The following is a 111,780-nucleotide window of genomic DNA, read 5'->3' as shown; positions in this document are numbered from 1 at the left end:
GGTTCAGTATTGGCTTCCGAAACTGGGCAGTCTGTACTAAACCAGTACTGGTATTTTCATTGTATCAGTACTGTTGCAGTACCACCCTCCCAGTACTGGCAAACCACAACTGAGCCGATATTGAGCCAGTACTGGCTCAAATAGATTTTCTTTTTCATTAATACTAGTTTAAAAAAAGTTGATTTTATTTTTCAAAATTAAAATGTGTTTTATTTTGCTTTTCTGTGGGTTAAAATTATTTAAACAAAAAGTTTCCTAAGACCAAGCCTAATAATAAAGAATAAAAATTCTTGGTGTTTTCGATTTTATATAATAAAATATTAATTAGTTAGTTGATTAATTTAATTAATATTTAATTTGTGTTGGGTTGCTAAAAATTTAAGACACTTTTTCCTAAGTATATACCAAAAAAGTATTACCTGAAGTGAAACTTATCTCTGTTACAGTTAAAGTTTTCTTTTCGTATACAAGAAATTACAAAACTGCCAGTGCTCGGCCAGTACTGAACCAGCAGTGGTTACCAGTACTGGTGCCAACTCTGGTAGCCAATACTGGTAAAATGTTATCATTCCAAAGTTACGCCAACTCTGGCGCCAATACTGGGTGCCAGTACTGCGCCATTACTTGTCAGTACTGCGCCAGTACTGCGCCAGTAGTAAATTATTGATTGGGAAGCCTCAGATTTAAATATTGAACCAATTTTGGCAGAATGTTTAAGTCAACGAAGGATCAGCTGTGCACTGAAAGAAATTTCATAGGAAAAAATAACAAAATGCGTATTACATTTTAATATATTCTTTTAGAATTTAGGGAAAAGTGTACTTTTTATTAAAATTCAATATACTTTATATTAAAGTTCCAACTTAAAATCTTTTTTCAAATATTAATAATTATTGTAGAAAGAACGTAAAAAGATTACCAATATTTGAAAATATTATATTAAATTCTCATAGAGTTGTTGCATTATATGGAATGTAGCGTTCTAATATTTGTAAAACTTTATACGAAAAATTGAGAATGTCGGAAGAAAAAAGGGAAAAAAAGCGGAAACTGTCGGACGTTTCCGTAAATTCTCGGGAGGAAGAGGAGTGAGACTAGGAACAACACATTCACACTTACGATACAGGTTAATACACATACTAATGAACACGCACGTTCATTTCGCTTATACATAGACATTACACGATCGCAACGAAACCTACACTTACAATTCTATACGCATAACGATAAATTTCGCTGGGGGTCGGCATATATCGTTTTCTTATATACTAACTACTGAATATTTTTACCACTTGCGAGAAAGAAGTTTACTTATAATAACTTAATAATAAAAAATAGTTTACTAGTGCCAATGGTGTAATTTTATAGAGGTTACGCTGGGTTCATTTTTATTATTAATTGTTTATATAGATTTTTCTTTTTTTTCAGATTAAAAATTATGATTGTTATAAAAATTAAATAATTGTAAAGATGACATCAAAAAATAAAAATTAATAAAAATAATAATAAAATTAATAATAAATTTATTATTATTAAATAACTTTAATAAAACATTTTTTATAAATTGAAAATAAATTTAAATTAAAAAGAATTTAAAACACTATAAACATTTGAAACACGTGTGTTGACAGTTGATAGGTACGTTCTGCTGGTTAACAACACTTTCGAAAATCGGATCAAGTCGTAGAAGTTCGAGTAGGACACGAAGCCGCAAACAGACAGAACTTCGGTTAAATTCGTAGTCTCTCGGGAAAATCCGTGACTTTTAATATAAAGTTTTACAAAATGTGAAATAAGTATACGGATATATGTTATTTTTCTTACTATTTTGTGAAATTATTTATTATAATATTTCGTATTCTGTGAATTCATAAAGAAAATACTAATTTTTAAAATAAATATACTAATTCTTATTTCTTAAAATAATAGTTACTCTTAAATTCATTATATATTTTCATAAAAACTGTAATAGTAATCAACATAGGTGCACTTTTTCCCTAAATTGTAACATTTATATTAAACTCTAATATGAGTTTAATACTTAGTAGTATGAATTTTCTTTCAGTGTGTAAGCCATAAGTTTAAAAACAATAAAATTAAAATTTTTCTAAATTTTCCCAAAGCTCTGAGTTTAGATATTATCCGTAATAATGAATAATGAAAAAAATTTGGTAATACAGAGAAACTTGGTAATAACAGAGAGAGTTAGGGTGCTCTCACACCTTTTTAGCTGCCTGCAGGTTACCATGGCAACGCATGAGAGCGAGTGCGACGGAAAATTTAAAAATTTGAATATTCAAATTTTCTGTCTCACTCACACTTGTGCGTTGCCATGGTAACCTGCAGGCAGGAAGCAGCCAAAAAGGTGTGAGTGCACCATTATTAAATTGATGACAGGAACTCTGGCGGATTGTATGATGCGAATGCTCCACGAAATTGGCAGAGCATTCGTGGAACACGAGGTTGAGATTGAAATTTTGTCGCAAATATATAAAAAATGATAAAATATATAGTTAAATGATTGAAACAATAAGATTTTGTTTTTTATGATGATTATTGTAAAATAATTATAAAAATTTAATGTTTTTATTAATTTCAATCTATTATTACAGTTTATTATTAACATTTGTCGATAAAATCAATAGAGCCGCGCTTTTTAGAAGGTAGGTGGCAGCACTTTTTTTTCCTTTCCTTAAATAATTCCACTACACGGAGGAATAGTAAGGAGACCGATCTCTGCGTTTGAAAATGTCAGAAAAACATGTACGATAAGTGCCAGGTTCAGTGCATTGTACTCAACTGGCCAAAGTAGTTGAACATGCGCATTGGACATCAATTTTTTTTTTTTGCGAGAGAAAGAGACAGCACATGGCTAATGCGCATGCTCAGCTACTTTAGTGGTTGAGTAGAATGCAGTGAAACTGGCATTTATCGTGCATATTTTTCTGACATTTTCAGAAGCGCTACAACAGCAAGATCGGTCTCCTTACTATTCCTCCGTTCCACTAATTTTTTTATCAAAAGCAAATCTTGTATTTGTTAAACTGAAGTATTGGTCAAAAAAATCTATTATTTTATAAGTCTAAATAAATTTTGTGATTTTTTGAATTCTTTGACATCCCGGCAAGAAGTCTGGAATAGAAAAAAATTAAAGTTATCTCATAATCGTATACAAAATTGAAAAATTTTAATTCCATTTAATACCTGATTTTTCCACTTTTTCAAAGTCATCGAAATAAGATAGATGGACAACGAAATGAATTCCACTTAATTCTAAAATTCGTTTTGCATTATGTAAAAATCGGTAAGTGTGCTTTCTATTATAATGACAATTGTACATATTTTTGTGCTTCGAAAATAACATGCTCATGATTTTATTTAGAAGTAATAGTGAATAAACTTGCTGTGTTTTTTCTGTTCAATGTGAAAATAATAAATATAATTTACAGTGAATATGATGGTGGTAAAAAGTTAAATAAATTTAAACGTGAGGCATCAAAAATTTAACATAATAATATATTGTCTCAACATTTTTTTAGGTTATGCGTTGAATATAAAATGTCGCCTTCACTTTTTTTATACGAATAATGTTGATTACAAATAAAAAATAACTCATATTTTTATCGATAAATAAATTATTAATAAAACGTATTTAATTCATTTAAATATATTCTATTTCATATTGCACGCTTTACGAAAACGGAATTAAAAGGGATTCAAGTTTGATGCTGTCTATTCTTTACAAAGACTTACGAAATAACAAAAAAATCAGGTATTAAATGGAATTGATTTCTTTAGTTCTTTTTAATTCCAGCCTTCTTGACAGAATAATCATTCAGGCATAGCACCCCAAGCAGCACTGTATATTCCCTGAATATCTGTTGAATACCACAGTGGAATATTCTCATGATCTTCTTTGAAAATCAAAATGTCATGGGAATATTCCGTAGTGACATTCAGGGTGTAAATATAACTGTATTTATGATTGTCTATTAATTTCTGTTTTATTTACGCTTTTCTATGTCATAGAAAATGCAATTTTCAATAGTTTTTTAAATTCATTTGCTTTCTTTTTATTTTTCCGTATTTATGCTCCTAATTTTTCAGAAATTCAAATCCAATATTCAACCAACCTCTGTTACCTTTAGCATACCTTTAGTATGCGCGGACATTTAAACATCAACTCAACCTCGTTTGGACCTCGCGACTCAAGTTCCCGAACCCCGTCAAGCGAGGTTCAGTCAAGGTTCAGGGAAGTTTCGGTGCTGTCCGGGTATATATTTAAGACAAAATTTCAATCTCAACCTCGTGTTCCACGAATGCTCTGCCAATTTCGTGGAGCATTCGCATTATACAATCCGCCAGGGAATAAAGAAAATTTACTTAAAATTTACGTTTATGGACTATATTTTTCACTGGCTGTATTTTACGAATCCATTTTACAATAGAAATTGTTTAAATAATGACTGTTGTAATAAGAATGAAAATATACGTACATTTCTTATATTAAATATTGATTTAGCGTTTAAAAACAAATATGCAAATTTTAAAATTTAATACAATAATTAGTTTTGTCTCGTACTATTACATAAGTAATTAAAACCTGATCATAAAAACAAAATTTAAAATTTATTTTCTAATTTATTTTTTAAATTCATCATTTATAATTTTAAATAATTTTTATTTTTTCTTTTAGTACTAATTGAGACTAGCTTCCATGAATTTTTTCAAATTTTTTTAGCAAGCCGCTTTCGAGTTATGGAATTTTGAAAATTGGAGAATTTTCTTAAATTTTAATTTTTGAATGCTCATAACTTCCTTAAAAATGCATCAATTTTAAAAGTCTTTTTTTTAAATGTGTGTTTTAAAACGTACTTTTCAAAAAAAAAATCGAAAATTTTTTTTAAACGATATTACTATCAAATTTTTGAGTTTTAATGATAAAAAGTCATTTTTCGCATTTGACGTACTGATCGATTATTTTCTAAATTTTTTCAAAAAACTACTTCTTTTTACGAAACTTTTAAGCCTACCCCGATAATGGGCAAACGATTTTTACAATATTTTCAGAATTTTTCAAAAATTTTTGAAACTATAAATTTTGGGACTTTTTTATGGTTATCACCATAAAAATAAAATTTTTAGGTATTGTCACTATGATTTTCGTAATCAGCATCATAATACATTACACTTTGCGTGGAATACATCATATATATATATATATATATATATATATATGTGTGAATATAGACTTCGCACAACTCTATATTTTATGTACACATTCATTGAAATATTTTGTTCATCATTATAAATAATGAGACTACAAACAAGAATAATTAGTTTGTAATTAAATTCAAACAAAAATAACAATAATTGTTGTACATATACAATGACATATTGCTTATAGCTAAGTAGGTTTATTTTTTTATTGTTTTCAAACATTTTTATCACCTGCTTTAAAAAATGTAATTCATACAAATTTTGCTCCGATCTAGTACTCTTATAAAAGAGTCGATTCTTTATATTAAATATGTGTAAAAATTGAATTCTTTCAATCCATCAACTGCAAACACGCATCAACTGTTAAAATTTGATTTACTTCAAAATTGAATGAATTTTTTCGATCGGATATTCGTGCGCATCCATTGCATATTGTCAGCAATTCGATATTTGACGGCACAGCTGGTGGACTCAATTTGGTGTCTCCGCACAATAGATTCAAGTCTGGACCCACACACAGAAAATTAAAAGGCATTAAAATAAGCTGCAACGCTTATTATTTTAATCCAATTTTTCTTATTTTAATACCAAAATGGATTAAAATAAGTAAAATTGGATAAAAATAATAAGCGTTGCAGCTTATTTTAATGCCTTTTAATTTTCTGTGCATAGCACGGCTTCTTGCTGTGAGGTTACTGTAAGGATATCTGTAGGGTTTGTAAGATTACCATGTAAGCCTGCAGTAATCTTGAGGTTAATTTAAAACTTCCGCCTTACAGTAAGCTTACACAGTAAAGCTAAGCTTACACAGTAAGGTCGTGGTAAGTTTACGTGGTAAGGTTGTGGTAAGGTTGTTGTAAGCTTCCTTTAAGGTTACTGTAAGGTTGATGTAAGGTTACTGTAAACATAGAATGTTATTAATAAATAAACTTTATTAATATTTATGCGCAGTAGTTTTCTATGGCACATACGGCTGCGAACAAACCCTATATTGGGGTTCATGAAGTACTTTACCAAATATATAATTTTCTATAAAAAAAATTTATAATATAATTATTTTTTACATATTTTCATATTACTTCATGTTTACAGTAACCTTTAAGCGAGGGGGAATTTACTATAGTTAAAAACGTGTACACTTGACTACCAGTAATACACTTCATATTACCCTTATTACTAAGTATTACACGTTATTACAGAGTATTACACATTATTACAAAGATATTACAGACTTATTACAGTACCGTAATAACGCATTATTACACGGTATTACACAAGTATTACAGGAAGAGTGTACACTTGACTACCTGAGTAAATTCCCCCTCGCCTTTAAGTAACCATACGGGAAGCTTAGAACAACCTTACCGTGTAAGCTTACCACAATCATACCACGTAAACTTACCACGACCTTACTTTGTAAGCTTACTGTAAGGCGGAAGTTTTAAGATGACCTCAAGTTTACTGTAGGCTTACACGGTAACCTTACAAACCCTACAGATATCCTTATAGTAACCTTACAGCAAGAAGTTGTGCTATGTGGGGAGCTGATTTTTGTCATCAAAACAGTTTTGCTAATCTTTTATGGTTTAATTAATTAATTAATTGGGTGTTTTCATATAGATTCATATCTACACCCAGAGAAAAAATTTATTAGTTTTAAATAAAACCGTATATTTAAATCATTTTTATTTATTTCAAATAAATATTTTATTTAAATTAAATAAATAAATGTTTGTTTGAAATTGTCGTATATGTTTCTTACAAATAAACAATTTTATTAGTACTTTTTAAAAAGGTACATTTGTGGCAAATAAATAATATATTTAATTCAAATAAAAGTTTATTCGAGTTGAACGCAAGCATGCGCAGAATACTGTATACGATATAACTTTAAAGATGTCGGACGTAGTGAAAACGAGGTGACAGATTAACGCGACCAAGCAGTTGTTTGTACAAGGATTGATTATTATTTGATTAAAACAAATACTAATTTCAGGATAATTAAAGAAATGTTTTTATTCGCGAGTGTTTATTAATTAAATCACACTTTCCTTTTATTTTGAGTGCCTTTCTCCCTGTTGTGTCTCCAATGTGAAGCAGAATTCAAATCAACTTATCATTGACACAGAGAAATGGAAATTGTTATGTTTCAACAATATGCACGGAACATACAAAAAAATAACCACGAAATGTAAAAATTTAATATTTTTAATTAGAATCATAAATTTTAATTATATCAATTCCAGAATATTTGGCTGAATACCAGGCAATTTTGCAATTTGTCCTAAATATAAAATATATTTGTAGCAAATAAAAATTTATTTGTCTCAAATTTAAATATAAAAATTTATTTGAGACAAAGAAAACTTTAGTAGGCTCTGAGACAAATATCCATTTTTATTTAAGTCAAATATATTTTATTTAATTCAAATAAAACATTTCTCTGGGTGTAAATTAGCTATTTCATATACTGTCATTATATATTGTATATGTACACTGAGAGAAGAAAAGCACAGAATCCGGCCGTCCGTGTAAAATGGGTGTCAGTATCCGTTCTTTAGTTTTGTTCAGTTGGTGTCGTTCATAGTTCAGATACTAAGCTCTAGCAGCGCGGCAGCGGTGTGATCTAAGTTATACGGAATCTGTCTCATAACGACAGACAGATAGTCAAGCCAAGCACAACATCCATTTCACATTTTAGTACGGCATCTATCACACAGTGACGCTGCTGCTGCGCTCAACTTGGTGAACGGATGCTGAACATCTCCATTTCAGATTCCGTGCTTTTCTTCTCTCAGTGTAGGTATACAGTCGATACTCGATAAATTGAATCTCAAGGAGATTCAAAGAAAGTTCAAATTATTGATAGTTTTATTTATCGAAAGTTTTAATTATCGACAGAAAAGAGGGAAATAGTACATTGTGTGGCAAGGGCGGAAAGTAGTCAATTCCTGACCATGTGTGAATTTTGCCGCACGAGGTAAGGAATTGACTTTTCCGTCCGTGTTGCACACAATGTTTTTTGTCCAATTGCACAATAAACAAGACGCCTAAGGAAGTAAACTGGAGTAAAACCAAAGACCAAATATTGAATGTTAAGGATACTGGATATATTTTTATTACGTTTGAGGGAAATTTATATTATTATATTTTATAACATTATTTAAAAAAATTTTTTTAAATTTGGTGAACTAATTATTTAAAAATACTCAATTTGAAAAATGTGTCTTAAATAACCCAGAAAATTACTTTTCCGCCTGCTATTGGTGGTTGGGCGGCAAAAGGCTACTTTCCACCGGCTGTACCTGCACGGAAAGTCGCGTTATCGTGCATGTAGGATAAAAAGTTCATATATTATTTCAAAAGTTTTACACCTAAAGAAAATATATTGTATAACTATTCAATTTCAATAAGTACAGTAGAAATTTTCGTAATTATTTTTCAATTTTCCTTCTTGACAATTTTTCTCAAAATTGAAAAATATTTACTAAAATTTCGACTATACTTATTGAAATTTAATATATATATATTTCCTTACATAATATGTACATACAGTGTAAATAAAAAAAGTCAGTTAATAAAAGATTGATTATTTATAAGTTTATTTTAAATTTGATGCAAAATTCCAAATTGTTTGGCTACATCTTTTTCTATTTCACCACTTTCCACAATATCGATCGTTGTTTTTTTTCAAAAATCGTTAAACATTTTTGCTATTTCGGAGACGTCATTTTAAACTTGTACAAGAAACGTGACAAGTCTTAAACTGAATTTAATAATAAATTAATGGTTACATTAACAAGAATGTGTAAAAATGAATGACAGTATATTTAATTTAAGGGTGTGCTATATGTACATAATACAATGCTTAAAATAATAACGCCTCCTAGGAAAGTGCAACTTTCTTGGTTAGAGAAGTATTAACCCTATTGAAAAAAACACGTATAATTATACGTATAATTGTACGTATAATTATACGTATAATTGTACGTATAATTATACGTATAATTACACGTATTATTATACGTCCACTTATACGTATAATAAGACATACGAATTTGAAACAAGAATTATACGTATAATTATACGTAAAATTGTACGTGTTTTTTTCAATAGGGATATATTTTTGTTTATTAATATATACTTAAATATTATAAAATATAGACACGTATAATAATACGTATAATTATACGTATTATTATAAGTATAATTATAATTCTATTAAAAATAGAATAATAGAATAGAATAATAATAGAATAATTAATTAGTAGCAAAATTGCGCTGAAAATTTTTAGAAATTTTAAAATGCAAATTAAATTTCACGAAAAAAAATATCGTCGAATGTCAATTCAAGCAGTCACCCATCCAAGTACTAACCGCGTCCAACGTTGCTTAACTTCCGTGATCTGATGAGAACTTGTTCTTTCGCCATGGTGTTTTCGCTGTCTTGTCTTGATTAATAACTTTGTCGTATAAGTATTGTATCGAACCTAACCTCACTTTTAGTGACACGAAGTAACACAAATATACTTCAACTTTACAAAAAAAAAGAGAAAACAAAAATAGTGTTCATTTGAAACCGATTCTCAATAATTAAAAGAATTATATGCTTGGATAAGAGATGTACATGACATGATATATTTTTTTGGGGGGGTCTCATAGACAAGCTGACATGTGCTCAGGAGAGTACTGTATGTTTTAAGCGCCCCTAAAATAATAAAGTGTATTTGTGTTACTTCGTGTCACTAAAAGTGAGGTTAGGTGCGATACAATACTTATACGACAAAGTTATTAATCAAGACAAGACAGCGGAAACACCAAGGCGAAGGAACAAGTTCTCATCAGATCACGGAAGTTAAGCAACGTTGGACGCGGTTAGTACTTGGATTGGTGACTGCTTGAATTGACATTCGACGATATTTTTTTTCGTAAAATTTAATTTGCATTTTAAAATTTCTAAAAATTTTCAGCGCACTTTTGCTACTAATTATTCTATTATTATTCTATTCTATTATTCTATTTTTAATAGAATTATAATTGTACGTATAATAATACGTATAATTATACGTACAATTATACGTGTTTTTTTTCAATAGGGAAGGGAAGTTGAATATTTATTAACTCCTCGGCCGAGCGTGGAGAAAGTAAATTTAGATATGATATGATTAGGTTAATGAAATACTTAATAGGAGACACCTATTTACCATCTTTATTACATATATCATATATCATAACTATATATATAAAGCATATATACATTATTAATTCTTCCTAATTAATAAAAATGCATTTCCTCGCAAGGCGTTGGAGAAAACATCGTGTGCGACACGTGGAAGTGATTGCTACTCTCGCTGCGTTCGAGCAGCAAACTTCGCTCTCGAAAAATCACTCACTTTCCCCACTAGTTGCACAATGTACTAATATTTGCAAGAGGAATAAAAGTATTCATTTTTATCTATGGAGAAAAATTCAAATTATACAGATTCGGCTGGATGGATTCAATTTATAGAGGGAAAAGGGAAAAATGCCAAAAAAAACATTTAATTATCAAGAGACCCAAGCAATCAGTTTTTTTTTCAATTTATCAAAAGTTTCTGAAAGGACTCGAAGAACGCTTCAATTTATCGAGTGTTTAGGGATAAAGTTCCGCTTAACCCAAACCTCCAATCTTTTTAAACTGTGAATATCCACGTATTTTGGTGCACTGATTACGAAATAGTATATTTCGATACAAGGGGCCAAACGAGCGTTTTGCTCATTACAAGTGTAACGGCGTGGCAAGAATTCAATGCGAGGCAAAGCCGAGCTTTGAGTTCGAGCCACGTCGTTACACGAGTAATGAGCATACGCTCGTTTGGCCCCTTGTATCGAACCATATTTTTCTTTATAAGTGCAGGCATAACCTCGTTTGACAGCTACTTGCAGCTATTCAAAATGGCCGACTCCCTCATTGTGCGCGCGGACGATGAGCAAAATGTTTTGGCCACCGCTTAACGGTGAGCAAAATACTTTGCTCATCGTCCGCGCGTACAGTGAGGGATTCGACTATTTTGGATAGCTGAAAGTGGTTGCCAAACGAGGTTTTTGCATGCACGTATAAAGAAAAGTGATTATTTTTCGAGAAAAATAAAAAAAAAATCAAAAATGATTGAAAACCAGTGCACATCGTAACTGGAGTGAAATTTGGTACTTATAGATATACTAACGTATTTTTATGCGCGGATTACGAAAATGATAGTGAAAATTGGCCCAAAATTGATTATTATGGTGAAAACCATTAAAAAATACCATAAAATTATGGTTTTTTGCGATTAACTCGTAAAAAACGCAAAAATTTAAAAAAAATCTAGACAAAAGTTGTAGGTCTCAAAAAAACACGTTTTATGTCCTATACATTTTTCACCTAAACTGATTAGTGTTTGAGAAAAGTTTTTACTCGCGTAAAGCTTTGCTCGCTTGCATTTTAAAGAAACCATTGGCGAGAGTGGTCGGATACGGCCGAAAGTATTCTGGAGTCAAAGTCGAGTGGCATGAAAATTTTTCACTAGTTATAATGTGCACTGTTTCTCCATCATTTTTGATGTTTTTTATTGGTTTTTTTATTTTTCTCAAAAAATAATAAGACCTACAACTTTTGTCTAAAACATTTTTCGAAATTTTGCGTTTTTTACGAGTTATTTGCAAAAAACCATAATTTTATGGTGTTTTTTATGGTTTACCATGATAATCAAATTTGCGCCAATTTTCACTATCATTATCGTAATCTGTGTACCAAAATACGTGGATATTCACAGTTTAAAAATATTGCCCAAGCAGCACGGTATATCCCCTGAATATCCCTTGAATACCACCGTGGAATATTCCCATCATGTTCCAGGAAAATCAAAATGTCCGCATCATGGGAATATTCCACGGTAACATTCAGGGAATATTCCACTGACATTGAGGGTAATATTAAAGGAATATTCCAGTGATATTGTGGTAATATTACACGGTTATATTGAATTTTTTTTAAGTGTTGAAATAATATAAATATGTTATAAATTGTTATTTGAATAAGCAGGAAGATTAAAAACACATTTAAAAAAAAAAATTCAATGTAACCATGGAATATTCCCTCAATATCACTGGAATATTTCCACAATATCAACTGAATATCCCTTTAATGTCACTGGAATATTCCATGAATGTCACCGAGGAATATTCCTTCAATGTCACTGGAATATACCCTGAATGTCACTATGGAATATTCCCATGATGCGGACATTTTGATTTTCCTAGAAGATCATGAGAATATTCCACTGTGGTATTCAATGGATATTTAGGGAATATACCGTGCTGCTTGGGTGGAGGTTTGGGCTAATCGGAACTACACCCAAAAATAAATTTCAATTAGTTCAAAAATACCTGCAGAATCCATGAGTATTTTGTACTTTAATTTATTTCGTCTGTTTTTAAAATTCCACGCGGAATTCATAAGGATTTTATAATTTATTTATTTCGTCTGTTATTAAAAATCCTCACAGAATCTACGAAGATTTTATACTTTATTTTGTTATCTTTATTTCAAAAGTCCGCAGGGAATCTACGACGATTTTGTACTTTAATTTTATCGTTTGTTTTTAAAAATTCCCACGGAATCCACGAGGAATTTGTACATATAATTTTTGTGTCTGTATTTCAAAAATCCACAGGGAGTTCACGAGGATTTCGTGCTATAATTTTTTCGTCTGTTTTTCAAAAATAAGGGAAAAAAATTTCTAAACATGTAAATGTTACAGGTGTTTAGAAATAAAAAAAATTTTTTTTTTTTTATTTTAATCCTTGCCCAAATTTACTCGCGGAATCCCCATGAATTACACGCGGAATTCCCTGGAGATTTTTTTGATAGGGAAAATAAAATCCTTAACATTAGTTTACCTAAAATGTCAAATTTTAAGATTGTTTATGATATTTTGTTGCTGATTTAACTCACGGTTCTTAGTGTAAAAAATATCAAGAATATCTTCTTCTAACATTATTTTTTTAAATTACTCTTATTCTGAAAATTATTGTAGAAAATTCTTTTTTCTGTCTAACAACATTGTACGATAGGTGGCTCAGTTGTTCCAGAAAATCGATAAGTTTCGTATGTACAATTTTGTCTGCAGTTCGCGCCCCGTGTGCATGGAGTAAACGCGGCTCTTCGTGATATTTGAAATGGAATAATTGTTTTCTTTGTTATTGTTTACGTGTAGATTCGCCGTATAGTTTAACTCAAACCATGGTACGTGGTGATACTCACTCTCTCTTAATCTGAATTAGTAGAATTTCACTGATTTAAATAAGTGATATACTTATAACTGGTTACTGGTTAAATTCTAACATTCTTCAATTATATAATGTTTTGTAAAGAAATATCACAAAACATGACAAGAGAATCTGTATAAGTAAAAGGTTTTTAGAACTGTAGTATTATTATTAAGAAATGTTTGAAATCTTTAGTCATTTAAACTGACATTGTTTTGTTACGAATTTGGAGGACGTTACTGAAATTATTAACAATATTGTAATATTAGATGATCATTTAATCAATTCCTTCTTGTTCTTAAAGTACAAAAATGCAATAATGATTATGTTATAATTTCAAACACATATGTTTGTTTTATTACATGTTAATATCTTTTGAGATTATATTATAAATTCGTAAAATTGAGTAAGTGAATTTAAGTTGTGTTTTATGATATTTTATAAAATTCTATTAAATGTAGATTGTGCTACATATTTTTTGGTATTTCTAAATATCTAGGTATACTTAGAATAATTTAACCTTTTCACCTCCAAATCACGTCCCATTTAGATTCGCAGAAATATCTTGGATATACAATGGATATATGTACGTATTCCATGAAAAATCTCAAACGAGGAAACTTTTTATATCCTGAGGTTGTTTCATAATATAATATCTATGAATATTTATGGGATGTTAAGTAACGCACGGAGAGAAATAGATGGTACGGGGTACTATCTTTGATAGTACCGGATAACATCTACTTTTTACCATCTTAAGATCATATGTTGTTACCATCTATTTCTCTCCGTGCGATTAATGATAAAATTTAAATTGGAAATATGTAAGTATTTGTATCTCAGATAACACCGAATTTTGCAGGAAGTTAACGACCATAAGTTTGGAAGTATTAACATTGTTAACTTTCCGTTAACTTCCCAGATGTTTTAAATGTCCTCAGAATTTAAGTTAACACTGTTAACTTGCTGGAATTTATAAAGCTAAATTTGCAGAAAGTTTTTTTTAGTAAGTTTGCATAAATGTTGCAAAAATTTTTTTCTCATAAATTCAAAATTAAAAAAAATACTTTTTTTTAAAGATGTATGTATTTTAGTACATTTATAGCTTGTCTATAGGGAAAAATAATTAAAAAGTATTGCGCAGCCCTAGCTGCTATAGAAAACATCTGCGCATGAAAATACATTTTTAAGTTTACGATAAAAATTTTGTGTAAAATTACAAAGGAAAACTTTCAGCAAATTTACTTTTCTAAGTTTCAACAAGTTAACAGTGTTAACTTAAACTCTGAGGACAAATAAAACTTCTGCGAAGTTAACGAGAAATTAACAACGTTAACTTCCAAACTTATCGCCGTTAACTTTCCATTAACTTCCTGTAAAGTGCGGTGCTATCTGGGATACTACAACTTTGACAATGTCAATAATCTAACCTCAAGCAAGTCAAAACACGATAAAGTTAACAGGATTAAGAATGACTATATAATCAATAAATGTTGAAAAGTGGAGTATTTTTCAAAAATTTTAAGGCAAATAAATTGCTATAATTACAATATTATAAAGATTTTCCCATCTGAATCATTGCGTCTTCACAACACAGAAAAAACCTAGTCTCATTTTTGTTGCACATCAAAATGAGCCGCCTACACGGCTCATTCTGAGTTCAGTTTTTTTCTGTGAATACTGTCATAGTATTGAAATAATACTGGCTTGCCTTTATTGACTTGCAGTATTGGCACAATATAGAATTTAAATCATATCAGTACTACACCGATACTGGCGGGCCAACTGTTTGCCAGCCAATATTGGTGCATGACTGCATCTAGGTATTGTCAATATATCTGCATTTGACAGAAATTTTTGTTTTGGAGTGCTTAAAAGAAGGAGAAATCGTGATTGTCATGTAATATTGTCAAACTCACTCACAAATTTTCCTCTATATACAAACATGTTATATGAGATCCTGATCAATTGCACAGCCACACAAAAAAAAAGTACCCGGGCCGGGAATGAGACCACCATTTCTTGATGTATTTTGATGCGCTGAACACGAATCTGAAATCCGTTTAGCTCCATCACGTCAGGATTTTGACATAACCTCAAAAAACATAGCTGATTTTAAATGACAGGAGAAATTTTTTAAATAATGGCAGATTTGTTTGAATCTTGTTACTCGGGGGTTTTTGTGGGCGCTGATTACGAATTTAACATCAGATTTATAAAATTCAAAATGGCGGATTCAATATGGCGGACGAATTTTTAAAAAGTAGTTGGATTTTTACGAAAATTGGCATCTAGGGGTTTTGAGAGTCGCTGATTACAAATTTATCGTCAGATTATTCAAATTCAAAATGGCGGATCCAATATGGCGGACGAGTTTTTAAAAAATAGTTGAATTTTTATGTAACTTGGCCGATACTGGGGTTCCGAGTCCCTGCATCGTAATACGTTTCCTACGTGTGTCTGCCATGACGGCATCAAAGCCATTATCCAGGGACTTAGCCGGATAGCGGATAAACTCCGTTGCCCTCCGTCACCGAGTGGAGGTACCCTGGATGCAGACACATGTAGAAACATAAAGATATTTGACCACCGTACTATATCTGCCATTTTACATTTGAATAATCTGACGTTAGATTCGTAATCAGCGACTCCAAAAAACCCCATGATACCAATTTTTGTAAAAATCCAACTACTTTTTAAAAATTTGTCCGCCATATTGGATCCGCCATTTTGAATTTGAATAATCTGACGATAAATTTGTAATCAGCGACTCCCAAAACCCCATGATACCAATTTTTGTAAAAATCCAACTACTTTTTAAAAATTCGTCCGCCATATTGGATCCGCTATTTTGAATTTGAATAATCTGACGATAAATTTGTAATCAGCGACTCCCAAAACCCCTAGATACCAATTTTCGTAAAAATCCAACTACTTTTTAAAAATTCGTCCGCCATATTGGATCCGCCATTTTGAATTTATTAAATCTGACGTTAAATTCGTAATCAGCGACCCCAAAAACTCCCGAGTAACAAGATTCAAGCAAATCTGCCATTATTTAAAAAATTTCTCCTGTCATTTAAAATCAGCTATGTTTTTTGAGGTTATGTCAAAATCCTGACGTGATGGAGCTAAACGGACTTCAGATTCGTGTTCAGCGCATCAAAATACACCAAGAAATGATGGTCTCATTTCCCGGCCCGGGTACTTTTTTTTGTGTGGCTGTGTTGTCTTGATGTATGTGGGTGATTCTCCGTGTAGCGCACGATTTGGTGTCTGAAACTATAAAAATATTTTTTTTATCGAAATGATAAATATCAATACATATTTTTGAAGATAAAGTGTCAAGAAATAAATATCCATGGTGGGCTGGAAAAATTTTTTATAATTTTTTAATTTTTTTAAACGAATTAAAAAAAATTCTTTGCTTTTTGAATTCTATAAAATAGTTGAAATTTGATTTAAAATGTTTTTGGAAATTTTTGGGATAATTAACAAAAATATATATAGCGCGAACGACAATTAAAAATTTTTATTTCGGTAATTTACAGAAATTTTCGAGGTAATTTATGAAAATTTATGCGGTAAGTTATAGAAATTTTGTCTAAAATTCATAAAAATATGTAAAGCATAAATCACAATTAAAAATTTTAATTTTGGTAATTTACGGAAATTTCCGCGGTAATTTATGGAAATTTAGACGGTAATTTATAGAAATTTTGGCTATAATTCATAAAAATATGTAAAGCATAAATCGCAATTAAAAATTTTAATTTCGGTAATTTATGAAAATTTTCGCAGTAATTTACAAAAATATATATAGCGCGAACGACAATGAAAACTTTTATTTTGTTATGGAAATTTATGCGGTAATTTATGAAAATTTATGCGGTAATTTATAGAAATTTATTTGGTAAGTTTTAGTAAACTTACCGGAGCTATGATAGTTTATAATAAATATTTTTAATTTCGTTTGTTTCATTGTGTATTAAACTTGCACTATAGTGACGGTCGAAATTCTGTGGCGGGTGGAGACGCTGGGGTCGGTGGAACTGGCGTTAATAATTTTTTTTTTTTTTGAGAAAATCATCATTTATTTTTAATCGGTTTCATATGTTTCACATATATATAGACTAAAATAATATAACTACACTTTATTCAACCTTTATTATTTAATTATATTCTATTTTTTTAAAAAATATTGAAGGGTCGTTGAATGCCGGAGGAGACGATTTTGTGATGCCCTGTACAAATTTGAATCTTGAAATGTGTAAAAAAAGGATAAATCAATTAGAAAATTGCTTATTTTCTTCATGGATCAACTTAAGGAATATAACTTTTGCTGTTACTGAAGTAGAACTATATTAACATTTGACTTTTATTTAAATAATTCAATGTTTAATAATAAAACGCAGAATAACACACAAAAGTGCAGTCAAGTATAAATAGCAAAAAAAAAGAAAATAATTTTTTTTTGATCAAACGTTTTTTTTATTCAATATATATAGCGCGAAAGACAATTAAAAATTTTGATTTCGGTAATTTACGGAAATTTTCGAGGTAATTTATGGAAATTTATGCGGTAATTTATAGAAATTTTGTCTAACATTCATAAAAATATGTAAAACATAAATCACAATTAAAAATTTTAATTTTCGTAATTTACGGAAATTTCCGCGGTAATTTATGGAAATTTTCGCGGTAACTTACAAAAATATATACAGCGCGAACGACAATTAAAAATTTTTATTTCGGTAATTTATGGAAATTTTCGCGGTAATTTACAAAAAAATAAATAGCGCGAACGACAATATAAAATTTTAAATTTGGTAATTTATGGAAATTTATGCCGTAATTTATGGAAATTTATGTGGTAATTTATGGACATTTATGTAATTATTTATTACTTATCTAAAGTTCAATGTTTAAAACAAATTTTTTTGCTTCACATTTTATGTGCACTTATAGACACTCAAGTAATATACGCCGTTCAATGGAGAGAAAGCCTTACCATGGTGATGAGGCCAGACCATGACGCACAAGAAAAACTGATTTTTTCAACAATTTATTAACAATTTTCAATCTGTTTCATATACATGTTATTTATATTCACTGAACTAATACTACTACACTTCAGTTGACATAAAATATAAATATGTAATTATTAATTTTATTGAGAAATATTTGAAGGCCAGACCATGACGATTCTGTGACGCAAAAACGAGGGACAAGAATTAACACCTAAAAAATATTAAAAAAAAATTTTTTTTTTCACAAATGGTTTTTTTTCACAATTCTACTAACATAAACAATGCGAAACTATCAATACTTTTTATATTGATTACTGTATTTTACTAAAAATAACATTTTTTAGTATAAAAGTTGTACTGGGGACAGGTCATACATGACGTTTTGGCACCTTAAAACAGCTTTTTAAGTAAAATTATAAACTTTTAATTAAAAACGACTGTGGGCTTTTGTTTGTAAACATAGAAATTAGTTTTTCCCATTGGATTTATTGCAATATATGCAAATAATTTTTTAAAAAATACGAGGGACATTAAGTTGTGCGCTACGCGGAGAATCACCCAGAAACGAATAAAAAACTTATAGGAAAAGTCCACTTTTTTCAAAAAAAAAATTTTTTTCAGAAAAACTTAATTAAAACAATTTCTTATCTTAATCAGAGATCCTAAATACACCCCTGAATTAAGTTCACTGAGAAAAATATGCTATTGAATCAATAACATTTCTGACAAAGGTATGAAAATTATTGATTCAAAAGCATATGCTATACAATCTATGAAATATTTTACAAATTTTATAGCATATGCTTTTGAATCAATAATTTTTATACCTTTGGCAGAAATGTTATGGATGCAATAGCATATTTTTCTCAGTGTTTAAAAGCAATCAATTACAATAATAGTTATTTCTATTTTTTAACCTCAAAAATAGTTTTATAGCTATATATCTCAGTTCTAGCTTGTAATTTTTGTAAAATTATGGTGAAATGTGACTTAATAAAAGCATATCTTCCATACAAATTAGTATTTTTTAATCGGGTAAGATTTTAAGTTAAGCTAATACCTGAAAGAGACTGGCAAGTTACACTTCAATCGGTCAAACCATTCTTACGTAATGCTGGACCAAAATATTGCTGACATACATACATGCATTTTTGGTCTCTTTGTTGTTGAAAACGACAAACTATGTAAAAAAATTTGGGTTCAGAGTAAACTACAGACAAAAGTCTGATTTTATTAAGGGGACTTTCTGGTTTAGAATTGACAAAAAAGTATACGTTTTAAAACTTTTGTTGTAAGAAAAGTATTGAATAAATTGCAAAAATTCTTTTTGAACATTATTGCACATTACATAGAGAAAATTAAAAAATATATTTTTGAGCGTATTTAGTTCAATTTCTTAGCTGTAGGTGGCGTCTTCTAAAAGGTGCCTTTTTTGGTACAAGTGATTGCGAACAACCTGTAATATATAATTTCAAATTTCAAACGCGAATCTCTTCATAAGGGTCCCCAAGTAGAAATATCCGTAGCTCGTCGTAATTAAACACCGGTATGGTACTGATCCAATACTGGCCGTCGATACTGACTTTCAGTACTAGCAGTGTACTGACTAATACACCGAATCAGTACTATTTCGAAGGGAAACAAATATTAAAACCATTACTGGCAGAACAATGTCATTCCTACCGAATCAGTACTATGTCGGTGGTAAAAAAAAACTGTAAATGAAAAAGTCTTTAAATTATGCCAATAGGTAGAAAACTCTCAATTCCTCTCTGTTCCTATTCATATAATCAATTAATTTCTAATTTAAATTTAAATGATATAACAAAAATAACAATAAATGAATAAATCTATTTTTATTGATTGATTTATTTATTATATTGTGTTTTATTATTTTACTTAAATTGTTTAAAACATTTTTCCAATGTTAAGTATTGGGTTAGTACTTTCTGCTAGATGTTGTCTGAGCACTGGGGGAACAAAAATTCTGTACAGCGCCAGTCTTGACAGACGAGGCTTGTCTGGCCATCGGCTGAGTATGCGTCTGAGTACTGCGCCGTGGTGCTAGCCGTCAGTAGACTGGCATTTCCCATTGGGACATTAACTTTTCGTGGTAAAAATGGGAGTAATAAGCTTATAAGGATGAAATTTGCAATGGAAAGAGTATTATATAGTATTTTGTAAAAAAATGAGATTTTAACTCCGGATGAGTACTTTACCAGTATTATGTCAGTATTATTCCAGTACTACGTTAGTACTGGTGAGCGGGACAAAATCAGTACTGGACAGCGTTACCAGCCAGGGCTGGCCCACTACTGACCCAGTGCGGCAGTCAATACTGTTGTACTGACTGGCAGTGTTGGGTCAGTACTATGCCAGTGGCACATTTCTACTTGGGGGTTTATTCTTGACAATAAACCTAAAAACAATTTTTTTTTTATTTTTTATCAACTTTTTCTTTAAAATTCGAAAAAACACTGTGTTTTTTGGGCTTATAAAAAAATAGGGGGTAGAAAAAAGAAGTTTCAAAGATTTATTCTCTAGTTTTTTAACTAAGGAATCGAATGGTTTTTAGTTTTTTAAAATCGTTTCATTAGATTTCGAGAAAAGCCGTGCACCAGTTTGAAAAATATGTTTTCGAGAAAAACGCGTTTAAAATTTTTATAACTTAATACATTGAGCCAGGACTATCGAATAATTTTTTATTACAACTTTTGTTTTTTGACATATTTTTTAAAAAACGTTTTGGGACAGTAATTTTAAAATTCTAAGGAACATTTTCAAGCAAAAAAAAAAATTTATTTTTTTGGAATTCTAAACCAGAAAGTCCCCTTAATATTGATTAAATGTTAATAATTAATTACTGTCTGTCGTAAGTTTCTATTTTTTCTTGATTAATACCTAATACAGTGCCAAATTTCATACAAATCGGTTGAGCCGTTTTTGCGTGATTGACCCCAGCGAGAAATGAAAAGTCTAATTGACGTCTATTTAACGTCTAGACCAAGATCTACATAAGGTCTAAATCACTTACGTCGACATAATACGCCATAATTCGTCTAGGTTTGTAGACGCGTAGAATTTCCCAGGCGGAAAAGTCGGACGAATGTCGGAGTTTACAACCGGCTGGGAATCGCACTCGTACAGACCGCCAGTACCGATTCGGATCCCAAAATACAAACGACGCGGTACAAATTCAGCTCCGACTTTCGGATCCGCCTTCGTACAATCGTCAGTACTGGCGGGGTACTGGATTTGTTCCGCCTGCGGATCTCATTTTTTTACGGGGCGTCGGAAGAATACCGGATATTAAGTCTGTTCATACTAAAATTATTTAATAAAATAAATATTAAAAAAATAGAATGATAAAAATATAACAAACTTTTTTTAGGCAAAATATTTAATTATTCATAAATATACATTGAATAAAATATTTAAAATATATCTGTAACATCTGTTCGTATTTAAAAAATGTTCATTACCACGTAAGAATTTTTTAATTTTTATTTAAGCTAGTAACACTTCAAGAATGCATTTACAATCCGAAAGTTCCATGCGAGTTTAGCATAGTGGTTAGCGTGCGTGATTTCGGTGCGTAAATATTCGATTATAAGCGTAGGTTCGAACCCCCAAGAGATAGGATTTTTCAAATGTGTACATAATAAAAAATATCAATAAGTGTATTTAATAATGTGTAAAGTGAACTATTGATAAATTCTCATTAAGGGGACTTTCTGGTTTAGAATTGACAAAAACGGAAGGTTTTAAAACTTTTATTGTAAGAATAGTATTAAAGAAATTGTAAAAACTATTTTTGAACATTGTAGCACATTGAGTAAAAAAAATTTAAAAAATATGTTTGAGTGTATTTAGTTCAATTTCATAGCTGTAGGTGGCGTCTTCCAAAAGATACCTTTTTTTGGTACGTTAGATTCCGGGCAACTTGTAATACATAAATTCAAGTTCCAAACGGGAATCTCTTCATAAGGATTTATTCTTGTGCCTAAACCTCAAAAACGATTTTTTTTAAAGATTTTTTTATTTTTTATGTACATTTTTCTCAAAAAACTCGCAAAAACGCCGTGTTTTTGGATCCATTTACCTCCATATAAAAACACAAGGGTAGAAATATGAGTTTTTAGAGGATTAGGCACCAGTTTTTTAAAAAAAGAATCGAAAAATTTTTGGGATTTGAAAATCGGTTCGGTAGATTTCGAGAAAAGCTCTGTACTAGTTTGAAAAATGAGTTTTCGAGAAAAACGCGTTCAAAGTTTTAATAACATAATTCATTGAGTCATGAATATCAAACAACTTTTTATTACAACAGAACTTCGTATCCCGCTGTTTTTAGGGTCGCTGATTACGAATTTGATGTCCGTTTTGGAAAATCCAAAATGGCGGATCCAATATGGCGGACGAAAAAATAAAAATTCAACCGGATTTGCTTAAAACTTGCTACTCGAGGGTTTTTGGGGTCGCTGATTACGAATTTGATGTCAGTTTTTGTATATGTATTTAAAAGGTTCCTAGAACGTTATTGTTTTATGCCTATATTTATAACTAGCATTCTCAAAAGGCTACAAGTAACCATTTTCAACTAAATTTAATTAATTTCTTAATCTTTGTCCGCCATATTAGATCCGCCATTTTGTATTTTCAAAAACTGACATCAAATTCGTAATCAGCGACCCCAAAAACCCCCGAGTAGCAAGTTTTAAGCAAATCCAGTTGAATTTTTATTTTTTCGTCTGCCATATTGGATCTGCCATTTTGTATTTTCAAAAACTGACATCAAATTCGTAATCAGCGACCCCAAAAACCCTCGAGTAACATGTTTCAAGCTAATATCAATAAAAGAGGAACACCAAATATGTAAATAAGATAACTGTAGATTGTTATTATAACTTTTGTTTTTGTACATATTTTTTAAAAAACGTTTTGGGACAGTAATTCTATGATACTATGAAACATTTTTAAGCAAATAAAAAAATCGATTTTTTTGAAATTCTAAACCAGAAAGTCCCCTTAAAATGTGTCTTTTGCAATTAATTAATATTTTTTTATTCATATTTATTGAAAATATCATTTAAATAATTTTTGATCCAAGGCGGTTGTCAGGCAGTAGAATGCCAGCACCCAGCCGGTTGAATTATAGTACCCAGCCCGTTTCAAATCTATAGAACGAAAATCCGCAGTCGGAGCAATGCCAGTTCCCAGCCGGTTGAATTCTTAATACATCGACTCCTTACTGCCGGTTCCCGGGCGGTAGGAATGGCTGTACCGAGCCGGTTGCCAGCGTGCTCCTGGCCAAGTCACTTTTCGGTATAATGCCTGTACCGAGCCGGTTGAAAGGCGGATCCCAGCCAGTACAGTCATGTTGACGTCGGTACTGGCTGGGATCCGCGCCAGTTTGAAATTTCCGCATGGGTTGGAGTCTATTGGACGTCTAACTCGTAGACAAAATTGAACTCTATCAAAAATTCCTTTTAGAATTCCTTATAAAGGTTACCTGCATAGAGAACTCTATAAGACGTCTACAATCATGATTTCGGTAGTACCATCCCCCTACCCACGGTGAGAAATTAGTATACTAATTGATGTCTTAGTCCAGCTATTTGATTTCTAATCCGACAAAAAGTGTCGATTAGATAACACTTATTTTATTTTAATTTTAGTTTTTGTAAAGAAAAAATCACTTATTTCTTTTGAGTTGTTGACAAAATTCTTAGATTAAAATTGTTAAATTTTTTTTAAAAATTAACTTAATTAATTTTTTTTTAATCTTTTAAAAAATTAATAATTTTAATAACTAAATTATTTTAATTAATTAATTGTTATTTAAATAATTTAAAATTCATAAATATTATTATTAAATAATTATTACTTGATAAAATATTTTGCATGGAAATTTAATTTTATTATAGTTTTATTTGGTGTTAAAAATTACTTTTTATTTTGAGGTTATGTCATAAAACCATGGCAAGACCGAGTTGCTCTAAGGAATGCCATACTTGTGGACAAACTGGCAAGGACCTTTCCACTGCCTTGATATGTAGTTTTCTAGGTTATATTGCAAACGTGGCATAACCAAGTAACTGTCGTTTAATCTGGGAAATGCCGGACTTGTGGAAAAACTGGCAAGGGACATGAGAGAGCCTTACTTAAAGTAGAACTAAGTAGGGAAATTTCTGCACTGGATACCCATGAATTAATGATTGTCTTAGTCCCTCACAGCACCAGATATTTCAGGATTCTTAAATGCTTGAAAAAAGTTTTAAAAGATTTAAAATAATTGTGTTTGGACAAGAGGTCGGTTTTATATGTTTAAGGTTCTGATTAAACAATTTTATACTTTCTAGATCAAATTTAGACCTAGACCTGTTGTCAACGTCTTAGACGTCGGATAGACGTCGATTAAACCTTTTATTTCTCGCTGGGATATACAAAGCTTTGTGACAAACATAAAGATATATACATATGTGACGTTCCATGAGGAAAGGGACCTTAGCTGCAAAAAAATGAAAATTGAGTTTTTGATATCAGTCGATAGATCTTGAGTTGCTCTTTCAGATACAAAAGTTAAAAATTGTACTTTTCTATTTAGTTTTTTTGTTATAAAGCATTAATTATGACCATGTTAATCGCGTTCCAGCACGGACTACAGAAACCATCCCCACCACTTCTACACTAGTATACTTGTCGTAAGCGTGAGCTGTAGGAACGATGTAGTAGTAAGGTGGTGGGGCTGATTTTCGATGGAGGGTCTCAACCAATCAGGGACGCTCTACTTTAAATACCTTTTCTGGAAAATGCGTCTATTGCAGCTAAGGTCCCTTTCCTCATGGAACGTCACATATATGAAATTTTTTATGGTCATTTTTGGAAACATTGACGTTCAAAAAGACAAATTATATGTAAAAAATTTTGAAGTTTAAATCAATGTACAGACATTTTACTAAGTATTTAAAGTTTAAAAGTAAATAAAATTTATTTTCTCTGTGTATCAACTAATCATTCATTTTTTTTCAATATATGTGCAGTATGGTTTTGTAAATTATGCCTTGGAACTGCTTGTGGTGAAGACCTTTGGCAACGACACATGGGAGGCAATCAAGTAAGTAATGCTGGGTTGTAGTTTTGACTGTTTTACAATAAACGGCAAAATTAAGGCTTTAGATATTATATTTTTTGTAAAAATTAAAAAAAAGCTAAGAGAGAAACCATTTTCATCTAGAACATTGTCTAAGTAATATGTCTACACGGAAAAAAAGAAAAAGTAATTTTTACTACTTTCAGAGTAAAACGGTAACTGTCCGAAGTTTCGCGCATCTCTGGTAATTTTTACTGCAAAATAGTAAAATTGACTATTTTTGTAGTAAATTTTTCTGTTTCTATAGTTATTTTTACTATTTCTGGAGTAAATTTTACTATTTTTGGAGTAAAAGTTTCCAGATATGCGCAGAAACTTCGGACAGTTCCCGTTTTACTCCGAAAGTAGTAAAAATTACTTTTTCTTTTTTTGCGTGTAACAAATAAAGCACTACTCGAGTGGTAATTTAAATCCTCTTTAGCTTCTCCTAGAACCTGAATGAACCCTCTTTTGGATCTTTCAGACTCCCGTAGGCCCTCCTTTGAATCCAATGATGGAGAAAAGGGAAATTTGTAGGTTGTAGAAACTAAAAAGGGCCTAGTTCGATTTAAAAAAAACAAAAAAATATTTTTTTAAATTATTTTAATTAAAGTAAAATAAAATTTATTTTCACACTTATTCACATCTCAGAGCGTTGTCGAGTTAATCATTAGATTAACTCCCAAAGCATTTTAACTTCCTATACATAACTTAACTCACTATAAGCATCAACTTCCTTCGCTTTAACTCCGAAAGGGTGTGATTTTTATAGTAACCCCTATATAGGGTGATGAAATTCAACTCCTCTTTTTACAGTGTATTAATATTAAGTTAATAAAAAGAAGTTTAATAAAAAAATGAAATTAAAAAAAAATAATTCTTTTTTTTTAAATCCGAGCAAGTCAAATCTGTCATTCCACATTAACAGTATAAGTATAGTATCCTTTCATTGAAAGCTTTCAGCAACGTTTAATTGAAAACTTTCAGCTAGCTTCCATTGTACACGGATAAAAATTTCTTGTGTTATCAACAATATCTCTAGCGCCATTTAAAAACCGCAGTTGAAGTTATCACAAAATGCTGAATTTTGGGAAACAATCCAATCTCATACAAACATAACCAACTAAACAAACCAATCTCATAGAGTGTGTCACACTTTATTTTTTGCCCATGCGTTATGCCTCTGTATTAATGCAAATGGAATTGTGCTATTCCCAATTTATGTGTCGTTAACTCAATTTTCTCATAGTCTACATGAAAATTGCAGTGTTTTCGCTATGAAATTTTTTTCCGTGTATAAGCTTGTAGCAACCTTGTGGAGATGGAACTGTTTGCTACTTGAGACCTGCTTGATAATCTGTCTTGGCAATTTTGCCGTAAACTTTTATTCTATTTGGGGTAGAGCACAAACATATATGTGACGCCGCAAGAGAAAAAAAAAAACTAAAACTAAAAACTTGTAAGCCTAATGTTATTTCTGGGATAAGTCCCTTTTCTCGTGCGGCGTTACATATTTTAAAAACTATAATTCGGATGATAATTAAATTCTAATGCAAATGTAACCCAACCTACCAACTTCACACTTAGAACTAACTGCACTAACCACCCAGTAAATAAAAATAATTGTAAGTAAGCGAAAAGAATTGGTAGTAACTTAAGCTGAATTCGGTTTGGCGAAAAAACCGAATTGAAACATTACAGTGAATTATTTTTTTCTTACCGTGAATTCTTTTCACTTGAACATTTGAATTGACGTTTGTTTATTCGAGATTACCTTATAAATAAATAGAATAAATATTTCGAAGTGTAAAAAAGCCGATTTAGAATAAGAAATATATAATTTTTTTAAAAGAAATAAAGGCGAAGTGTGACAGATTATTCACCGACAATTTTACCATGTGAGTAGTGTTCATATGATAAATTTACCATACGAGTACTACTCACATGATAAAATTGTCGATAAATCAGTCATATTTCACATTTTGTCTTTTTCATAAAATTTTACATTTCTTATTCCAAATCGGCATTTTGATACTTCGGAACATGCATTCTATTCATTTGTAATGCAAACGTTGATCAACAAACATCAATTCAAACAGTCCAGGTGAAAAGAATTCAGGGTAAGAAAAAATAATTGGCCGTAACGTCCCTACACAGTTTAGACGCCAAACCGAATACAAAGTAAGCTAACTCCCAATTATTTTTCCTTACTCTCAATTATTTTTTTTTACTGGGACCTATAAGTATATCTTATAGTGTGTATTCTGTTAATTAAAGAGTAATTTTTTTAGGAGAGATGCTGCTATAAATATGGACGGACAATTTCTGGTTCGTCAGATTTATGACGATGAAATTACATATAACCTTATTTCTGCAGCTGTTAATCGACTTAGTACGTATGCTAAATGTTTATTTATGTATATCAGTACTTTAATATGTGAGAAACAATAATAAATACTAGTCTTAATTTTTAGTGTTGAAAAAGTAATTTTCATTAACAGAAATCATTGAATGGTTATCCGAAAATTATATTGAAAAAGAAAACATTTCGATCACGGATTCTTTCAAATGAACTCCAACCGATATTCAAACAGTTAAAAGGGACCTAACGTCCGAAAAAAAATATTTTTTTTTTTTTGACTGGTGATTCTGATAGAAAAAAATTTTCTCTATCAGAATCAACAATCAATAAAAAATCGATTTTTTCGAAGAGAAAACATTTCGATCACGGATTCTTTCAAATGAACTCCAACCGATATTCAAACAGTTAAAAGGGACCTAACGTCCGAAAAAAAATATTTTTTTTTTTTTGACTGGTGATTCTGATAGAAAAAAATTTTCTCTATCAGAATCAACAATCAATAAAAAATCGATTTTTTCGAACGTAAGGTCTCTTTTAATTATCCAGATCACATATGAGAGATTCTTTTTCAATCGCCCCAGCCCAAAAAGTCAATGTTCTGGAATTGGCTTCATACTTTGGTAAATTGTTGTCCTATATGATAGTAATAAATCCCTAAAATATAAACACATTAAAAAAATATTTGTTGAAAGTAGAGGGGGTTGAAGTTTTGACGTTAAGGGTAACATTGTCATTTTCAAATCCGTATAACTATGACAAAAGTTAATGGATTTTAATTTATCTATAATGAATTTTAATGAATTTTTCACGTACCCCAATGGGAAAAATACCATTGGCGTATTAATGGCCCAATAATGGTAGCCAGGGATGCCAATATAATTCCAATAATGGCACCCAATAATGGACCATTATTGGTAAAGTCATGGGCTGTCCACGCCGATGCCAATGATTGGCAACCATCATTGGCAAATTATTGGCAACCAATAATTAGCCAATATTAAAAATTTTAATAATAATTTAAAAAATCAATAATTTAAAAAAAAATTTATATTTTTATTATTTTTTAATAGTTATTATTATTATTATTTTATTTTTAATAATTAAATTAAAATAAAAAAATGGTCATCAAAGTATTAGTGAAACTATTTCTTCCAAAAAAGAGTTTGTCTCAAATCCAATTAATAGAAGAGACATCGGGCAGAAAAAAATTTCGACGAGAAAAAAATTTTAAATCACTGCTTATATACCAATCAAGTGGCATCTCAACTGCGAGAAACAGTGATGTTCGCCCTCCCTTTGCGGCGTTGAGTGAACTAAAGTCCAGAGCTGAGCCATCAGCGAAGCGCGGGAACATTTGAAAAATTTGATTTTATTAGATATTTTATTTTATTTTAAATATGACAAATAATTAACTTAATAAATAATTAATGTCATTAATAATTATTAATAACATAATGTCATACTTAATAATTCGTTAATTATTATAAAATAAAATATCTAATAAAATCAAATTTTTTAAATGTTCCCGCGCTGCGCTGATGGCTCAGCTCTGGACTTTAGTTCACTCAACGCCGCAAAGGGAGGGCGAACATCACTGTTTCTCGCAGTTGAGATGCCACTTGATTGGTATATAAGCAGTGATCTAAAATTTTTTTCTCGTCGAAATTTTTTTCTGCCCGATGTCTCTTCTATTAATTGGATTTGAGACAAACTCTTTTTTGGAAGAAATAGTTTCACTAATACTTTGATGACCATTTTTTTATTTTAATTTAATTATTAAAAATAAAATAATAATAATAATAACTATTAAAAAATAATAAAAATATAAATTTGTTTTAAATTATTGATTTTTTAAATTATTATTAAAATTTTTAATATTGGCTAATTATTGGTTGCCAATAATTTGCCAATGATGGTTGCCAATCATTGGCATCGGCGTGGACAGCCCATGACTTTACCAATAATGGTCCATTATTGGGTGCCAATGGTTTTTTCATTGGCTCCCATCATTGGGCCATTAATACGCCAATGGTTACTCGTGGCAGTTTCCCATTGGGACTTTTCAAAAATGTATACAAAATTTAGAAAAAAAAATTTTTGACCTCTTTTTTTTCAAAATCAACCCTTATTTTTCGTTTTTAACCCTTTCGGGTATTTTTTTTTTATTTTTATTGGAAAGCTGAGGTTTTTTCCCATGAGCTATATAAATATGAAAGTGAGACAACAATAATTTTGTGAGAAACAGAATATTAAAGTAGGCGGTGCCGATAAAGGGTACACCTGAAGATCATCTTCGAGGATTTAGGTAGGCACCGCCTAATTTAATATTATGTTTCTCACAAAATTATTGTTGTCCCACTTTCATATTTACATAGCTCATGGGAAAAAACCTCAGCTTTCCAATGAAAAAAAAAAAAAAAAAAAATACCCGAAGGGGTGAAAATCGAGAAATAAGGGTTGATTTTGGAAAAAAGGGGTGAAAAAATTTTTTTTTTAAATTTTATATACATTTTTGAAAAGTACGTGAAAAATGCATTAAAAAAATTCATTATAGATAAATTAAAATCCATTAACTTTTGTTATAGTTATACCGATTTGAAAATGACCGTGTTTCCTTAACTGCACCCTTATCGGCACCGCCTACATTAATATTCTGTTTCTCACAAAATTATTGTTGTCCCATTTTCATATTTACATAGCTCATGGGAAAAAACCTCAGCTTTCCAATGAAAATAAAAAAAAAAAAATACCCGAAGGGGTGAAAATCGAAAAATAAGGGTTGATTTTGAAAAAAAGAGGTCAAAAATTTTTTTTTCTAAATTTTGTATACATTTTTGAAAAGTACGTGAAAAATGCATTAAAATTCATTATAGATAAATTAAAATCCATTAACTTTTGTCATAGTTATACGGATTTGAAAATGACAATGTTACCCTTAACGTCAAAACTTCAACCCCCTCTACTTTCAACAAATATTTTTTTAATGTGTTTATATTTTAGGGATTTATTACTATCATATAGGACAACAATTTACCAAAGTATGAAGCCAATTCCAGAACATTGACTTTTTGGGCTGGGGCGATTGAAAAAGAATCTCTCATATGTATATATTTTACATTGACTCGTTTAATTATTTTAAAAAATTTCCCTGTTTGAAAATAATTAAGACTTAGATTTTTGTATAAGTACTAATAACAGAGTAAATGTTGAAAAATTTAATTAAAATATTGTAAAGTTTTCATACAACATTTTTTTGTTTTTCAGATATTCCAGCAAATGACATTCTCGAATTATTTGGACGTATGTTTTTTGAATTTTGTCAAGATTCGGGTTATGATAAAATACTTCAAGTGTTAGGAGCTACACCGAGAGATTTCTTGCAGGTATAGATTAAAGCTTTTTACACGGTTTTTTTCAGAATGTTGACAAGTTTACGATTCAAATTTACAGGAAACTTAAGTGTAAAGTTAAAATTAAAACAACTCTCTAAATTTAAATTAGTTAGATTGAATTCGTTCCCTAATTTAATGTAGTGGAAATTTATTGTAATTTTTAATTATTTTTCACTAAAACTTTAGTATTTTTTCTCATAAAAAATTTTGTCACAGTTTTAAAATTGTTTTACAGAATTTGGATGCACTTCATGATCACCTTGGAACGTTATATCCAGGAATGAGAGCACCGTCTTTTAGATGTACAGAGCGCCCAGAGGATGGCGCTCTTGTTTTACATTATTACTCTGACCGTCCAGGTTTAGAGTATATTGTTATTGGAATAGTGAAAGTAAGTAGTATTATTTCATATTTAGTATTACTCCTTTTTTTCAATAGCGAGAGACTCACACAATTCTTTATGGTGATTTATCATGGGTTTGAACTAATCGGCGACGCCCTTACCATTTTGTTCGCAATTATTTTAAAGTAATTAACACCTTGATATAGTAAAAAAAACTTTTGCCATACGTCTCGGTTTAGATTTAAGGTATATGTATTCCACTTGTCTCTGCTGTTTTAATTAAAACATCCCATTATATTCAAATTCTCTTTTTTTTTTGGTGGTAATTTTGTTATAAACTGCAAATTTAATTTTTCATTTAAAGCTAGAAAATAAAAGAGATTAATGATTCATATATCTCAAATCAGCTGCGTTTATGACTATATAACTCCAATCTCCTAAATCGCATAATAATTTATTGTTAATTAGTCAAAAATAATAATAAATTATTATTATTAATAAACATAGTATTTTAATAAAGAAAATTAGTTTCTTAATGTAATCAAGTATTCTTAATGGTTCTTTAAAATGTTCATCTTTTTAAAATTATTAGAGTGGATTTCTTACAATTATATTGCTTTTTCGGTGTATCTTTGTTCATTTTAATATATACTTATATTTGACGCAGACAGTGGCAAAGAAGCTTCACAACACTGATGTAGATATGGATATTTTGAAGACAAAAGACGAATGTGATCATGTTCAATTTCTCATTACTGACTCTTCGGGTCCGGGGGTATTACCAAAACCAATTTCTGCTGATCTCGAAACTCTATCTTTAGGTGAGTATTGATAAAGTGCATGCATACAAAAAAAGATAAAAGATAAAGAAAAAGATAAAAAGATAAAGATAAAACAGATAAATAAAAGAAAAAAGCGGATTTTTTCGACATGCTTTTCGAGACTAATAAATTTTCGAAAATCGATGTACATAAATGCTGATTCAAAATCTTATCAAATTTTCTTTGCACACGTTTAGTTATTAAAAATCGTAAACATTTAAATTTATGCTCTAAATCAGCATAATATATATGGCCACATTATTGCATTAATATTACATGATTTTTAAGGCCTGTGGCTTTCACAAAACCCTTCCGAAATTTATTTTTGGCTACGCCCCTGATTGCTGAGCAATATTATTGCAACATATATTATGTCCTCTCAGAGGTAATATTGATAAGTAAATTTATATCAATATTTAAACTCAAGGTGGATACAATGAACGTTGACGTAACCCATGTAATCCCAATCAGCACGAAAACTTGCAGTAAACTTGATGGAAGCTTGCCGTGCATGTCATGCAAGGTTGCTGTGCAATAACATGTAGCAAGTTTGGTGCAAGTAACAAAATGTCCTCTCACGGCAAGGTAGTTAGCAAACTTCCGAAAAGCCCTGTTGTAAGCTTGTATGATATTAAAAAGAAAATTTTCTAAAAACAATTTATCAGGTATAAATAAACATGAATGTCGCCCTGCTTTGGAAGTTAAAAAAGTAGGGGCTTCTGTTTACAATTGCGTATCGTATGAAGCTTTGCAAACTTGCAGCAAGATTGTGCCAAGTTTTCCCTCGAGGGGGAATTTACTAGTTAAAAACGTGTACACTTGACTACCAGTAATACACCTCATATTACCCTTATTACTAAGTATTACACGTTATTACAGAGTATTACACATTATTACAGAGATATTACAGACTTTTTTGCGTTATTACAGTACCGTAATAACGCATTATTACACGGTATTACACGATATTACACAAGTATTACAGGAAGAGTGTACACTTGACTACCTGAGTAAATTCCCCCTCGTTTTCCCTGCAATCTTGCCGTAAGAAGATACTTTGATATTTGCACCAAATTTGCTACATACGTTTGAACTATAATCTTGCACTATATTTTAAAAAAATTTTCAATAACAACTTAAAAATATTTGACTGCACGGAGAAAAAAATCGAGCCATAATAAACAGTAACTAATAATCCTATACCTTCTTACAAGGACATAAAATGAATAGTGAAATAAAGGAATAAAATATTTTAGAAAATAATAATAATATCATGATTACAGAACCAAAAGTCAGTCCAGTTACATTCTGCAGAGTGTTTCCTTTTCATCTGATGTTTAATCGTAATCTGACAATAGTACAAACAGGCTGCACAGTCACGCGTGTTATACCGCAGGTTGCCAGTGGTATATGTAAGCTGAACGATATCCTTTCAACCGTAAGTTATGTAGAGAAAATGTCTTGTTGATAAATTGGTTCAAATTTTGATCATGAACATTTTGCTTCCTCATGGAGGAAACAATAAATTTCTTTTACTCATTTGATTGAGCCCGGTAACTTTGATGAATTTTACGTATATTTGAGAATATATTTTTAAACTGTCAGAAAGTGTTATTATATTATTCCTACAAATATCCCTGTAACATCCTAATATCCTGTAACCATAGATATCCATCATAATATAAAGCGTCCCCTCCCTTGTGATATTTTATGGAATATCCATTGTATACCCAAGATTATATTTCTGCATTAAAAGGGGACGTGATTTGAATATATCTATAGACAATATCCTGTATTGTAAGGGACGTAGAATTTGTGCTCTAAACAGACAAATTTAATATTTCTTCAAAGTAATTATAAATTTCAATTACTTTCTTCCATTCCTTCCCAATTGGCGATTCAAACAGCTACACTAGCGCCACAGTTGAACTGACTTAAGCGTGACTCGCTCTGTAGCACTCCATGTGTTTTAAATTATTTTTTTTTATTTAACGCTTAAAAATTATTTTACAAACGCAATAAAAATATCAGAATAATTAAATAATTTGAAATAAACTGTCAAAACAGAGACTGCTTTAGAGCGAGTCAAGGTTACGTTAGTTCAACTGTGGCGCTAGTGTAGCTGTTTGAATCACCAATTAGCACAACATTTTGGCACAATATTGCCGTGCAATCACAGAAAAAATTTAGTCTCATTTTGATATGCAGCAAAAATGAGTCAATGCTAAACGACATAGACAGTGGCGCCACCAACCTGACTCATTTTTGCTGCATATCAAAATGAGTAGCATACGCTATCATTTTGAGTTCAGGTTTTTTCTGTGATATTCTCACATGGCGGACAAAATTAATGTTACTGCAATTGAAATATTATGGAACTATTTTGTGCTATTTAGCTTGATGTGCATCATATTATTTTTATTTGCAAATCTGATTATTTTTAATTTTTTAAATTTTCTGCTGATGTACTAAATATGAAATTGCTAAATAAAATAATTTGAATTCAATAAAGATGTTCATCTCAGATCAAAACGGGAACATATATCTTTAAATATAGCACATAGATATTGCAGGTTTAAAATATTTCTGGCATGTAACAAGACGAACAAAAAACCATGTTCGTACCAAAAACGTTCTTAAAACGTTTTGAGTTTTCTTAAAACATCAGCAAAAAAATGTTCTAGAACATTATTTGAACATCCATGTTCTTAAAATGTTTTAGAACCTTATTTGGCGGACATATTTGTTTTTAGAACGAACAAGGTTTTTTACCCACTGGGAAATATAACAAATACTCTAATAGACTATATACTAAAAAATATGTTGAATTTCATTTTCAGGTAAGACCACATTTAGAGTTGACTTTTGAGAACATATTGTCCCACATAAACACTGTTTATGTTTTGCGAACAAAGAAAGGAATTATGAAGTTTGAAGAATCAGAAGAGTATTCAAGTTTACGTTTAAAAGTAACTATTTAATTAGCACTATATTTTATTGAGATATAAGATGGTTATAGAAGATGTTTAAATCTTTTAAAAGTAACAGCAATGTATTTTAAGATTGTTTAAATATTTAAATGTCCGTATGTGAGTAAATGTTTAACGCGAAATTTAAAAAAGTTAAACATTTACTCACATGCGGACATTTTAATATTTAAACATTCTTTTCTAAACCCCGCTATTCAATACTCTCAACACTGCAAAAATAGGTATCTTATCTTAGTATCTTAAAACAAGATGTTAAAATGGAAATGGTATCTTCCATTCGCTTCCATCTTAGAATAAAATGTTAATATTATATTTTAGATGCTTTATTCCTATTATAACATCTTAAAATATGACACTTTAAATAACTAAAAAGATACTACCAAACCGTCTTAAAAGTGACTACTAAAACATCTTATATTAAGACACTTCTTTTTGCAGTGAAGTTAACGTTTAAACCTTCAATGAACCTTAGGGGAATTTTCGGTGCTGTGTGAGCAGGGCCGTTTGGCGCACTTGAGTTTATTTATAAGTGTTAAGTTAAATTAACTTTTCTCTTCATTCAAGTTAAAGTATTTGATAAATTGTAAGTTTGTACAAAATTTCATTAATATTCATTCATTATTGTGGAGTATAGATTCAAATAACTGATTTTAGTACGTCAAAGTAATTTTTTAACCTCTTCATTTTTTTGTGAAATCTCTTTAAAAAATTACTTTTAGAAGAAGTCAAATATCAAGTTTTGAGCTGTTTACATTTCTTTTTAAGAAAGAAAAAGAATTGTTTGATTTATATTAACTGTTTTTATAAAAAATTAGTAAATATATCAAAAGTACATTCGGGGTCAGGTGGCGCGGTTATCTGAAAATTTCGTTGAATATTAATAAAATGATTAAATGAAGTTGAATTATATGAATATTTTTTGATAATTTTACGATTCTATAGAAAATATTTTTTTAATTTAAATGAAATTTGATGATTTTTTCAATAATTTAATTTATTGTAAAATTACAGTACAAGACTTATTTTGTTAAGTTTCATATTGTTTAAAAAAAGAAAAGTATTAAATATAATGCAACTTTCTTTTTTTTAAATTAAAGCTGAGATGTTAAACAAGTTTTCTATACAATAACTTTTTAAAAAAAGCAAAAATAAGTGAGTTACATAACAAAGACTGAAAAGTGCGCCAAGTAACCCCGGTCGCCCGTACTTCTTTTTGCAATGTACGGAATTAATGCGTTAAGAGAGTTAATCTAATGTTAACTCACTTTTGAAGTTGATTTTTAATTTGAAAAATTTTACTCCTAACTCCAGTTGCCATTAAATTTTTTGCAGTGTAACACTGTTAATAATTCACAAGTGTTGCACTGGAAAAATTTTGGCGTATACAGTGTGTGTATCGCAAAAACATGATACTTTAGGCGCACTGTACGCCTGATAATTTCCATTGAATCCATTCGCGCGCGATTGTAATCAAAAATATTGCTTAAATACTTTTCAATTTCTTATAATACATTCTTTTTTGCTGGGTAGCCTACACTGAGAGAAGTTAAACACAGATTTCGTACTAAACACACGTTCAGATAGTGTACCTAACCTTTCGAGCAACATCGGTTCTAAATTGTATCGCAGCTGCGCTTTTTGGTGGACAGATACTGTACTAAATCGTTTGTCCCACAAGTTAGGTCAGAATCAGTACTTAATTGGCGCTGCTGCTGTTCGATTTTAGTACTGCGTCTGCACATAATTGTGGTACAATATCTGTCCCTCAAAAGATGCAGATGTTGCGTTAAACTTCTCTCAGTGTAGATGTAATAAACTTTATACTACTAAAAGTTAAAAAATTTTTAGGGTCAAATGTTGTACATACCGGAGACTGATTTGGTTATCTTTCTATGCTATCCTAGTGTGATGAATCTTGATGACTTAACAAGGTAACTTTTTAAGACTTTTATAAAATGAATTAAAATGATGAGGTTATAGTATTGAAAACGCGGTATCCATTCTGCTAATACACATCTTTCTATATATGTCTTAATATCTGGGTATAAATGATTATATTAATTTTCGTAGGAGGCGAGGAAGAAAATTCTAATCGGTATACATGACACATATTTGAATTTCACCCTTTTTATCTATGAATAGAGATGAGAAACTTTAAATGATGGCGTTGTGACTATTACGTATGCATATCAATCGACTCACAAACACGAACAGAGTAGAGCGGATGGAATAATTAATCCATACATTATTTCCGTTTTAGTTGGCTCTCCCCGCAGAGCTCATCCCACTAAAAGCTATAGTAGGAGTTAGTAAACAAATTTACGCTTAATTGGATTACCTTCATTATGAAGCCTGTTGCTCGCGATAACCTGCATTTGTAATGTGATAGCAAGTGCACACGTAATGTCGTTAATGTCCAAATGAACTAAATTTTTAGTCAAACTTCTAACTATAGTTCTGGCTAATTCTATGAGATTTTTATTAAAGTACTTATTAATAATAGTTCATGTGAAAGTAATATATTACATACTTTCACTATAAATAATGAAACCGCTGCCAAGATATATTACTGATGATTTTACTTTTAAGAGTGCATATTGCTTCCTCACAGATTTATATTTGTTTTGTCGTCATTTCATGAACACTTTGCTTCCTGTGTTTTTTTGAATTTTCAAGTAAAAAATGCAAAATAGTCAAATGTTTCAAAATTTTTTATTTTTGAAACATTAATAATTCCGTCATGTAAATGTTTAAAAATAGGTCATCGATGCATCTTCATAAGCTTGAAAAATTAAATGAAAAATATCTATAGGGTGATAATACTTTTTTTTTTAAAGTTGATGAGCCGCCGGAAAGTAAAAGGGAGCATAAAATTTGCACGGCCGGCCAACTCGAACGGCCGTACTAATTTTATACGCCCTTTTACTTTCCGGCGGCTCAGTTATAGTCCCAACACTCTTTATTTGAATCAGGAAAATTTCACTGGTGAAATAGCTAGAAGTCGGTTACTGAAACATTTAGTGAAATTTTCACTGAAAATCAGTCATATATCACTGATTTCAAGGGAAAATTTCACTAAATAAACCAATCAATCTGTATTATCGGTAAAGGGTAAAACAGATTAACTAATTCATTTAGTGGAATTTTTACTGCAAATCAGTGATATTCAGTAACCGACTTCTAGCTATTTCACTGATTTAAATTAAGAGTGAAGACGTTTTTTTGAAAATTTTAAAATGCAAAAGGCAAAAATAAAATAGTTAAATTTGATTAATCGGGCTCAAAATACGCCTGTATCGTGTCTCCCAGAGATATCCACAGTTTAAAAAAATCAGAATAGTATTTGGTTCCTGAAGTATTGAGGCAAATGGGATGTTAGTACACACATATACAGAAATTTTTTCCGTTTATTTGTAGAGTACAAATAATTGAATATTTATATGCAAAACTCCGTTCTTGAATATTATCACTGGAAAAAATATCCTCGAAAAATGGTCAAAAATCGCACAAAAATATTAAGTTGTTATTGTCAGCGGCATTCTTTTTCTTTCTATATTAGTAAACATTTGCCCACGCAACACATAAGTAAAATTTTATTTGATAAAAATATTTTTCAAAATAGAGCAAGTGTTCCATTTCTTTCGTAATTGAATAGAATAATGATTATAAAAAGCATTTTTTTTGTAGGAGAGGACTTTATTTAAGCGACATTCCACTCCATGACGCCACTAGAGATTTAGTTTTAATGTCAGAACAATTTGAAGCTGATTATAAGCTTACCAGAAATTTGGAGTTGCTTACAGACAAGTTACAGCAAACCTACAGAGAACTTGATGGAGAAAAACAAAAGACTGATAGGTAATTATTGTAAAATTTGTATATTTAGTTGTGAACATTTCTGAATTAATTTCTGCCCAAATATTACAACATATATATATATATATATATATATATATATATATATATATATATATATACCCAGATAACCAAGCGTACTAATCGTTATTTACGAGTACGGCGTACTAGTATTATACTAGTTTTATACAAGTACAAAATAATGATATATGTCGTACCAGTACGGTACTAGTACAATAAAAGTATGTCGTACTGTTAGAATTGTAAAATATGATTACTCGATAAAAGTATAGTACTAGTACAATACCAGTACGTCGTACTTCTGAAATAAGAAGCACAACATACTTGTACGATACAAGTATAATACTGGTACGTCGTACTGGGAGTCTTTGCTGGTAATGCCAACCCAACCTCACTTTCTTGACAATTGTCAAATATGAACGCGTCACTGAAAACGGTGCAATAAATGTTGGTGAAAAAAGTGGTTTATGATGCAGCAAAAGAGTATTAACGTTTGTAACTTGTGCTTCTGTACTTATCTTGAATATCCGAGATTAAATTTATATTAAATCATCGATCTTTATAAGATTTATATTCTTTTACTTTGACATGGTGCCGTGGTGTTATTTCATTGAAAAACATCAAAATCTTTTACATTTATAATGAGAAAAATTCATAAATTCGGTCTTGATCATATTGATATATTTTTAAATTCAATTGTGTGTTATTTCGTTATAGTTTTTCTTATACATATAACATATTTATAGGTTAGGATGTGATAATATGTTTTTCAAAGCAATTTATAACATCAAGTTTAAAATTCTTTTGAAATAATGTTTAAATGTAAAGAAATAATCAACTAATATTTGATAAAGTTAAGTAATTAAAATAATATAAAACACCAGATATTTTAAGATAAGTGAGAATACAAGTTACATATATGATGTAAATAAAAAAAATGATTCAATAAAAATGAATTATTATTATTTCAGTTCTCCCACAGATTTTCTTTTGAATAATAAATGAAAATAATGAAAATACTATTGTGGGAAGAGAAAGGGGAGGGTATATAATATTTTATATTGTACATCATACTAGTATTGTACCAGTACAATAACAGTACGTTATACTAAGTCACAAAAGTTTTCAGTACGTCGTACTCGTATAGTACTCGTATTCTACCGATATTGCATACCGGTACGCCGTACTAGTACAGTACCTGGTGCCGTGCGAAGGTACATGGCTGGTACAGTACTAGTACGTCTAGTACGTCGTACTAGTATTATACTACTACCGTACTAGTACGTGTGTTATCTGGGTATATATATATATTAGAGCTGTGCAAAAGTTCAAATTTTGTATGGGCTCGGATCGAATATTCGATTCGAGCCCATATGTTAATTCTTATGGAGCGGTTCGAATTTTAAAAACTTGCACAGCTCTAATATATATATATATATATATATATATGGCCACAATATTGTTACAACATTGATTATGTCCGCCTTGAGGGAATATTGCTTAAGTATGGCCTATAGCAATAATGTCTAAATATTGCCAGGAAATATCGGCAATATTGACACAATATTGTGGCCACATGTTGTATACTTATTTGAATAAGTGGTACACTTATAACTGGTTACTCAGTGAATTTTTACTGCTTATCGCAGTGTATTAATTTTTCACTGATTCATCAGTGTATTTTCCCTGATTTCAATAAGTGGTATACTTATACTAAATCAAATTAAGAGAGTCCACGAAGCGTACAATTCCATGTCCCTTGGTTTTTTTTTAAGAAATAAATTATATATATTGTATAATAAATCAAACGTGAAAAAGTAACTTTACTCTCTATATTTGATAAAAATAGCGACTATTCGCTAGCAATCAGCGACTATTCGCTATTCGCATACTCTGTGCTATACGAATAAACGAATAGTCGTTAATTCAAAGCGAATAGTCGCTAATTCAGATTTAGATATTATTTTTAAAATGCAAATTAAAGAGACAAACCATCATAGGGAAGCCGGTTTTTAAAAAACAAAAATAAATATTTTTAGCAATATACAATAATAAAAATAATTATTGGTAACAGTTTTTTATTGACCAAGTTTATAGAATTAAGAAAAAAAAGTGGTTGTTAAAAAAATTTATTTTTTAAAATCTTTTTTTCGATGTTAATTCTTGTCCCCAGTTTTGTGCATCAAGGAGAAGCTTTTTAAAAAAATTGAAACATTTTATAAAAATCAAATCAGAATTTAGTTATATTTTAGCATAATAAGCAGCAAGATAGAGTTCCCTCAAGCGATTATCTACGATAGAAACTAATTTTATGATTGATTGAAATAAAATTTTTTTTATTAAATTTAATATGTAGTAGTATAAATGACAAAAATGCGAAACGGATTGAAAATTGCTTATAATTTATTTCTTTAAAAAAACATTATTAATTGTGCGTCATGGGAAAGCCTCAGCATCATTTGAGGAATCCTTTTGGCCGTCTTTCATTGAATTTGATGTTTAAAAATTACGATGTTAAAAAAATGTATTTAAATTTATTTAAATTATTTAAAAATAATAATTCATGATATTACAACATATATTTCCATTAAATTTTCATAAATTACCGCACAAATTTCCTTAAATTACCACGTAAATTTTCTGCAATAATTTTTGAATCTTGAATTTTGTTTGTATTATTATTATAAATTTCCTCAAAAATTTCATAAATTATCGCATAAATTACAATAAATTTCCAAAATTATATTTTTCATATTTAAATTTTGTTTGTTATAATATTAAAAATTATTTCAAATTTTTATTAAGTACTACAAAGCTCATTATATTACATGGATGTATTTACATCTAATTTGTTTAAAATATACCAAAATTATAAACAATTTGTCCGGCCCATTACATCAGATATTTTATTCTTGACTAACATACTTGAAAGTTATATGATTTTAATTTTAATTGTCCGGAAAAAAAATTCTATAATAACAAAAACCATATTGTACGCTACGTGGAGAATCAGCCATATATATGTATATATATTACTGTGCTGCTCAGTAGATTTTGCCCACCCTCCGATAGAAACAGGTTGGTGGATCTTGCCAAGAAAATATGTCAAAGTGTATAAGGTTAATTCACAATGATGAGCAGGCCGTTTTAACCATCAGTTATATTCGCATTGCTCCTTTCTTATGTTCAGATTTTTGAGTTCGACACATTTTTTTGCTCTATATATTTCGCCCGCCAGGAAATCCAACTTTCTGGCCTAGTATCGTAATATACTAATTTTTTAATTTACTTTTTAGATATTCTAAAAGTAGAGGATATATGCTTTAAAAAATGGCATTTTATATTGTTTTAATAAAAATAAAGAGCGTTTTGCAACTCCTAAAATTCTTTAGAGTGGGCAAATTCTACTGAGCGGCACTGTATATGCACATAGAGAAGTTATAGTTTTTTATATGTTCAGTAACGTGGAAATGACGTTACATCTAATTATTGCAACACTTGCGGAAACTAATGGTGTCAATCTTAAACGAATAGGTTGCTGTACTCGGTACTTCCCATTTCCGTGGCAAACGAGTTGAGACATTCCAGACCTATTCCAGCTAGGAAGTATGACTGTGTGACACTCTTATTTTCCGGCATCGTTGGATTTTCTGCTTACTGCTCCGCTCATACAGATTCCAATGGTGCTATGAAAATTGTTGATATGCTCAATCGACTGTATATAGCCTTTGATGTTCTTACGGATCCAAAAAAGAATCCAAATGTTTATAAGGTACATATTTTTATCGGGGACCGACACATAAAAAAGAAGAAGAAAAAGCGCAAATGTCATATCGCGACATAACATACGCGATTAGTGATTGGAGAATCGTGTCTTTCTATGTAAATAACAAAAAACACGACACGATACTCGTCTTCAGTATTGCTAATTGTGTAGTATCCCGATACGACACAAATATTTTGTGATAGTTCCTGATTTTAATATAATATATTTATTTCTCTAAAGTATTTTGGGTCATTTTTCATATGAAACTTGACATCGTATTATAAAAATGTAAAATATTATTAAATTATGAGTGTTTTGCAACATTTGTTAACGTTATTTAATGCAAAAAAATATATATTTGCAAAGTATGAAGCAGAATATTTTTATTGAAATAATTATTCGGTATTTAATAATAGGTGTCCCACTGTTCCACTAACACAAACCTTTATTTATTTGAAAAAAACGCATCGATTTTACGATTTTAGTGAAAATAGCAAATTTATGTTTAATTATAGAAAATAAAGGTCAAAATTCAAAAATTTTTTAAAACGAAATTCACTATTGGAAAGAGCATGAAAAAACCTTTAAAAACATATCTGCCAAAATTTTTTTTATAGCATTTATAGACCGAAAAAATTCAAATACTAGGCGGTGTCAGGGAAAACTGATAAAATTGACCCCCCTCTATCTCCCCCAAAATTTCAAAAAAGTCAAAAATTTTTTTGGGGATATTTTACTATCAGGTAGGACAACAATTTCTTAAGTTTTACTTTTTTTCGAGAAATCAATTTTTTAACTCAGGACATTACACATAAAATGCCTTGTTTCTCTCTATATTGTGATTAAAATCACAGTAGCAACTAAAATTGCATAAAATAAAAACCAAACTCATTTTTTATTCTAAAAGATAAATACCCAACCAAAAATTTCAGTAATATACCAGAGTTCACTATTGGCGCAGTACTGGTTCAGTATTGGCGTAGTACTGGCGCAGAACTGACAAGTAATGGCGCAGTACTGGCACCCAGTATTGACGCCAGAGTAGGCGTAACTTTGGGATAATAACATTTTACCAGTATTGGCTACCAGAGTTAGCACCAGGACTGGTAAGCACTACTGGTTCAGTACTGGCTGATTACTGGCAGTTTTGTAATTTACTGTATACGGAATTACAAATTAAATATTATTTAAATTACTAAACTAACTAATTAATATATTATTATATAAAATCGAAGACACTAAGAATTTTTATTCTTTCTTTATAATATATATGGCAAATTATTATTTTAAAAAATCAAAAAATAAATATAAAAATATGTTTATTATAAAACCAAAGTTCTGAGAAATAAAAGTATACGTAATTTTTTTTTTTAAATTTAAGTTTTTTTCAAAAGTATATCTATATTTTTAATCACATATATATTTGCATAAAAATGAATTTTTGAAAAACTTTTTTAAGAAAATAAAAGTTATTTTTTGATTTTTAACATGTGTTGTCAAGAAAATTTTTTAAAATTTTTATTTTAAAAAATATAAATTTTTTATAAACAAATTTATTTTTTTTTAGTTTGATCGTTTTTGGTTTATTGAATATCTGAAAACAATAAGAAAATCTTGCAAAATGTTTTGGAATTGGTCTCAGGAAACTTTTTGATTAAATAATTTTACCTACAAAAAAGCAAAATAAAATACATTTTAATTTTGAAAAATAAAATCAAGGTGAAAAAATTTTTATAAACAAAATATTTAAACAAAAAGATTCATCAGGTTCACTCTAGAACTTTTTGTAAACTAGTATTAATCAAAAAGAAAATCTATTTGAGCCAGTACTGGCTCAATATCGGCTCAGTACTGGTTTGCCAGTACTGTAACAGTACTGATACAATGAAAATACCAGTGCTGGTTCAGTACAGACTGCCCAGTCTCGGCAGCCAATACTGAACCAGAAGTAATTCTACACTTAATGAAAAAATCTGAACTAGAAGATCAAGTTTATATTTTGAGAAAAAGTGTCTTAATATTTTAGGTGGAAACAGTTGGAGACAAATATATGGCTGTAAGCGGCTTACCAGAACCCTGTCGCTCCCATGCTAGATGTATAGCTCGATTAGCTCTAGATATGATGGATTTAGCAGCAGATGAAGTACAAATAGACGGGGAACCAGTGGTAATTAATATTTACTTTTTAATTAAAAACCTTCAAAATAATATTAAATATGAAAACTTTTCTTGTAGTCTGGTATCAGCGAGTGAGCCATTTACGCTAGTTGCTACCCGACTATTAATAGAGCGTGCGTTTCACGATTTATATAAATTGGGAATTATAAACAGTAAGACGTCATACGTAGTTTTCAATTTGAAAAATTTATTTAAACTTTTTTTATATTAAAGTACAACACAAACATGTGTTCCGAACTTGCGGATCAATTCAAGCAAAATTGAAAGAGATCAACAAGGTGTCATATTGGACTTTCTTGAATCAGTTGAGGACTTATTTTATGGGCCTGTAATCGATGATTCTGTGTATTAATAGTATATTATGTGACATGCACGTAAAGCAACAGACTTTTTAGGTGAGGATGAGTTTTTCATTATCAGTCGTCATTGCAACGAAAGTGAGACGAAGGTGAACCGAGTCGAACCGAAGTCGCAATGGCAGGGAGTATTGAAATCTTATTTGAACCTAAAAATTACTTTTTATAACACCTTTCGTCAAAAACTCAGTTTTATAAGTACTAATGTTTAAAAGGAGAGAAAATCATACTTTTACGCACACGTTTTCTTACCATGACAGTAGCAATTTAGTCGAGTTTTTTATGCAAAATGTTATACAAAATTAGGTATGGAGTATGGGTGCAAATAGAGAATCTCAATTCGTGCGATTGTCACGAATCTCTCACGAGTCTTGATTCCCCTACTTTTGCGCCCTTGTCTCATAAATAACTAATTTGTTTTTTTGGGCAGTAAACTGCCATAAAGTCTGTTTTAGGTGGTTGACAAGAATTGCCTTAAAAAGCGAAATTTTATCGATCCGAAACAGGTAGTAAAAAGTAAATTTTTTATGTCAATGGGGGAAAAAAAATTGTTTTGTCCTACATGCACGATAAAAGCGACTTTCCGTGCAGGTACCGCCAGCGGAAAGTAGGCTTTTGCCGCCCAACCACTAATAGCGGGCGGAAAAAATGTTTTCCGCCTGCTACTCAAGGAAAGTAATTTTCTAGGTTATTTAAGACACATTTTTCAAGTTGAGTATTTTTAAATAATTAATATAAATTCCCCTCAAACATAATAAAAATATATCCAGTATATTTAACATTCAATATTTCGTCTTTGGTTTTACTCCAGTTTACTTCCTTAAGCGTCTTGTTTATCGTGCAATTGGACAAAAAAACATCGTGTGCAACACGGGCGGAAAGGTAAATTCCTTACCTCGTGCGGAAAAATTCACACTCGGTCAGAAATTGACTACTTTCCGCCCTTGCCACACAATGTACTTTTTCAATCAATGTTTTATTTTTCTTAAAAACTTTAATCACGTTTTGCTCAGAACTACATTTGAACATGTGAATCTACCACACATAAAATTATTTCGCTAGAAGAGGAGTGGAATCTCTGAACCTCTCTATAATCGTTGAGTGGAGAGGCTTTTCTATTCTCCGAGAAAAACTACTTGACCTGTGCTTTTGTTTAATTTAAGTTGAAGAAAACGGTCATTATACACGAAAAAAACAAACTAACTATTTTAGCACCAAACTGCTTTATCCTTTATTAGTATACAATTTTGTTTACCTATTAAAATATGAAATAATGCTTTTTTAGTTTAAAGTAAGTCCATACTAAATAAGTATAATGGTTATACTCTTATAGTAATAGTGACGTACTTTAAAAGCATAAAATTGATGCCCGCGAAGTACGACATATAGTCTACCTAAAATAGCAAGAGCTTCTTTCTTTTTGGTGGATAAATTCTTGCAACCTGCGTTTTGGCCTATATCGATATATCGAAATATCGATGGTTGGAAAGGGAGGTAGGCGTGGCCAAAACGCAGGTTGCAAGAATTTATCCACCAAAAAGGAAGAAGCTCTTGCCTTGCTATTTTAGGTAGACTATATGTCGTACTTCGCGGGCATCAATTTTATGCTTTTAAAGTACGTCACTATTACTATAAGAGTATAACCATTATACTTATTTAGTATGGACTTACTCTAAACTAAAAAAGTATTATTTCATACTTTAATAGGTAAACGAAATTATATACTATTAAAGGATAAAGCAGTTTGGTGCTAAAATATAGTTAGTTTGTTTTTTCCGTGTAGACCCTTTGATTATTTAATTATTTCTTAGAAATAGAATATTTATTTTTGTTAGTACTATCATATTCAATTTGCAGAAAATTACTATCGGAATTCACAGCGGTGAAGTGGTCACAGGTGTAATTGGTCATCGAATGCCACGATACTGCCTCTTTGGTAATACTGTTAATCTGACAAGTCGCACTGAAACAACTGGAGAACCAGGAAAAATTAATGTCTCCGAAGATGCTTACAGGTAAATTTAATTTACTTACATTCACTTGAATGTCTTAATGAGGGAGTCACATTTTTATTCATGACAATATGAAATTTTGTGGAAAAGTCAGAAGTAATATAAGAATTTCTTATGACGTTCCAGTGTGTTAATATTTTGTCAAAAACGTTATTATTTACTTTTAAAGGCACATGTTTGGGTAAATTCGCATCATAAACGTATATTAAATACAACAAACATGAAATTTTTAAAGATACATTTTTTGATGCAAAATACAAAAATTTCCGTACATTGCACTCGATCCTTATATTATTGTTTTTCCTTCTTCACAAGTATTTTACTATAATTAAATAATTTAATTAAAAATTATATTTAACACTACATAAAATTTACTATATTGTTTATTTTAATATGACATCAAATTCATATTCGTAAATATATTAAAAAATGTATATACATCTCACACAGCACTGAAACTTTCCTGCATCAAATAAAATTGAAAATATTTAAAGGTCTTCACAAACTTTCCTGAACATTGCAACTACATATTCCCAAACTTGATGGCACACAGATGCTGTCAAGTTTCAGGAAAGTTTCAGTACTGTGTCGGATAATAATATGTTTAAAGGTGAAAGCAAAAGCTAAAAGCTGTTCCATATGTTTGCATATTTATAGAAATTCGAATGAATTGTAAAAAATGCCTTTAATAGAATTTGTTATTTTGTTGAAAACTTTTATATAAATGAAGACTACGAATCTGCGCCAGGTTAGATGAAATAAAAGTCCCAAGATTGACAAAAGAATAGTATAAAGATATTTATTAAATATTAAAGAAATGTTAAATCACTTAAAGTGTAGTACAGTTATAACATTAAGATTTGTTCACAGAACGCTTTTAGTATCTCGTTTCGACCATGCCTTAACATACACTGATCGCTTCCCACTCAGCACTGAAAGTTTCATTAAAGGTTTAAACGTTAACTTGGGAATATTGAATCGCAAAGTTCAGAGAAGATTGTTTGAATTTTAAAATGTCAGCATGTGAAACATACATACCTACATTTTTTGGCTCCTAAATATGATGAGCAATGTGTATTTAAATATTAATTGATTTCCGTAAAAAAAAGTTAGCGCTAAACATTTAATTGAAATGTTCATTCAACTTTGCACGCCTAACATTTGACGAATATGTAATTTACATGTTCAGTCAAGTTTCGGTCTAAACATTTATTTATGGCGGACATTTTAATATTCAAATAATCTTTTCTGAACTTTGCGATTCAATATTCCCAAGTTAACGTTTAAACCTTTATTGAATCTTCAGTTCTGTGTGGGCACTAACCGGTTGAATCGAGACTTTCCGTGTAAAAATTTCCCTACCAGGGCTCTGGTAGTGAATAATAATCTGGTCCCGATCAGGGACAGTTCAGGGCCACGAGAAAATGTGCATTTCCTAATCAGGGGCACATCAGGCGTAGCGTCACATTCTCGTCCGATTCGGCCCCGATCCGAGCCATGGCAAAATTTCTACACGGGTTACGACAATTCACACATACGGAATCTTACGCACAATATTTTAAAAACGCTAACAACTTGATAACTATAGTGTAAAGAATGCACCTGGACTTGAGAGATTTATATTTTTATTATACATGAAATGTATAAAATTTTTGTTAATGAACGTGTTAATCAGTTAGCAAATCCAAATAATCCATGAGTGATTGCGGAATATGAAGTTTTCTAATTCCGTGAGGCAATTGCCATGTCTCATGTAGAACAGCTCGTATTCGGCACCTCGATAAATGTTTGAGTTCTGGAGGAACAAGTCCACTTCTTTCTGCTGGAACCAAGTTGCTGTCGATGAGATTAGGATATTGTTCATACAATGTTAAGTGCATAACACCGCTTTGATTTGCCACATGATGTGGAGTCTTGACTGTAACCATTGGAATTGTCCTCAATAAAATTTTCAGACAGATTATAAGATTATCAGGATAAACAGGTTTTAATTGATTTTCTTTGGACACTTGGAACTCATCCAAATTCGAAAGTAATATTTCGATTGGAGCTGGAGCGAATGCATCACCCTCTGTGGAAGCACCGTATCGCAGCATAATCTGAAGTATATCGGGAGAGCCAGATTGAACTGCTACCCTCAAAGGAAGAACTTGACCATAAGATTCCATGGGAACGTCGATGAATCGTCTTTTTAAAATAGATGAGGCACATCTGTATTCAAGTTTTGCTGTGGTTGCGTGATCCAAAAAATATATTAAAGCATTGATGTTTTCATCTCGATCTTCATAATCGCTTTTCCAACCCGAAAGAAAATGTGTTACTCGAATTCCAAAAATTGCCCCAACTAAAATTCTCTCAAATGTTCGCTCACAATAAAATATATCATTTAGCAGACGCGACACAACTTCATTATTTGATAGTTTCCAATCAAAACACAATTTTCCTACCACATATAGAACGTTGTGAAATTTACCCAGCAAGCACACTGATCCATTTTCCATCATTGCGATGTTGTGATATCGTAATCCAGCTTGAACGATTCGCTCACAAACATCTTGCTTGTCTAGATCCTCAGCTACAAAAATTATTTAAATTACTTTTTTCAATAAAGTTTGAATACTGAATGGTTGAGGTCACATATAACACCATTTAATTTACAAAAATTATCATAATATCAGTTTCCACATAAATACATGTCTTATTAGTAAGTTACTTTTTTAGTAACGGGTTACAGTATTAAATTACTGAGTAAAAAAAGAAACTCGTCACAGTTATATTTAAGTTATACTTTAAAGTTCGTCATTTCAAAATTGAATTTGATGATTTAATTAAGCAAGTGATAATTCAAGTGTAAAATATTATTGCATTAAAATATCAATATAAATGAATGTCCCAACTACTTGAATCTATATATGTACTACTTTAGTGTAATTAAATAATAAAACCAATGTTTGGATTATTTATTACCTTGAAAACAACTTTCAATAACATCAGAAAAGAACTTAACAAGTTGGCGACGTTTATATCGGGACGCAAGACAACTTCGTTCCATTTCGGAAAACAATTTATCGAAATAGCAGTCAATTAACACTTCCATTTTTTGCTCATAGTCTTCACACTGATCATTCACCTTTGAGCGTACTTTGCTACAAAATATCGGATGTACGCAACAAGACGGGGTAATTTGATTATAAGCTCGATACGCAGTTCAAAGGCTTCTAAAAACATTGCATATATCAATTCGTCTTGAGTATAGAAATTTCGTTTCTTTTAATAATTATAATATTAATAATTTTCTACATATTGTAGTCATATGTTGTGTTATTTAGGTAGATAAATAAATTTAATTTTTTGAGAAGTATTTTTCTTATCATTGGTTTTTAGGAAGATTGAGTAAAATGACTTTAAAATGTTCCACTCTCTTAATCTGAATCAGTGGAATTTCACTGATTCATCAATTTTCACTTATTTGAATAAGTAGTATACTTACAACTGATGCGGTTACTTTTTTACTGCTGAACTAGTGATGAATACGAGCAAGACGATCCGAGAAACGGGCGAGAAAATCGGACTTTTTAATTTTGACAACCGAGAATATAGTTTGTTTTGTTTCAATAAAACAAACTTCTCGACTATCCGAGCGAACTTCGCGAGTATCTCGTTTTGCAAATCGAAATATGTAAAAATAAAACGGAAGTAAATACAAAAATGATTTTAACTCTTTAGGTTAAAAGATTAATAAATTATTATTAATATATATTAATAACTGTTATCAAAAAAAAATAATTCTTTTTACAAATTAAAGTTATTTATTATTCTATGTTAATTTTGATAATTACACATTGTTAAAAAGTAATAATTAAATAAATTGAAATAAAAAATTAATTAGTTAGGAAAAAATTTGTAATTTTTATTTCATATAATTAATTTTTTGTTAAATACGTATAAATTACGAAGGTATAATTATCAAAAAATGGTGATTTCTTTTATAAAATTACAATTACATAGTTAGGTATAATTCTAATCATGTAAATTTTAAAAATTACACATTGTTACAAACTATAAACTATAAATAATGAATTAGTAAGGAATAAATTTTTAATTTTTATGTAATGTAATTTGGTTTAATTTAATGTCAATTTTTGCTAAGTATTATTTATTAAATAAAACTAGTTTTTTAATAAATTGATAAAAAGTAGATATCCAATTTACGTTATTGTAATTATTATTAAATAATTAAAACTTATACGTAATACACTTATGACTTTTCATTTTCATTTTTACAAAAAAACAATTTCGTATCATTGGAATCGTCATAATTTGCAGGTTCCGAAAATATTGTTTAAAATTAATTATCTATAATATTTACAAATTTCTAATTTTTTATTATACAGTAATGTGTCGTTTATTAGGACCCTCATAAACTTGGACTTGTGAACGTTTAGACGATTGTGCATTAGATGTGACAATTTAAACCATATGTTCAAACCAAGACTCAAATTAACATTTTCTTTTTTCAAAAAAGGCGGTCCTAAGAAAACTCCGTCAACTCTTTCACTTTTATGATGTTCTGCGCGAAAATGGCATTTTTACACTTAAGATCAATCACTTTTTCATTTATGATGCGAACTCGAATCAATAAACGTAAATTCAAACGATTCAGGTGAAAAGAATTCAAGGTAAGAAAAAAAGGATTCCCCGTAACGTTCCAATTCGGTTTAGACGCAAAACCAAATTGAGCTTAAGTCACCGCCAATTCTTTTCGCTTACTCCCAATTATTTTTTTTTACTGGATATGTGACTAAAATGCCATTGTTTCAGAATGTTCCAGAACGAATAAAGTTTTTTGTTTTATAACTTTCACTGACACATAAAATATTAATAATAATATTTAGAAATCATTAAAATTATTTCTTTGTATTTCAGATATCTTTGTATGACAGAAAATCAAGATCCACAGTTTTTATTAGAATACAGAGGACCCGTTTCTATGAAAGGAAAATCTGAGCCTATGAACGTGTGGTTTTTATCAAGGGAAAGAGAGTTGCCGTCGTAAAATGAAAACTGAATTACTCAAGTCGAACATTATTGATTATAATTGTTATTAGTTTTGCGTATACTTTAAATATAAGTTCACGTTGAGAATCACTTGAATATATTGAATGTTTTCTTATCATATAATACTTATAGGATATTATTTATTATAAAACAGTTGAATAATGAAAATGCACAATGACTATAATAAATGCATACTTTTATTTAAAAATAAATAAAATCTCTACATTTAAGGTCATGTAATTGTTATGATTTCACACGTAAATGTGTTGCGTAGATTTTCTCACCATATAATTGATGGATTTATGTGGTTAACTCAAAACTATAGTATAAGGAATTCCTGTTATGTGCCAAAGTACAATTATTTTGTCAAAACATTTATTTAAAAAAAAAATTGCATATTTCAGGATAATTCAATATGACGGTGATACAATTTTAATTCTTTCCTAAAATATGCAATTTGCTAAGAGTAAATTTCCCACACAGCACAATATCTTATACTGTAATAAGCTACTCTTAAGCCTAAACATCAGATTTATAAACTTACAGTGTAAACTTCAGATGAGACTAAGGTGAGTTGCGAATGTCTGCTATACAGCAAGATCACACTGTATATATAAGCTGAAGGTAATCTTACACCCTAAACTTCCGGTAAGCTAAGCTTTAAGTTGTGGTGATCTTAAAATTTAACCTTGCTGTAACGTTTCAAGTACGCTTGCTGCAATCTTACGTCAAGGTTACGTTAAAATTAATAATTAATATTATTAAATAAGTTAAACAAAATTTTTCTTATGTAAAATGATGTATATTTATATATATATAGGTTGCAGAACTTGCAGTTAATAGTTGAATAAAATTTACTGCGCAGCCTTACATACTGCAGAAATATACTGCGCATAAATAATAATTGTTTAAATGTTTTTTTAATAATATGAAAACTCTAAAGAAACTCACAACCTTAATCTCACCTAAAGTTTACATTGTAAATATACGAATCAGATGTTTAGGCTCAACACCGAAAAAACGATATTCTAATTTTAAGAATTTTCAACTTATTTTAAGAATATGAGAGACTTAAATAGGCGCCACGAATATATTCTTAAATTAAGAATAGAATCTTCTTATATTAAGAATATTTTCTTAGAATCACTTTTTTAGAATATAATCTTAAAATAAGTATATTTTCTTCTTGTATCAAGAAATATACTTTTAGCAGTTTCAAAGTCTTTACAGCCAATGCTTATGAGTCACGTAGATATTGCCATCAGCTCTACACGTGGAAAAGTTGGATAAAAAGCTATTAAATCATCGTACATTTTAAAATTATAGTGTCCAGTTGGTCGAATTTCAAAACACTGCAAATGGTTATTGAATCCAACGGTCTCGAATGAGGATAAGATGAAGCGAATTGCAGGGTTTTCAACATTTGGTATCACGACCCAACATCCTAACCAAAAATTTCAGTATTATACCAGAGTTAACTACTGGCGCAGTACTGGTTGAGTATTGGCTGCAGAGGCTGGGCAGCCTGTACTGAACCAGTACTGGTATTTTCATAGTATCAGTACTGGTGCAGTACCAACCTTTCAGTACTGTCAAACCAGTACTCCACCGATATTGAGCCAGTACTGGCTCAAATAGATTTTCTTTTTGATTAATAGTCTAGTTTACAAAAAGTGCTAGAGTGAACCTGATAAATCTTTTTGTTTAAATATTTTGTTTATAAAAATTTTTTTTACTTTGATTTTATTTTTAAAAATTGAAAGGTATTTTATTTTGCTTTTTTGTGGGTAAAATTATTTAATCAAAAAGTTTCCTGAGACTAATTCCAAAACATTTTGCAAGTTTTTTTTTATTGTTTTCAGATATGCAATTAACCAAAAAAAATTTAAAAACGATTAAATTAAAAATAAATAAATTTTTTTATAAAAAATTAATAATTTTTAAAATAAAAATTCAAAAAAATTTTCTTGACAACACTTGTTAAATATTAAAAAACAACTTTTATTTTCTTAAAAAAGTTTTTTCAAAAATTTATTTTGATGCAAATAATTAAAGTGAATAATAAAATAATTAAATAGCTAATTGTATAATTATATACATTATAATTATTTTATAAACATTTTTATTTTTACTGAACTGTTTTTATATATTATAAAAACTTTGATTTTATAATAAACATATTTTTATATTTATTTTTTGATTTTTTTAAATAATAATTTGCAATATATATTATACTTAATAAAAAATAAAAACTCCTGGTGTTTTCGATTTTATATATAATAAAATATTAATTAGTTAGTTGACTAATTTAATTAATATTAAATTTGTGTTGGGTTACTAAAAATTTCACACACTTTTTCCAAAAAAAAAGTATTACTTGGAGCAGAGATTTCACTATTGCAGTGAAACTTATCTCTGTTACAGTTAAAGCTTTCTTTTCGTATACAAGAAATTACAAAACTACCAGTACTCAGCCAGTACTGAACCAGTAATGGTTACCAGTACTGGTGCCAACTCTGGCAGCCAATACTGGTACAATGTTATCATCCCAAAGTTACGCCAACTCTGGCGCCAATACTGGGTACCAGTACTGCGCCATTAGTAAATTTTTGATTGGGATAGTAAACCAAATTGTGGTACATTGTCTACATAAGCGACTGGCAAATCATTCCTGATTTGTGAGCAGTACCGCGAAAACTAACTTTTTTGGTCGCTCTAAACACTTCGATTAACTCATCTAGCGAGTTTTTCCGCAGCCAGGCGGTAACTTCTTCCATTTTTCACTATGATTGTCAAAAAAACACTCAGACGCGCACGACGACTAGTTAGTCAATGGCGACGCGAACAAGCTAGCAGCACGTCAATTCTAGGGCATATTCTTTTTTTAAGAAGAAGAAGATTTAGTACATAGAAAATATTCTTAAAGTTACCCAATCAAAAATTTACTAATGGCGCAGTACTGGCGCAGTACTGACAAGTGTTGGCGCAGTACTGGTACCCAGTATTGGCGCCAGAGTTGGCGTAACTTTGGGATGATAACATTTTACCAGTATTGGCTGCCAGAGTTGGCACCAATACTGGTAACCACTACTGGTTCATTACTGGCTGAGTACTGGTACTTTTGTAATTTATTGTATACGAAAAGAAAGCTTTAACTGTAACAGAGATTAGTTTCACTGCAATAGTGAAATCTCTGCTCCAGGTAATACTTTTTTTTAGGAAAAAGTGTGTGAAATTTTTAGTAACCCAACACAAATTTAATATTAATTAAATTAGTCAACTAACTAATTAATATTTTATTATACATAAAATCGAAAACACCAAGAGTTTTTATTTTTTATTAAGAATAATATATATTGCAAATTATTATTTAAAAAAATCAAAAAATAAATATAAAAATATGTTTATTATAAAACCAAAGTTTTTATAATATATAAAAACAGTTCAGTAAAAAAAAATGTTTATAAAATAATTATAATGTATATAATTTTAAAATTAGCTTTTTAATTATTTTTTTATTCACTTTAATTATTTGCTTAAAAATAATTTTTTGAAAAACTTTTTTAAGAAAATAAAAGTTGTTTTTTTAATTTTTAACAAGTGTTGTCAAGAAAATTTTTTAAAATTTTTATATTAAAAATTATTAATTTTTTTATAAAACATTTTATTTATTTTTAGTTTGATCGTTTAAAAATTTTTTTGGTTTATTGCATATCTGAAAACAATGAAAAAAACTTGCAAAATGTTTTGGAATTAGTCTCAGGAAACTTTTTGTTTAAATAATTTTACCCACAAAAAAGCAAAATAAAATATCATTTAATTTTCAAAAATAAAATTAAAGTGAAAAAATTTTTAAAAACAAAATATTTAAACAAAAAGATTCATCAGGTTCACTCTAGAACTTTTTGTAAACTAGGATTAATAAAAAAAAATCTGTTTGAGCCAGTACTGGCTTAATATCGGCTCAGTACTGGTTTGCCAGTACTTGAAGGGTGGTACTGCACCAGTACTGATACTATGAAAATACCAGTACTGGTTCAGTACAGGCTGCCCAGCCTCTGCAGCCAATACTCAACCAGTACTGCGTTAGTAGTTACCTCTGGTATAATACTGAAATTTTTGGTTGGGTAGAATCTGCTTAAGAATATTATTAAGAATATTTATGTAAGAATATAACATTCTTAAAACTAGAATACCGTTTTTTCGGTGAAGGGAAGCTTACAGCAAGATATTGTGAATCCTTATTTTTTAAGTTCTCCACAAAATTTTAGCTCAATCTATCAAGTATTTTTTAAGAAAACCGTTTTTTTCTCCGTGTATAGCTCTCATCTGCTGGAAACAATTTGTTTTCTGTAGTATATATTTCATACATTATGATTATTATTATTTTCATTATTATTATGGGATAATATCCTCTTTATTTATTTATTATTATTATCATGTTCAAAATAAAAAACAAAAAACTTATTAGTTTGAAATTTCGAAACTTATAAGGCTGAATTTCTATTTGACCGCATTTTATGAAATAGAATTGATAGCAAAACAAATTTTTATGTTGAGTCCCCAATAGACAATAATTTCTTATGCGATGCTTAAATCAAAATATGAACCTCTTAAACAAGTTACATATGTGTCTGTGAAAGATACACTGAAAAAAAATTAGTAGGTTTTACTACTTTTTAACTACTGTGAGTAGTACAATAGGTCCTGAACTGAATTTAAACGGTTCTATTAACTATATAAAAATAGTTAAACCAATTAAAAATGTAATTGGTAGAATGACATTTTGTGATTGTATTAACTCAATTTAAAAATGTTAAAACAACTCAAGATGTAAGTAGTAGATTTTACTACTTAAAGTGGTTCAATAGGCTTTAAGAACATTTTTTTGGTACATTTAATAAATATTTTGCAATTGAAACTACTACTTTAAGTATAGTAAACTTTACTACTGAAAGTGTTTCAATGGGCTTTAAGAACATTTTTTTGTAGAATTAATAAATCTTTTACAATTAAAACTAATACTTTAAGTAGTAAATTTTACTACTTAAAATAGGAAAATAAAATTATTTTTTATTTATAATTGTTTATTATCAGTAGAATTGACTTTTTCATCCTCTCTTCTATACTGAAGCTTATTTAATGCCCTAACGACTATGTACCTAACAGAGAAAATTTCTAACCGACGGGAATTGAACCCTCGACACTAACGCTCGCTATCCGATACCTTAACCGACTAACCACGCACATTCGCTACGACAGTCTGCAAACTACTCGAAGACTACTTTCTGCTTGTCCAATTGGTAATTTAACTATTTAAAGTAGTCATTTTTACTACTTTTATTAGTTGCTATAACTATCCTTTTTAAGTTTTGACTTGTGAATTTTTCATCTTTTAATTATATCATAAGTTGTTTAATTGCATAGTGCAGTAAAATCTACTATTTAAAGTGATAGTTTTAATTGCAAAGGCCTATTGAACCACTTTAAGTAGTAAAAGCTACTACTGAAAGTAGTAGTTTTAATTGGAAACGATTTGTAAATTTTACATCAAAAACGTTTTTCAAGCTTATTGAATTAATTAAAATAGTAAAAAATGACCACTTAAAGTAGTAGTTTTAATTACAGAAGACTTGTTAATTCTACTACAAGAATTTTATTGAAGCTTATAAAATAATAGAAAGTAATAAAAAATTTACTACTCAAAAAGCAGTTATATTAATTAAAGAAAATAATTCATTTTACTACATTTCATATGTAACTGGTGAATAGTAGTTGGATTTACTAGTCTTCAAGTTAATTTTACTACCGACCTGTAGTTGTACTTTAACTATATATTTACGTAAAATCAACTATTACTTATTAACTTTTTAAAAATAGTTACATTAACTAGATGAACATGATTAGATTAACTAAAAAAGTAGTTATTTTAACTACTTTCTAGTCAACTACCAGCGGTAGTTGAATTTCTCGGCAACATTTTTTCAGTGTACCTTAACTGTGTACAAATTTTAGTTTATATGTTTAGTGATATAGTTTTCCCTTAATTAAACTTTTATTTTTAATTATATGCGTATAAAATCAAAATCTGTTTTTATTGAATATTTTGGATCTAATGAAAACTAAGGCACCAGTCATTTGTATTAAGGGTACGTTCAACTAGTAAAATGTAGGGGAGATGTCGGCCCTGTGGGTTAAATCGCCTTCCCCCGTGTTTCTCAGATCTGGCGTTGGCGGCGAATTAATAATTCTGTTTTAATTAATAATTTTTTAACACTAAAATAATTATTTTAGTGTTTGTCAATATGTCATACCACAAAATTATTAATTCGACATGAACACCAGCTCTGAGAAACTCGGGGGGACGACTTAACTCACAGGACTACTCTCCCCTAAACTAACATGAAAATGTAAGCAATTATTACGCGCGGACGAAGACCATAAGATGGGAGAAAGAGTTGAGCGATTGGATGGTCACATGTTGGAAAGGAAAGAGTGGATACATATATTTTTGTTAATATTATTTATTATGAAAATAAATGAGATAAAAATATAAAACATATTATTATGTATGCATATTTTTGTGTTTATGACTTCACTGTACGGGGTTTTAATACCTTCCCCAAAATTTTTTCCATTATAATGATTAAGTTAAGAGTGAGTAGTCTAAAAATTATCGAAATTGTATAGTAATTTTGACCTCTTTGTGTTGACGTCCTTTCGCATCGAATTTATTTAAATATATATAGTTTTAGGATTATGTTATCAAACTATAGGAGCTTTTATCAAATTGTAAATTTATATTTAATTAGTTGCAATGCAAGTTTGCACATGAAGTTTTATAAAGTCCAGAGGAATTTGAATCGAATAACAAACCAGGTTCATATAAATGCTGTTATAATCAGGCCGAATTGCAGAACCAGAAAGTCGATCAACCTGTTCGACCAGAGTTACAAGTTGGTGAAATTTTTGGCAGGTGCATTCGTTGCGTTCCGTCATGTAAGGTGAATAGGTATACGGTACATAGTTTCAGCCATTAGAGAAGTGAAATTTTGTAGCCTTAACGAAATATTTTTAAGCTCTTAAAAGCATAACACAATTTATATTCTGTATTTTTCTAATTTTTTTGTATTCTACATCCATTTGTATGTAAGTCTCCACTTGATTGAACGGTAAAGAACAGGTATTTAAATGAGACACATACCGGTAAGTTGATTTCGCGTGATTCACTAGAGGACACCACTAGATACATCAGCATCAGCTGCATCAACATCAAACCGGACTCTTAAGACCCGTTCTTATCCTTCGGTCCCCCTTTTCCTTGTCCCTACCTCTTTATTTCTCGTTCTTTTCAGTATTATACATACATATAGTAAATATCCAGGGCCCGTCACTTCTTCAGTCCCCACCCAACCCAACCCAAGAGACAGTGGTGCATGAGCCACTATTCAGTACAGTTACCTCTTCAAACCTTCACCGGGCCGGTACATTTTCTAAAGAATTTCCATTTCGTATAACCATATCTCTCCAACAATTTCGTTTCTTCCAGTTTATAATTTAATGCAAATTTTATTTACAATTAATACTATCCGATTTATCAGTGATTAAGTGTTAAAAACTCTGGTGTTTTGTTAATCTAGAATTTTCGAAAGGATACAATTTTTGTACATTCAATTTTGTGTAATTCTTGTGGAATGTATGCTGTTCTCTACTTCTAAAAATATGTTAAGAAATTAGCATTTTTAACCCCTTAAGTGGAACGTGTTTACATTTATGGAAGCTATTTTTTAAATAAATATCATAAAAATTAATTTGTATTACATTGCAAAAAATCATTCTATGTCACACTAGTCTTGCTAATATGTAGAGTTGAAAAGTTCTATTCTGTAATAACGGTAATGAGAAGTAGCAATGCATGTATAAAACGTTTCTTAGTTACAGTTGAACAATTTATTCAAGAATAAAATTACGTTCTATATACTCGCAATTTCTATAAAATTTAATTTAAATTTGTAACCCTTTTACATATTAAGCTCGGTTTTTAAAAAGTTCATTTTAGAATTTTAATTAAACAATCTTTCTTAAAGGTAAAGGTTTTATGCGTGTTAGCGTTTTTATTAATTGAGATTTTGAAACATATAATGAAATTAGAATCAAATTCTTCAAATTTATATAAATTTCTTGAAATTCACTTGACATATTTACATATAGCTGCGTATGTGTATAACTTATAATGAAAATTACTTTCATCTTACAGTGTTGATGTGAATTCACTCAATTAATTTTATTTGTAGGAATAAACATTCAGAAACCAGCCATTTATTTCTTTGTTTCTAACTAATTTTCATTTTTTTCGTTAGAGTTACTACTCAATTTCTCAATTGAATAAGATTAATAATAATAATAATGTTACAACTGCAATAGAAAAAGAAGTTGCGCAACATATACGTATGGAAAGGCATATGTTTCAGACTAAGTAATTTACACGTCTATCCATATTTGATTGGTACAGGTAGAATATAGTAAACAATTCGAATGTCATGTATTTTGATTAAAAGGAAGTTTTATCTTTTCGTGTGAGATCATACTATATAATGTAATGTTAGATGCACGCGTGACTTCCGGAAATGCATGTGGGGTATACATACCAATACGTATACATAACAAGGTTAGATGGAATTTCTTTGCGAACAGTTAATGTATATTATAGTAGATGTTGCATTCTCTACTAGTATTTGCACGCACCTGTGAACTAGGATGATTCTTCTTCATTCTTGATAGGCACATAGAAATTGTTCAGGTCCCTCTTTGTAAATATATTATTGTATCGATAATCTCTTTCAATAGTATTGGTTCAAATTCATTATTAAGTACATATTTATGTTAGTACTAATACATGCATGTGAAGCAGATGGGTAGCAGCAACTTCCGTTAAAGTATATAAAAAAGATTCTGTGTTCTGTGAGAATACAAAATGATAATCTCGACAAGAGGCAGGAAATTGAATGACGCAAACACTAGATTAGCAAAACACGATGGTCATTCGAGTGTAATGTTTTAGAAACGTGCCTTCGAAAATCATGCAAATGGGTGAATTGGAAATTAGTGTTTTCAGTCGCGAAACTTAAAAGTTGACAAAAACCTCTTGAATCCTGTTTGTCCACTCTATAAATTGGACAGATTGATATCAAAACAAAGTACTCTGTAACCGATCGAATGATAGTAGCAGATGGACGAGATAGTCGGAATGACCGTTCCTCCACCATTGCCAGGCAAGAACCAAACTCGGGATTTGAAACAGGCTGCTGCAGCTGTTAGCCAGCAGACTGTGTCAATCCAGACAGTATCTTTCCCCTCACCTCTGTCTGCAGTCGAGGCGACAGGAGCAACGGTACTCATCGGAGGTAGCGCTCCTGTAGCTGATTCTACCGCAACCTGCATCAAAGACTGTGTCCCGGAAGTGCAATCAGATAGCGTTCGAGACTGGCAGAAAACTATCGAGTGTCCCCAACAGCACGTTGTTAAGATTAGAATTAATCCTAAGAATGAAAATAGTAAAGTGATATCTTCGGTGCGACTCAATTTAGATAAGACCTTGATTGACTCAAAGATTAGAAATAAGTACGAGGAGTGTTCCGATAAACAGAATGGTGTTGTGCTGGTGTGTACTGCGAGTAGAGCGGAAACCGAGAATGACGGATGTGTAAGGATTAACATCATCAACAGTAAAAACCATAGCAATGATGATGGGAACTTATCGCACCTGCAGCAATACGACAAAAATGAAATGATTCAACAAAATTCGAGCCTCAGGAATAGCTTCTATTACGGGTCATTTCAAAGTCCTTTAGCGAACATGGTCATGTCTAGTGGACAGTGTTCTCCCTCTGATACTTTAGACAGCGGAACGTGTAGCGATTTGGACGGTACCCCACCTCCTTTGCCGAAAAAAAGTTCGTGTACAATTCTTCTTAGTGAAAGCACTAATACTGAACATAACAATCATCATCGTACTGGGAGCCTTTCGAGCAGTGGTGCAGATGCAGACAGTGATGAGAATGACAATGATGATGATAGTCGAAGTAATATTAGTTGCGATTCTCTCAACAGTGGGGAATTGTCGAGTACTCAAGTGAATGGGATTGCTAACGTGGAAGAGAAAGGCTTCGAGACTCAACAACATGCGACCAACTTTGATGCTGAAAATAATTCCAATGACGTCAAGGTCGGAGAAGTTGATGAGGTCAATAAGAGAACAAAAGCTCATCGCATGTCAACAAAATTGGACATTCTTCTAGTAAATGAAATGTATGATTCTAATCTCAAAAAAGACGAATATGACGAGAAAGATATTTCTAATTACTTGACGTCAAATTGTAATATGCTGAGCTCTTCTTCAGCAACACTAAAACAAGTCACATGTATTCCTAGAGTCTCAAACCGCTCACCAACTGAGAATACACCACAACAATCTTGGATACCAATTGTCAGAGAATGCACATATGAGGAGAGAAATCAAATACAAGAAAGAACTGAAGCAAATTACTATTCGAACTATAATAACTCGATATCAAATACGAAATATGTTTACGATGATGATAGGTTCTATAAGTTTCACTTGCACGAACGATGTTTCGATGACAAAGGCATATTGGAATCAATGGTAATAGGTAAAGGCGAAAACGACGACAAAGAAAATGAATGCTTTGCAGGATATAAAATTTCAGAAAAAGAAGCCATAAGGAGTGCCAAGGGAACTGTGCGCGGAGTTAAAAATAGGGTGCGTGCAGGAATCGCAACTTTTCTTCAAAAGCCATCAACCAAGGTTTGTTTTCTGTATGTACATAATAGTATATTGTGTACTAAGTACCGAAAGAAGCTGTTTTCCGACAAGCGCAAAATTTGCTGCTACGAGCGAAGCGAGTCGGAAAATGTTCTTTCGTACGTGGTGCACATATAGTACTTTGTGCAACACCAATTTAGAGAAAATGCTTTTTATTAAGTTGCACAAATAATTAAAACCTTTATGTCAGTAATACATCAACATCTCAGTAGCGAAACTACAACATTGATTTTTACTTGCTTTTTATTAAATAGTTTTATAATTCGTATAAAAATTTGTTTTTATTCAAGAAAAGGAGGAAAGAGGGTCAATATTATCACTTTAATAATCAATGAAGTCACGACACTAACTTGTTAAATTTGCTATATATATATATATATATATATATATATATATATTAGGGGGGATCCGCCCCCTTGCGCGCCAACCTCCTATTTTTTATTGTTTTTGTAGATGATTGAGTTAATGTTTGGCCAATTTCTGGAATTTAAAACTATTATTAATATTTTATTATTTATTTGTTTAAATGTTATATACGATTTTTATTAACAATAACTTTTATTATTTTCAATTTAAAAACAAAATTTATCTAATTTGTTAAATTTTCCAGATAAAATTTGACATACATTTAAGGTTATTTTCGTTTCTTGGTCATTTTCCTTCAAAGTTTAACATAAATTTTGAGGATATGTTTGATTTTGGTCATTTCCCGCCAAAATAACTTAACCTTAAAATTTAGTTCAATTTCGGCGAAAAATCCACCACCCTTTCAACGTAAGGAAGGGGGGGGCCTTGCGATTATATTCACAGTTTTGAAACGAACATAACCTTTAAATTCAGGTTATTTTTGGCGGGAACTCCAAATCCACTTGCGGCTATATTTAAAGTCTTGAAATTAACATAACCTCAAAATTTATGTCATTTTTGGCGGGAGAGGGAAGGAGAGAGAGAGAAGGGAGGGGGGACTTGCGGCTATATTCATATAGGTCATTCCATATCACGTGTAACCATCCAATGTACTATCCATGTCAAAAACATGGGTTGGCTAACCCTTACCTAACCTTGTCAAAAACATGGGTTGGGTACACTTGACATGAAATGACTCATCCTTCTCAAAATTTCTGACAAGGATGGGTCATTCCATGTCAAGTGTATTTGAATTATTTCAAAATTCACTGATAGGCATTATTGTGTTTTAAGAAAAAATTACCTTCACCTGAAATTTTTTGTTAAATATCCCTATTAAATATCCCCTGACCAGCAGCACTCGCTTCGCTCGTGCAGCAAATGTCGGAGCAGGCATCAAGAAAAGAGACTTGACTGAAACAGAGACAGAGAAAAAGTCAGAGCTTCCAGAGTGTCAGTTAGAGGCGTTGAAGCGATGAGCAAAAGTAAAAGATGGCGGCTTGTCAAATGGAATACTCAATAGAAATTTTTTTAATAAGTGAATTATTGTGTGTCGTACCTTCGACCGTATATAAAGAAAAATAGTATACATTACCCGGGCAGAACATTCGAAAGCCCTAAACTGCGCGATGATGCCCTCGGCTTCGACTCGGGCATCATTTCGCACAGTGCCGGAATTCCAACTTTCTGCCCTTATAATGTAATATACTATTGTTACCTATTGGTAGTTAATATGTTGCCATAGAAAGTATATGCGTATAGTATATTTATTAGAGCATACTATAATATGAAATATACGTACCATATACAGTTACTGGCAAGTGAAAAAATAACTACTTTATTTGTCGGCATACTATAACTATAATCGATTTGCGATCAAGTTAAAAAACTTGAAATTTGTTCCAAAAATATACATAAATATTCGCATTAAAATATTATAAAATTTTTGTAAACGTATGGATTTATCCTATTATACCTTTGACTGCAAATGTAGTGGGACACCTATAGAGGAGAGTCAGGTAAGTTTGGCCAAAAAAGGTTAGAGTAAAAAATATAGTTTGGATATTTATACTGTTTGACAGTACGAAGACAACATTCAAGAATAAGACAAAAATTATTATTTATTAATGAAAACATTGAATAAATTATAATTAAAGTGTGAGTGAAAAATTGATTAATTCGTTTGAGCAGCGAGTAAGTTCGACTACATAATAATAGTTTAAACATTTCATAATTTTTTTTATTTGACAACTTGTTTTTAATATTGGAAATATAGATTTTATAAACTATTATGTTTTACAATTATAATAAAAAGAATTATCTATATTTGTAAATGATAAGTATATTTTTCACAAAATTCAAAATAGAAAAAATTATCGTTTCGGAGTATCATTTTCAAAATTACTTAATATTTTCGTCAAAAACAAACTGATTACCGTAAAACTTTACAAAAATCTTTGTTACCACATAATACTTGAGCCTTAAAAATAGTTTGATTTTTTATTAATTTTTAAAAAATTATTAACAAAAACGGACTTCGCCGACAGTCGAAACATAAATATTGTGATTAAAGGATGATTTCCAAAAATATATTGTAAGCTATATAATTATAGTTCTAGCTTGGCTGCAGCTGAAATAGTCTTCCTAGTTATGTACCCTACCTTAGAAAAATTTTTAAAACAAAAAATTGAGTAAAATTTAGAAAAACTTTAAGTTTAGAGAATTTCACTTCGATTTCTAAGTGAAATTAATAATAATAATAATAATAATAATAATAATAAAATTAATTAGTTATCAAGATTATCTAATCTTTATAAATTAATATTGCATGACAATATTGTAAATAGTACTCGATATTATTGTTACAATATTAATTATGTCTTCCCTGAGGTAACATTGACAAGTAATATTGAGATAATATTGCAAAACAATATAATATTGAGACAATATTGTTCTACAAAATTATTGTCATTATTATTATTATATTATTGATCATTTGCAAATATAACCGTTCTGTGTCGTCATCAGTACGTATTATTAAGCTTCATGCAACGGATCATAGATGATCACTTTCTCTCTCTACTATTAAGTTACTTTTTCTACTTGAAATAATTAGACGGTGTTCTTGATCAAAACTCTAGTTTAATTCATCACTACTCTCTAATAAATATAGAGCAAATTTATTTTCATTATTTTTGGCTATATACTCATAGATATAGCACAACATTTTTCCGGAAGATTGTAGTAATTTTCGAGTCGAAATTCAGGTCCTACATAACTTGTCCAATAATGTTTTTAAAATCTACTTAGATTCTCCTAAAGTCTACTTATAAAGTCTTCTTTACTCCTTGTATTGCTCTTCAAACTTAACGACTCCAAATATGAAGATTTGGATTTATCTACCTTTTTGGAGGCGTAAAATAGAACTAGTAGCAAAACGTGAAAGAATTAAGATAGGAACAAAAATTAATTTTTAAAAAATTTTTAATCAAAGGGCATCCTAATATTATTTTATTCAGAGTTATTAACATTTTGAAATTGAAAAATTTTTAAAAACTTGCCATTTTGCATTATTTATTAAAAAATCTTTATGTAACTTTAAAATTATTATCAACAACTTGGAGGATATTTAAAAACGAATCAATTGACTTATTATTGAACATTTTATTATAAAATATTATAAAGTTATTGATGTTAAAAATCTATCCCAGCAAAAGCCTAAAAAATACAACATAACACTTTTTTAAAATTATTATTAAACTAAATAAGTTACTATAAATTGATTACAAAAAATCTCCATAAGGAACCAAAGTGTTGATGAAATGAACACAAAAAGTTCATACTTCAAATTGGCAGCGGTTTTATCTGATTGTGAGTGCACTAAAGTTTAAAAAAAGAAGAAAGAGAAAATGGACCAAAACTCGTTCCTTGTGAATTTTCCAGTTAAAGAAAATATGCATAGGTGAATAGACAACAGTATATTTAAGTCATATCGTCTGGAAAAAAAGAAAGCGGGTCAAAGAAATGGTGATGACGCTAATAGACCGCAGGGTAGTATATTATAGCAAGTAATTCGATTCTCTTGAAATAGAAAAATAATAATGATCAATGTTTAAAACTTGCATATACATTAAGATTCGAATTAACTGTGCACTCTATTTAGGGTTCCATATCTACGATGAATGAAGGAAACCTTATGGACAGACTCGTGAATCCGTCCAGTTAATACTCTCCCAGCTAGCGGACAAAGAGCTGCAATTTATTACATACATTTGTTTTTACATCGAAATTACAGGAAAAAAATAACAAATAGAATTTGAATCGTTGGTATTTGGTTACAAAAAGTTTAATTATAATATAAACAAAAATCATTTATTAATGTCAGATTCACTATTCATTTAGTACATCTGACAAAATTCTAGTTAACCTTACCATTTGTTTTGACAGTCGAAAACAAACGAAATTATATAGTAACTGTTACTCAACTCGTAGTAACATTCACTACACTCTTCTCTCCGTGTATACACTTATAGAAATGGTATATTTGTCTCCGAGCCTACTAACTCATTTATTTGTTGCAAATATATTTTATTTCATTGAAATAAAAAATTTATTTGAGGCAAAGAAAAATTTATTTCTGACAAATAAAACTTTTATTTACGCCAAATAAATAAATTAGTAGGCTCTGAGACAAATATACGTTTATTTAACTCAAATATACTTTATTTGGTTCAAATAAATCATTTCTCTGCGTGTAGTGGGGAAAAAAATATATATATATATACATATTGTATATAGTTTGTAAGGGAATATGGGAATATAATCAAAGTAGGTATTAGGAACATGAACTCTTAATAAATAACAGCGATGAAATTAGCGGTTTGAAAAAAATATTCCACCTTACTGGTTAGTGGAAGTTCTTTCCCCACAGGTAAAGTTCCGTTACAAAAGTATAAGTTGTTGAGACCTGAGTAGCACGCGTGGCAAATGAGACAACTAACTTTCTTAAATAGCCGTTAATTATACACTTACTATGAGTCAGAATTTTAAATTTACTGTAATTGACGGGAATAAATACTTATAATATTTATATGAAAAAATTATTGCTAAAATATTTTAAATGTTCCGAGATTTGATTATGCGACATGATAAGAATTTTCGTGTCATTTAAAGCAGAAAATGAAAAATAAATTCGATTGCATTCCTACAATAAAAACAATTATTACCATAACTAGAAATTTATACTGGCAATAAAACATGGAAAACCATAACTAGTCAACTAACTGTATCACATTTTCATATCAGACTTCATATTATAATTATCTAGTGGTATGTTAGTGACCTTCAAAAATACATAAGAACATATGAATGTAGGCCACGTGATTCTATGACATATTTTATCGAAAAGCGTATTCTTAAAAAATTGTATATTTGATTTTGGCACATTTCCCAAATTTTTTTTTTATAACTAGCTCGAATTTGAGATATACATTTTCAAAATGATTGTTTTTTAAATGTAAAAAACCAGAAATATATTTTCATTAAATAATTTTAAAAGAATTACATTTTCACAAGTAAGCACAAAAATACTACACCGTAGCGATAACAGTTATTTGTTAGCTATGTCGTTAAGACCATATTTCTTGTACATATATATATATATATATACTAATTAATCTGTTTATAACAATTTGCAAATTTCAATTATAATATGATTATTTTTTTATATGTGTGTATATTTATATGTATACATGATTTTAAATTAGACGAGAAATTTAAGAAATAAAATTTACACCTGCTTTTAATTATTTTGTCATAATAAAGTCAAAGAATAATCGAAGGAGTTTATTCAGATTGGTATTATCCTCAAAGTTTCTAGTTTAACGGATTATCGAAAACAATTTTTAGTTTTCGAAAGTATTTGGAAACTGGAGAATATTCAAGTGTACAATAAAGTTTTAAGGCACAAATACTTTCGAAAAGGATGTCAGTGAAAGTTGATTTGACTCTATTCTTCTTTCACTTTTTGACACATCTTCAAACGATAAATTGAAAAATCTTGTTTAAAATTTCATAGATATTTAAAAAAAAATTCGTAACTACTATTTTAAGCTCAGTATATGTCCACGAAATAAAGAGATGAAATTTGTTTCAATACTCTCAAAGAAATCTATGTGGTTCGAAATTTACTAATTTTCTGAATTCAAAAAATTTACTTTAAAGTTTGTTCTCGAAATGTTATACAATAATTTTTTTGACATGGTCCTAGAACAGAAAGGGGACATAATTTCTAGAACATTTGTAACTTCCAAGTATACAAATTCACATTTATTTCCAATAAAGCCTTATTTTTTAGTAGTTTTTAAAATCAAATATGATTTAGCGTAAGACTTTTTGACACTAATTTTCTCAAAATCTAGACGTACTAGACATACTTTGCTTTGCACAACAATTGTTGTAAATTTATTAAAATGCCTGTGTGTATAGTCATTTTACTCAAAACTTTTTGAGTAAACTTTATACACATATACGTATTCTTCAATTAACCATTCCTCTAAAGACCAGAGAGTTAATGCACGCAGGGAAGCAGAACCACCCTGGAAAACAATAAAACTATATATTTTATAAGTATCGAGAAAAAAAGAAATCTATATAGATATTCACTTTAAATTAAGGCTTATATTTGTAGTAACGGTATATTCCGGTCAGTGAGCGACCTGATCTCCCGTAACATAATTATGAGGTGAAATCGTTTCAAAGTCTTTCGTCTATATATACATATACATATATATATATATATATTTAATTTTAATTCTGCACTTTTACTACAAAAAAATAAAACTAAATAAAATAAAATTTAAAAGTATTAAATATAATGGTTATTTATTATACACAAGTACGTAAAATTGGTGATTGAACGAGTGTCAAGTTTTTAGAACCTGTCGAAGGCGAGTGATGTAAATTATAAACATAATAATGACAATGAAACATTATTAGTCATAAACGAAAACAAATTACAAAACTGTATATTTATTTAAGTCTCCGTCTAATTATTATCAAAATAGTATTTTGCTTGTATTCTTTTCACAAAAACATTCGAGTGCGATTTTTGGCCATATTTTGAGGATTCTTTTCCAGTGATGATATTGAAGAACGGTTTTTTGCATAAATATTCAATTATTTGTGCTCTACATTCGTACTAACATTACATTTTGCCTTAATATCTCAAGAACTGAAAAAGTTATTGAGCACGCGATTAATCAAGTCTAACAATTTTTTTGAAGTTTATGCACAGAAAAAACCTAATCTCAAATTGAGTACAAAATTTATACTCAATTTGATACGCATCAAAAATGAGACAGGCAGATGGCGCCACGTTCTATGTCATTTAACATGAATTCATTTTGAGATGCAACAAATATGAGTCCAACTTTTTTCTGTGTGGGCAAAGTAGATTTTTTGCCTATAACTTAAAAAAAAGTATTAACACCTACACTGAGAGAAGTTTAACGCAACATCTGCATTTTTTTAAGGGACAGATGTTGTACCTCAATCATGTGCAGACGCAGCAGTACTAAAATCGAACAGCAGCAGTGCCAATTGAGTACAGATTCTGACCTAACTTGTGGAACAAACGATTTAGTACAGTATCTGGCCACCAAAAAGCGTTGCTACGATACAATTTAAAACCAATGTTGCTCGAAAGGTTAGGTACAGTATCTGAACGTGTGTTTAGTACGAAATCTGTGTTTAACTTTTCTCCGTGTATATACGTATTTTTCTTTTAATTTGTAAAGTTTTTAAGGCACATCTCTTGATCTATTTTTGAGCAATACGAGTATATTCATACTCCGGTTAGTTATAACTAAATGTGATTGTCGGTGATTGTTAGGTCCACAATGTTAATTTTGACGGCAACTGGAGATGTCTAAAATACCATTAGGAATGGCTCTTCTGTGCGAAAACGCTGATATTTTGTCGAATTAATTATTATAATACATTTTACAGTTACGTCACACAAAATCTCACATGTTTTAAAACTTTATAAAAGTATATTATAATAATTATAATGCATATTATAATGTTCATGAAATGACCACAAAACAAATATAAATCTAAAATTATGAAGAAGCAATATCGAAAAGTTAAAGTTGGCAGCGGTTTTTTTTCAATAATCCACATTTTAATACAACGTATAAATAAATATCATAAGATGAAACAAAATTACATTAAAATGATATATTTAATAATAATAATATATTAATCGCGTTTTTGTTTGACGACATTCAATTGCTCTCAGAATAAATCCCTTTCCGCAGCTATAATTATATGCGTGTATTCAAAATAAAAGAAATGAAAATGTTAAAGATAATTTTGTACTCATCCAAATTTCCAATGTTTTATATCAATTTGATATTTTTAAAATTAACTGTGCACAACTTCCGAAATCAGATTACTTTGATCAAAACAATTTAGGCAGAACGATTCGGCCGGATACTGTGCCAGTACCAAAAGTGTAATATATGGGTATTGATGCTATACCGATATTACAACTAACCATAGGTACTGATATTGTACCGAAAGGTAATTCGTCTGAGAAGAATACCAATTTGTAATGATAAAATACAAAATTTTGTACTGGCAAGATGCTAAAAACAGTATCAATTAAAATGTTTAAAATATGAAAAACTATAAATTATCATTTTTTATTTCCTAATTGAATTCAATCTTGACAATTATTATTAACATAATTTCGCATGTGCGAAATGCCAAGACTACCAATACGGCCCAACATTGGCCCAGTAATGCACCCAGAGAAATGTTTTATTTAAATTAAATAAAATATATTTGACTTAAATAAAAATGGATATTTGTCTCAGAGCCTACTAAAGTTTTCTTTGTCTCAAATAAATTTTTATATTTAAATTTGAGACAAATAAATTTTTATTTGCTATACAAATATATTTTATATTTAGGACAAATAAATAAAAAGTTTTGAATGTAATATATTTAATTGCAAAATTGCCTGGTATTCAGCCAAATATTCTGGAATTGATATAATTAAAATTTATGATTCAAATTGAAAATCTTAAATTTTTACATTTCGTGGTTATTTTTTTGTATGTTCCGTGGATATTGTTGAAACATAACAATTTCCATTTCTCTGTGTCAATGATAAGTTGATTTGAATTCTGCTTCACATTTAAGACACAACAGGGTGAAAGGCACTCAAAATAAAAGGAAAGTGTGATTTAATTAATAAACACTAGCGAATAAAAACATTTCTTTAATTATCCTGAAATTAGTATTTGTTTTAATCAAATAATAATCAATCCTTGTACAAACAACTGCTTGGTCACGTTAATCGGTCACCTCGTTTTCACTACGTCCGACATCTTTAAAGTTATATCGTATACAGTATTCTGCGCATGCTTGCGTTGAACTCGCATAAACTTTTATTTGAATTAAATATATTATTCATTTGCCACAAATGTACCTTTTTAAAAAGTACTAATAAAATTGTTTATTTGTAAGAAACATATACGACAATTTCAAACAAACATTTATTTATTTAATTTAAATAAAATATTTATTTTAAATAAATAAAAATGATTTAAATATACGTTTTTATTCAAAACTAATAAATTTTTTCTCTGGGTGTGTCTGCCGAAGTACGGCAAACATTACTGGGCCAGTACTGGCAATCAATTCGTCCCATTATTGGTACCGATTCTCGGTTACTCTAATTTTCTATTATTGGGCCGAACTCCGTCACATTACTGGGCCAATATTGGCACCAATACTTGGTAATTCTAATTTTTCATAATTGAGACGAACTCTGTCCCATTACTGGGTCATTATTGGCCCATTGTCGGCTGAAATGTGGAAATTATTTTGAAAAGTCATTTTTTTCAAAGTCGCATATCCATATGATTGGCCCTGTAATGGCGCCTGATATTTGGCTGCCGACGTCAACATCAGTTAACACCACAAGATTCGGCCCAATATTTTCTGCCAACGCTCGGTGCCTGTTTTGCCAATACTGGGCTAGTATTGGGCTGTTTTGGTTTTCGCACTTGGGTTACAAAACTCATTTTAAGCGATGATAATTAAAATTCTAACTCAAGAGACTTCGAACTTATAACCACTACATTATTCATGCACATTATCATACAAGCAAACATTTTCTATTTGAAAAAGTTAAAAAGATCAGTTGTAGATATTATTTACTAATCATATTAAAAACGCAATTTTATTTATAAACTTTCATCATCTAACTTTACTAAAAAGTTTTTTAATTGTGACTTTTTCATTGATGCTTTTCCATCATGGTACAGATTGCCAGTACTGACATTAAACAAATTTATTATATTATATACAATGCCGACTGTCGGCGTGGTACAAATGTATCCAAACAAAATTACTAATCAGTTTTGTAGTGAGCCGGTGGTCAATACCATTTTAATACAACTTTTTCCACCTATGAATTTCTTGTGTTACATATTTATAATAAACATCAGTTTAACAAAATGTAAATGCAGAATGTGTTTAGATTTTTTGTATATAAGTAAAAAGATGTTTACTTTAGTGAAAATCGAAAAGTTGATAACTTCCATTTAAAATCTCCTAACTATTGTATATAGTCAGACGTAGCATATCCCTTTCTCTATGAAATGGTATTGAGATGTTTGCGGTATATCATGACTAAGGATTGTGAATTAAATATTGAGGTGAAATTCTCTTCGGAATGCGGATACCTTTCTGCCAAGTATCTTGAAAAACAGAGTAAACTTTATTAACATTATTGCAAAAATTTTACTCTATACTTTTGCAACGCAGAAGTAAGAGTTTTTGTGAAACAGAAATACCAATGGAAGAGGAAGTTGTGGCATATGCATTTTTTAAACATACAAATAACAATAAAAACATTAGAAAATAATTAATTATACAAATATAACTTTACAATTTTTTAAATTATTGTACACTTTACACATTTAAAATCCATGAGAAGAAAAATCCATGAAAACTAATATGTTCTAAATGTCCAAGTATTTTGATTTATTATTTTTCTAAATTAAACATGCATGTTATTTTCTCATACGCTGAAAATCAGTGAAATTACACTAATTCATCAGTGCGTATAAACTGATTGGAATTAGTGGTATTCTGATAGCTGAGAACCAGCGATATTTCACTGATTCAAATTTAGAGAGAAAAAACTTCAATCAAAACAAAATAATGTTAATATTTTTTTACTCTTTTTTTTAAATTGGTATTCATTCCATTTCGTTGAAATTTGTAGTTATAATTTAAAGATTATTATTATTACTTATCTCAACTAAACATTTAGTTTACGCCTTTAAAAATCCAAATCTTCCTATTTAGAGTCGTTAAGTAGGTTTTAAGAGCAGTAGAAAGAGTAGAATAAACTTAAGTAGACTTTAGGAGAATCTAAGTAGATTTTAAATAGATTATTGAAGGAGTTATGTAGGACCTAAATTTTGACTCGCGAATTGGCCCCGTGTAGAAAATGAAAACTGGTCCTAACTTAGTCCTATCTATTTTGCCCTATTATTAACTAGGTCCAAGTTTGGCATTCTAGCTTGGTCCTACAATGGTATGTGATGCGATTTTATCCTGGTCCTAACTTGGGTGCCTAGTTAGAACCAGTTTTAATAATAAATAATAAATAATTAAAAAAATTAATTTTAACCACAATTAATACTAACTTTCTAGAAGGAATATTCTGTAAGTTTTAAATTATAAACTCTGAGAGTTAAATTAAAATTTGAACCCTACGGGAATAGAACTCCAGACACATGACCTAAGAGACCTACGAACCTAATTAGAAATTTTTATTTGATTTGTCTATACAAATTTTCACTCTTTTTTTTTAATTCTATTTTACAAAAATACTTGAAATCATCCAGAACTTTCACTGTAAGTGTTTTATGTTGTCAAATAATGGATTTAAAACATTATATTGCATTGTTTAATTGTTTAAACAATTTATTGTTGTTTATATTACCTTTTTTTGTAGTGCACCTAGAAAGATGCAGTTTTTTCCTAATTTTACATTTTATCAAATCGAATATAAAGCCAGATAGATTTGATGTAAAATTATTAATTCAACAATTGTTTAAACAATTTATTGTTGTTATTTATTAACTTTTTTGTAGTGCACCTAGAAAGATGCACCTTTTTCCTAATTTTCCAATTTATCAAGTTTATTTTATTCGACTTGATAAATTACAAAATTAAGAAAAAAACTGCATTTTTCTAGGAAAATTATGAAAAATGTTAATAAATAGAAACAATTATTTGTTTAACCAATTTAACATAATAGTTGTTGCAACTTTAATTCTATATTTTATTTTATTTATAACCTTTAAATTAATAGCTGCTAAGAGAAGGTAACAAATTTATAAAATTGTGCTACTGTCTATGTGTATTTAAAAGAGTTATAAATTATGAACAATAAATTGTTTAAACAAATATAAATTCAACAAAATATTTTTGAAATATATTATTTGGCAATATATATAACAATTAAATAAATTAACAAATATATTTGTGGAAAAATGTCTTTGAATATTTATTGCAAATTAATAAATAATTAAAACCATATAAATAATTATCAATTAATTAAATAAGTATTATATATTTCAGGATATTTTACAAATCCTAAATTCAATCACTTTTTTCATAAAAAATTTTCTAACACTTAACTAGATGTTCTAACTATGTCCAAGTTAGGACCAGCCTAGAATAGTATATAAACAGGGGCTGCCAAGGTAGGACCAATGTTGGGCCAACAATCATTTTAGGCATACGTTAGTGATTTCTACACAGGGCACGACAAAATAGCTTGATTTGGGCAACCAACACAGAGAAACTTTGTAAACCACTTTTTCTTAAACTCACTATGTATATATTTTTAGTAAATTGACTACACAGAAAAAACCTGGTCTCAAAATGAGTAGCGTTCGCTACTCATTTTGAAGTTCACCAAAAAAGAGCCTGGTTGGTGGCGCCACTGTCTATGTCGTTTAGCATTGGCTCATTTTGAGTTGCAACAAAAATGAGACTAGGTTTTTTCTGTGTATACTAAAGTAGGGAAAAACTGCAACGATATCAATTTTTCTTAGTCTTACTACTAAAATTTGGCATTGGATCGAAAATTAAATTGCACTAAAAAACATACCCAAGCAGCACGGTATATCCCCTGAATATCCCTTTAATTCCACCGTGGAATATTCCCATGATCTTCCAGAAAAATCAAAATGTCCGCATCATGGGAATATTCCACAGTGAGATTCAGGGTATATTCCAATGACATTGAGGGTAATATTAAAGGAATATTCCACGGTTATATTGAATTTTTTTTTAAGTGTTGAAATAATAGAAATATGTTATAAATTGTTATTTGAATAAGCATTAAAAACACATTTAAAAAAAAAATTCAATGTAACCGTGGAATATTCCCGCAATACCATCTGAATATCCCCTTAATGTCACTGGAATATTCAGGGCGGTATAGATTCTACACAAATAAACCCTACACGAGAAAATTTGCGCACCGATAATTTTACAAAAAAAAATCCTACACTTGTACAATAAGCAAAATAAAATTAATTAACAATTTTTTACTTTACACAATTAAATCAAACATAATTTTATGTTATTTATTTTTATTTATTTATTTTTTTTTTTCTACACATTCAATTGCACACAGGAAAACCCTACACCGTTAACTCTGAAAAAAAATTCTACACAATAATATGCTGAATAAAATTTAAAAACAAATAATAAAAATTCTAAACGATTAAATACTACAAAATATAACCGTACAAATTAAATTGCACTCAGGAACTCTCCACGGTTAATTAGAATTTTTTATATTCTACACAGTCGAGATGGCAACCCTGTTTTTTTCATAAATAAACATAGAGAATCTTCTTGTGCTGAGTTAATCGTGTAGGGTTTTCCTGTGTGCAATTTAATTTGTACGGTTATATTTTGTAGTATTTAATCGTTTAGAATTTTTATTATTTGTTTTTAAATTTTATTCCGCATATTATTGTGTAGAATTTTTTTTTCAGAGTTAACGGTGTAGGGTTTTCCTGTGTACAATTGAATGTGTAGAATAAAATTATGTTTGATTTAATTGTGTAAAGTAAAAAATTGTTAATTAATTTTATTTTGCTTATTGTCCAAGTGTAGGATTTTTTTTTGTAAAATTATTGGTGCGCAATTTTCTTGTGTAGGGTTTATTTGTGTAGAATCTATACCGCCCCGAATATTCCATAAATGTCACCGAGGAATATTTCCTCAATGTCACTGGAATATACCCTGAATGTCACTGTGGAATATTCCCATGATGCGGACATTTTGATTTTCCTAGAAGATCATGGGAATATTCCACGGTGGAATTAAAGGGATATTCAGGGGATATACCGTGCTGCTTGGGTATCGTCGATAATGTCAATGCAAGTGGTCACCCATCCAAGTTCTAACCGCGTCCAAAGTTGCTTAACTTCCGTGATCCAATCTCAAATTGAGTACAAAATTTATACTAAATTTGATACGCATCAAAAATGAGACAGGGAGATGGCTCCACGTTCTATGCCATTCAACATGAACTCATTTTGAGATGCAACAAATATGAGTCCAACTTTTTCTGTGATGAGAACTCGTTCCTTCGCCTAGGTGTTTCAGCTGGTCTTGTCTTGATAAATAACTTTTTTTGTATAGATATTGTATCGCACCTAACTTCACTTTTACTGTCGCAAAGCAACACAAATACACCCCAACTTAAAAAAAACAGAAATAATGTTCATTTGAAACCGATTCTCAATAATTGAAAGAATAATAAGCTTGAATATATAAGAGATGTACATGACATATGATATATTTTTTTTGGGGGGGGGGGTTTCATAGACAAGCTCACATGTGCTCAGGAGAGTACTGTATGTTTTAAGCTCCTCTAACTTCTTAAGAAAAAAAAGTATTTTCTTTATATAATCTAACCAGATTGTAAAATTTTAAACACAGAAAAATAAAAATAAAGCAAAATAAAGCCTCATTTATATTATTTATGGTTAAATTATAATTTAATTAATAATTTATTGTTGCGTTTAAGTTTAATAAATTTCGTCTTTTTCTCGTTTTTTCCCCACTTTAGTAGTCAATTTACTAAAAATACATAATATGAGTTTAAAAAAAAGTGATGAACAAAGTTTCTCAGTGAAATAATTATGTTTATAACAGAAAATTTGTACCTTATGAGAATGATTAGTTTGAGTTTCTGACAAGGATGCGTAGTCCTGTGGAAATATTATTTTAATATTTTCTGTTAAAATATTTAAATTGGACATATATAAATGAAATGTTAAATTTATAACCATAACTAAATGTTACTTGTTTCATTCGTTTTTCAGAATTACAAAGTCAAAGATGAAGGAAAGGTAGTGGTTTACTCAACGACAATGGGAATTGTGAGGGAAACATATTACGCATGTATGAAAGTTAAACAAATTTTGAGGACACATTTGGTCAAGTACGAAGAACGAGATATGTTTATGAGTACTGAGTGTCAGACTGAACTTAGAGACAGAATAGAGTCTTCCACTATTGAAGTTCCACAACTTTTTATTGATGGAGAGTACATAGGAGTAAGTTTTATCTAAATAAACATTTTTACTATTAATTTTTTATGTGCTTTTATATATATTGGTTTACAGTTTTGCCCTGCAAATGGAGCACAATCTGGTATATTGCATTTTTTAAAAAGCTGTTACAAGCCTCTAACGTAAAAGATGTATTGCAGAGAACAAATTTTTTTCATTGCAGATGAATATTGTAGCAACATTATTTGATTTTTAATTAAATAGTTTGTAATTTTTGTAAACTGTCAATTGAAATTACAAGCAGAAAGTAAAAGTAGTATTTAATTTGGATTTAGTAACATGCCCCAAGCAAGCAAAAATTTCAACAGGCGCAATGTTGGGACAGTACTGCCGTTCAGTACAGGTTCTTTACTGAAATTTAGTATTGAATCTGTATTTTTCCAGTAAGGGCACAATTATAGTAACCAGTAATAAGCCAGTACTAGTATATGTTTAATATAAAATTTTTATTTAATATTTATTTCGTTTTTCATTCTGATATTTATTTTATTATTCAAATAATTATTTTTCTTTAACTACTATCAAAGAAATATTTATTTGTATTTAATAAATGTTTTATAATTCCATTGGATGGTATTTGTTCGAATTGACGAAATTATTCGTTAAAGTAGAGTTTATTTGATTCAAATATGTACTTAATTCTGTTAACGAACGTAGGGCAATAGTCACCTTGAAGGTACCGTCAACGTACCAGGTATCGCTATTGGCAAGACGTTCAAAATTATTGCGTGTACCGAAAACCAAAACACGACCCTCACCGAAACTCCCTTCGTCACGGGAATCATAAATGAGAAAGCGTTCGTTTGACAATGTTTTCTGAAAACGTGCAGGCAGTTCATCAATGTCCTCTAAACTTTTTGGATTTGGAGGCAGTTCGAGTCTCCCTTCTCTCCTCATAGATTTTTTCATGTTCTCGCGCTCAGGAAGTTTTGCCAAAACACTGGGCCTTACATTTCCAAGGGCGTTGCGTAAAATCTGTCAACGATAAAACAAAATGTAAAAAAAAGCAAAAAGAATTAAAAAATTTTAAATCTAATTTCGAAATTCACCTGTGCCGGAGGGCATTCAGGATGCTCCTCAGCAGTTCTTTTCAAGTTAACCTTAATTATTTCCGCTTCCGCTTCATCTTGATTCGGAGGGTGTGAATGCACAGATTTCGTGGGGCCTTTCACAACAATTATTTCAGATGCACTTTGAATTGTGATTGCACGGGCTTTACATTCTCCTCGACGTACCTTTTGGCAGTCCCAGTAAAATTTTTCATTTTTTGAAGCTCTGGAACGAACGTAAATAAAACCCTCCAATAATAATTTGTTTCCAACAATTCGAGGCTGCTCAAGATTTAGATCCATAATTTACACTATGAATGTCACGACACTAGATAATTTTAAATGAGTCAATAATTAAAAAACTTTACTTGAAAATTTTGAATCAGTTAAATGACTTTACTTGAAAACTTTGACGTTAGATAAACAAGTGAATCTCATTTGTTTTTCATACTTCATACTTAACATATATATATGAAAATTTTATTTAAATTTAAAAATTAAATTAAATTAAAAATTTTATTCGGGCAAATGTACTTTCGGGCAAATATTTTCGGATAAAGCCGATCGGGCGAATGGATTCGGGCAAATGTGCATTCGGGCGTATGAATTCGGGCGGTTGTTTTCGGGCGAATGGGCGTATACCGGCGAACTACACACTTTTCTCTGTGTTTTTACTGTATAAGTTTGAATGCATTCGATTATAGGTACTTACTTAGTTTTTTAATTTTCTCGATCATTTTTCCTAATGATGATAATAGTAAATAATTATTTTATATTTTTAAAAAAGAAAAAAGTTTATCAATAAGAAACAAAATATTAATAAAACACCGAAAAAAACATTCTGAAATTTAGAATATTTGCTTGACATCTATTTTAGAATACTTTATACTTAAATTCAGTATGTAATACTCTTAAAATTAGAATATTCTTATATATCTATGTATTTTTAAATTGTAATACACTGTTAAAAATGTTTGTAGTTTTAATATACATAAAGTACTTAAATTAAAAAACTGGTATATTAGAGTGTAATTCATATACAAAGTATATTAAATTTTGTCATTGAAAAAAATTCAAATAAAAAAATTGCATTTTACTCAATTTATACATGTTCTTGTGTACAAAATAAGGTTTTTATTAATAAAGCAAAGTAATTTCTTTCATGTAAATATAAGTTTAAATCAATTTACATTGTAAAAATGCATATAATTTGACATTTATAGTACTTAACCTAAATGTCACATATAAGTATTAAAATTCTTGTATTTAGAATGTTTTTTTTGAAAAATTTTCCCCTTATAAAACATTATTTGGACATAAACAACACAATAGTTAAAGAATTACGCACTGTTGTTTCAATTTCAAATAAATTTTCAATATCAAGGAAATAATGACCGTTTGGTGAAATAGGCATCTACAGCCGCCATGTTGTCACTTTAAATTTAATATACATGTATCTTAGATTTCAATACCTGTAGTGCATATTCGCTTCATACGCATGTATATTAAATCTAATACAGATTTTTCTAACAGTGTATTAACTTTATAGGATTCTTTCTCACAATCAAATTCATTTCTATTTTTTTACTTTCTAAAAGGGCAAAGTTTATAAGTATTCAATCATCATTATCTATCTACAGGACTAGTACTTAGTCAAAAGCCAAATTTAATCGTGATTGCTTTCGGAGAAGGACTCCCAAATTATTAAAGAAAGTTTTAAATAAAAATCTGTGAATTTATTATTTGGAATCCAACAATATATTCTTCGTACTTATAGTATATATTCTGAATGCTAAGAATATATACTGAATACTAAGAATATATTCTAATTTTAAGGAAAATTACATATATTGAAATAGGTGACAAGTATATATATACACTAAATTTTAGAATACTTTTTTTCGGTAAATTATTATTGAAAGATATATATATATATATATTTAAACTGCTATTTTTGTCCACAGAATGCAGATACAGTAGAACGATTAAATGAGTCTGGGGAACTGCGTCTTATGCTGAAGCCATATAAGGTGAGCTATTTTTATTTACTTTTCTTGTTTCCTGACACTTTATTATAATTTGAAATATATTTTTTATAACACCTTTCGTCAAAAACTGGACTAAAGCATCCAATTAATCTTTTATAAAATTTTAATGTTTGCGACTTTTTATTGGATCCCCTGCTATTTCTATTTAAATATTAATTTGCTTGAAACATTCAGGAAAATCTTTTTATAAACCTTGATTAATTTTCCGGGTACATTTTCCTTAATATCCTAATACTATGTTCCTTTATTTTTATGTATAATATATAAAACTGTCTGACAATTGAAAGTAATGTGATTAGCTTAAAGGAAAATATAAAATGATAATGTTTAGTTTCAAAAACCGTAATGTAAGTTTTGTATTTGACATCCAACTATTCTGATTGAAGCATAACCTCTAGCATTCGTTTTTAATAATTTACAAGTTTTTTTATTTATTATAAAAGAAGAAGAATTTATTCTATATTGTAGCGCTCAACACTTTTAGAAATGTAAATTCACAGACAAGCTAATTTAAAATATTGAGTTTCTGTCAAGGAATGTATTATATTCTAGAAATCGGTAACAATTCATCGAGTCGTATTGACACGCAAATGCTCAAGAATAAATCGTGGGCACAGAGAAAGTGATATCATTGCTAATAATGAAGAAGGGGGAAACAAAAGTAAAGTAGGTAATAGATGCATTGAACAATGGCATTGGATATTGTGAGATCGTTCGCTATTCACTGCTTTTATAACGGTTATTTGTGTATAGTTTCTGATGCATTACGTTGATAGAAGTCTGTTGTTAAAATAAGAAGGTCTAGAAATTTTTTTTCTATTTATGTTCGCAGTTTTGCACTCAACCTCGCGAATACCGGTTCAATGTTTCAAAGTACTTTTTCTTTCTAATTCGCCACATTCCCTGGGATTATCAAACCTTAAAATTATCTTTTCCATATTAGTTGATTTTACATATTATTTCGCTGACGTTGTTTCTCATAAGTTTTTAAAATAATTTTATATATATTGGCTAATGTGACAGGTTGGTTGTTGGCCAGAAAACATTTTGTAATTGTATATAAACACATAACACTGTGCAAGGAAAACGCAAGGTTATACAATCCTTTCACTTTTATCTCCTGGTATCTATTCCCTACCTCTGTATAATCTGACGTAGAGCAGCGTGCTCATAAATTTTGGTGTCAAGCCATCAAGATTTTACCTTGCAGCGCGCAAAGGTCGTTTGTGAGTTACTCACATTCGCATTCCTCTAAAGACGTTTCTTCTCTATTCAACCTTAAAGCCTCTATTTCAACCTTTATCTGAATTCTATTGAAAAATATCATATGCTACATAATTTTTAGACCTGTGCATATCAACCAAACAGAACTACTTAAATTTTTACATCCTGTAAAAGGTCCATATTTTTACCTTTGATACGCCTTGATAATACTACTAATTGAAATACTTTAATTGAAAAACTTTTCAATTTAGTTTAATTTTTTTGATTAAAATTTTTTCTTGTTTCAGAGCGCAGATGCATGCTCAACGTGTAAAATTTGTGGTGGCTACAGGTTACTTCCATGTCCAATTTGTAATGGCAGCAAAAAGTCCGTCCACCGCAACGATTTTACTACAGAATTTGTAGCTTTAAAATGTATGAATTGCGATGAAGCGGGTTTAGTTCGTTGTCAACATTGTTAAAGACTCAGGATTTTGTTTAATCAATGTTGCTAATGAAATTTAACACATCAAAATAAAACCTTTAAGATGATGTTAAATTTTTATTTTGACAAGAATTAATTTAAGTATCCTTTCTATAAGTTAAGAAAAAAAATTAGGATGAAGAATTGTACAAAAAATTGAAAGTTTGCTTTCGGAGAAAATGTTGCTCATAATTTGTGTATACTCAACTTTCCTAATGTCAATATTAATTAATAGGTGCTACAACAATATACATTATGTGCAATGATGCATATAATATAATCTGCACTGAAATGACACTTGTGACTGAATTTTATTTGATTATTGACAATCGTTAATGGTTAATTGTATAAAACTGCGAGTAAACAACGTAAAAGTAAATGTCGGTAAAATTATTTTAATTTGAATATAAGCAGAGTATAGCCTGTCTTGATTGCTTTCAGTTAATTGTATCCACATTTCGACAATGCGGGTCTCCACGTCTATTGACCTCAGACGTCCAAGTTGGATGATTATTTTTAATATTTATGTCAATTTATAAATTAATATTCTGATCAATTTGAAATACAAAAAAACCGCGTATGCATGATTACTTAAATAAATTTTATACAAATTATTACTTTGTTCTCTTTGCTTTCTGCTTTTGTACAATGAACTCTTCGATCGTTAGTTGAAGTGTTATACACGCGTTCCTGTGTATGTGTAAAGACGTATAGATGTATATGTATATCATATGATATTTCAATATCAACATGCAATATTTCTAAATAAACTTTATATTGCGTACTATATAGATTGAGTATTTTATATGGGAGAGAAGTGTTTCTGTGTCGCTATAATTATTCAAATTGTCACACAGCAATGAACCATCAGCATGTATAAATAAAAGCTTAGAGCTTAGAAATTTCCTTGGTGCTGAATGAACACATGCAACAAGTTTCACTGCTAGAAGTTAGCCATATTTATTGTAGGTATATTTTATTGAGACGCTTTTATTGAGAAATGACTAAAATTTCAAAATAAATAAACGACGCTTCAAATATAAAGCGCAATGTTCAATTGCGTAGAATATTAATGAAATTAAAAAAACGATAATTTATCATTGTTGTGTAATATAAACATTTTTTGTGTAATGGAACAGAGAAGGATAGAAAAGTAGGTAGGGTATGTATATGGGGACCTTCACCGAGACCTAGTTGGTCGACATTGCTCCTGGTGTTACACTCGTCATAGCAGCACCCCACCTACCCCATTATTCTGCCCGCCAGCACTTGGCTGATACCCTCAACACAACACGCACCTTGTCCTGGATGGTGCTGGAGGACTAGGGCTTACGCTTTCGAGACGCAGGCGCAAACGCATCCCAATTCTAATTCTATTCAACAATGTTAACGCTGATACCGACGCGACTTGGTACTGATTTTGCATTCAGCACTGTTTTTCTATCGGAACAAGATCAGGACACTGTGCGCGCTAAACTAGCGAATATCTCTAGTGAACCTCCCGAACTCGTCCAACGCACTTCCTTCGCTCCGAGAGAGCCTATCATGGGAGTTGTTAAATCTGCCTCGGAAAGTATCCTCGAGGAAAATATTGTGCCCAGTGAAGAAGTTCAAGTTCACGCCGGTAAGTCTGACAATCTCTTTAATGACTTCTTCTCTTTCTAAATATTAACATCGGCAATTCAAAAAAAAAAAATAGTGATGCTTTACTTTATTTATTTCCATCATGTGTATTTATTTGACCCAGTATTACAATTTATGTTAAGAATGTGAATCGATAAATAGATGTGAAGAAGAAACATTCGGAAACCAAAATTTTGTATCTTTAGATAAAAAAAACGAAATTGAGTAGCTAAGCTAGGAGATGCCAAAAATGCAAATTATCAGGTCGCGCAAATCCGTTTCACTTTCGTCCAAGTCTGGACTTTAAAGCTGACGTTGCCGCCCACACCAGACCCGAACAACTGCTAACAGGTGTTTGAATATACAGATATATTAGTTACGAACCAAATCGCACACTGTTGATTTAAACAGGAAAATTCATTCCAAATTTTTTTCAAGAGATCAAAAATATTCCTCTTAATTTAATTTATCGCATAAATGCATTTAACAGTCTTGAAAATGTTAGGATTTCATTACTTTTACATGATAAAAAAAATGAAAATATTAAATTTCTCTACACATATATCGAGAACAAAAATAGGAAATTTATAATTATACTCTCTTAATTTGAATCAGTGATAATTATACCACTGATTGAAATCAGGGAAAATACACTGATAAGCAGTAAAAATTCACTGAGTAACCAGTTATAAGTATACCACTTAATCAAGTAAGTGAAAATACATTTGCGAATCAGTGAAATTCGACTGATTCAGATTAAGAGAGTATTTGAGTTATTTATTTAGAAGACAATTTTTTACTATAAAATTTTTGCTTCTTTAAATATGAATTACTTGAAAGTATTTCTATTTTCCTTAAAAAGATGCATATTAAAACAATCTATTTTTCAAAGCTGCAGTAATTTTTTTTTTATTTTTTTATGTTAACCTTCGTTGGCACGTGTTTTATTCACCATTGAAATGTTTTATATTTCTACTTGGATGCCCGTGAACCACAATGGAATCGAAGTCCTATTTCATCCTGCGCATATGCATGCATCATCAAAAGTAAAGCACCTACATATATTAAAATAGTTACCTAATAACCTTGTAAATTTTTATGTATGCTAGAGGAAAAGTTCATTATTATTATTATTATTATTATTATTATTATTATTATTATTATATATAATATATATTATCGAGTTACAAAAAATAATGTTAATATTCAAATTATACTGAAATATATATGTGCGATTTCTATCGTCGAATGTAAATTGTTTTACATATACTGTTTTTATTAAGTTATATATTGCATTTTACTTTGACTGTAGTTTTCTAAATAAGTCATCTACAGATATATTTTAAATTCATCAGTCATTTCAAAGTTAAAACAGAAATCCATTATTATACAATATTAAAAAATTACTTGACTTGTGTGAATTTTATTAAACAATAAAAGAATAACACCAGATCTAAAAAAATGTTGAAGGCATGAGATTTTCCTACCCAAAATCCTTGAATTTTTTCATCATTTTTGTGGGTTATTAATGAATTATTCATAAAAATTAAACTTCTTTTATTGTGAAAATTAAAAAGCAAATACAAAATATACTTCCTAGCTAGCTAATTCGTTACAGGTGCAAGAAGATAAATAATGCATGGAGGGCGGAAAAGTTAATTTACAAAGAAATCGTTAAGTCTACTTTGTATTAAAGACGACGTGAAACAATGTGGAATTATTGACCTTGGCCTCTTAAAAGACATCTGTAGCTCGATAGGGAACTCATGGTTTGCTCCAAAGACGGTAAATTTTAAGCATGCGCTTTCAACGGGCATCTTCCAACATTATATAGAGAAGACGCGGACACGAGAGGCGAATGTCATGGTCGTTGGGGTGGTGATGTGAGGGAATTTTAACCATTCTCAAACGAGAATGTTTTCTGTAATGGATTCTCAATATTCCAATCATAAAATACATGTCCTCCACAACCACATAATAGGTGCAGTCCTAATATAGATTACCACGACTCTTTGCCAATATTTTAAAATAATGATAAATGGCTATTCTTTTGTCCGGTTTAAAAAAGTCACTATATTTAAATTTTTTTATGAAAAATATAATAGTATATACTATTTTGAATATAATTAATTAAAATTATTAATTTCTTTGCACTTATGAACAATAAGTTTATTTAAAAGTTTTTAAATCTTTTGAGGGATGTAGATACAAACGTGTTTCCTTCAATATCTTCATTTGATTGGAAATGTATATACTTTTTTTAAACCGAACGGTAGTTATTGACCAAAAGATTAACGCCAAGACTATTACACGTAGTACACATTATAATTACGGAAAGAAATCTTGTAAGGATATTTAATATTTTGACACTCATATTTAGTATATTAAGTTACAATTGCGGAAAATTTTGTAGATTTTGGGGTGGTAATAACTTTCGTTACTTTTTTTTAAGAATGCCTAAAATAAAAATAATAAAGTTTAATATATTTAGAAACAAAAATTAAAATAGTTTTTGCGAAATTCATAATTGTATTATGAAAACTCCAAATGTTAAGTTCTAATACGCCCTGTAACAAGTATTAGAATAAAATATTTCATTTTCTGTATTTAGAATTCCGTTAACTGGTATAATCATTTTACATTTTGATATAGTTGATAAGAAAGTGGATTGGGTTAAATCCTTAAATTTACATATACCGTGGATGTCCCAGTTGCCGTCCACCTAAGACCTAGTTTCCGTCCAGTTTAATTTTCAAAATAACATTTATAAAAAAATTATTTTTCTTTTATTTGTTTACTTAAACTAATAAGTCGATTGCGTGCCAAAAGGAATAAATTATTGTTAAAAAATAATTTAAATTACTATACGAGATATTTGTAAAATGGACGGATACTGAGTCCGATCGGGTTTGACCGATCAGGGAATTTTTTTCTTTAAGACTTACTGGACATCCTGATTTTAAAATAATTTTTAATACTGCAATATGAATTAAAAATAATTTTAATTAATATTTAATAATAAAATACTTCATTTGTTTGCTCATAATTTTTATATAATTTTTATTTCTGCAAAGACTAGAAAAAGTTTTGATAAATAATTGTTTTAAATTATTCTATATTTCATTTTCTAAATATAATTATAGATTATTTGTTATAAGTTTGCTTCTATAATTAAATTAAATGCTTTTATGATAAAAATTGTTCTTTGAAAGGTAATAAAATATTTTATTATTTCTTAATAAATAATTATTTTTATTTTTATTTTTAAACATTTAACAATGTAATATTAAGCTTCTCACAAGTGCAGAAAAATCTGTCTATTTAGTATATAAAGAAGTCCACAATTTCTCATTTCAGCTCATTTCAGTTAGGATGTGTTAGGAATAATTTTAAGCCAATCAAAGCGTACCAGTTATGTGTGTGTATTAAGTGTGTATTACCCCCACTACCCTCGAATAGAAAAGGAGAGAAAACCTGAGAAAAGAGCCATTGGTGGTTCCGACGTTCTTCTTTTTTTCACGGCTCCTGCTTTTTCGTATAGTTTTAGCAAATTACGAAATGTTGGTTCTTGTTTTTCGTATAAATTTAGTAAAAATTGTAGATTTGAATTAAGAAATAATAATTTCAGTTTTCGTAAAATGTTTTCAGTTAAAGGTATTCGTAAAACTATACCGCGACTTTTATTATCAAACCAGAATGCACCAAAAATTTTTCCGTGTACTAATGTGAAATGGCAAATATTATTTAATGAGTGCAAGTTAAATATAAGGCAATTATAATTCCGAAAAATTAAGTGCAGAAATTTCAAAACTGTTTGTCACATTGCTCTCTACTTCTATTTCATATTTACTGAATAATAATTCTTTCTCAATCATATTTTTATCAATTTCTTTTCTGCTATTTCTTCTCAAAATTATTTCATTTTGTTCAAGTGTCAATTCGATTTATGGAATTGTAGAAGTACAAAAAAATGTTTGTATATCATCAAGTAAACTGCTAGTTATTTCTGTATAATCAGGTTCAAACATCTTTCCTTCAAGATTTGCTTTAAACAGATACTCGGCCTAAAAAATTAAGCATTAAATAAGTTTTATTTATATTGCGTTAGTTTAGAGAATATGAGCATAAAAAAATGCAATTAACCGATCAGACCTTTTTTGTAACGTTTCGAGATCAGTATCGATCTCCCCGTTTAAATTATTTATTATCGTCAATTCTGACAGATTTTAAATATCTTGACACCTTCGGTCCCAGTCATTGGTACCTTACTTAATAATATAGCTCTAAAATTTCTTAACTAATTATAGAATTTAACTAGAAATTATTTAGATTACAAGAACATCATATAAAAATGAAAAAATTTAAAAACCTGTGTGATATTTCTTAAAGACATAATAGAATCAAAAAAAATTTCTTAACGTCACTTTTTCTGTTGTGGTTAAAAAATGTTAATGATGCCAACAACTGAAAGTTCAAAACCGAGCGCACATATCCATAATCGTTGGTACAGAATAAAATTTTATTTCACTGTATTTACTTTTTGTTAATGAATTATATACATCATTTATTGCAGAATTGAATAAACGTTTGCAAAACAAGTTAAATATTAATTAACTATTCCAGTGTTAAAAAATATGCTATTAAATTAACAACATTTTGTTTAAACATAAAAATTATTGTTTCAAAATCATATACTATATAGAGTTTATACATAATATATTTTTCAAATTCTATAGCATATGTGGAAATATTGCTTTAATATTAAGTTAATATTGATATTATTATTATGTCGTTTACAATTTTATCTCCGAATCAGTATAATATGCCAATGGTATACCAATAATTTTAGAGTACAACTATATACAGTACTGACATCCAATATCGCTGTTTGTATTCTTCGATTGTTTTTGAATTTTCAAAAAAACTACTTCATTTTACAAAAATTTTAAGCCTAATCTGGTCGTAAAAAACAATTTTTCAATATTTTTTGAATTTTTTAAAAATATCTCTGGATCATTTTATATCACCTAGAAAAAAGATTTCTTTGTTTCAAAGAAATCAATTTCTTTGACAAATTTTTCTTTGACACAAAGAAAATTTATTTGTTTCAAACAGATTATCTTTAAGTCAAAAAAAAGTATTTTCGCTTCAAAGAAATTTTTTATTTAATTCAAATAAATGTTTCTTTGGCCATATATCTATGTTAGAATTTATTTGATTTAATGCACAATTTGCTTTGAAACTAAGAAGTTTTTTTTGTTTCAAAGAAAATTTTATTTTGAATGAAAGAAAACAAGTCAAAGAAATTTGTTTCTTTAAATCAAAGTAATCTTTTCTCTGGGTGTACTATACATACTTTTATGTATTCTTTTATATTTGATTATTTTTGGCCATAAAAAAGTGCTAAAATTTTTTTTTCTCGTTTATATTGGGTAAAATATGCAAAATTTTTAAAAAGTGCATAAGATCTACAAATTTTATTTAATTTTTTTTTAAATTTTCCATATTTTACCCAATAAACGAAAAAACAAAAAATTTTAGGACTTTTTTTATAGTTTTCGCCATAAAAATTAAATTTGAGGGTATTGTCACTAATTATTTTTATAATCCGCTCAACAAAATACGTAAAATAACTTAGTATAAAAAAACCGAAGATATTTTAAAAATAATTAAAAATTTCGAAAATATTGAAAAAATTGTTTTTTCACTACCGGATTAGGCTTAAAATTTTTGTAAAAGGAAGTTTTTTTTGAAAATTTTTAAAAATTCGAAGGATACAAACAGTTTTAACCTTGAAATTACAAAAAATATATTTTTCTTCATGAATTACTATAATAAATATCTGGTAGCACTAGTATCTGGTCGTAACATAATATTATGTGTATTAAAATATCAACAATTATTGAATTTAGAAGCAATTTTAATTTATAGAAATGGAGTGCAACCATCTGGGCTTTATCCTAGATTATCTTATTCGCCGAGCATTCCAAATCAAATCTTACGTGTAGATCTATATAAATAAGTTTGCTCGATTGAAGGCTTCACGTTACTGGTAACGTGCGCCTTTTCTAATAACATAAGTTTTCAAGGTTTCTTATTACTCTTCAACTGAAATAAACATCGGAACTACAGCAATAACAATGAAGGACCAAAGATTTTCTAAATAATAATACCTAATAATATTTAGGAAATATTCAATCACATTTCGTTAGTTTACCCCACTTTTTAAAAAAATTCTTATGTTAATTTTGAAAAAATATCATTTATTGAAATAAAAATTGAAATTAAGACGTTCTCGGTGATTCATAATCTGAGTCCTCGTTTCTGTTAATGGCTTCTTTTAAAACTTAATGTAAATCATCTTAGATATTTGGCATTGAAAAAGACCCATTCGAATACTTTTTAATACCAAAAAGGGCCGTTTTCTTCCTGAATTCCATTTAATGCCCTCAATAGGTATTGCCTCGACTGACCTATTTTTCTTTCCACTAACATCGTTGTTCAATTGTACCCGTGTAGAAATTTCCCTACCAGGGCCCTGGTAGTGAATAATAATCTGGTCCCGATAAGGGACAGTTCAGGGACACGAGAAAATGTGCATAGGCTCATTTTGATTTGCAACAAAAATGAGACTAGGTTTTTTCTGTGTATAAATACTTACAAGATATTCAACAGGATCAGCAGGACGCAATTTTGCCACTTGAATAAGTCCTTGAGTCAATGTTGGAAAAATATATTTCATTAAATATTGACGGAAAGGTTCATTTAAAATTTTTAATTCTTCTTCTTCTTCTTCCTTTAAGTTTTGTAACATAGTCTAAAACAAATATGAAACAATACTTTTTATATATTTCGTTAAATCTGAGTACTTGGAATTTAATGAAAATTAGTAGTAAATTTCGTAACTTTAAATATATATTGAAAATGTAACAGAATTTTTGTCACTAAAATTATTATGGTCTTATAATATTGATTGAATTTATCTGAGATTTTGTAATTTTCAAATACATGTTTGATAATAATTAATTCAACAAAATATCACCAATTTCGCATATCACATCCATTCCTTATATATTCAGACTTCTCAAAATATAAATAAATTTCGCTAGAGTAACTTTCACCGCGCTACAAGACTGTTGTTCCTCTGTCCATAAAGTTTTAAAGTGCATGGCAATTGTAAAGGTCTTTTGTAGAAAAAATTACATCAATTACTTACCAAATATATAATGTTTTTCTCTGGACTTTTCTTATTTTCATACATATTTTATTCTTCTTGAAATATTTGGATATCATCGGTTTCAGCTTTCTGGCTACACTTTGGTTTTCGAATTTGCAATTTTTTATACAATGCGATAAATTATATTTATTTAGAAATATTTATTAAATTTATAAGTTACAAACAAATCATTAATATTACAATATAAAAACATAATAGACGTTCCACACTTTCTTGGTACTCCTAATTTTGAAATGCACTGATAAAATATTTCCGACATGTTTGGACAAACGTCATCTTCGATACATAAAACAAAAGAAAATATTTTTAATGGTCAAAAAATTGGAGCGGTATTTTTCACTCGTATACTTGGCCCTATGAAAATAATATACGTAATATTATATCAATAATATTTATTTTATGATAATTTCTTGAGAAATTTCCCCAGTATAATGGAAATAAATCAAAACAACCATTTGATTTGATAAAACATATTACATAAACAGGAGTGTGTATACCGAAATTGCTTACTACAGTACCGAAAGTTTCCTGAAACTTGAAATCAGCTGGCATATCAAGGTTGGAAGTATTTAGTTGCGAAGCGCAGGAAAGTTTGTATATTAGTTATTGAAATGTCCGCCTGTGCGAAAAGATTGACGGTGAAACTTGAGACAAGAAGACTATGAAAAACTTTCCCAGAAATTTTTAATCAAAATCCTGGAAAATTTCGAATTAAAGATAAAGTAAAGTAGGTGTCTGTATTTATTACGCGGACGGAGAATTTTCAGCGTGACAACGTCTTTTTTAATTATTAATTAAATTACATTTTATAAAATTTTTATTTAGTATTTATTTTGTACTTAAGCACACTGGAAAAAAGATTTAGGGTCAGTTGGGGTAAATGGGGACAAAATCGCTATTTTTCACGAATTACGTAAATTTCTTTCTTTAAAAGGTAATATTTGCGGGTTTATTTTTTTAACTTATTGTTATTTACGTTCCCAGGATTAATTTTATGCAGCCAAAAAAAATTAAGATAAGCTTTAAATTTCTAAGAAAGTTTTTAGAAAAAAGTTTCTTTAAGTGTATTACTGTATTAAGGGATGAAAAAACTTGAAAAAAAATTTGTAGTAGATATATAATAGTTGAGCCAATTGAAATTTTTTTATTTTTTCAGTATTTTGTCTCGCATTTGAAAAAAAAAACAGATTTAAAAATTATACCAAATTTTTTTCTTATTCCTTATGACTCCCATAAGAGAAATTCACTTGAATTTTTCATTTTTGTTAATTTGGTTAATAATGACAAGCTGTCCCCATTTACCCCAAAAATTTGAAAACTCTGGGTAAATGGGGACAGCTTGTCATTATTAACCAAATTGATAAAAATCAAAATTTCAAGTGAATTTCTGTTATAGGAGTCATAAAAAATAAGAAAAAAATTTTGTATGATTTTTAAGTCTGTTTTCTTTGAAATGCTCGACAAAATACTGAAACAGTTTGACTTTGATTTTCAAGTTTTTATGCATTGAGCGATAACTTTTTTTATCTTGCTGCCAATTGTCAAGATAAAAGCTTGGCAATACTCAAAACCTTTTGCAGGTGATCTGAGGTTAAAATATTGACATTGAACTTAATTTTAAAACTGTAAATTAAGCTTCAAAACCTTTTGTCCCCATTTACCCCAACTGACCCTATTTGATTCAAATACTACTTGATTCCTTGACTATTATCAAATAAATATTTACTTGAACCAAATAAGTTTTATTTGCGAATTAAATAAATTGTATTTGAACCAATGATTTTTGTATTTGAAACAAATATCATTTAATTGACTCAAATAATAATTATTTGATAAAAATCAAGTAACCGATTATTTGAATCATATAAATTTTTTTCAGTGCATAATATTAGAACTGACAATAATTTCTGTTTTGTCCGCACATTTATTTTAACGCGCGGTTCTGAATTAATTAATTGTTTATTCTTAATTATCGGAAGGTATATATTTAGTACTCGATTTAGTAAAAAAACAAGTTGACATTTTACTTTAATTATATGTATAATTTCATATTAAAACGTACAAGTGTTAGAGTGTTCAGTGTAATATTGTGATCAATATATATTTAAAGATAAGTTACAAATTTGTGCTTCAGTCTCGACGTTCGACAGATTTCTGAATAATTTTCAAAACTGAAGATTTGCGTTGAGAAAGACAAATATGAGAGCAAGTATCGACGGACTCTCATTGTTTTCAAACAGTGATCCTAATCCTGAGGATTAAGGCGATCTGTATTACATTTTAAATAGCTTTTTCTAAATTACACCCGTAAATTTAGAAGAGCGAATTTATGATTACAAGAAAAATTTAAGAACCTAAGAATATTACTAAATCCGGATAATGATCGATATTTAATTCCTTTGAAACTGAAAATAACGGATAATCTTAGTTTATCTTAGTATTGTAAATGAGATGTTGTGTTCGTTTCAATTTTCGATTGTAGGTGATTGTAAAAATTGTTATTCTGTCGCTTAAGTATGCCTTATTATTACAAGGATTCTTGAGAAATAATAAAATATAATAAAGTTGTGTGCGACACAACAGTTTCCGAACAATTAAATTTAAAAAATTTCGAACAAAATGCCAGTGTTATTACCAATTGCTAAAATTTTGCACCGGAATAATATCAAAACATAAATTCAATCATGGATTTACTCTTGTTTAAGAATTGTTGTCGGTTACCTATAAGTTTTTACATCGTACGGCAGTATAGTGTATACTGTTAACAGTTTGCTCTGTACTAACATGTTAAATCTTTAGCCGGTCAGTAATATAAAAAGCTATAAAAAATTGCATTTCCAAATTTGAAAAAAATAAGTGTGGCATCGAGATTAGATCGAAAGTAATCGAATTACACAAAAATATTGAAAATATGACTTATAGTTTTTGATTTCTGGCCTTCGATATGAACGCAATTTTTCTGACTGACTCCCTAGACCTCGGAGTAAGACGTTGTCACGTCAAAATTTTAATTTGTTTTTAACTGTGATGTCCTTAAGATATCCGTAATGGATATCTGTTGGATATCTGTGGGATATATTTGGGATATTTAAAAAAATGTATTGAAAATAATTTATAATTAATCAAGAATAGATTATAAATATAAATAAATAATAGAAACATTTAATTTGAAACGATCACATAGTAGAATAAACAGTACAAAGTGCGAAAATATTGTATGTAACTACATTTTTATACGAAAATGAAATAAAAACTTTATTTTGTGTTTTTATAGAAAATTATGTTTTAAAATTAGCATAATTCTAAAAATGCATAAATTTTGAGGTTATGTTTATGTCACATTAATATTATTTCTTACATTAATAAGAAAATTTACTAAATGCACTAATGTGTTTTATTTTAATAAAATATTCACAAGTCACTGGTTTTGCAGTAGCACTGAGAACACATAACAATTCTCCCTTCAACAATATCAAATTTGTCTTAAAGTTAAAAAATTTTAAATAAACACTTTTTAAGTTGTTCAAAATTAAAAGTCCACTTAATAAATTCAATAACACAGTTTACTTACCCTTATACGTACATGCTATATATCAAATAAATTTTCCACTTATCAATAATTGCAACTAAACTAAAATATGAACATTGACATTTGTGGTTTTGACGAATTTTTGAGGTTAATTGATTGAAAAGAAAATTAAATCATCAAAAAACATAATTTAGGTTAAATGCACGCACAAATTTATTATTTTATAGTGTAGAATTCTTATTTCTCTCAAACTTAGTTTGTAGCAAACGTTAATTATTATGATTTTCGATTTAATATAAAATATTTAACCTCTAATATCCCAAGATATCTTAGGGACGTTAATGGGATATCAAACTCATTACTCTTAAGATATCCATCAGATGTCTATCAATATCTGAGAAATATCCATAGATATCCCTTGAACATCCTCAAGATATCAAAAGTTCCCTCCCTTGAGATATTTCGTGTAATACTCATAGGATATCCCAGATGTTTCGGGATCTGAACGGGACGTCATTTGGATATCCAAACAATATCATGTGCTGTACGGGTTGACACTAGGTTATTCATATTAATTTTTGCAGATAATAGACACTTAATGATTCGACGAATGTTTTGTAAATTTGCATTACTTAAATGAAATCAACTTTAATGACGAGAGAGTTTGTTCCAAAGGATATGTTTGGAATGAAAATAACTGAAAAATCTTGTCATTATTATTATTCCTCTATCACAACATAACATTGGCATATACTGTTTTTTGAGCGTTTTGTCATATGAGACGATAGTGCACTGTAAAAAGAGGTGTCTTAGACATAAAAAGTGTCTCAAAATAAGACACTTTTTTACAGTATTGATGAATATAAATTACAGCCGAAGGTAATTTAATTCAGCTTGAAATTCATCTTCAGTTATATAATTATACTCTTAGTACCTATTAATAACACTGATTATTGATATTATATTATTTTATTCGCTTATAAATATATCACATTTGAAATGCGATCATATACTAAAGAACAAATATCAATCTATTACTAAAAGTTTCTCTCCAGTGAAGCGCAACATTATATTGCCTATATATATACATTTAGAATAAAGGCCAAATAGACCAGAGATATTCAATAATTGACATTATTTAGTGCGTGTCATCTGGTTTCGGTTTTAGTTTATTTTAATTACTTTCTCATTGAAGAAGACGAAGCTGCGGTGTTGTGCCAAAATTAACTAATCAATCTGTTAAAAGATGCACTTTTTAGATTTAAAATAAAATTTTGAACACGTACACTTTATTTGTAGAAATAATCAGAAACTTTTATACGCTAATTATATTTTACAATAGATTAACAGTATATGTGATTTGGGAAATATGTGATATTTGTTGAATTAATTTTTATAAAATGCTTGGAAATTGTCTGGAAGTTTGATGTTACATTTAAAAAAAGCTGAGATAATAAATTCACGAGTGGTGAATCAGTGTTCCTATGGGGGATCAGGAGCGATAAAAAGGGTTAAATGTGCTATTTTTTTATTTTTCTTTTACTTCTTATGTTTAAAGAAATTCCTTAAAACTTAGGAAGTAAAAAAATTTATGAAATAGCACACTTTGGGATCTTTTTATTGCTGGTAATTCACCATTGGAGCAGTTATATCCATCACTGGTACTTTTACCAGATTTTACTAAGCTGTCTAGTACACGGAAAAACTTTGTGCAAGAATCATTTCTAAATTTGTTCAGGAACTGAGGATATGAGAATAATTAAAGAAATCTTATTTATATTTTCTTTGAAAAATTCTTAGCAGTATTTCTATAAGAATTGTAGAGAAATTCAAGACAACTTCCTAAACTCACTACAGAAAGTCTTGAACTTGTTTTAGAATAAATTTTTACGTTTGCCTGAAAAAAAATTTACTCTGGGAGGACTCGATCCCACGTCCTCGAGAGTCCAAAAACTGCGCTTTACATCTCTCAGCTACCTTAGCAGCTTATGGTATTATGCATTGGAAACATATTTGACGCAACCATAGGGTTGTAAAGTTTCATGAAATTTTCGTTGAATGAAAGTTTCATGAAAGTTTCAATGCTTCATGAAACGTTTCAAAGTTTCAAAGAAAGAGGCGGGAATATTTAAATTATATATAATAAATCCTTATTAATAATAATATTAATTAATTTAACGACTGGAAATAATAATGTTTTAAAACGGATTTTTTGGTCATATTTGATTTATTACTATATTAGAATTTTGTCTCCGTTTCGAACTGGAATCTGTTCATTTTCAAAGCTATAAACATTTCATACAAAATACGACATTAAATAATTTTTCAATCAAAACAGTTTAAATAAATATAATAAATATCTCTCTCGATAATCATAATACATAAAAATAGCATACAAACGATTACTCGAAAATTAAAACAGATATTTATTATATTTAAATTGTTTTAATTGAAAAATTATTTAATGTGATATTTTGTTTAAATTTTTAGCCCTGAAGATGAACTGGTTTCAGTTCGAAACATAGGCAAAATTATGATATAATAATAAAATGTAAAACATTTTATTATTATAATTAACTTTTCACAAGTTTATTTTTTGACCTAACCTAAAATATTTATTACGTTATTGCGCATGTGCACATGAAGGCTTACTATTGGTTCTCCAATGTTTCATGAAACTAATGAAATTTTCGTCCATGAAAGATTGAAACTTTCAAATGAAAGTTTCAATCTTTCAATGAAACGTTTCACGACTCACAACCCTACCCAACCAATCCCTGCCTAGTGCTTGGTTACTGTACTATGTCTTCTAAAACAGTTCAAGAAACTTTCAACACCCATAGTGACAGTGAGATATTCCGATCGCGGCATTAACAAGAAGTCTTCCAATGTCATAATAAAAATACAAGTATTTTCTTGAATGATTTTTGTATTTTTCTGTAAATTTTGCAGAATTTTTCTCATATCCTCAGTTCCTGAACAAATTTAGGAATGATTCTTGAACAAAGTTTTTCCGTGTACAATAAGTCCTTAACTGAATTTAAAAAGTTGTATTGATTATCAGAAAGTATGCGATATGAGGATAAACTATATCATGTCAAAATATCCTGAGGATATCCTTTTGTTGTGAGGGTTATTAGGAATTATAAGATTTTTTCAAAAATAGGTCGCAACGACTTTGGGTGTAATATAATATATGGATTGAGCCTATGACAAGTTTTATATGCTTCATTTTAAAAAAGAATTTCAAAAAAGTTATAATAATTCACAGGTTAAAGTAAAAACTTTTTTTCTAGAGGAGTGGAACGAAAGTTTTCCGTATCATTTACTGATAGGAGCCGGAGTAGCATTAATGGCACTTGTCTTACTAGCAGCAGTGAGCATTCAGTGCTCCTCAACATGGCGATGGCTCCTAGGAGTAACAAGACAAGATAATCAGGAAAGTAATAACAGTGACGTTTCCCAACAAAATGCAATTCGTATTAGTCACTCCTTACCTGATCTTCAATCGGATCCAATAACTCATGAATATGTTCAGGAGCAAAAAGAAAGTAAAAAGGTATATAATAATTCAACTTGATTTGATAATAAAAATTTCTAAATCTTCACGAATTAAATTTTATTTTAAAAAACCTAGAACTTAGTCGAGGGGGAATTTACTCTGGAAGTCAAGTGTACACTTGCCTGGTAATACTCGGTAATACCTGTAATATCTGTAATATTTTGTAAAGTCTTGTAATAATAAGTATTATTGTGTAATATCATGTAATACTTGTAATATTGTGGTTTTATGGTGTAATACCTCAAAAAATTTAAAGAAAATCAAACCAAAAAAATGTTAATAAAAGTAAAAATTTTTAACACTTATTCAAATGTAGCGCGGGAGTTGATGCTGAAGTATAATGGCGCACTCACACCTTTTTTGGCTGCCTGCCTGCCTGCAGGTTACCATGGCAACGCACGAGTGTGAGTGAGACAGAAAATTTGAATATTCAAATTTTTAAATTTTTTGTCGCACTCACTCTCATGCGTTGCCATGGTAACCTGCAGGCAGACAAAAAGGTGTGAGAGCGCCTTAACAACTTTGCCATAGGTGGCTGTATCAAATGTTTACAGAATCAAATCAGAAGATAGTTCTTTAGTAATTTGCCGCAAAAAACCAAATATTAAACTTTATAAACATGGATGCTCACGGATATTATAATATAGAAAATTATATTTGTTTAGTTTCTCGTCCAAAGTTAAAAACAAATAAGTTATATTTATCGTGTTCTTTAAAAGAAATTTCAAAACATTTGAAATAGGGTCAGCTGGGGTAAATCCGAACGGGGGGTAAATCCGAACGCTAATTATTTCAACTTAATTAAAATTTTTAAAAATAAGTTCGATATGAGAATTTATACCTCAGATCCTCTTGAAGAGATTCTAAGTATTATCCCATTTTTCGTTTGTTAATTAGCAACAGCATAAACAAAGATAACGAGTATTGCAAAAAAGATTGAAAATCAAAGTTGACACTCTTTCAGTATTTTGTCTCGTATTTGAAGAAAAAGAAGCTAAAAATTCATTTTATTATTTATAATTGTTTGTTATGAATACTAGAACAGAAACTATTTTTGATTTTTGCCTTCTGTAAAATTTTATTAATAATATCAGACCGTTCGTATTTACCCAGGAAAATTGGAAAACCGGGGTAAATCCGAACGGTATTTTCAATAATTTTTTTTTACATCAGAGCCACACAAAATTGTTTTTATTTCATTACACTATTATTTTAACATTATAAAAGTACATAGAAAAAAGTTTTTCTTTCTATACGTATCCTCGTTAGTAATTAATAAGCAGAAACTTAATCTCTGTTCTCTCGAAGGAGTGTTTCAATTTTTTTGCCAAATGGTTTGTTGAAAAAAGTTTTTCAGGATCTTAATAAAATTTGGTATTCTACGGTTTTTGGGGTCGCTGATTACCAATTTGAAGCCAGTTTTTCAAAATTCAAAATGGCGGACGAGAATTAAAAAATTCATTGGATTCGCTCGAAAATTGTTACTCGGGGGGTTTCAGGGTCGCTGATTACGAATTTTTGATCATTTTTAAAAATAAGTTTTAGGAAAGTCCGACATTTTGATTTTAAAAAATTTCACTTTTATTTTTGTATTTACATTCAATCACTCCAAAATACTTTCTGTAGCAAGTTTTGCAAAAATCCGTTATGATTTGATAAAGTAATTGAAGGTTTTAATTGTGTAATGCATTTTAATTTTTAACCTGTTTGATTTTTGTATTTATATATGATGCATTATTACATAATAGGTTTATTATCGTATTTTTTTTGAGTTTTTATATAAGTTTAACAATTGCAATACTTTAAATTTATTTTCCCTAAGATTTTTCTGAAATACAGTGGCATTCGTATTTACCCCTGTATTTTAGAAAAGTTTCAAAGTATCGAGGTAAATACGAACGCTAAGTTTCCTGCGATTGTAATTTATCAAAAATTTTTGCTACCCCATAAAATTGTTCTATGGAAGTAAAGTAACAACTTCATGCACCAGAATACCGGAAGTATTTTTTTTTTAAAGAAAAAACTTATGTTATTGTTGAAACTTACTAAAAGCGTTCGGATTTACCCCGGTTGACCCTAATATTGTTATCTACGTTTTAAAAAAGAGAAATTTATTATATTTTCTTTTATAAGTAGGGTAAATGCACTAATTGCGGCGCGATTCGAGTCAAAACACCTATGAAATAGAAAATTCGACATTTCTATTGTATAAACTCAATTTAAGACTTATTAAACTAAAAGGTTATGTTATTTAGATGTTAAAAAAATGTTTAACTTTATAAAAATCGATAATTTAAACAAATAGAGCTAATGGAAATATTAAAAATGTTTCAATTGCGGCGAGGGAAAAAATTTGATCTCAAATAATTTAATTAATAATTGTTTAAATGTGCTTCTTCAGTAGTAATTGTATCAAAAAAAGATTAAAATAATTTTTTTTAATCATTTTGCAACAGTTATATTAAATATAATAGTAATAATAGTTATTTTTTATGAACACGCCGTAATTGTCAATTGATGCACTTACCCTAATATTTAAAAATATTTAATTATTTGTTTCTCTATTTCTTATTTTAAAGTTTTGTTCTTAAATAATAATTTTATTGAAAGTTCTATGTATAAGAAAGTGCTATTTGACATTTAATATTTTTTGTAATAAAGGGTAATACTCAGTAATATATGTGTAATACTTTGTAATACAGTAATATTTTGGTAGTAGTATGTAATACTTGTAGTGTAGTTGTAGTCAAGTGTACACAATTTTTACTAGTAAATTCCCTCTCGAACTTAGTAAATTAAAAAAAATCCAGTCTGTTTCTAAATTTTTTTTAATAAATTCTGTTTAAAATGAGTACCTATATTTTTCTATAAAAAGAGAGTTTTTTCCCAATAAAAAAAGGTATAGATTACTATTTTTCTTCACTTTTCTACATTAAATAATCTTTTATCTTTGAGGTACTGCGTCAAACAACATTACCAATTGTACCTATGAGGCATCAAAGTTTCCAAAGACAACTTTCCCATCGTCTTGATCTTCCAAATATCAAATTCAGTATCTGTAGTCTTGAAAATCGTAGTGATTCAAGTCTGGGTCTTATCAAGGTGTGTTTATGTGTACTTTTTCTTTTTTATGTATATATATAATATATTTATATATATGTCGTAGCATCTTTGTAAAAAGTTGCATTTCATGAAATGTCTAGACGTTTCATGAAGTGCAGCCACATTGTGAAAAAAATTTTCACTTCACAATGTGTCCAAAATTTTTGGACATTTCATGAAATGCTACAGCCAATTATGCACTTTGTGAATCGAAATAAAATTTCACAATACGTCCAAATATAAAATATATTTCAAGAAATAGCCAAGTCATTTAATGCTGATAATGAAGAAATCGTATTAACAGTTAATTTCATATTATTATTTCCACGGTAAGTCTATTCTCTAATAAAAATCAATTACAGTCATTCATTAGTCACACTGCAAAAAGAAGATACTAAAACAGTACCGATTTTAGGTATCAAAATAGAACCAAATAACAATTTAGTACCTAAAGTCGGTATTAAATTAATACCTTTCGTTTTACAGTGCATCAATATCTGCTAATGTAGTGTCGTTAGTACATTTTGTTACCTAAAACATTACAATTCGAGAGTGTGTAAAATGTCATGTCTCGAATTTTTCTCAAAATTCGGTAAATTGTAGAGATAGTGGTGCTAAATAAGTGTACAAATTTTGAATTTGAAATTTTTAATATTTTTCAAGATATTTACAATAACAAATTTAAGAAATATTTTTTTAATTTACTTATAACTTTTTTCCTACTGAAAATAGAGGATGTTACGGACGGAATTCTGTAAATTTTTAATTTTTTTCTGTATTATTATTTAATTAATATTATTTATTAAAAATAGTATTTTTTAATATATATATATATATATATTACAGCCAGAGTTATATAAAAAGGATTTAACAAGACAAGAAAGCAATGAAAGTTCTAGCACGACAGACATGGAATATGCAGGAAAGTTACATTTCGCATTACGCTATGATCAAGAAATTGAGGGACTTGTGGTCAAAGTAAGTTCTTATTCTATTGGATTATTCATTTCTTTAAAGTATTAGATGTATCAGCTATCAAAAATTGCTATCTATATAATAGCAATGGGATTTAGCTAAAGTAGCTAAATATTAGAAAGAGAGATAGATAGACTGCTATCTCTCTTGCACTAATGCTTTTCTTGAACTTGCAATACAGATTGAATTGTTGGTGAATCACCTTGTCACGATATATAATGACAACTAACTTGACAACAGAGATTCTCGTTATTTGTTTTGACTTTTTTAAAAATTGTATAAAAGTTAGATATTTAGCTTGCAAATATATAAGTGTCTGTACAAGATTACTGCAGTTAGGTGGACAGAAAAAGATTATAAAAATTTATTATTCAGGCTAACTTTTACAGAAAGGCACAAAATTACTTGGTACAGATTAGTAAAATCCAAACCTAACCATAACTCTTTGTTTAGTTCCTTGGACGATTATAAATGACACTAAGTAATTAGTAATGTTTTCGCAAAATTTTCTACAGAGTATTTACATCATTGGCTGACGTAAAAGAATTTTTTAATATTGATATTCTTATGATTTTTAAAGTATCCTAATATTATTTTATTGAGAAAAAATCACAATACTGCTTGCGTTTTTCTAAGTTGAAATTAATTAAAATGTATTTAAGAATTTACTATGGTTAAAAATCAATTAAATCCCTACTGCAAAAAGCCACATGGAATTCCACATGAAAACCTACATTGGATTCCGTGAGGGAATCCATGAAGGTTCCCATATAATCCCATATTGCTAAGCAATATTTATTAAATATTTTTAGGCAATACTAACGAAATATTGCCAAGCAATATTCTTTCAGGGCGGATATAATGAATGTTGCAGCAATATTACCTAAATATTGGCAATATAAACACAATATTGTGGCATATTGAAAGGAAGCTTTGTAGTCCTTTCGTTTTAAAAATTTTTAAAAATGGTGAAAACAAATTTTCCTTCATATAGAAACATGTTATATGAGATCCTGATCAATTGTCCGGATGTATGTATGTATGTATGTATGTATGTATGTATGTATGTATGTGTGTGTGTGGATCGTTTTTGTGAACACGATATCTTTAACAGGTTTTAATGGATTTAAGTAAAATTTAATAGGCTTATTTATAACATTAATCTTTCAAAAATGACGAGAGGATTTTTAAAAATACTCCCCAAAAAAAATTTTATCGTCTTTTTTCCAAAATTTTTTTTTTAAATGAAAAAATTTTTTAATAGTAAAATTTAAGGTAATATATAATATAATCGTCTTCTTTACGTCAAGAAGAATCGATTAGTATATATAAAGTATAAATTTGATGGAAATTTAAAGAATTAATGAAAGTTAAAAAATAAAAAATTCACATTTTAGCTAAAAAATGTTGTGTTTATTAAAATTCAAGTTTATATATGAAATAATTTTATTCCCTGCATTAAAACGAATCGATTGGTATATAGAAAGTACAGATTTGATTTAAATTTAAAGAATTAATAAAAATTGAAAAATCATATTTTAGCTACAAAATTTTGTGTTTTTTTAAATTCAAGTTAATACATAAAATATTTGAATTCCTTGCATTGAAACGAATCGATTCGTATATATAAAGTATATGTTACACCCAAAATTAATTATAATTTTCTTAATTTTTAAAAAAATTTAATGAATTTAAATCAGTTGTTAACTCGAAATGTTTTAAATCAATTAATTGAATTAGAGAAATTCATAGCTTCCTCCACAAGACAGCAAATTTTTTGCTTCCTGATGCGTTTTTTTCGATTAGTAAAATATTACTTCAACATAGTTTAAAATGTGTATTTATTTTTATGTTAGGTGTTGGAAGCTAGAGAGTTACCAGTGAAGGATGTGTCTGGAAGTAGCGACCCTTATGTTAAAGTTTATCTTTTACCAGATAGAAAGAAGAAGTTTCAGACTAAAGTTCACAGAAAAAACTTAAATCCAATATTTAATGAGACATTTATTTTCAGGTAAGATGAGAAAATTGAATCGCATAAAAATTTGTACATTTAGAGTGCAGTAATAGTCAGGAAAAGACAGGGAATTCAGTCTAAAGTTAGGGATTTTTCCCGTTTCTGCTTTCAATGTTTTTGAAAACTACGAATGTTTAATAACCGTTAAATTTACCAAAGTATGTTTTGAATTAATTTTTTTTATTTGTAATCAAAAATGAATATTACAATTAAGAATAATGTCAATCAACAATGCAAAACAACAACTCGTAATTTGTTAACATATAAATTTTAGTAATTAACAATTGACTAAATAAAAAATAGTGTAATTTTGCCGTCCTGATTTAAAAATACACTATCTACATTTGTCGCTTCAGCTCACTTTTGTGTGTTGATACTACTAAATAACGACCTAAGCGACAAATGTAGATAGTGTCTTTTTAAATCAGGACGGCAGAATTTATATAAACATAAATTATTTCTTAACTTAATTGCAGTGTACCATATGAAGATTTAAGAGAACGGTATCTGCAATTTTCAGTTTATGATTTTGATAGATTTTCTCGTCATGACTTGATTGGACAAGTAGTGCTTAAAGGTCTATTAGACTGCACTGATCTTGAACAAGAAATTGAATATACAATGGAAATTTTATGCGCAATGCAGGTAAACTATAACATTAATTCTTAACATTAGGAATAGATCTCTCTATTTTAAATTTAAAAATTTTTTATTTATAAAAGACAGCAATAACAATAAACAAAAAAAATCAGTACGAGAAGCAGGCGCAAAGCGCGTACATTACAGGGTTTCGTAGCTTCTAATGGGTCATTTCAATATTTACGATCATTTTAAAAAAAATTTAGTCTTAAGCCTTTTGCTTAAGCAGACTTAAGACTGAAGCATAATAATTAATAATTATGTTTAAGACTTAAGGTATAAGCATAAGTCTTGTGCTTAACTCTTATGTCTTAAGTCTTAAGTCTTTTGCTTAAGTCTTATGTCTTAAGTCTTATGATTAAATCCTATGCTTAAGTCTTAAGTATAAGACATAAGACTTAAGAACTGCGGACGGACGTCCGAGTCTCTCGGGCCTGGACCACGAAACCCTAAAAACGAGAATTTATTAATGATTAAAAATTTCTAAAGTGGCTCCACTATTTGTAAACATGTTATAAAATTTGAAAATAACAAAAAATAAAATCCAAAGCACACAAAGTTGCAGAAAGTCATTATAATATTTTCCTGAGTTAATTTAATTTCCCCATCAACACTTTACTTCCTCGTAGAGATTACAATTTTTGAATTAAAAACTAAAAAGTTTAGTTTTTAAAACATTTGATTTTTGAAACTTGAATAAATTCTTTATATTTCATTGTGAAAAGTTTGCATAATGGTCAATCGATGGGTTTTTAAAGATTCTTTAAGATAGTCATGATATAGTTTTAGGAAATACCCGAATACCGTATGAAGAACACTATTTCATTGAAACTTTAAAAATATTTATACCTTACTGTTAAATTGCAAATTTTAAATGTTTATGCTAAGCATTGTGGAAATAATTAGATAGTCTCTACATCTAAATATACTTTAGTTTTTTAATAACAAAACAGTCAAAAATTATTTTGACTGTTTTAAAATATGAATTCTGATTATGAATAAACATGAATTAATGCTTTTGAAATAACAAATAAATATGTTTGGTTATATAATAACGGAAAAACTTTTCCATTGGCAAGCGTAATAGTTCGGTTGAAACTATTTGTCATTTGTTTCCAATAACCGAATTTTTTTTAACCAAACCCAGTTCGGTCAATTACAACACGAACCATTTGTTTGCTTGAATACATCACTCCATATACCATTAAATTTAATTCAATTTTCAAATTGTCCAAAACGCTCTCGGCAAAACCCGAAACGCCTAGGCAATTTGGAAAAGTCTATGAATCTCTAGGAAATCCCGAAATTCCTAGGCAATTCGGGTTTTGCCGGTAACATATGCATGTTTAAGAAACGGGCCACAACTTTAGATAAATTTTCATTCTGATTTTTCTTAATTAATGACATCAACTTACTCTTTCTATTTTAACATTTTACTAGGAAAAAGTTGACTTGGGTGAATTAATGTTGACATTATGCTATTTACCCACTGCTGGACGTTTAACATTAACTGTCATTAAAGCTAGAAATTTAAAAGCAATGGATATAACAGGATCATCAGGTCAGAAAACAATAATACCATTGACTTTAAATTGGTAGAAAAGTGAAAAGTGCAGTAAATAATAATAAAATTATTCATAAAAAGATGTTTCCAAATTGTTTGGCCTATTGGCTAATGCAAACATGTTTAAATAAATGAAAATGTTATTTTCGGAATAATAATAATAATTTTCAGTATATCCTTTTTTCAGATCCATATGTAAAGGTATACCTTCTTTGTCAAGGAAAAAGGATAAAAAAGAAAAAAACTAGTGTCAAAAAGAATTGCTTATGTCCCGTTTACAATGAGGCTCTCGTTTTTGATGTACCAGCTGAAAACATTGAAGATGTCAGTCTTATTATAAAAGTAATCGATTATGACAGGTAGTGTAGAAGAAATATTGAATCACTCTTTTTTTACCATTTAAGATAAATAATTCACAATTTTCAAAAGTTAATTGCTTTTCTGTTTTACAAATAAAAAACAAAATTTTGAAGAATTTTAAAAAGACGTCTTTTGGCCTTTTTAAAGATATAGTGTTCTATCTAGTACCAAAAGAGAAGCAGGTTTTGTTTACTTCTGTCTTCTCTTCAGTGATTAATAATTACAACTATTTTCAAATATTTTCATTTATTTTTATAATGTTATTAACATTAAATAGGTGTTGTTTTGTTTCGACTACCGTAAAGTCAAAATATAATTCGTATTTTTCTCATTTTATAGAATTGGATCAAATGAATTGATGGGCTGTACAGCTATTGGATCAAGTTTTATTGGCGTTGGTCGAGATCATTGGCTGGAAATGTTAGACAATCCCAGAAAACCAGTGGCTCAATGGTATCCACTAATGGAAACAGTTGCAGGTCATATTCCTGCTGTATCATCTGAACCTTTACCAGTCAGTTTAAGCTGCTTGAATAGCAGGTGAGTGGTCGCTAATTATTTTTAAGATATAATGTATAAATTAAAATTGGGTGAGTCGTATGTATATACTATAGTTATGAAAAAGGTGTGTGTATGTGTTCACAAAAAAAAATATTCTGCGCATCAGACATAAATTCCAATTTCTTATTAGATGTATTTTGATGCATTTTGATATTATTATCTACTATCATGTTAGCATTTTTTCCTGCGACTTGAAAAAATATGGCGAATTTTATATATGATAGTATGTCACATACATGGATGATTATTACTACATAAGAGAATAAATAATACCGTTTGGTTGAAATTTTTTTAAACGAAATTCTGCATTAAAATACTCATTTTTGTTAAGTTATTTAACATTGGCCTTTTTTTCTAGATGAAGAAAACATGCGAAATTTCACCTGCTGGACGATTGCGCAATAGACGTCCCTCTTTGTTAAAATCTCGTGGAAAATTATTACTCTGACAAGAGTGTGATGCCAAATAATGTCTACGTCTGCATTGTTCTACATGAGTACACACATTCTGGAATTATAACTCTGAATTCTTTTCTTGCAAAAAAAATGGTATCAAACCTAAAATTAAGTTACAATATGAAATCGAGTTATCACCTGCACTATGTAATAGAAGTCTGAAGGTGAACATTAAAAATTTTTATACTTCGCAGAAGAAAGAATTCACCAAATATTACTGTGATATCATTCTCTTTAAATCTTAATTATAGTCAAACCAATTAATTGTCATTTGAAAACAACTTTATCATTGTTAAGACATTCGTTAATTTTTAGTTGAATCGAATGAATTTCATAACAAAATAGCACTGATTAACATTTCAAGTACTGCTTTAACCCTTAAAGCGTACGCTCTCTGGGAATGTCATAAATCGCACACATGGGTATTTGACACCCATCTTTAAAGTGTATTCTATAAGCTGAAATTGGAAATTATTTTTCATCAGAATTACCGATGGTAGTTCAATATATCTATTTTGAAGGAAAATAGTAGATGAAAAGTTACATTTGTAAAAAAAATGAAACATCGTAATTCTTATTATAAAATTAATTTCTTAGTACAGAGACGTATTCGAAATACATGGTTTAGGACCGTAAGGTTGATAATATTTACATTGAAAATTGAACAAAAAACAGTAACGCGATTGACACAAATATGTTCCAAAATCACTTTTACAATCTTTAACCGTATACTACTGTATATCTGCATTCCACTTCGAGCGATTTTACCAAACACAAACTGACACTTGGATGACTAATGTCACATAATGGATACTTGACCAATATTGCGATTCAATTTTCAGGAATTAAAACGTGATATTAGAATGCAAAGGTTGAGAATATAGGTGTCAAACACCCATAAGCACTTTAACGGTTAAGATTAAAAGTTAATTTGTTCTCACTGATTTTAAATATATACTTTACATTATAATTGTTTGAAATGGAGCTTAAACAATGTACCCAGGAAAAAGGCAAGCAGAAGTGATAAATTGTATTCGAGAGTGTTACATGTCATAAATAGACGCCAATAACTTTGGTGCCAGTCTGTATAAAAGATAAATTATAATTGAGCTTTCCCTTCACTCATTTAAATTTCTCTTTACAGAGATTTTTGTATTTCTTCTGAATGACAATTGCCTTGAACATTTCCCTGTACAGAAAAAATGTATGTGAACTTGTAGAAGAATATGCACATAAACTTGTTCCACTTTCTTATGCTGAACATGTAAAATTTCCTGTACCACAACTGACCAGAACTGATAGGATTTATTAAATGGAATGTACTTTCGATTGATTCTGCGTTTAATTTCAGTTAGGAACACACTTTTTACTATCAATGAAAAGATTGCGTAGACAAATTAACATTCACTACCGGGAACTTTTCCACCTGGGTATGATCTGTCATAAAAATTAGCTTTTGTTTAATTTTTTATTCGAGTGTGAATAATTTACTTAATGGATTAATTTAAACAAATTCGAAATATTCCACAAAAGATATAGACACTCTTAAGATACACTCTAAATTTCAATAAATGAGAATCAGTATAACTGCCTTTTTTATTTCAATCAGGCAATATTACAGAATAGTTTATGGCCAAATTAATTAAGTGTAAAATGCAGACTGTCACTGTTATATTAAACAAAAATTGTTTACTAAAATAGTGCAATTTTGAATAGTCATAAATTTCACAGCCCCACAAAAAAAAAGTGTCGTGCGCGGCAGACCAGACTAGTCATTTCCCATGTATTTTGACGCGCTGAACACGAATCCGAAGTCCGTTTTGCTCCATCACGTCAGGATTTTTTTCTAACCTCCAAAAACCTGTCGGATTTTGAGAGGTAGGCTATTTTTTTAAAAATTGATGGATTTACTTCAAAATTGGTATCTAGGGGTTTTTTGGGTCGCTGATGAAGAATTTGAAGTAAGATTTTCAAAATTCAAAATGGCGGCTCCAATATGGCGGACGAATTTTGTAAAAATTGATGGATTTACTTCAAACTTGGTATCTAGGGGTTTTTTGGGTCGCTGATTACGAATCTAAAGTTCGATTTTCAAAATTTAAAATGGCGGCTCC

General features: G+C 29.5%; 5 protein-coding genes across 9 annotated transcripts; 3 read left to right on the top strand and 2 right to left on the bottom strand.

Annotated features, from left to right (window-relative positions):
• Positions 1-13,357: 13,357 nt before the first annotated feature.
• On the top strand, positions 13,358-53,057 carry LOC127288799 (guanylate cyclase soluble subunit beta-1). Its single transcript, XM_051316457.1, has 14 exons — positions 13,358-13,486; positions 25,580-25,653; positions 27,960-28,060; positions 31,295-31,413; positions 31,658-31,813; positions 32,433-32,586; positions 33,870-34,024; positions 35,427-35,555; positions 37,425-37,507; positions 39,264-39,434; positions 42,987-43,224; positions 45,245-45,385; positions 47,610-47,767; positions 52,691-53,057. The coding sequence occupies exons 1-14, from the start codon at positions 13,484-13,486 to the stop codon at positions 52,818-52,820; spliced, it is 1,812 nt and encodes a 603-aa protein (XP_051172414.1). The 5' UTR covers positions 13,358-13,483; the 3' UTR covers positions 52,821-53,057.
• Positions 47,988-50,932, bottom strand: LOC127288800 (uncharacterized). The gene is made up of 2 exons (XM_051316459.1): positions 50,732-50,932; positions 47,988-50,339 (listed from the first exon to the last, which is right to left on the bottom strand). Exons 1-2 carry the CDS (start codon positions 50,859-50,861, stop codon positions 49,432-49,434), a joined length of 1,038 nt encoding a protein of 345 aa, XP_051172416.1. The 5' UTR covers positions 50,862-50,932; the 3' UTR covers positions 47,988-49,431.
• Positions 53,058-60,224: 7,167 nt separating the features above from the next.
• Positions 60,225-84,834, top strand: LOC127288795 (uncharacterized). Of its 4 annotated transcripts, none has more exons than XM_051316453.1 (5): positions 60,225-60,306; positions 61,884-63,647; positions 79,013-79,246; positions 82,275-82,340; positions 83,870-84,834. In XM_051316453.1, exons 2-5 carry the CDS (start codon positions 62,052-62,054, stop codon positions 84,041-84,043), a joined length of 2,070 nt encoding a protein of 689 aa, XP_051172410.1. In that variant the 5' UTR covers positions 60,225-60,306; positions 61,884-62,051; the 3' UTR covers positions 84,044-84,834. The 4 variants fall into 4 exon arrangements, with proteins under 4 accessions (XP_051172410.1, XP_051172409.1, XP_051172408.1 ...); XM_051316452.1 differs by having other exon boundaries at positions 60,231-60,445; XM_051316451.1 differs by having other exon boundaries at positions 60,231-60,518.
• Positions 84,835-84,987: 153 nt separating this feature from the next.
• On the top strand, positions 84,988-111,555 carry LOC127288797 (synaptotagmin-9-like). The gene is made up of 10 exons (XM_051316454.1): positions 84,988-85,669; positions 99,731-99,993; positions 102,952-103,098; positions 103,945-104,076; positions 105,930-106,084; positions 106,564-106,732; positions 108,167-108,287; positions 108,478-108,649; positions 108,990-109,190; positions 109,570-111,555. The coding sequence occupies exons 1-10, from the start codon at positions 85,429-85,431 to the stop codon at positions 109,571-109,573; spliced, it is 1,605 nt and encodes a 534-aa protein (XP_051172411.1). The 5' UTR covers positions 84,988-85,428; the 3' UTR covers positions 109,574-111,555.
• Positions 88,968-93,616, bottom strand: LOC127288798 (adenylate kinase 7-like). Of its 2 annotated transcripts, none has more exons than XM_051316456.1 (3): positions 92,885-93,616; positions 92,330-92,485; positions 88,968-89,732 (listed from the first exon to the last, which is right to left on the bottom strand). In XM_051316456.1, the coding sequence occupies exons 1-3, from the start codon at positions 92,927-92,929 to the stop codon at positions 89,613-89,615; spliced, it is 321 nt and encodes a 106-aa protein (XP_051172413.1). In that variant the 5' UTR covers positions 92,930-93,616; the 3' UTR covers positions 88,968-89,612. The 2 variants fall into 2 exon arrangements, with proteins under 2 accessions (XP_051172413.1, XP_051172412.1); XM_051316455.1 differs by lacking the exon at positions 88,968-89,732 and adding an exon at positions 91,504-92,206.
• Positions 111,556-111,780: the final 225 nt, after the last annotated feature.

This window comes from Leptopilina boulardi, unplaced genomic scaffold (genome assembly GCF_019393585.1).
Source record: "Leptopilina boulardi isolate dan_hultmark-lab unplaced genomic scaffold, ZJU_Lbou_2.1 LbouV2_396, whole genome shotgun sequence".
Classification (NCBI taxonomy): Eukaryota; Metazoa; Arthropoda; class Insecta; order Hymenoptera; family Figitidae; genus Leptopilina; species Leptopilina boulardi.
The sequence above is the reverse complement of the archived record's forward strand: the minus strand, read 5'-3'. Positions and strand labels throughout refer to the sequence as shown.

Coding starts and splice junctions, on each gene's coding strand:
- LOC127288799 (XM_051316457.1), top strand. Junction 25,654..27,959: donor GACACATGGGAGGCAATCAA/GTAAGTAATGCT, acceptor TAATTTTTTTAG/GAGAGATGCTGCTATAAATA. Junction 39,435..42,986: donor GAAAAACAAAAGACTGATAG/GTAATTATTGTA, acceptor TTAAACGAATAG/GTTGCTGTACTCGGTACTTC.
- LOC127288800 (XM_051316459.1), bottom strand. CDS start 50,861: ATGGAAGTGTTAATTGACTGCTATTTCGATAAATTGTTTTCCGAAATG. Junction 50,340..50,731: donor TATTGAAAGTTGTTTTCAAG/GTAATAAATAAT, acceptor TAATTTTTGTAG/CTGAGGATCTAGACAAGCAA.
- LOC127288795 (XM_051316453.1), top strand. CDS start 62,052: ATGGACGAGATAGTCGGAATGACCGTTCCTCCACCATTGCCAGGCAAG. Junction 79,247..82,274: donor TTGATGGAGAGTACATAGGA/GTAAGTTTTATC, acceptor TTTTGTCCACAG/AATGCAGATACAGTAGAACG. Junction 82,341..83,869: donor TTATGCTGAAGCCATATAAG/GTGAGCTATTTT, acceptor TTCTTGTTTCAG/AGCGCAGATGCATGCTCAAC.
- LOC127288797 (XM_051316454.1), top strand. CDS start 85,429: ATGTTAACGCTGATACCGACGCGACTTGGTACTGATTTTGCATTCAGC. Junction 106,085..106,563: donor AATGAGACATTTATTTTCAG/GTAAGATGAGAA, acceptor ACTTAATTGCAG/TGTACCATATGAAGATTTAA. Junction 108,288..108,477: donor GGATATAACAGGATCATCAG/GTCAGAAAACAA, acceptor TCCTTTTTTCAG/ATCCATATGTAAAGGTATAC.
- LOC127288798 (XM_051316455.1), bottom strand. CDS start 92,929: ATGTATGAAAATAAGAAAAGTCCAGAGAAAAACATTATATATTTG. Junction 92,486..92,884: donor AGAAAAACATTATATATTTG/GTAAGTAATTGA, acceptor TATTTGTTTTAG/ACTATGTTACAAAACTTAAA. Junction 92,207..92,329: donor CTGATCCTGTTGAATATCTT/GTAAGTATTTAT, acceptor ATTCACTACCAG/GGCCCTGGTAGGGAAATTTC.